The following is a 144179-nucleotide window of genomic DNA, read 5'->3' as shown; positions in this document are numbered from 1 at the left end:
TGTGGAAACTTTCAAAACCAGAAATTAGTTTGAATATATTAGAAACTCTTCTCTCACACACTAATAACAGACAAACGAACTTGACACCAGCCCATGGAGACAGTTAAAAGAAGTATTATGGTCCAATGCTCTCGGTAGCAAATTGGGAATAGCTGTGTGTTCTAACTCTACTCGATACACATGCAGCATGCAAAATGATTAGGTGTTCATGAGACTAAGAAATGATTAAAACAAGGTCCCTGGCATATAGGGGCTCAAGGCCCAATGAAGGAGGCAGATATTTAACATAAGTGTTATAATAGAGAGAAGGATGATGGGTTATGGGAGTACACTGCTTATGGAGAATGAAACTCTTAAACTGGATTGACAGATTTAGCAAAACCTATAGTAATTTGGTTCTTAATTCACTAGCTATAGATTGAGAGACAGTCAGTCCGTGGAACCCAGTCTTTAGCTAAATATTAATCTCTTCTAATTTTACATTCTTTCTTTTTAAGACTTCCATCTCTTCTGCCTCTGATTGGAAATTGAGGTTATGATGCTATAATGCATTGAAAAATCTATTGGAAGATAGATTCGAAAAATAAATCCATTGAAAAAATTCTTAAAGACAGCCCATTGTTTATTTGATCTGCGCTGTACCAAGATATTAATTTGAGTAGTGAATTGTTGCTATATTTGTTTCTAATTTGGTTGGTAGGTACACTAGTTAAAAAATAAGTGAATTCTGAAACGGCAAAAGGCTGCAAGAAAATAAATCTATCAAGAATTATAAGAAGATTGATGTTATTGAAAAGAAGGAAAGAGTCAGTTAAATGGAAATTTCAAAGACGTTAGTACCTTAACATCATAAAATTCAAGGTTTAGATGTATCCTGAAAGCCTCTGAACTGAAAAGCTCAAGAGCTGGTTCTAGTTCTGCCTCTGACTTTATCGATGTCTGGACAAGCCATCGTCCTTGGTGTCAGTTTCCTAAGCCTATAAAATGAGGGCTTTGTATGAGTGAAAGAAATCCAGTTTAAACTAGCTTACTTTTAAAAAGGGGTTTTGTTGGTTTTTTTAATAACTGAAAAGGGTATATCAACCAGGCATGGCTGGCTCTTGGTGCTTTAAGTGACATCATCAGAACACTACTGCTCTTCATCTACTGGACTCTGCTTTTTATTGTGTTGGCTGCATCCTCAGGCACATTCTCCCACTACAATAAGATTCTTCTTCACATTTCCAGGTTTACAACCCAAAAAGAGTTTCTCCTTCACCATAATTCCAGAAGAAGTTTCAGAATTTTCACTGGACTCAGGCTGACTTCAGTCACATCCCAAAAACACCCACTGCGTAATGGCAAACACAGTGTTTCAACTGGCCAGACCGAGGTAAAATGATCTTCTCTAGAACCAAAGGTGGAGTCAGAACAAAGAGTGAGGAGAGACTGATTTCCAAAGGAAAACCAAGAGCTACAGAATAGAGGGGAAATGGATTTTGGAAGCCCTGAAAAAACAGGTGATCACTATAGAGTGAAACACATTGTCTATAAGGCCCTTTCCAACCCCTATATGTCTAAATTTGTCTCTTGAAATCTTTCCTTCATTACATAAGGAAATAGTTACCAAGAAAGACCAGCGATTTGCCCAAGTCTCACAGCGAGTTAAGGACAGAAACAGAACCTTGGTTTCTTAATTTGCAATCCTGTGCTCTTCATCTATTCAAGGGTTCTATCTCCAGGGATCACAATGGACTCAACAGAAAATGGTTCCTAAACTGTGAATCCTACCATTTCAGACAAGTTTCATAAAAAAGACTATTTTCCTTATTTCTCCTGAAGATGACACGAGGAACCTCTGATAACCTCTGCATTGCCTAATTTGGTTGGCTGACTCTTCTTTGAATATGCTACACATGGCATGTTTCCAGTCCAGCTGAAGATGCTTTGAGTTCTCATTTTTAATGTCTAAGAAGAACACACTCATGGTTACCATAGCAACTGTCTAGAGGTGACTCCTTATGTGTGGAGATGAGGATGCCAACGACAATGTTGTTTCTTTTTCTTGATCTAGACTAGCCCTGTGGGTGGGGCCCACGGCCTGAGTGATTTTCTTTTTTAAGCTTTTCAGATGATAATGTACAGCCCTGGGATAGCCCTGTAAATTCTTATTAAGACAGATTTGACTGACAGTTCAAATAGTTCATGCAATTCCATACCCCCTGTTTCACTTCACAACTTCCCGTAGCACATACCTGGTAACTTATTTTAAATTGCATCTTTTTTTTTTCTCTTCTCAAACGATCTTGTCCATTCTGGCACATCATGTGATTGCTGGCTTTTCAAGGTGCAAACTCATGAATATTCTTAATGAGAACTGTGGTTTCTCAATCTCTTTCAAATTGGGCTATGTTGGAACTTAATTGCAGCTAGGGACCGGGAACATCTGGCAGGTTTAACAGCCATGATCTGTGCTTCTGAATAAGCCATATGAATTACCAGCAGAGTGGCACGTCACCATGATTGCTGATATGCTGTGGAGATGTGGAGGAAGAAGGAAGCAAAGCAAATGACCTCTCAATTAAGTTTTCCAAAAGGCTCAGATGATTAACAGGCTACAGGCAAAGTTTACTCTTCAATTGAAAGCATAAGCAACAACATAAAACAGGCACACCTGCCATCCAAATAATTTAGAGATGGTGAAAAGAAACATCCCATTTTTTTACATTAGCAGGCTGTCCAATATTTGGCAGCTCTTTCCCAGATGATTTTATTTTCCTTCCTTCATTAGTAGGAAGCTCAAAATAGGTTCTATTCAATTTCATATTATGGACTTGATTTATGTCAAAACATTGTACTGGTTATGACCTATGCAGTGATAGTCTTCAAGGGAATGTGGTTTGATATTTAAAATGTAGCCTTTGGAAACTGAGTGGAAAATATTTAGTAGAGAAATCTTGTCTTATTTTTGAGACTTTAATAGAATAAATTTAAATTTAAATCTTCATAATTGAAAATCATGTGGAGAGTTTTGGCAAACAATAATGGAGGATTTACTCAGTAAATATTTATGGAGCATATACTATTTGCAAACTCTTTAGGTAGGTGCTCTAAGGAATATAAAGATGAATTTTCCTAGGATGTTTGCAATCTGCTAGAAGAGATGAGAGAGGCGTTAATAACTAAAATGCTAGGCAATATTTGATAAAGTATGATAGGAGTTAAAGTACTTAGAGTTTGAACTTGGCAGGGGCAAGGTAAAAGGATCCGTAGGAGCAAAATTTCATAAGGAACAAATGGAAAAGCAAGGGTTGAAGGTGAGACTCATCAAGTGTCTACAGAGTGAGAAGCAGGTTACAGATTTTTTTTATGCACTATCAAATTTAATTCTTGAAAGAATCCTATGAGATTATTCTCAATTTACAGATGAATAGACTGGAAATCAAAGATGTTAAATAATTTCTCCATGATCACTCAGCCAGTTACCGGTGGCACTGGAATTTAATATGCACATTCAGGGGAAAGTGACCAGCACAGTTCGGTTCATTTATAAGGAGGTTTGGAAAAGGAGGCTGGAATGTAGTCAATCAAGGGAAGATCACACAGGGCTGGAATGCCAGGCTGATCAATTCAAAGTCAACTCCATAGGTAATAGGACTCTTTCATGGTCTAACCTAAAACAGTCAGGGAACCCATTCCCCAAGAGCTGAGTGAAGCCAAATGCCACAGCCTATGCCTATTAAAAGCTCTCCCCACATTTTCCATGCTTTCTTGCATTTCTTTCCTCTCATTTCCCAACATCCCCATGCTCCTGCACCTTGCACATCTATGTAGATACCATGCACAAGTGAATCCCAGGTGTCCACAGAAATCCACCAGCTTCCAGTATGTTACAAGTTTGGGAACTTTCCTTTTTTTTTTTTTTTTTCTAGGCAGAGTTTCACTCTTGTTGCCCAAGCTGGAGTGCAATGGCATCATCTTGGCTCACTGCAACCTCCACCTTCCAGGTTCAAGTGATTCTCCTGCCTCAGCCTCCAGAAGTAGCTGGGATTACAGGTGCCCGCCACCACGCCCAGCTAATTTTTTTTTTTGTATTTTTAGTTGAGATGGGGTTTCACCATGTTGGCCAGGCTGGTCTTGAACTCCTGACCTCAGGTGATCCACCTGCCTCGGCCTCCCAAAGTGCTGGGATTACAGGCATGAGCCACTGCGCCCAGCTGAGTTTGGGAACTTTTCTAAAGATGAATGGAAGTCATGGGGCAAGATTACATCAAGGATTGAGATGTCTTCTGCCATCGCTTGGACCTATTCCTCTATCCCTGAGTTTGGTTTTTCTCCTCTCTTCCCTTCTGAGGCAGGCAAGTTCTTATTTGTCCCTAGCAGGGCAGCTCCACCCATGCACTTAGGTGGATCCTTGTGTTGCTTCATTTTCTCTCCCAATACCTTGAGGTATTTCTTTTAAATAAATGTATGGTTTTCCTTGGGAGGACTTCTAGTAGGACAGATATAGGATTGGCAAGAGCCTGCTGGCCATTGCCCTTGTGCAGCATCAGCCAATAAGGACTTTCCCAAAATGTTGGCAGTAAGGCTGGAAGAATAAAGGATGGGCATGAGATAGTGGAATGAATAAACTATTTTTTGAATGATGGGAAGGAGAGTTTTTCTATTTTGCAGACCATGAAAACTACCGAACTTTTTAAAAATAAGGTCTATGGTATATTTTTTCTTCCTGGTCAAAAAGCTTTCATTCCATCTAAGTTTGGGGTATAAGGCAATATTCTCTCCAGTTATAAAATAGAATGTCAGCAGGTGGCCTCAGAAAAGAATTTTCCTAACATGCTCTATACTTTTATCAAGGAAATTTTTCATGCCGCTAGATTTTTTTCAAGTCATGATTTAGTTTCCAGATACTTAAACCTTTGTTTCCATTCAGTTTACTTTGAAAAGCAGCAGATTAGCTAGAGCACAAGATTGTCTATGATCAGCTGAGCGGCAGAGATCACTGACACAGCGAGAGGGCAGGGAAGACGAGTCATTTGTCTTTTCAGCAGGCACACACAAATGATCCTTTCCTGCCATATGTTCCAGACAATTCTTTTCCTTCCCTTCAGGTACTCGACCCCCTATTGGATAGAGGCATTGATCAAAGTTGAAGCTGTAGAGTGATAGAATAGCTTTAGTTTTCAGTAAATCAAATCCTAAAAAAGAATTAAAAGTACAATTATTGATTTTAAATTCCTACTCTCCAGTCTCTGGCTTATGTGAACATGGAGATGTTGCTTAACTCTCCTGTACTTTTGGCTTCTTTTTAAAAATATATACAACCCAAAAATTCTACAGTGAGATAGAAATTTTTTTTATGACTTCTACTGACCTTAGAGATGGAACCTCTTAAGTAAAGGATGGTAATTTGAAATAAAGCTCCTTGTGTCTATTTCCAAAGAATTATGACTTGGAAGGTTCATGTGAGGTGAAGGAGAACAAGAAGAAATAGACATCAAGTTGAGATGCCGTGCCAAACATCTGGAAGAGGGAATGAGAGCATTATGGGAAAACAGATGGAGGGAAGCTTGGCCAGATAAAATTAAAGGCAACGCCGCTCAGCATCTGATTAGCTAAGAGAATTCTATTTAAAAGGAAAGTATCTATAAAACCTGTACTTTAAATAGTCTCTTGACAGGAGAATAGTTTAAAAAATTAGGGCTCTTATCAGGCCTTGAGGTTTACTTTGAAGGTTTTAATTTACTAATTACTGAGTACATTGTTGCTTTTTTCTTTTTATTAGAAATAAGTCTCTAATTGATAACCAAAAGGCTTATAGATAAAGACCTACACTAAAAATTATTTCTATGCTATTTTAATTAGCCTACTGAAATTCCATTTGAAAAATTAGGGTCCAAATCAAGCATTTGTCTGTGTGAGTTAATTATCTGTGTTTGTCGAGAGACGCTGATAAGGCCTCTTTGGGAATTGGCTTTACCTCTGCAAGAGCTTACTCTGGTGTATGAACATTTTATCCATTAGCTATATTGAGCACAGGGCTGAAGACTCACAAGCTTTGCAAAGGTACAATAAAATTTTTAAGATCTGATTTTTAAAAATTTATTGGGTCCCAAAAAAATTAAACTCTAAAATGGACATTGATAATAATATCAAGAATATATAAGAATATCAAAAGCAAAGTTACAAAGATGTTTTCACATTTTTACACCAAAATACTGTACTGTATTTAATGTGACAAATGTGATATTAGCCCTCTAAAATCAAGATGCCCAGGTAGTAAAATAGCCTTGCCAGAGTGTGGAAAAGCATCCTTTCGAGACAGCATGCACATTCTTCTGCTATACATTCCTTTTGTAGCTCAAATTTCCCCAAGTCCCCCAGCTTCCTGGGGCCACTCTTTCCTTTACTATTCAAATAAAATGATTGAGTCCCCAATTCATGAACTAGGAGGTGTAGAGCATTCGCCTAATGATTCTGCGGTATTCCCTGGAGGTCTATTGATGTTCTAATGTCCTCTTGCCAAGACTTCCTGCTTCTTCTGAAGTTTTGATCCTTGCTTACTTTCCCACCTCCTGTAGCTGCTCTCTCTCTCCTCTCGCTGCTGTGTGCAGCCACCCTTCTCCTCCATGCTTCCATAATTCACCACCAACTAAAAGCCATTGTGTATGATGGGCTTTATTTGAATGTTTGGGATTAATGAAGAGGCACTAGCACTTCATGATATAATAAACAACTGAAAAGTGCACACAAGAGAATACTATACTCACAGTTCCTCCACCGCCACCACCGCCCGGCCCCCCTTCCCCCCAACCAGGGGAAACTGCTTACTAGAACTTTCTGGCCTTGGCCTCTGGCCTGCCACCATGTTGCTGTGGCACACTGTACCTATCCAGATTCCCATTTTCCAGCTCTCCTTTTCTCCCAGCTCCAAGAGCCCCCTGCCTACCAGAGAATAAGTGAGCTTTTCTGTTACAGACTACCTAACTCATCACACTTGGTGCTTTCTTTTGCATTCTGAATTATGCCCATTATTGGACTCTTCTAGCAAGGACATATTTGCCCTTAATTAAATTTTGCCACATCTTTAAAAATGTGGAAGCTGCTACATAATTTTCCTTTTTGTTTTTGAATAGCAATCTTTCCCTTCCTATAACACTCCCTCACGTGGGTCAAAACGACGAATGGCATATGCTTAAAAATGACTTATTTTTCTTGAATAATTTTTTTTTTTTTTTTTTTTTGCTTAGGCTTTGGAAAAAAGAGTCCTTGGAGATGCAAATCCTTCACTACCTGATCAAAGAGACAGAGCACTAAAGACCATAGGACCCAGCTTTTGCTTCCATAGATGAACATAGTTCAACTCAAAATCTTGATTGAGTCCAGAGTAGGGAATTCAGGAGTGGATTATGCAGTGGAGAGGATCATGCAGTGGAGAGGAACATCAGAAGAAGAATTAAATAGAGACAAACATAGGACTGAGAAGCCAACGATGGCCTCCCCAGGGAAAAGGAAATATGTGAGCTGAGCCTTGGGAGAGAAGGAGATCATTTCCCAGGAATGCTAAGGAACCATTTTCTTCCATTTCATTTTACTCTGGACATCTTGACTGAAAATGTAGCCAAAAAAGTCCATTTTCTCTCAATGATGTAGCTTAAAGGACAAAACTGCACTGTTGATTTACTCCACTATTAATGAAGAAAGTGCTCAGTTACTTTCACCAAATTTGCTAAACTATAAATGGGCTTGAGGTAATTTTTAATTCTGACATGAGCTCAGTGCATGATTTTTCCCCATTTAACAAACAATGGTCATTTATAACCTACGATTTTAGTCCATTTTCTGTTGCTTCCTTAGAACTAGGTAGTTTATTTTTTAAAATAATTTATTTCTTCTAGTTATGGAGGCTGAGAAGTCCAAGGCTGAGGGAGCTGTATCTGGTGAGGGCCTTCTTGCTGGTGGGGGACACTCTGCAGAGTCCTGGGGTAGAAAAGGGCATCACATGTTAAGGAGGCTGAGTGTGCTAGTTCAGGTTTCTCTTCATCTGCTTATAAAGCCACTGGTTCCAAATGTAAATTAGTTCAACCATTGTGGACTGATAGTGTGATGATTCCTCAAGGATCTAGAACCAGAAATACCATTTGACCCAGCAATCCCATTACTGGGTATATACCCAAAGAAATATAAATCATCCTATTATAAAGATACATGCAAGTGTATGTTTATTACAGCACTATTCACAATAGCAAAGACATGGAATCAACCCAAATGCCAATCTATGATAGAGGGGATAAAGAAAATGTGGTACCTATACACCATGGAATACTATGCAGCCATAAAAAGGAATGAGATCATGTTTTTGCAGGGACATGGATGAAGCTGGAAGTCATTATCCTCAGCAAACTAACAAAGGAACAGAAAACCAAATACTGCATGCTCTCACTCATAAGTGGCAGCTGAACAATGAGAACACATGGACACAGGGAGGGGAACAACATACACCAAGGCTTATTGGGGGGGTGGGGGGAGGGAGGACATCAGGATAAATAGCTAATACATGCAGGGCTTAATACCTGGGTGATGGGTTGATAGGTAAAGCAAACCACCATGGCACACGTTTACCTATGTAACAAAACTGCACATCCTGCACATGTATCCCAGAACTTAAAATAAGCCACCGGTCCCTCTCTTGTGATAACCCATTAATCCATCAACCCATTAATTCATTAGTCCATGAATGGATTAATCAATTTATAAGCCAGAGCCCTCATGACCCAATCACCTCTTAAAGGCCCCACCTTTCAATACTACCACATTGGAGCTTAAATTTCAACATGAGTTTTGGAGGGGACAAATATTCAACCCATAGCACACAGTAAGACATGGCATCTTTGGCCGAGTGAGGGATGACACTGATGCAGAAGAAGACCTGCAAAGCAGTCTAGTAAATGGCATAATGTGGGTGGACAGAGAGTCATGGACACAGAGCGTGAACAGCTCTTACGGGGGTGTTATAGATGACTCTAAGAGAAAGTGACTTCTGAGCTCCTTCTCAAAGGCTGAGTGGGAAATCAGCAGGTAAGAGGAGAAGAAGAGCAATGAAGTGAAAGGAGGGAGAACATGCAAGGGCAGGAGGAACAATAAGAAGCCTGGAGTTCTAGCCGCATGAGCAGTGCTGAAGAAGAGAGTGGAGAAGCGGGACATGGGCTTGAGGATGCTCACGTTCAAAATAGGTTGTATCAGATCCTGTGGTTGCCACTGACAGGAGGGGGACTGGTCAACGTCAAGGGGGCAAAAGATGTGGTGAGACAGGCTGAGGGGGCAGGACTCTGCCTGCACCCAACCCCACTTTCACAGAGCAGGGCTGCTTGAGAATGTCTTACCTATTGAGATTCCATATTACATTTTAGTTGGGATAGAAAAGAAACTGAAGATTTTTTTTAAAGCAGATGACAATGAAAAGCAGGAAATGACAATTGCAGACTTGTGGTTTAGAAAAACAACTCCAGCATCAGTTAGAAAGTAGATTGGAATGCATGAAAACCAATAAGGTGCTTACCGCAAGAGAAGATAAAGCATGACATAGATTAGAAACAAAATGTAGCCATCACAAGATGTTCAAATGTACTTTAGGGCATTTTGTAAGGTAGACAAGTTCAGTGATCTCAGATTTTGTTGGGTGAAGGGAGAAATGAATAGTAAATAAAGCTACTGATTTCACTTAGACCCTGCACCCCTTACCATAGCAAGGAGGGGTGATACAGTTAGTAACAAAAGTGGCTGTCAGCTGGTTAAGCAGATCCATTTAGGACTGTCTTCATGTCCCTGTCTTCTTTATTGGTGGAATTCAGCTGACAGTTGGTAATGGTGGGGGTCAGCGATGGGAGGACTTGGGTGGAAACAACAAAAAGGTGTCAAACAAAGATTTGGAATTACAAAAGCGTTTTGCCAGTTCTCCGCCTCAAATGCAGGCAAGGGTCTCCATGCATAACCAGAAGATCGCCTGCTCTGGGGCATGGCCCCCCGGTCTATTTGAGGCCTCCTGGAGTTCACCCAGGTAGGGACCAGAGGCTTCCTCCTCCCTGCTCTGGTTGTACGAAGTGGCTCCCCACAGCCTCTCCCACAGTTGTGCTTCTTCTCCCACAGTCCTTTGGCCCTGCTAAGGCTGCTTCCTTCCCCTCCCTTCCCTAAGTTCCACCCCCAACCCCAGACAATGTGATCCATCCTCTCTCCACACAGTCTGTTAACGACTGTGAGCCCAAGGTGTATTAGTCTGTTTTCACACTGCTGATAAAGACATACCCAAGACTGAGTAATTTATAAAGAAAAATAATTTTAATGGACTCACAGTTCCATGTGGCTGGGGAGGCCCCACAATCATGGCGGAAGGCAAAAGGCACGTCTTACGTGGCAGCAGGCAAGAGAGAATGAGAGCCAAGCAAAAAGAGAAACCCCTTATAAAACCATCAGATATTGTTAAGACTTATTCACTACCATAAGAACAGTATGGGGGAAACTGCCCCCCATGATTCAATTATTTCTCACTGGGTCCCTCCCACAACACCTGGAAATTATGGGAGCAATTTGAGATGAGATTTGGGTGGGGACACGGCCAAAGCATATTACAAGAGTTAACATGGAAAAGGAAGGAGAGACCCTTATTGTGGCCAATGCTAAGGTTAGAAAATGTAAAATATAATCTGCAAATCTTTGTGAACTACAAAGATTGAATTTGTGCTAGCCAGTCTCCTGTAGCTTCTAATGCCAAGAGTGTTTGCTTCCCCAACTTCTGTTGTGTTCCTAGATGGAGATGGAAAAATAATGCATACATATATACACACAGTTTCCCTATTTCCTTAACTTTGAGAGGATCCTAGTTCTCTCAAAGAGCGAAGAGCTGGTACACCCTTCCTACCACATTTACAAACATTGTTTCTAACTTAAATAAATGAGTTACATAATTAAGTGCTAAAATATTAGATTTTAAAAATTCACATGCACATTAGCAAGTAAAACCTAAAATAAAACAAAAGAAACCATGACCGAGAGCACCACTACAGGAGATTTAGGGAAGGGCAGGAAGCATTTTTGCCCATCCCCAGGGATGAGCATTTTAGCTGCTGTGTCTTCTTCATTGGAAAAAAAGGAAACCTAGAGGTAGTCGTTGGGCAAAGGAAGTGGGGAGAGGCACTTTGTTAACTCTAGATTTTTCTACATTGAAGCCTAGAGTCACCATTTCTTTTTCAATAAATTCTACTCCATCTTTCAAACTCTCTCACATTCTCTGTAAATCTTTCCCCTTTTTACACTAATCCATAATGATTTACTGCTCTCTGAACAACCATTACCATGAAGTGGTTAAGATCAGAGGGCCTTGGGATCAGTCAGGTTTGAGTGTGAATTCTTGTTCTGATATAAATTTATTGAGTGAACACTGGCAAGTTATTTAACTTCTCTGAGCCTCAGGGTCATAAAATCTAATATTTATAGGTCATTGACTCTATGTCAGGCACTGTTTTAAGCACTATACTTACATTATCTCATTTAATATAAACTCTATAAGGTAAGTTCCATGGTGATTATCCTTATTTTACAGACAAGGAAATGGAAACAGAGAGAGGGGCATCTGCGCTCAAAGGGTCACCTGGCTGGTAGCAGACGCTGGCACAATGACTCAATGTCTAGGAAGGAATATTCTCGCTCTGCAGTAGGGAATGCCAAGAGACACCAGGGACCAGGACCTTGCAGTCTGATTCCATAGCCTGGCACCAACCACTGCACTTCACTGCCTCCCCACACCTGTGTACTGAGGCTGTGGGTTATGGTTAGAATTCAAAAGAGCTAAGGATACAAAGTTCTTAGCATGGTATCTAGAATTTAGCAAGCACTGCATAAATGGAAATGATTTTTATTAAGAGTGATTATTTAGATTTTACTAGTACCCACTTACCACTTAGATGCTAACTTGTATTATTAACTCTATCTCTGTCCTATCTTCTTAGCATACTGTAGTATCCCCGAGAGAAGAAGCCAGGTCTCTTCTCTAATTCTCCATAACACAATACTGGAAGCCATGTGCTGATGTATATGGATTACAGATAATTCTAGACTGAGGCAGTGTCTGTTGCTGTTTTTTTCCCCCAGTTTAATCCAAAGAAATCAGCATTATGGCAGAGTATGTGTTTATACACATTCTTGTCTTGTGTCTTCATAATATGCACTGGCTTGAAAACACATATGAGTCATGGGCCCTGCCATAAACCAGAGATATCCAGAGAAGGAAAGAAAATAAGAAGAAAGGAGGGAGAGAGGGAGGGAAGAAGTGAAGGAGAAAAAAAGAAAGGAAAAGAAATTCTGTCTCCTTTTCAAGAATTTTGAGGTACCCTTAAGACAAGTAGTGACATTCCTCTGATGACATTCCTCTATTTGTCCCAAACCCTAACTTCCAACGGTGATTGCAAGTTGCATCAACCACCATGCAGGGAAAAGTTTTATCCCTTGTAAAAATCAGGCAAAATCAAATATGTGACAGGTCATGAAATTCCCATCCTGCTCCAACAGAGTCAGTGTTGCTACCTTAGGAATCAGGAATGTAAGCCCTCTGCAAAGTTGTCAAGGAGGTTTCTATTTTTGGCCCTCAGTCTGTTGCAGCAGCAATGAGAAAAAGCAGGCCAGAAGAACACAAAAAATAGTTGAGGGCATCTGTAATACCTGTGAAAGGGACATGGGAGGTTCTTGCATATATCAGATGGAAGGGAAAACTGGAAACAAAAGGAAAATCTGGAGGCAGATGATTTAACATTCATTTACACATTCATTCAACAAATATTTGCTGAGTGCCTTCTTGATGCAAACCCCAGCACAGGGTGAGCTTACGGAGGGTATAAATATTAAAGAGGCCCAGCTCCTGCCCTTATCTTACAGTCAAGTGGGGGAGGTAGGGCATGCACATATTTTTTATTTAGTGGTGTCATGTAAACATTTGAGGTGGGAATCTGTGAGCTAAAAGGCTGTATTAGCCATGCTCCTGAGAGTGAAGACACAAACCAACCTAGCCCGCAGCATCATCTGCCAGCACGAGGCACCACCTTCCTGCTTTACCATAAACCAACAGCACCAGGTCCTGTGCCGCGGGCCCAGACTCAGGCAGCGCAGTTACGGGAGCCTCTCGCCTTCAGGGGTAGCAATGGCTCCATGATTTACACTGAAACACCTGCATTCAGTGCCAGAGGCTTCCATACTCCAAGATAGGTGGCTTCAGAATTTCGGGGAAGTGGTGTTCTGTGGTGGTTAACACAAAGGCTTTGGAAGCACAGCCATGGGTTTGCTTCTCAACCTTGCCTGTCGGTTCCTTGACAAATGAACCTCTGTTTCCTACTCTGTAAAATGTCATTTGAGATTCTCTGAAATAATATTGCAAAGTGTCCATTACAAAGTGCTCAAAAGACAGACATTAAAGTTGTCACAGTCATCTTGTGGTCAAAGAGCCCTGCACTACTATCCCAAGTCCTAGCCCTGCAGCTGATTCCGATCTTCTTTCTGTCTTGTGTGATGCTAGGTTAACTATTTCATTGCTCTATTATTCTCCTTTTTTTAATTGTTGTGGCAAAATAGACATAACATAAATTTTACCATTTTTAAGTTTATTAAGTACATTTACATTGCTATACAACCATCACCACCATCCATCTTCAGAACTTTTACATTTTCCCAAAGTGAAACCGTGCCCATTCATTAATTCCCCATTTTTCCCTCTCTCAGCCTGCAGCAACCACCATTCTACTTTCTGTCTCTATGAATTTGACTACCCTGGGTTCTCATTTAAGTGGATTCATGCAATATTCGTCTCTTTGTACCGGTCTTAGTTCACTTGGATAATGTTTCCAAGGTTCATCCATGTTGTAACACGTATCATAATTTCATTACTTTTTAAAGCTGAATAATATTTCATTGTATGTGTATATCATATTTTGTTTACCCATTCACCTGATGGGCATTTGGGTTATTTCCACCTTTTGGCTATTGTGAATAATACCGTCGGAACATGGGTGTAGAAATATCTGTTCAGCTCTTTTTCACTTGAAAAAAAAGTTTTAAAAATATTAATCCTGTAACTTCTTATCCCTCTGTGTGACAACATAAGAATTGATAAAGTAATTCTTTAAAGTATCTGTAGTCATGGTAGGAATGTCAGGGAAGCTAATTTATTTTGGTCCTATAGTTTTTTCCACAAATCTTTGTTACCAAAAAGTAAGCATCCTTATAACCAACATGTCTTATCCATACAGGTTAGCTATGTTTGAAACTAAATTATTGAATGTACAAACATTAGAAAATATACTGTTGTTGAACTTTTAAAAACCATTCTATATTTCCTATAAGGAAATAGGGCATATATAGAAAGCTTATACTTTGACGTAACCATAGAGAACAGGGATTGGCTAATAATAGCCCATAGGCCAAAATCCAGCCCACCACTGGTATTTACAACCTGCAAACTAAGAAGGTATTTTACACATTTTGAATGGTTGAAAAAAATGAGAACAATACTTCACAATGTATGAAAATTGTACTAAATTCAAATTTCAGCACGTGTAAATAAAGCTTTTTTGGAACCCAGCCACGCCAATTCATTTTTATATTGTCTATGGCTGCTTTCAAGCTACAATGGCAGAGCTGAGTAGTTGTTACAAAGACCATATGACCCACAAACCCTATGTATTTATGATCTGGCTCTTTATAAGAAAAAAAAAACGTGCAACTGCTAATATAAATCATTGATCTAATCTCACTTCATAATTTGCAGTGGAGAAAACTAGGGCCCAGTTTTCTGAAGTGTCATGTCACACCAGAGATTATGAATCTAAGAGTGGCCAAAAGCAATTCAGCTGTCCTGAGTCCCCACCTTGAGTCCCTAAACCAGGTTCCAGTGTATTCCTGGGATACAGCGTAGCAGCTTATCTTACAGCTATAGATCACGGACCGAAGCCACCATTTGTTCATGTTAATAATGAAGAAAGTCTGGTGCTGTTAATTTCCTCTGCTGGAAGTAAAAAGACATATGCTTACTTTGGGAGGGCCTTTGGCAGGGTTGTATTGGTTCATATCTCTATGTGCTGACCTTTGCCTATAATTTCTTAAGAACGGTGTCATATGATGAAACACTCCTCTGTTGCTTTCAGGATAAAGTCTAAAACAGCCGTCCCCAACCTTTTTGGTACCAGGGACTAGTTTAGTGGAAGATAATTTTTCCATGGACTGGGGCAAGGAGTGATTTTGGGATGATTCAAGTGCATTACCTTTATTGTGCACTTAATTCCTATTATCATTATATTGTAATATATAATGAAATAATTATACAACTCACCATAATGTAGACTCGGTGGGAGCCCTGAGCTTGTTTTCCTACAACTAAGCAGTCCCATCTAGGGGTGATGGGAGACAGTGACAGATTATCAGGCATTAGATTCTCATAAGGAACACACAACTTAGATCCCTCGCATGCGCAGCTCACAGTAGGATTTTTGTTCCTGTGAGAATCTAATGACGCCACTGATCTGACAGGAGGCAGAGCTTAGGCAGTAATGCGAGTGATGGGGAGTGGCTGTAAATACAGAGGAAGCTTCACTCACTCGCCCCCTGCTCCCCGCTCACCTCCTGCTGTGCCGCCCAGTTCCTAACAAGACACTGATGGGTACCAGGGAGCACCCCTGATCTAAATGACTTAATATGTCCTAAGGCTTTTCTTGACATGGCCCCAACTCACCTCCTCAGTTTTCTCTCCCCATCCTTCCCTTCCTCCCTTCTCTCTTTGTCCTCCACACTCACATGAATGTCACAGACTCTCAGGACCCCCTGCAGACACATCTCACCTCTTAGTCTTTGTTCATGTTGTGCCTCCACTAGGAAAACATTTCATCTTCTCATCTATCTAACAAAGTCCTTTTCATCCACCTAAATGCCTTTTGCTTTGTGTGGCCTCACCAATTCTACCACAGGCAGAAGTAATAACTCCCTACTCTGCACACTTTGGACAGACTGTCAACCATCTCAGTTATGAACTTGTATTAGTGTTTTCTGTTTACATTTCTATCTTTCTGCTAGATGTTGGACAGAAGGAAGGCTGGAAGGAAAGAAAGAAATTCAACTGAATAATAGATCTTCAGTCACCACTAGCCTTGTTATATCTCACGATGTATAACTTCTGCACAAGTTTCACTGAACTGTAACACTAAGGTCAAAGAGAATAGAAGACAAATGTAAAATTGTAGACAGAGAGAAATTTCATTCCTTTCTTTTTTTTCTTTCTCTCAATTCAAGACTCAGGAAACATTTACTGAACATCAACAATGGCATCAGAAACAAAGAATAATAAAACCACTTTCTTGATCTCCAAGAGCTAAGGGTCTCAAAAAGGCAAATTTGGGCCTAAACTGAAAAAGGGGATCATCCACTAAAACAGTATTTTCAAAACTTAGGGTCACAATTCATTAACGAGTATGAAATTCATTTAGTGGGTAATAGCTACCATTATTTACAAATATAATAGAATACAAGAGAAGCTATGGAATGCAAGGTACACAGTGTAAGTATTGTTTCATAAAGCATTTTTAATGTTATGTATGTGTAGTTTGTGTATGTCCTGGATTGTAACGAAAAATGTATTTCTCACTGTGGATTATAGTCAAATCATTTGAAATACATTGTATTACCACATTTGAATTTAATTTAAGAATAGAGAAGTTACTGTTTATAAATTTTAGATCAAAAGGGATGGTCCATAGATATATCCACAGCTCTTAATTCAGAGAAACATGACTCAATGTTACTTATATGGTTTTGAAAACATGTCCAAAAATTCTTTGACATTGTTTCCACTGAGAATTAGGATCTATATTCCTTTTCCTTAAATCTGGGTGGGCTCTGTGACTGCTTTCACCTATGGTGTACCATGGAGATGACACAGTAGGACTTTCAAGGCTAGGTCATAAAAGGTCATAGAACTTTCACCTTGTTTGGTGGATTCTTGGGCCATCATGTAATTCAACTACTTAGAGGTCTCTAAGCCAGAGTGGGCACATGCAGGCCCTTCTATTGGCAGTCCCACTTGAACCAAGTTCTCTAGCCATCTCCAGCAACATATGAGTGAAGCCATCTGGGGCCCTTCAAACCAGTCATTCTTCAGCCACATGCTGCCAAGTGAACCATTAATGCCATATGGAACATAAGAATCACCCAGCCAAACACTGCCCAAATTCCTGACCAATAAAATGTTGAAATGTAATAAAAACTGTTTTTGTTTTAAGCCACAAAGTAGCAGTTGTTTGTTGCAAAGCAATATGTGCCCAGAACACCCTCTAAGAGTTTTCAAGATTATGGGCACAATCCGTGAATGGGACATGAAGTCAGCTTACTGGATAATGACCAGAATTTGTTTTAACTAATGAAATAGGAAAGAATAAAATAAAAAGTACCAGAATACATGGTACACAGCAAAGGTATTGTTGTAAGACACATTTCCAGTTATATATACATATGTATGTGTACATTGGGTTCCAATGTAGTTTTCACTGTGAATTGTAATCAAAATCATTTAAGAAACATTGTATTAAAACATCTAAATTTATCAGAATATACAAGAAATTGTTTATAAAGATTAGCAGACAATACATCAAAGGGGAAGGTCTATAGACATTTCCCAAGCTTTTAATTCACAGAGACATGAATCAATGCCATTTGCTCATCATAATTCATAGAAGCTTGTACTATCTCCATGTGTTCTTATAGCAATTTTTGCCATAATGTTTAGATATGGTAACTAGAATATCTGAGTCATAGTGCTTTACACTAATATGTATAAAACATTATGTTTTGAAAATAAAATATTTTCTAGTGTTTATTCTGACAGGGCATTCTAAAAACTAGAATAATGAACTCAGAGCCTCATTTTTATTGGTTCCTGCCCAATAACAAATTCCTGACCAGATTGAATTTCACATGTGAATTCTCTTCACTCTTGTTGGACTGATAAGACTTCAATGTCGATGCTTATCAACTCAACTAATAAAAAGCTCCCTAAAGATGCGATGGCACACATATGAGACTACAGGGAGTTTATTTTTTGGTGTGAATTAAAGATTTGTGTCTTATTGTTTTATAATAAGTTACTATAACAACTTTAAGGAAAAGCCAAGCAGCATGTTCAATAGGCTGGATCATTTCTACCACCATTTCATTATCATCCTGTTGATTTTCTTTCTCTTCTCTAGCAAGCACTGGGCAGAGGCACAATAGAATTTCCACCAGGTGACCTTTGGAATAGCATTGCATAGTTTAGCACTCCTAAAATTTTCTCTAAATATAATTGTAGAAGTAAAAAAACTGGCTTTCTATCAGAAAATTTGGGTCCAAGTCTTTATTTCTCTCATTGACTGTGATTTTCATCAAGTCAATCTCTCTTTGGGCTATTACCTTACTGGTAAAACAGTAATAGCAATTCACATCTTTCAGGGTTTTTTTTTTTTTTTTTGAGAGAGAGAAATTATGTGATATTTTTCAAAGCTGGGCATGCCAGTTAGTAGTATGACACTTGGAGGGTATTTCAACCCAAACATAACCCAGCAGTTGCTCATCAGGTACCTTTGAAGCCACACTGTGTTGTGTAGCAATAAATAGAACAGGCACCGTCCCCACCCTTGCAGAGCTCATACCCAACTCTGAGAGAGAGGGTAAAGAAATAAATATATCAGTAAAATTGTATTGAGTGCTACAAAGCAGGGGTCCCCAGCCCCCAGGCTGTGGACTGGTACCAGTCTGTGGCCTGTTGGAAACTGGGCCACACAGCAGGAGGTGAGCAGCAGGGGCAAGCATTACCACCTGAGCTCCACCTCCCGCCAGGTCAGCAGCAGCATTAGATTCTCATAGGAGCACAAACCCTACTGTGAACTGCACATGTGAGGGAGCTAGGCTGCACGCTCCATATGAGAATCTAATGCCTGATGATCTAAGGTGGAACAGTTTCATCCCAAAACCAACCCCCGCCCCACTCCCTCATCCATGGAAAAGTTGTCTTCCATGAAACTGGTCCCTGGTGCCAGAAAGATTGGGGACCGCTGCTATAAAGGAATGAACAAGTTGTCCAGAGAAAGAAAACGCCTCAGAGGAGGTGGGATGTAAGGTTTAGTTCCCACAGACTGAAGCCAATGATTAAAAAGTAATCAAAGCCAGACTCCAATGAGACCCAGAAAACATTTTCTGCTCCTGGGACAGGTGAGGTGTTTGATCTCCTCATCGAGGCCACATACAGAGGAAGGGTTTGTACAACACACTTGACCTTTCTAGGTGGGACCTGGGGGAAGGGAGATGTATTTAAAACCCTGAAACTTCATGAAGCATGCCACCCATGCATGACATTATTTAGGAATCATGTGTGAAGAAGGATTTTATACATATTCTGTAATAAAGATATTGAGAGTACCAAACCTGTCTTCCTGGGGCAACCCCAAGCCATACCTCTGAGACCATGGCACGAGACTTGGCAGCTTCATTCCTTCATTCCATAAACCTTTATTTTGGGCCACACGCTATACATGCCCTGGCACAGAGCTAGTCCCTGGAGAAAGTTAAAGGCACAGTCCCTGTCTTCTGGAGGTTGAGATCCTAGCCCTGAATGCACAAGTAAACAGAAACATCCGGCGGAACGCATCACAATGTAATGAAAGAAGTCAGCTCCAAGTGTGATCAAGGAGGGGAGTCACTCAAACTAGTGGGGACTGAAGTTGGAGAGAGGCTTCCAGACCAGACATGCTATAACAGTACAAGGCATGAGACAGCACACCTGGTCAGTACATTACAGGTGGTTCCATACAGATGGAGCAGGACCTCTGCATTTTGGAAAACAAAGCAGAAAAACGGGCTGGTGGAGGAGGCTGAAGAGATGGGCCTCCAATTTCCTTCTAAGGATCTGAGATTATTCCCTAAAGGTTATGAATTACTAATAAATGAGTTTTTAAAAATTTTTTGTAGAGATAGGGTCTCGCTTTGTTGCTCAGGCTGGTCTCAAACTCGTAGTTTCATATGATCCTCCCGCCTTGGTCTCCTAAAGTGTTGGGATTACAGGCATGAGCCACTGTACCCAGCCTAATCAGTGGTTTTAAACAGGTAAGCGATGCATCTCTTTTGCACCTCCGAGAAAATGTTACCGTATTTTATATTTAATTTTTAGAATTTTACATACCAAAAAATGTATAAATCATAAGTTAAATGAATTAAAAATTATATGTTAGGGGAGATTTTGCTATTCTATAGTAATTTACAGTCAGATGGCTGCTTTCTCATATTTTGGTACAACAGGTGTTCATTTCTTTCTGTGAAGGCAAATTTATACTAAAGTTTCAACTAAAAATGAAGACATTATTCTGGCCTAAACCATGATAGAACAGTGTTAAATTATAACAAGTTGTACATCCGAGGACTGTAAAGGAATTCCAGTAAGCAAGGAGGAATTTCCATTCCTAGGTGGGGTGTGGGTGTGGGTTCATTGGCAAGGGGCTCGGGGCACTCTGTGTAATGAGTGTGGGTAGGAGGGTATTTCAGGACATGTATAGAAGGGAGGTCATCAAGGCAGAGAAGCCCAGAAGAGGCAGGCCTGAAACGGATTACCTTGAAGACTTGGAACCCCTCTGGAAACCCGGCCCTGTTTGCTTCCATTCATTCTACTTCCCAGCAACAGAAGTTAATGGACTCAACCAGGTTGGGGACCCAGTGTTGCTTTGCCTTGGCCTCTGCCTCTTCCGCCATCACCAAGCAACCCATTTTGTTCTGGGTATTTTTCCACTGCCTTTTAGTTTTGCCAATAAGTTCTGCTCACTTCTGACTCTAATTCATAACCTCGCTCTCATGGCTCCTGCAGCCTCATGATGTTTCTCTGCACATAAGCCTCGAGTCCTGCCACCATCTGCTACTGCTGCTGCTGCAAAAGACAGTGCCTGATGGGAGTGGTTTGTTCACTATCATTAACCTTGCTAGGCAGAGCCCTGTGCCGGGCCACCTCGCTAACTGCAGGCCAGCCTGCATTCTGGCTGCCCTGGTGTCTCTCCTGGTCCAACAGCTGGGCCAGAGCAACAGGATAGGTGAGGCAGAATACAGAGTTCCCCTACACAGAAAAAGACATGGGCTGCTCCCTAGACAGAGACTGTGAGCTTGAAGCTTTTCCTCCAAGTTGGGAATTGAGGCAGACGCTATATTCATTTGTTTGCTACAATGGCAACCACCTATTTTAAAGGAGTTCCATAGCAGCTCTAGAGCCTAAAAAACACAGTGGGCTCTGTGGGAAGTCAGTGTAGACCAGAGGATTGCTTCAAAGGAAGGAGTAGAATGAATCTCATTACTGAACTTTTGCCCCTTTACAAGGATTTGTCCACACAGCATCCCGAGTGATCCTTTAAAACTATGTGAATTGGATCATGTTTCTCCCCCGTGCAAAGCTTTCTCACTGTAGTCTGAACACAAACTACCCTCCCCCACAGGGCCAATAGGCACTGCCTGATCAGACCCCTGCCTCCTGTTCAAGGTCAGCCTGGAATTCTTTCCCACTCTCCCTCCAAGCTTTAGCCATACTCACCTTCCTTCTGTTACTCAAACACTATAGCTCTTTCCTCGGCTCAGCTTATTGGCACTTGCTGTTCCTACTGCCTAGAACTCTCATCCTCCAGCTCCCATGCGATTGGACTTCTTCTCATCCTTTAAGTCTTATCCTTGAATGTCACTTTCCCAAAGAGATCTGCCCTGGCCCACTAAATCAGAAACTCTGGAGATAGGCCCAGCACACATTGAACTTGGAGAACCACCAGCCAAGAGAGCATATGGAAAGAATGACAGTATCAGCCAAGGAGATTCTGAGTTCTAAGGGACTTATGCATCACTGCAGATTTATTCAGATAAATAAATAACCTGTGTGTGTATTTATGCATTGTTTAAGGAATAACAGCTATAAAGAAAATAGAATAAAGCAAGGACTAGTGATGATAGTGTGCCATGAGCCTGAAGGTTCACAAAATTTCATTCATCTATTCATTCAACAGGGCTGTGGCAACAGCCAGGTGCAACTGGGATTGGGTAGTCAGGGAAGGCAGCCTTCATTCCTGAATCTGCCTTGAGTTGGCATATGAATCAGACGTGCCAGAGGATCTGGGGGAAGGGAGGTCCAGGCAATGTCCTTGAAGCAGAAAAGAGTTTGGTGTGTTTGAAAAACAAAAAGAGCAGTGTGCTTGGAGCATAGGAGCCAGGCACAGGTGAGGAGAGAAAGATGAGTGCACAGAGCTAGGCACAGTCTAGAGAACAGTTCTGGCCATGGTGAACGGTTTGGATTTCAATCCTTTGCCATGGGCAGTCCCCAGAGTATTTTAAGCAGCCAGGTGACATGAAGGGATTCTCAGTTTTGAAAGTTCACTTTGAGTGCTGCATGGAGAATCAATCATGAGGGAAGGAGTGTAACTGAGAATCATGTAACATACTTCGGAGACTTGCAGCATGCCCAGCACTGCAACAAACCCTTTACAAGCAGTAACTCACCAAATTCTATAACACCCCATGATGTAGATACTACTACTCACCCTGCTTTATGAGTGAGACAACTGAGGCACAGAAAGGTCAGTAACATTTCTTAGGTCACACAGTTGCTAAGTAGGAGCCAGGACTTAAATCCAGGCAGCATGAATTCAGAGGCTGAGTTCATGAGCTAAAATTGGCATACTCTTCCTGCCTCCCCATGACAAAGGACAGCTTTGAGCTTAAAATAGTGTGCTCTAGTAAAGTGCTTTGAATATTAAGCAGGGTACTGTGTGAATTTAACAATGCCATTATATAGTATAAAGATAACTCATTAAATAACGTATAATGAATTGGCTCCTAATCTTCTGTATATTGTGGTTAAAAGCAACACTAACATTTGCAGCAAGGAAAACAATTAGCACATTCATTAAGTAGAGTCCTGCTTACACTTCACTCATTAACTTTAATCATCGATGAAATGTGTGAACTAAGCTAACCTGTCACCACCGAAGTCATTAGTGCCTGTCAGCAAATGATAATGCTTTTTTCTTTTTTTTTTTCTGAGATGGAGTCTCACCCTAGCACCCAGGCTGGAGTGCAGTGCTGCGATCTTGGCTCACTGCAACCTCTGACTCCCGGGTTCAAGCGATTCTCCTGCCTCAGCCTCCCGAGTAGCTGGGATTACAGGCGTGCACCACCACGCCCAGCTAATTTTTGTATTTTTAGTAGACACGGGGTTTCACCACATTGGCCAGGCTGGTCTCAAACTCCTGACCTCATGATCCACCTGCCTCAGCGTCCCAAAGTGCTGGGATTACAGACGTGAGCCACCATACCCAGCCAATGCTTTAACTTTTAGGATATGTTTTAATTTTATAGACTAACAACAACTTAGTCACTATTTTCGCCTAATGGTACATATGGTCAAGATATTGAATATTATTTAAGCTAAAGATGTATTATTCTTCACAACAGCATCATAAACTAGATCCTAATTAATAGTTGCATTTATTTTCCTTCACTTTCCCAAATTTTATAACTCCCATTTGGCTTTTAATCAGCAATACACATTCTGAAATGGAACATATGGCTATTTCTCATTTGGTATAGTTCCTCTGTATGTCAACACAGAGAACTCCATGTTTCACACTGGATAACAAGGAACATTTAGAAGAGTGGTTCTTAATCTTTTGGGGTATCACAGACACCTTTGACAACCTGAGTATAGTATGGCTCTTCTCCCCAGCCCCCCCAAAAATGTATGTATATATATACAATTTAAAGAGGGTCGGAAAACTCTGAAGTGCTTCCTGTGGTCACTACAAATCCCAGGTTAAGAAATTGCATTTTAATTTAATTTGGCTATTTAGAAGCAACTAATGTTTACTTCTCTAGTTAGTGATAAAACCTCCGCTTTAAAGAGGAATGCTGGCTAACACAGAAGGAAGAGTAGAAGTAGAAAACTCACCAATGGGAAAAGTTTAATATGGACTTGATATTGGATGGGGATGGTTTTCGGAATATCATTAATACTTTCTTAGGTATATAATAGCATTGTGTTACATAGAAAAAATGTCATTTTTAGGAGATGCATGTTAAAGTATTTAAGGATGAAGGGTCATAATGATGCAACTTATGTTAAAAAGGTTCAACAAAATAGATGATTGATAAATACTAGAATAGGAGAGAGATGAAGTACATAGGGGAAAATACTAATACCTTAAATGGTTTCTATAGGTGGTGGGTATATGGTTTCTATTTTGCTGTTCTTGCAAATTTTCTTACTGTTTGAAAATTGCTATAATAAATATTTGGAGGGGAAACATCCTTGTTTTTGATCATTTGAGGTATTGGGCAAGAAAGTATTAATGTAATTTTGAGGTCTTTTGGGGAAAAGTAGGGTTCACATGGATATGCTAAAATAGAAGATGATGTTAGAAGATTTTAATGGAAAAGAAGCTTCAGTGTTGTTCTAGACATAAGATTAGGGAAGAGGTCAATAAAAAGGCAATACTTCAAGTGAGAATCATGAATTATCCCAACCCACATTAATTCAAGTAAACTGAAAATTCTTTACAGATTTAGTTGATTTAATCTTTTCTATGTGTAGCTATAGCTATTAACCATTATCACTAGATTATATATTTCTTGAAGAATCTTGTTAAAAATATAGATCTGGTTAACAGTATTTGAGGATATACCAGTCAAGGCAGATGGATTGATGTAGAACGAGGCCCTCTCACTGCAAACACAGAATCACTGCATGAAAATAATTTTAATGCATTGCCAGGATATATAAGAAAAATTGAATAAATTTAAATATATAAGAAAAATTGAATAAATTTTGGTGGGGTGGGGTTACTAAATATTGTAAAGATATCAATTCTCTCTAAATCTATAGATTCGATGCAATTCCAGTGAAAATCTTAACCAGATTTTTTATAAATCTTGATAAGCTAATTCTAAAATTTGTACTGAAGACCAAGATTGCCAAAAATAGAAACAAAAACTTCTACATAATGAGGAGAAAAAGATTGGGTGACTCATCCTAGCAGATACTAAGCCCCATTTACAAAAATAGCATAATAGCATGATATTGGTGTGGGATAAATAAATAAACCAATAAAACAAAATAGAGTCCAGAAACTGGCCCACACATGTAAATGTGAAATTAATATGTGATAGAAGGGATTTTGCATATCAGTAAGAGAAAAATGGACTTTTGAAGAAATAGTGCTTGGACAATTAGCTAGGTATATTGAAAATATAGAACTAGATCCCTTAAAATATAACCAAAAATATATTTCCATTCAGGTTAAAGTTTCAAATAGAACTTTTCTTTATAGTCTTAGGTTAGAAAGTAATTTTCTTCAATATGACTTTTAAAGAACCAAAAAAAGAAAATACTGACATTATTTAACAGGTGAAAACAATCCACCAATTGGTAGATGATATTTGCAATTCATATAATAAATGGAGGATTAGTGTGCAGAATATTTAGAAGCTCCTAAAAGAAAACAAGATCAATAACTTAATGGGCAAAAGACATAAATACAGCTATGCAGGAGCCTGAGGTGGGAGAATCACCTGAGTCCAGGAGTTCAAGACCAGCCTGAACAACATAGCAAGGTCCTATTTCTAAAATAAAAAAGTTTAAAAATTATTTGGAGGTGGTGGCATGGGCCTGTAATCCTAGCTACTCAGGAGTCTGAGGGAGAAGAATTGCTTGAGGCGAGGAGTTGGAGGCTGCAGTGAGCTATGATCACACCACTGCACTCCAGCCTGTGTGACAGAGGGAGACCCCATCTCTAAAAAAGTTAAAATAATAAATAAATAAGGTATAAGCAAGCATTTCACTGAAAAATAAACACAAATACCTGAAAAAAATATGAAATGTTGCCTCCTTATTATAAATTTAGGAAATGCATGTTAAAATCACAAAAAGATACCATTTAGACCCTCCAGATTGACAGAAATTATAAAGACACAGAGTCCCATGGATGTGGAGCATCAGGAACAGTTACACACAGCTGACAAAAATGTATATTAGCTCATCTGCATTTTCCAATAAAGTAAAAAATGCATATACTCTGTAGCCCAGCAGTTTAATTCCAAGCATATACCATGAGGAAAAGCTTTTCCATGTGCACCAAAAGGTGCATGCAACAATGTACATAATAATGTTGTTCATAATAGAAAACTGGAAACAACCTAAATAATCAACATGACACTAAATAAAGTATGTTAAATTCACCCAATGGAATGCTATACAACTGTGAAAAATTAATGAATCAATCGAACTACAGCTTCACACTTCAACATACATGGATCCTGTAAACATGGTATGCAGTAGGATTCCATTTTATAAAGTATACAGACATGCAAAACTCAACCATATGTTTTTTAGGGATGCATGCATATGGAGTCAAATTATAAAGAAATGCAAAGGAATGATAAACTCAAAAATCAGTATAGTGGTGACTTCTTATGGTCAAATGAATTTTCAATTTAATTTTTTAAGCCAGATTGTGAGATACGGTATTTATTTTATTGTTATTCTAAATCACTTCATATCAGGGTTCTCAAACTCAAATAAATATTTGTTGTGGGTGGCAACTGAGGCCAGGAGCCTGAGGCTGCAGTGAGCTTAGATCACACCACTGCACTCCAGCCTGTACAACAGGAGACCCCATCTGTAAAAAATAATTAAAATAAAAAATAAATAAGGTATAAGCAAGCAATTGTGCAATTGTAGGATGGTCAGCAGTACCCTAGCCTCTACTGACTGAATGACAGTAGCACCATCTTCCCAGTTGTGACATCCAAAACTGTCCACAGGCATAGCCAAATGTACCCTAGGAGACAAAAATCACCCCCAATTAAGAACCACTGCCCTACGCACATATCTTTCATATATATTCTTTTGCTATGTATGAAATTACATATTTAATCAGTTAAAAAATGTAAAGCTTTCATGATCTAACTCATACAACTAGCTTATTGCCTAAATTAGACTTGATAAGACAGGCAGAAATATTCTATTCTTTCTCCATTGTTTCTTCAACTCACTATGTGAACTTGATCATCTTTTCCTGTCTCTAAATGATACCTCAGGCAGGTCCTATGGCTTTTTCAATCTACAAAAAATGGTACTTTAATATGGTTAAACCTAATAAATGGAGTAGATTTATCATGCTTTTGGATAGAAGACTCAGTATAATGAAGATGTCATTTTTTCTCAACTTAAAGCACAGATTTAATAAAATTCTAATCATAGTCTCAGCAGCAATTTTGTTAACCTCGATAATTATTCAAAAATCCATTTGGAAAGATAAAAAGACAAAAAAAGACAAGAAAGAGAAGGAGGATAGAGACTTGCCCTATTAGAAAGCAAGACTTTATACAAAGCCAAAATAATTAAGATAATGCAGTAAGGTATTTGGATAGATAAATGAACCAGTGGAAGAAAATAGAGAGCCCACAGTCAGAACCATGGCGTATTGATCAAGGTAAGTTACAGTAACACATTAGTCCTGACATCTCAGAGGTTTAGCACTTCAGAGTTAACTTCTTACCCACACAGGACCTGCTGTTAGTACAGATGACCACAAAGTGATGTGACAATCCAGGTAGCTCTATCTTGCGTGGGCTCCCTCATCCCAACATACATTCTTCATGCTTTCCAACACAGGAGAAGAGGGAAACTGAAACAAAGATGAGGGAAATAGAACAAGGATGTTTCACAGTCTCATCCCAGAATTACACACATCATTTCTCCTCACAAGCCATTGGCCATTTTTAGGTACATGGTCCTGGTAAAGAGCTGAGAAGTAGTCTTTGGGATATCCAGGAAGACAGAATAGCCAGATATTGGTGAGCACTAGTAATGTCCCCCTTACATGAGAGCTTGATATATGAAAGAGATGGTATTACAGATCATTAAGAAAAGACTGTGTATTCAAAAACTGGTAATGGTTATTTTTCATATAGAAAAAAAGCATTAAATTAAATTCTTAACTCCCAGTATGGTCAAACATTCCAAACGGATTAAGCATTTAAATAAGAAATACAAAATTTTAATATTTTTAGTAGAAATTAGAGGTTACAATCTCTACTAAATCTTAGAAGAAAAGATTTCTTTAACAAGACAAAAACACCAATTACAAAAGGAAAGGTTTGATTAATTTGACTACAAACAAAAGAGAGCTTAATGTTTAAAAATAAAACATACTCTTGAAGAAGATACTTGCATCATATAACAACAACAACAACAGCAGATTGTATTTGAAAACTTAAATAGCTCCCTCAAATGAATAAGAAAATTTAAAAATACAAAAAAATGGAGATATGAATAGGTAATTTCACTTCCAGGTACAAAGATGTTTATTGAAACTTTGTTAGTAGTAGAGAAAAATTAGAAACAATTAAAATGTTCGAGAATAGAGAAATGGATAGATGGATATATTGTGGTGTATCTCAAACAATGGAATTCCATACCAGAGTTAAATAAGACTTATTTAACCAGACAAAAAGCACATGATCAAGATGCACTTGTATTGATATGGATAGGAATTAGAAAACATAACGTTTAATAAAAAAGCAGGTTGTAGAATATGTATAGGAATGATGCTATTTATGTATATTTTTATTCCATATGCTGTTTATGCATACACATGCTTGAAGTCAAATATAAAATCATGGAAAGGAAGGATATACATCAACTTTGAGATAAGAGTTGCTCTTGAGGAGAGAGAAAAATGAGCTTAGGAAAGTCCTTCCTGGATTCCCTATTCAATAAATGGTGCTGGGATAACTGGCTAGCTATATGCAGAAGATTGAAACTGGACCCCTTCCTTACACCATATACAAAAACTAACTCAAGATGGATTAAGACTTAAATGTAAAATGCAAAACTATAAAAACCCCAGAAGACAACCTAGGCAATACCATTCAGGACACAGGCATGGGCAAAGATTTCATGATGAAGATGTTAAAAGCAATCACAACAAAAGCAAAAATTGACAAATGGGATCTTAAACTTAAGAGCTTCTGCACAGCAAAAGAAACTATCAACGGTGTAAACAGACAACCTACAAAATATTCACAAATTATGCATCAGACAACGGTCTAATATCCGGCATCTATAAGGAAATTAAACAAAATTTACAAGAAAAAAATAAACAGCCCTATTAAAAAGTGGGCAAAGACACGAACAGACATTTTTCAAAAGACATACATGCAGATGACAAGCATACGAAGAAAAGGCTCAACATCACTGACCATTAGAGAAATGCAAATCAAAACCAAGATGAGATACCATCTCACACCATTCAGAATGGCTATTATTACGAAGTCAAAAAATAACAGAATAAGAGATGCTGGCAAGGTTGCAGAGAAAAGGGAATGTTTGTGCACTGTTGGTGGGAGGGTAAATCAATTTCCACAGCCATTGTGGAAAGCAGTGTGGTAATTTCTCAAAGAGCTAAAAACAGAACTACCATTATACACCCAAAGGAATAGAAATCATTCTCCCGTAGATACATGAACGCATATGTTCATTGCAGCACTACTTACAATAGCAAACACATGGAATCAACCTAAATGACCACCGATAGTAGGCTGGATAAACAAAATGTGGTACATATACACCATAGAATACTATGCAGCCCTAAAAAAGAATGAGATCATGTCCTTTGCAGGAACATGGATGGAACAGGAGGCCATCATCCTAAGTGAACTAGCACAGAAATAGAAAACCAAACACATGTTCTCACTTATAAGCGGGAGCTAAATGATGAGAACACACGGACACAAAGAAGGGAACAACAGACACTGAAGATTACTTGAGGGTGGAGGGTAGATGGAGGGAGAGAATCAGAAAAAATAACTCTTGGGCACTAGGCTTAGTACCTGAGTAATGAAATAATCTGTACAACAAACCCCCATGACATGTGTTTACCTAAATAACACACCTGCATATGTACCCCTGAACCTAAAATAAAAATTCAAAAAAAAGAAAGAAAAGTCCTTCCTAACTTTACCTAGAGTGTTTTGTTCTTCCCACTGTCCCCAATCCCCGCCCCAAGATCTGAAGAAAATGTGGCAAAATATTAGCATTTATTAAATCTTGGTGGTTAGTAACTATGTTTGTTTTATATCGTTCTTTATACTTTTCTAATGTGAAATAAAAGGAAACAGAAAGTACTAGAAAGATCTGATTTATTAAAATCTGTAAGCTTCTGTTTGATCAAATCAGAGATCCTAAATTAAGACTAATGTGCAGCCACTGTATTTATCAGTAACATGATCTATGGGAGATAGATCTCCCAAACCAAATTGGGAGTTAAGAAGCTGACTTTATTCCTCTTAGAGCAGGTCTTAGTTTTCTCATTGGCATCCTTTTATGGATACAGCAAACATTGCATTGTTCATAAGAACAGATTCTGCCTGGGCACTGGAAACCTTCAGAGGTGCATTTATGTTTGCAGGTCACTGGAATACAATTCCATCCAGAGAAGCAATAATTTAAATAAAGTACCCTGATGACCTATGCAGAGTAAGCAGTCTCACAAATAGCCCTATTTTATGGTTACTAATATGCATGGGTCATGTTACTGGTAATATGATGTTTTAAATTCTGAGAGAAAAAATAATTATAAAATACTATTTGACATACTTTTTTTCTATTTTTGGAGATCAATGGCATTTTAATAGCTGCCATCATTCTAGCCACACTATAAAGTCATCCATGTATCATTTCTGTTTATGAGGCTCTCCAGACATCTGTTTCTTGCATTAGGTAATTAGTTTAGACCAAGTTATGGTGAATGACATATACTCAGTTGACCATCTGCCTCCATAATACAGCTCACTTTCAAGAGCCATGCTCTTGTTCTGTCATACCATCAGTATTCACTGCATAGATATATGGCCCAAAGTTCCACTTCCACTCACTGATCATTTGTATCTTAACTCTTTCCAATAAGATTTACAGGGCAGACCCACAACTAACACAAGAGAGATTTCGTTTTAGAGAGATTTAGTAGACGTGATCAAATCCCTTTAAAGAAAGACTAGCCAAATGGTTACAAATGGATGTTTTTATACGTAATGTGGATTCCCTAAATCAACAAATCTTATTTTCCATTATACATCACCATAACTATGACATCTAAGAGCACCGCTCTAAAACAATTCTGAAGTGTCATGGCCAATATTTGGCATTTCTTCTTGGGAAAAATAATTGTTTTCAAGATAATGCAGTGACACCAGCTTTGAAATCATCTTGAACGTCTTGTTATTCTCAAAACTGCCTCACAAGTCCTATTATAGCACATGGCTCCTTGTTCTATAAACCTTGTAAAAGTGGATTTCATATTATTCACAAGGGGTTAGTTTATTGAGAAAGATCAAAAAGGAGGGGAGGAAGAAAGGAATGAGGGGGCAAGGCAGTCTTATTACTGTTTTCTAGAAGATTTGAGCTATAGAATGAAGAGTGTGTGTGTGTGTGTGTGTATCGTAACATTCAAAAGTCACTTCATGGTGGCATTGTTCCAATTTTCAATTGCCAAATTGCTGTTCCTACCTTACTGAGAAGTATACATGAATAATTCATCCCAATCTTCATTTGTCTATATTTTCTAAATTTCTTACAATGAGCTTGTATTAATTCTATAAGCAGAAGAAAGAAGCATTTTAAATGAAAAAAATGCTTTAAGGTTTGCCAAAATATTGTGATTTCATCATTTAATGTTATTTCCTCCTTATCTAGTTCTACTACTCACAAATATGAAATGTGGTGGTAACTGGGAATTACTTTATCTCTAACACTTTACTGTGAATCTGAGGTAAGTATGTAATACTGGCTACAAAATTATTATTTTGTCCCTGTTGTTACTAGGAGACTGCAACACTCAACTGGCAAATGTTAACAAGTAGCAAAGCAAATGTAAACACCATTTGCTTTACTGATATTTTAATAGGTTTCCCTTGCTGTAAGGTCTCTTGACACCATAACATGATATATATGCAAATATCGTTTAAATTGTTGAATAAAAATACAATGTAAGTGGATCAATAATTAGATCCCTACAAATTTAATATACTAGGAGACTCAGCTAAAACAAAGAATGCAACAGAAAAATGTGATTTTATCTGCCAGATTAGACCAGCCTAAATAGATAAATATAGATGTTTCAAAGGTCAGCGACCGCAGAATTACACACATATGTAAGTGTGTCATATTTTCTTTCTTCAAGGCTATTCAAATTGTACCTGTCCCCTGAGGTTTTTCCTGCTTTTTCTGGAATGGTCTTTCCATGGCTTTTCCCATATTTTCTCCATTTTTATCATAACATTTACTCCTGTCTCATACTGTATTGTTCCCTTCCTGAGGCACATAATTACACACATTTTAACATTTCTGAAATTGAGATGCATCCTATAATTTATAAGTATATTTAATGTGGTATTGTTCTCCTTCCTTCTTTCCCTTCTGTACCCTTAATCGACTCTCATTAAATCAGTGGTCGGATTAACAATTGATCAAGCTGTGAATAGCCTTGCAATCCGCCTATCTGGAGGACAGGTAACACACCTGCTGATGCTTGTATTCTCTAAGAAGATGGACCAGAGTGCTTTCAGAATAGAGACCTGGGGGAACTGCAGTTAATAATCACAGGCTCTCTTAGACTGAGAAAAGAGAAGACTTTTAAAGAAATGATCACCATCAGGAGACATTTTTGGATTTGTATAACCAAAATATCATCTAATGATTTCTCCTTCATCTTTCCACATTTATATTAGCATTCTAAGTCTTAATCTCAGACAGCTCTATGATATTTGTCCTTATAGCAGCAAACAGATCAGACTTTGTATGTTTTCTGTAAGTGACTCAAAGTTCAAAGCCCTAACTTGCTTTTCTTTCTGTAGTGGACATTGTGTTGTGCCATCCAAATATCTCCTCCCTTTCAGGACTAAGACACTCATTTTCCCAGCTCCTGGGAGTATTGGTAGCTGACAGCTCATAACTGAGTCCTGCTGCAGAGATTGTTCTCTGCTAAACCTAAGCTTATCAGCTACCTGGGAGCAGCCCCCAGTGAATGACTGGTCAGGTATATAAAGCCTGGGCCCCTTGCCCCAACTGGGGATGATGATACAGAGTGGCCACAGCTGCAGAGCAAACAATGGAATGGGCTGAGGTCTTGGTTGTGAATGCCTCACAGACCAGTTTCTTCCTCTATCCACTTTTGCTTTCTTCTCTTTCCCACAAAGGTTGATCCAAAGATTACCACCTCCCAGGGAACCTGATCTGCAGCAGGTAGGGTGTTAGGAGTGCTCAAAACAATGGCTCACAAATAAGATGTTGGAGCTGGATCACCCATGAGCCAGGCAGCAATAATGATGGCTGTCACCGATGGCAGTTAGATGCCTGCGTGAGGGAAGACTTTCACTGATGGTGAGCCAGCACCATATACTAGTGAAATGAAATGTTTAGCAGGTCCAATGTATGAGGCATTTGAGAAACATGGGGGAAATAGGCATCATATGGGTAATTCATCAATAATTTAGATTGAGTGCAAAAGCCAAAGGTGGCTTTGCAGCATTATCAAGTGACTCTCATTTCCTGCCACTGCAAGACAGACAAAATTGATGATCAAGCCCAAGATTTATAAGAATAAGAGTTGCATCACTCCCAATACCTCAAGATTCCTGGCAGGTCTATATACCCAGGTCAAGACCCTGATTAGGAAGGAACAGAACCTTGAGATATGAAATGGAAATGCTTGCATTGATGCATTTAATCTGAGTCCCTAGATTTTTCTGAATCTTCTGCAGAAGTGGCCCCCTCTTTCTTTTCAATGTCCCGCTTGATGGCCTACAAGGCAGAAGGACTTTTCTCTTGCTAGACAAGATAGATTCCACTCAGGATCTGCCCTGATCACCCACCGTCTGACCACTAAAACAGTAATTAGGTTTAACTTACCTGACAAAATTTGGCCTAAGAAGTGCTGGACATGCTAAGCAAGGAAGGACTGGCATGCCACAGGAGCTGTAGAACCCATACAACATGGATCAACAGAGGCCAGGAGAACATGTATGGGGCTGAATTCTAAGGATTAAGGGAGTGGGTGGAACATAAAAGTGGATAAAGAAGAATTTATAGACATGAGAGTAGAGTAGGACTCAATTAACCCTTGGCAAGAACCCAGTTAGATGGTGATAATATGCTACCAGGAGCATCCTTAATAGCTTACACTAAGTAGTATAGAAATACTGTGGCACAGGTGACAGGAAAGATTTAAAGCATCAGAAGAGTGACAATCATGGGTGTAGTAGATAAAGCTGAAAAGGCCACCAGATGACTGATCCACAAGAGGGCCCAGAAAGCGTTCTATTAACAAACCCATAAGGAATGGCCCAGTGCTAGGGGCAGCAGCATCACTGGAAGCTCAGTATTGAGCAACTTCTGTAGTTCATGGTTGACAACAGGAGATGCTATTATAGAATTGAGCTCGCTGACAGCAATGTAGATCACTGGATCCCAACATAATACAGATGTGGGAGGGGAGAACTTAGACCTCAGGGACAAGGTAGATGCAATTATTGACCAATGAACAGCAAGGACAGAGTGGTTGCCAAGAAGGACCAACCCTTAGAAAGACATGGAGATGCTTAAAAGAATAAGGTATCCCTATGGATGACAGAGAGTCATAGGGGTTATAGCTCATCCCACTAAACTTCTACTTATAAGTTCCCCCCCAGGAAAAGAGGGCCACCAGAATCTCAAATGGGCTGTTCCCCAAACATATACGAAGCAAGTCAATCTGAATGGGTCAAGGGGTGGACTGTAGTGTACGCTGCCTTGTGCCATCCAGACTCTACTTTCCAGCACTGAAGGTCTCATTTCCCCAGCTGCTAAGAGTGTCAGCAACAGACAGCTCATGATGAGTCCCTCTCTAGAGATTACCTCCATTGAAGAAGGCCACACCCTCCAAGATTGTGTTCCCCTCCAGTGACTGGTCAAGGAGGAAATACAAAGTCCCATCTCCCTTACCCTAATTCAGACAAATATGCAGAGCTATTCCAAAGTTCTTCTTGGAATTGACCAAAGCCCTTTTCAATGATTGCTTCACAGCCTGACTTTTTCCTCTGCCATATTTTTTCTCCTTCACTCCTTACAGGTGTTGACCGCAAGAGTGCCCCCAATCAACTTTCTGCATGCAAATCTGTTTCATGGAGAACCTGGCCTGCAACATGACACCTCTCACCACATCTTACATCAGCAGTTTCTAAATGTGTGCTGTGGACTTGCTATAGCAGATATGTTTGGAGAAAAAAATTCATATTTCTCATGTTCACCCCATACCTACAAAACCATAATCTCCATGAATGGGTCCCAAGGGTGTGTATTTTTTCAAAGCTCCTCCTCCACTGCTGAATGTAGTGTATAGCTTGATGTAGAAACCACTGCTATACCAAAGGCTCAGCCTCAAATCAGCCTACAGCTTCTATCTTGCTCCATCTTTCTGTTTCAGCTACCAACAGAGTGGAGAAGCAACAAAAAGGTCAAAAGTAGGTAAATAAAATGTGAACCAGTATATAAAATTCTTCTGAGCAACTGGTATGTTTTTGGCTATTGGCAACTAATCCCACTTCCTCTTTTATCCAAGAAGCTCAAAACAAACTTTGTGGCCAACCTCTGGCTTTCAAATAGAACTTTATCATTTCTTCTGCCAAACGTTAACCTCACCCCTGGCTGCCTCTCATTTTTGCAATCCAATTTTCCTTTCACCCCAATTTCTTCATCTATTTCTTGTTTTTTTTTTTTTAATATTTCCCATATTTCTGTAGGCAGCCTCAAACCCATGTTTTGTTACTGTGGGGAACAAGTGGGGAATCAATTAAATGAAGGAGAAAGAGGAAGGAAAAATAAAGGGAAAAAGGAAAAAATGATCCTGTCAGTCCTGGGAGAAATGGAAACAGGAGTGTGGCTGTACAGGGCTCAAATTATTCCACAATACAGATTATCATGAGCTGCTTGTGTAACACCATTATTTTAAAATGAGAACTCACCACTGAGCATTTTAAAAAATATCAGATAGTTAAATTTGTAAGATCCATACTAAGGTGAAAGGGAGAGAAGGAGTAGGAGGATGAATTTGGCCATGGTTCGTTTGTGCCCTGTTGCCCTAAGTGAAGTTTCTGGTTTCAGTGTTTGTCCTCAGGCATTACAGTTTTTGTCCTCCTGCCTGGCATTGGTCCTTTAGACCCAGAGTACCCACAACATCTGTACACAAGGCAGTCAGTGGGGAACGGAAGGTGTTGGGGGCAGGGATAGAGGATATGTTTAGAAATCATTCTCACCCTGTCTATAGAGTGATCTTTATTATAATTTCAGATCTTTAAATTCCCTTCTGATTCTGTCCTTTCTCTACCCAGTAGCCCCTGTGTGTTTTATATTAAAAATCTGTGTCATGGGAGGGAAAGTGAAAAGCTTTCTCTGGAACCAATCTGGAATGGAAACCTAATAATGTTTTTTTCAGGCTGGATAAGTGTCTTAAATGAAAGTGCCAAAAAGGCTGACATTGCATCCCTGATTACAAGCTTTTTCTCTCCTTCTGTAGTTGGTAATTATTAGGAAGAATGAAGCTATGGTTTCCAAATATATCCGAAATTTAGAAATACAGCTTGCACATACTGGACTTCATTTTTTCCTTTCTGGAAGGTAAATGATCATGATTAATAGCAATTCCACCTGTGGGACTCATGGGCCACTTGGCCCCCTAAGGAAAAATAGAAAATAAAATCAAGCTAAAATGCATTTGTCTTCATTTCAAGAGTATGTGTTATTCACCTCTATTTAATGGTGTGTTCTGCCTATCAGTCTTTCCAATATTCTTTTTTTTTTTTTTTTTGAGACAGAGTCTCGCTCTGTCGCCCAGGCTGGAGTGCAGTGGCGCAATCTTGGCTCATTGCAAGCTCCGCCTCCCGGGTTCATGCCATTCTCCTGCCTCAGCCTCCCGAGTAGCTGGGACTACAGGCGCCTACCACCACGCCCAGCTATTTTTTTGTATTTTTTTAGTAGAGGCGGGGTTTCACTGTGTTAGCCAGGATGGTCTCGATCTCCTGACCTAGTGATCCGCCTGCCTCAGGCTCCCAAAGTGCTGGGATTACAGGCATGAGCCACTGCGCCCAGCCATCTTCCCAACATTCTTATGCCTCCTAGAGGACATGCAATGGCCCTGCTACATTCCAGGGCTTGCCCCTGAACTAAGCTTGCCATGCAGCCTAGCTTCCCACCCTCAGGTGCCTTTTGGTACTTTAGGAACAATTGTTTTACAGGGAGAAGCAGGTTTGAGCCAGTTGGCCCATATCAAAATATGGGGAGAATCTCAAGGGTTCTTGCTTAAGCCCACAAAGGTCCTTGACTGTGTGTAAGGGCTACCCTAGTCTGGGGCTAGAGGTCCATATGTGCTTATAAGAGCTGAGAAATCTAAAGCCAGAGGACTCTTAGAACAGGGGATAAGCTCCTCTCTTGAGTGCAAACGACTTTTGAGAAAATTGCTCAGTATTTGCCTGTCTTATCTGGAGCACAGAGATGGCCTCACATGTATATGGCATGTTATTATTTATCATGAACTTTACAATATTATTCATGCCACCTAATGATAGAGCCATAAAAGTGGCAGAACTGGTGTTATCATTTTGTTTACACAACCACCTCGCTTGCTTCAGCCCCAGATGTTGATGTCTCTTGGTCTATGACATTTATGAATTTATGTTTAAAATATACAAAAGAATTCATTTCATTCATCAGAAAGAATTCATTCCATTAGTAGAACTGCTAAAATGTCATCATCACATCCCTTCGCATAGGATGATCATTTCCAGGCCTCAGCCTCCTTAGCCTTAAAAATAAGGGGTTAGTTGTTTCCAACTATTGGCTGTTGTGAATAATGCCATAGTAAACACAGTAGGGCAGATATCTGTTGAAGATGCTGATGTGGTGAGGTGATAGATATGTTAGCTTGATTTTGGTCATTATTTCACAATGTATACATACATCAAAACATCAAGTTGTACACCTTAAATACATACAATTTTAATGTGTCAATTATACCTCAATAAAGCTGGGGGGAAAGTAAGGGGTTGGAATTGCAGGATTGCTTAGCATCCACCTAGCCCTAATACTACTCTATTTGCTTAGAAAAAGGCCTAACCATAGTGCAGATCTTGGGCCATCAACAGCAGAAAGCACATGACCATAACAGGAATTAGATGGGGGAAATTCCCCCGTAAACACAGAAGAGCAGGATTAATTGGACAGGTGATAGCCTGTACAGGAAAATAAGCACCATAGAGAAGAGGGACAGCATGTGGTCAGACTGTTAATGATGCCACACATACCTTCTGGGTTGGGTGATATATCCATGAAACTTGGAACAGTGATGGATTATATCAGAGACATTCGAATACATAGGGAGGGCAAGAGTGAATCCAACTTCAAGACAACTAAAGCAGATTATCCATTTCAACATTGAACAGGCATCCACACAGGAGAAGATCTGTTACTGATAATAAGATCTGGCTTCTTCTCCTCCCTCTTCTCCTTCTCCTTCTCCTCCTCCTCCTCCTTCTTCTCTTTTTCTTCTTCTTCCTCTTCTTCTTTTAAGAGAGAGCATCTCACTCTGTCATCTAGGCTGGAGGGCAGTAGTGTAATCATGGCTTACTGCCACCTCAAACTCCTGGGCTCCAGCCATCCTCCCACCTCAGCTTCCCAAATAGCTGGGATTACAGGCATGTGCCATGATGTCCAGCTAATTTTTTTTAATTTTTTTTGTAGAGAAGGGTCTCACTTTGTTGCCCAGGCTGACGATCTGGCTTCTTTGACAATGGTGGGAAATTCCATTTTTTTTTTCATTTACTTTGCTGGCCTCCCTTCTCAGCCTCTTTGCAGACTTCTCCTCATCTATTATAATCTCTAAGTATAGCTGTGTCCCAGGGCTCAGTCCCAGGGTTTTGTCTCTTCTCTACCTTCCATCTGTCCATATGTCATGTCATCTAGGCTTATGACTTTAGCATCTCTATGCTGAAGATTCCTGTATTTATATCATTAGACCTCACTGCTGCACTGAGCTTCAGATTCATATCCAATGGCTGATTGCACATCTCAAACATACTATGATCAAAATAGATTCATGCTCTCCTGTCTTTCCCTCAAACCCCACTAACATAAATCTCCCTCCTTACACATTCTTCCAATCTCAGTAAATGGCTCCACATTCCACCAGTTATTTGAGCCCCAAATCTAGGCATCATTCATGATTCTCTTTCCTTTTTCCTTCCACCTTCACAATCACTTTATTCTATAAATCCTGATGGCTTCTTCCCATTAACATATTCATCCACTTTTCTCTGTCTCCACTGTGACTATAATCCAAATTACCATCATCTCCTATCTAGACCACTGTAATGGTAGTTACAGTAGCTCTAGTTTCCAGACCCATTATCCAACCTGTAGGTGTAGATATTTGAACCTACTTAAGTCAACCTGATTCTCTCTCCCAGGAGTCTGAAATTTTTTGTGTAGATAAGAACACTTTAAAGATCCACCCTCGGCCGGGCGCAGTGGCTCATGCCTGTAATCCCAGCATTCTGGGAGGCTGAGGTGGGTGGATCACGAGGTCAGGAGATCGAGACCATCCTGGCTAACACAGAGAAACCCCGTGTCTACTAAAAATACAAAAAATTAGCCGGGCATGGTGGTGGGCACCTGTAGTCCCAGCTGCTGGGAAGCTGAGGCAGGAGAATGGTGTGAACCTGGGAGGCGGAGCTTGCAGTGAGCCGAGATCGTGCCACTGCACTCCAGCCTGGGTGACAGAGCGAGACTCCATCTCAGAAAAAAAAAAAAAAAAGATCCACCCTCTTAGTTACTTTTTAAGTATGTAATATAGCATTATTAGCTATAGGCAGTACACTGTACCATGGACCTCTAGAACTTAATCATCTTGCATAACTGAAACTTTGTACCCTTAAAGAAATTTGAATCTTAATCAAGGAAACACATAGAAATTCCCCTCCAACATATCTTAATTTTAGGAACCTAGCAGGAACTGAGCCATTTCAAGGTTAGCACCAGGTGGAGCCAATCCAAGGGTTCCTGACCTCAAGATCCTAGAGCTTTCTTGGGTATTGTTTCTCCAAGGTTTTGTCATTCAGCTCTCCCTTTAAATTGGCGAGCCACCCAGTATCTCCCCCTAGGGAAGGGTATAGGGAAAAGTTTCCCTTGGGGACTTCTGAAGAATCCACAAAATGAGACCTAGTTTGATGTTTGCCATGACAGATGACAAAAAAGCCTGATTGGAACATCCACAGTCCTGATACTGGTAGACAGGGACTTTTCTATTTTATTCACTATTATCTCCTTAGTGCTTAGGATAATACCTCCCTAATACTACAATACATTAACAAAAAAAAGATTGTTAAATGAATTAACGAATGTTAGCCAGGCAAAGAAGGAGGGAAGAAAAAGATTTCCAGACAGAAGTGTCATGTTGAGATGAGAGAGAATGGTATGTTCAAGAAACTGAAAGCAAATCAATTTGGATGTGGCCTAGATTGCTGGGGTGGTGTTGGGGAAAGGGGTTAAAGATAAGGCAGGAGAGATAATCAATGGTCACATTATGAACAACTCTATGCCAGGTAAAAGTTTAAACTTCCTGGAGAAGGAAAGGGGGACATCTTTTTAAAAATTTAAGCAGGAAAGAAAATGATAAAATTTGCATTTAGAAAGGTCATTCTGGCTGCAATGCAGATATCTGGGTTGGGAGAGGAGATGAACTGAAAATAGGGAAACCAGTCAGAATCTGTTGAAGTAATGTAGACAATAGACTTTGGTGGCTAGCCTAGGGCAGCATTAATGTGCTGCAGTGTTTTGAGAAGAAGTTTTAAAAGGGAAAATCATGGTGATGGGGAACTTGCAGGTAGGGACGATGTCCTCATTTCTGGCTTGTCTGCCAGAGTCCATTCACCAAACTAGGGAACATGGGGGAATAAGCAGGTGTCAAATGAATGGTGATGAGTAGAGTTCTGGACAGGAAGAGTTTAGGACATGCAGGTGTGGAGGTACAGGAAGCATCTGTAAATATGAGTCTGGAGCTAAGGACAGATAAATGAGCTAGAGATGTGGATTCTATAGTCATCAGTATAACAATATAACTGAAAACATGGAAGAAAGAAGGCCCAGGACAAAACCTTGAGGGACACCAGCACTTAAGATCAGGTGGAAGATAAGAGATAGGAGACACGGGAATAATTTGGAAGCAAAGAAAATAGAATATTTCATGAATGAAGGAGCAGTCAAAAGCTGCTCTGAAATCAAGTGAGTAAAGGACCTCAAGTTTGCACTGGGTTTAGCAAGAGGGATATATCGTGAGGACTTGCTGAAAATAATTTCAATGAAGGGAATAGAAGGCGGTCAATGGGTGAGGTCCAAAGGGACAGGAAAAAGTCAAGAAGCGAGGACAGCAACTCTTCTTAGGAGTTTGTCTCTACAGGGGCAAGGGAGAAGTCAATTTCTGGAGAGGGATTTGGGCTTGAGGAAGATTTTTGTACATTTAATCTGCAAGCATATTAGCATCTTTAAATAGAGAAAGGAAGAAACCAAAAGGGAAAAGAGGGTAATAAATAGAAGATGGGACAGAAAGTGAAAAAGATTCTAAGCATTGCAAGCTAACTCCCTGTATTTCCCCATCAACGGTCTCTCCTATTTCCCACAGTAACTATTTTGAAGTTTTCTGCTCCCCAAAAGTATTGGACTCCCCACCCCCTCTCACTACCCACTGAAGATAGCTCCTCCTCCCTCTCAGAGTATGCAGAAGCCATCAGTCAGGGGTGTCCTGGACTTTGTATATCCATGCCCATCTTTTCCTCTTGTTCTCATACACTGAAGGAAGTTTCCCAGCTCCTATTTAGAGATACTGTCCCACTTCCCTTTTCCATCCATTCCCATCTAGCTCACACAGCTTCTACTTTGTGCCAGTGTGTGATAGGCCCCGGAAACACAAAGGGGAAAAGACAGAGTTCTTCCCCTCAAGGAGTTCAAGGTTTATTGGAGAGAAAAATAGGTAACCATACTACAAAAAAAAAAAAAAAAAAAAAAAAAAGGCAACCATACTACAAGATGGATAAGTGAAATAAAATACTGTTAGTGCTGCCAGGCATGGTGTTTCATGCCTATAATCCCAACACTTTTGGAGGCTGAGGCTGGAGGATCACTTGAGCCCAGGAGTTGGAGACGAGCCTGAGCAACATAATGAGACCTGGTCTCTACAAAACAAAACAAACAACAACAAAAAATTAGCTGGGTATGATGATGCATGCCTGTAATCCCAGATACTCAGAAGGCTGAGGTGGGAGGATCGCTTGAGCCCAGAAGGTCAAGGCTGCAGTGAGCCATGATCCAACCAGCCACTACACTCCAGCCTGGGCGACAGGGTGAGACCCTGTCTCCAAAATATCTTTATATTTATACTATTTATATTTATGTTGTTACTGCTGTGCTCAAAGTGTGAAGAGAGTCCTGAATGACCCCACATGTCTCCTTTGGGCTCTCAGATAGTAAATCCTGGGTGTCTCCTAAACATCCAAAGACTAGGCCCTTTCAATTCACCGGCCCCAACCCATCCAAAAGCACCATGGTAGTCCTAGGAAAGGTAATTTTAATATTGCAGGAGAAAACAAAACTCAGAATCTTCTGAGATGCATTGGACTTCATAGAAACAAAACTTTCTATAATATTTTGAAATACAAATGTACTCAATATATTTTCCTTCATTGTTAAACATACAAAGCCTCTCATTTCATTTCAAGTGTCGTCATTATTTATTTCTTGGTAGCAAATCTTAATTGCCAGGTTCCAAGGACAGAGCTGTGGAACAACACAAGAAAATCCCCAGCATACAAGTTGGAACTGATACGACTTGATAATTGATTGGCTTAGTGGTGAGGAAGATGCCCAGATTCTTGGCTTAGGCCAGAAGGCAGGAGAAGGAGTGGCATTAATACTTGAATATGCAAGTAGGAAGGTAAGTATGATAGACAATGTAATTACCACCATGTTGAGTCTGCTACATTAAGAGTGAAGTGTATTCATGTATGAATAACTTAAATGTATGAAATATTCAAACTATGTCAGTTTAAACATGACATTTGAAATATATAGTTTCCAATGGTTTCTTCCTTAGTAATAAATAGTCACCATCTGGGCATCATCAATAAGATACAGGGACACCTTCCCAAACACCCAAGAAATGAAATTTGAGAAAGACAGCAGTCACTAAAGCAAATTAAAAGGACTGTACAGCAGAGATTGCTATATGCCTTCCAATATCATTTTCCTTAACTTCCTTTTAGTACTAGAAAACTTTGAGTTTTAGCTGGAGACACAGCCATCCAGCTAGAGACTTTATTGTCCAGGACCCCTTGCAGGTAGGCCAATGGGACAAGCAGCTTCTGGGTTATATCATTAGAAGAAAGCTGGTTGCCCTTAATTTTCTCTTTCCTTCTTCCCTTGGGTTGGAAAGAGGATGTGATGCTTATGACTTGACTTTGACCCTGCAGCTGAGGACAATAGTCTGGGAAGGGAAAGCAACAAGTTTGAAGAAACTCAAGATGGCCAGTGGAGCAGAATCCTCTTCCCATCCTGGACCTCTGCTCATCCCCACCTCTTAACTGTTATGTGAAAGAAAAGTAAATTTCTAGCTTACATGTGCCATGGTATGTTTGGGTCTCTTTGTTAAAGCAGCCTAGTGGATCTTAACTAATAGAAACTGGTTCTAGATAACTGTCTCCAAAAGAGGAAGTCCTGCTGGTTTCTACCACAACTGGCTGAAGATAACCACATATCCTAGTGGAACCCAGTGATCTTCATAACCTAAAGAAAATCACCAACCCTCTGGAAATGGTCACATCTTCCTTGCTTTCCTATTTACCCTCCCTACCCAACCAGAGTCTATGGAAAGCAACTGTGACAAGGACAGCAGTAGCATGACATACATGGAGCACAATGGGTTTGTGTGTTTCTAATTACATCCAATGTCATTGAAGCAGTTCAGTATTTTTCATCAAGGTATTTAAGGGAGAAAAAGAAGCAGGAATTGAAGGTAAAGGTACACTTCACCTCTTGCAGAAACATTCCATCAGTCCATCAACACAGACAACAATCTAGCAGTGAGGGATTTTATAGGCAAAGCTTATACAGAACAATGACTTTTAAAAGCCCACCCCTTGTGTACACTAACTTGACAGCAATATGTTAGTATTTGTTCTAAGAACTATTAGCACTGTGCTCCCACACATGGGAATTGTTCGCTATTTTTCCTAGTGATGTCTTCCACATTTTTTCTATTATCCACTTAATGTTATACTAAATTCATATTAGAATATAGTTTTTTTCTGAAAAAGCTCCTATATTGCTAAACTGGTACACCAAAACATTTTCATTTTTTATAAGAGTTAGGATTTGTTGTTGATTACAAACCCAATAAACAAGCATCCCTTTATTGCCTCATTGACAGTTGCACAATATCTCTACCCTCGTACTGATTGAGTTTTATGGAAACTATTTCAACAGAGTAGACATTTATCATCACAGGAGAGATTCCCATTTAGACATTAACTACCTTAGCTGTACTAAAAACTCATTTTCCACAGATGTCCGGCTATGATTTACTCCTTTTTAATCAGGAAATAAATAAGATCTGGTAATAGCTTCCTGTGGCAAGGGGTACCCTTTATTATACCCCAGGAAATAGATACCAACCAGTCAGAGAACAGCCAGAGGGCTTGCCCTTCTTACCAATAAAATTGGATTTTCACTAAGCCAATTGCTATCAAGCTAATTTTTAAACAGGAAATAGACATTTAGGATATTTGTAAGAAACACCAAATATACAATCTACGAGATTTTCAAATGTGCATTGATACATATTCAAGTATTAATGCCACTCCTTCTCCTGTCTTCTGGCCTAAGCCAAGAATCTGGGCATCTTCCTCACTACTAAGTCAATCAATTATCAAGTCGTATTGGTTCCAACTTGTATTATCTTCTGAATTTGTCTACCTTTTATATTTCCAATACCGCATGCTACAGTAGTCACCATTATCTTATACCTGGTTCACTGAAACAACAAACTCCCATCCACCCCATTTTTTCTCTGCCTTGCCATCCCAGTGATCTTTTGAAAATGGACACAGGAAGGGGAACATCACACACCGGGGCCTGTTGTAGGGTGGGGGGAGGGGGGAGGGATAGCATTAGGAGATATACCTAATGTAAATGACGAGTTAATGGGTGCAGCACACCAACACGGCACATGTATACATATGTAACAAACCTGCACGTTGTGCACATGTACCCTAGAACTTAAAGTATAATAAAAAATATATGTATATGTATATGTATATATATATATATATATATATATATATATGAAAATGGAAGCTCATTCCTTTTGGGAAAGACCGGAATGTGTAAGTGTGGTTTTAAAAGTCTGCATGATCTGCTCCCCTGCCTAGTTTTCTGGCCTGAAGTAGTACCTCCATCTACTCGCTATCCTGACCTCTGACATGATGTTCTGTTTATTTATAAAGCACTTACAGTTCCCTCAAATAGAACAAGTTCACTTTGCCTCTGCCTTCGCAAACACTGTTTCTTTTGCCCATAACACCCTTTCCCCACCCTCTCCACTCCCTTCCACCTTTCCTTTAAGGGCTTTGCTTCGGTTTTCAGCATTCACGTCACCTTCCTAATGAAGACATCTGTGGTTTTTCAAGACTAGACTAGGTCCCCTTCCTGCATTGTTCCCAGGCATCTAAGTGAATGCTCAATAAACATTATCGGTAACAGCATTCCTAATATTATCTAGTTAATCTTGTGGGATCTTGTTCAAAAGATTCCCAGGGGGTTGTGCTCAGGCATGGTTATTACTCTGATTTTCAATTCTGATACACACAATGCCAGCCCATTGAACTTGATGATCTCACTAATATTGCTAGGGGCATCAGTTAGAAACTGCAATAAGCTGCTAATGTCAGAGAACAGAACTAATAGAGGCTTAGACAAAAGAAAGCTTATTGCTGTCTCACAGAAAGGAAAGTCCAAAGATGGGCAGTTCAGGGCTGGTGCTGCAGCACACAAAGTCATCAGGGGCTGCAGCTCCATCATCTTTAGCGTGTGACTTCCATTCTCAAAGCTGCAAATGTCTCACCTTCATTCTAGTGAGAAAAAGGGATAGAGTAAGGGGATTCTTCTTGATGCCTTACTTACTGCCTTGAGTTTACATCATATTGGCCACCCATACATGCAAGAAATATTGTGGAATGTAGTCTTTTAGTTGAGCACTCTGGTGCCTCAAGTAACGTCTTTCTAAGAAAGAAGGGGAAAGTGAATACTGCATAGAAAACTACCAGTTTATTCCATGGTCAGTCTAGTTTCATAATTCATTCTTTAAGAAAATAATTACCCTGTTTTATAAATTCAAACTTTATGTAATCTAATAAACAATAAATTGTTAAGAAGAGTCACAGCAAAGACTTTTAAACCAACACATTTCGAATATGAAAGAGGTATTAGACAATTCAAATCACCTGTGATCTTTCAGGAACCCATCTCTTGTGTATAGAGAGGGACATCCTCATACAAATACCTCGCTTATTCACTCATGTGTTATCCACAGTGAACTATTATTAATGGGTAACGTTGCATGTCCCACCTTATTTGCTCCTCACCTTATATAGCAGGATTATCATCCCCACTTTGTAGATGAGAACACTGAGGCGAGAAGAGGCTAAGTAACTTAGGTCGAAGAACATTGCTGGTGACAGCATCAGCATCAAAGCCAGGTCTGTGTGACATTCTCTTTACTCTGTCATAGAACCTCCCTACATAGCCAACTCTCCCGACTCCGAACAAGAACTAATGATTCTGTCACTCCAAGAATAGCATTTCCAGAGTGACACCCATGAACTGAGCCCATGCTGGCCTGTCCTTAGTGGAAATTATTAGCTACTTCATTGTGCTTAAGCATATGATGGGCAATTGAATTAGATGACTCAGGGTATTAAAGCTGGAAGGGTCTATAAAAATCATTTAGCATCACTCTACTCATTTTTGAGGTGAGAACATTAAAACTGGCCAGAGTCACACCAATGAGTTGCACTGCTAAGGACTGAATATGGGGCTCAAGGCTCTCATTATTTCTAGGTGTTCTTCCTCTGCAGCACCTCTCAGTTTTCTCTTTCCAAATCTTTTCAAAATCCAGCTTAAATTCCATTGTGTTCTTACAGCATTCCATGATTTTCCAAATGAGAATTAGTCATTCTTTGCTCTCAGCTCACATTATACTTTAAACCTCTGTTTTAGCACTTTGTTCCTTCTGCTTCATATTAATTTTGTATGTTGGCCACCCTTTCTAGACTATAAACCTGTTAAGAACTTATTTTTGCATAACCTTCAAGTATCTAGTTCATTGTTTTCTCCATACTAGGTGTTCAACGTGTACTTATTGAATGAATAATGATTTAATAATATTTTAGCATTTCTTCAAGTGTTTCCATCAAAAGTTATCTCTCTGTAGGCTGGAAAATAAGCAAAACTGTGCTGATTTCTCTGTATTTGTTCTTTTCATATTGTGCTTTTTTGGTTTGTTTCCCCATTTGAAGCATCCTCCAGTAGAATGCAAGATCTGCACAAACAAACTTATTTACATTTGCCCCCGCCATCCCTAAGGCTCAGCATTGTTTCTGATACAGAGCCAGTACCCAAACACCCAATAAATGATAAACAAGTGAATGAATCGTCTCTTCCATTTCACAGACACTCAAGGTTTATGCAGTTTTGATCCAAGTCTTTCAGAAGCATGAACTCGCCAGAGATAAATACCTCAAAACAGCCATTGCATTCTTCCAAAGAAATCATTGTGGGATGTGTGAGAGCATCCAGTTGGCAGATACACAACATGTCTTAGGAAAAATGGGAGTGTGACTGTCAAGGAGAAAAGATGAGAACAAGAGTCTGAAGCTGTATCATTAACTGTTCCCACAATAATGCTGACTATCAACCAACCACAACACTTTAAAGGCATACAACGATAAGCAGTCCTTACTCATGCCTCTGGGATGGTTGATTAGGCAGCTCTGCTGATCTTGGCTGGGTTAAGTGGGTGGATCTTCTGGCCTCAGTTGGACAATATCACATGTTTAGGAAGATGTATTGATGTATAGAGGTCAGCTGGTTATCCGCCAATATAGGATACTCTTGGCTGGAATGACTGTGCTAATTCATCTCTTTTCCAAGTGTCTCTAATCACCCAACAGATTAGCACAGATAGTCTTATGTTGATGAAGAAGGTAAGAGTGATAACAAGCCTGATTTTGCGAATACTTTAAAGCCTTTGCTTGACCAATGACTTGCTTTTTGACAAGTCATTGGCCAAAGCAAGTCTTATGGTTGAGACCAGAGTCAGAAATGGAAGAGCACTATAAAGTTATGAAGCAAAGACGGAGAGGCAAATAATTGGAGACATTTTTGCAAATCTATCACAAGGGAAAAGATTGAATATTACTTGCTTAAAATCTTTTGCTCCTAGTCCATACTAGTAGGCTTAATAAATATTTGTTGAACAGATACACAGATTAATGGATGTATAGATGTCTCGATGAATTAATGAAGCTAGTTTACAGAGCTCTTCACAGAGACAAGTCATCAATAACTCAACTAGTATCTTGATGACGCTAGCAGGAAAACATTTGTCCATAGATATCCATAAGATCTTACAAAAACAGAAACAAGCATGAAATTACTGGGCCCATCAAGCAGCTCTGGAGATGGGTTTTCAAGAATCCTTCTAAGAGGAATATGAGGTTTTTCCAAGGTGTCCACCTTCTTTACCTATCAATCACAAACCTTCCTGCACAATTAAGCTGAGTTTTTCATCACAGTGGTATTAAGGACATTCTAATATGTCCAATTCTTGTTTTCTTTACTAAACAAAAACAGGGCATCAGAGAAGTATTTTTGTTCTCAAAGACAAACTTTTATTGCAAGAGCAGCAACACCAACAGCCTCCAGAATCATAGGTAGCCTCTGAAAAGGCCATGCAACATTTTCTGAAGCTTTCAGGCAGATATCTGCACAGGAACTAAAACTGGAGAAGAAAATTCCCTATTGGTGATTAGATTGCAATAGAAAATTATAAACTTAAATTCAGAACTGTGATAGCCTCCTCTATACTCCCTTTCTCTAAACCCAAGGGCAATAAGTAGCATTCTAGTATAATAGATTTAATAAAAAAAGTAATTCATTCAGGTGGAAGGGCTGGGATGGCAAGACTTGACTATTGTACTTAAGGGAAACAGGGGAAAATGGCACACATGCTTCAAGAAATAAAACCAAGAGCTTTGTGAGTTATATATGATAAGCAAATGGTAGCTATGAATTATCAATACTATTTCACATTTTAAATTGCTCTGAAGGACATGAGAAGTCAGATATGTATTCACAATAATAACTAACATTTATTGACTTAGGACATGCCAGGTTGTATACTAAGAACTCTTTATTTATTATCTCATTTAACCCACGAACCACTGTATAAGATGGTATTTTTCAAATGTTTACATTTTTTCCTACACATTTTACAGAGGAAAGAGCTTATTCTACTAAGAGTTGGGTGACCATGCATTCCTGTTTGGCCAAGAGAGTCCTGATTTATTCATGTTATCCTGGCATAATTATTGATGACATCAGTATTCACTCTCAAAAGTATCCTAGTTTGGGTGATTATTATGCTCACCCTGGTTAAGAGGTTTGTCCACATAGCTTGTAAATGGCAGGGCCAGGGAGAGAAGCTGGGTCAGTCTGACACCAGAGCTAGCAACTTCACCTCACTGAAACCCTCACTGTCTTAGCAGTTCAGCCATAATGATGACTAACTCAAGTCTATTCCTCTGGTATCTGCCAGCTTACGTCTGGAAGGTGACTTAAGATTTGGAGATGCTCAAGTGTATTAAGACTAGGAAATAAAACTTCAGTAAATTCAGGTTGTATTTCAAAAAGACTGGAAAAAACCCTGAATTGCGCAAAAACCTGGAAAAAAAAAAAGAGAGATGATATTCAAAGCAAAGTCTCTGAAATTATTGGATAGAATTTAAAACAATCATTTTACATACTTAAATATCAACTTATTTAACTGCTATTGCATTTATTGAATATGCAAGCTCAAGAGTCCAAGATTCTATCCCTGTTCTCAAGTAAAAGGAACAACTTTACAGTTGGAATATCCTTGCTCTTTTCCATTTGTTTTACTAACAGTAAATAGCAATATTTATCTCCTTTTATGCAACAGAAAGGATAGCTTGTATTTCCAAACAGGGTCAATTTGGGCAAAAGGGAAGTCAACAAAAACATAAATTCCTTCTTTCACATTCCTCCCTTCTCCTAGCAGTAGGAAATATATACTTTAGCAGCATAGAAATGTAAAGGACCTAAGGATGAAAACTGTAGGGATAATGCAAATAGGATTTCTTATATTTACTCATTATGATTTCTTGAGAAAAGAGACAATCACCTGGGCTCTTTAGCTTGTATTAGCTGTTCTTTCCTATTGCTTAAGACTAGGAATTCAAGCACATTCTCCTTAAGCAAATCAAATTGCAAAAAAAAATAGGAATTTAGAGAAGTGGTTGTTTGCTCTTATAAAAGAATCACCATTAAATTATTTTGATAAAATATATTGACTAAATCAAAGGAGGGAGAAATAACTAGCCAAGAAAAATGATAATAATTGAAATCATAGCAAATTATAAGAACAGAGATTTTTAAAGATTCATAGGGGAAAAAGCAATTTGAATAAACATATAGATGAGAAAGAAGAGGACAAGTAGAAATAAAGCCTTCTTACGGACTAATTAGAGAGTGTGGTGGTGACATTAAGACACTGTTCCCCCAAACTAGAATATACTGAGTGAAGTCAGAGAACCTGCAACTCATAGGGGATAAATCCATTTTAGACAGTGAAAAACAGATGTTTTCAGTTGCTCGATTGCCCTGGAGAGAACTGTGGAAGCAATCATGTACACCCCACCTAGGAGACAGTTCTACTGAGTCCAAGGAGAATTTAAAGATAGAGATAGGAAATTCACTGACTCATAAGGGAAGGAAGGAATTGGGTGGCCCTCAGCCATCTGCCTAACATTACCCAGAACCGCACCTAAACCATCCCAAGCAGATGAGACCTCCAGAGATGTTGCTCCAATGATCTCCTCTGGTCACAGTGTTCTGAGGTGGAACATTAGCCAGAATGTTTTCCTTCTTACGAATCGACTGTCATGTGCAGATTATTCTCTCTCATTCTGTTTGTTGTGGAAAGAAAAGCAGGCATGTCTCTGGTCGTCTTATTTTCTTACGGGGTCTGACAGGCACTGGCATTACTCTCCAGGGTCAAAATACCATTCCTGGATGCACATTATCAAGAGCTCCCATTGCCATCTCTAGGTTTATTCACTGGAGTCCTTTAAGGCTTTCCTCCTGAAGGGGAATTCCTGGGCTTTAGGAATTAGTGCATTTTGAGAAAATGATTTTTTTTTTTTTGGAGTCTCTCTCCGTCGCCCAGGCTGGAGTGCAGTGGCGCGATCTCAGCTAACTACAAGCTCCGCCTCCTGGGCTCCGCCATTCTCCTGCCTCAGCCTCCCGAGTAGCTGGGACTGCAGGCGCCCACCACCACGCCCAGCTAATTTTGTTTCTGTATTTTTAGTAGAGACTGGGTTTCACCGTGTTAGCCAGGATGGTCTCGATCTCCTGACCTCATGATTCACCCGCCCTGGCCTCCCAAAGTGCTGGGATTACAGGCGTGAGCCACCATGCCCAGCCACGAAAATAATTTTTAAAAGTTAACACGAATGAAATAAAGCCTCTCATAATTAAAAACACATTAAGACAAGACACTTGAAATGAAACTTCATCCCAGTGGTGGCTCTCCAGGTATGGGGTCCAACTATGGAGCCACCCAAATCTGTTAGAGTTTGATTGTCAGACAACAGAGACGCAGCAAAGAACTCCAGGCAGGCCAACATTTGATTAAGGTGGCTGTGGATTTTGACAACTTTTTCTGTTGTCTCAAATCCTGTTTTGAGCACTCTTTTTGGTAGAGTAAGGACTAGTTTTACTAATCCTATACATAATAATGGTAATGATAATGATAGAAAATTCCATAGTTACCGTTTATTTGTGCTTACTGTGTATGGTAGGCAGAATAATGACATCCTCCTTCACCCTAAAGATATCCTAATTCTCAGGAACTATAAATATGTTACATTACATAGCAAGAGGAACTGAGGTTGCAGATGGAATTTGGTTGCTAATCAACTGGAAGCTTTCCTGCTAAGATAAGGAACAAGGCAAAGATGTGCCCTCTCACCACTGCTTTTCAGCTTTGTACATTTGTCCTACATAACGCACTAAGACAAGAAAAGGAAATATGCCGACTGGGAAGGAAGAAATAAAACCATTTTCATTGGCAGATGACATGATTGTCTATGTAGAAAATCTGCAAGAATCAACATAAAAAATCCTGGTACTAATAAACTATTATAGCAAGGTTGCAGGACACAAGGTTAATAAAAGCCAATCACTCTCTTATATACCAGCAATGAATAAATGGAATTTGACATTAAAAACACGTTATCTTTTACATTAGAACCCCCAAAATCAAATACTTAGGCATAAATCAAAAACAATGTATATAAGATCTATATGAGGAAAACTATAAAGCTTTGATAAAGATATCAAAGAAGAACTAAATAAATGGACAGATATTCTGTATTCATGGATAGGAAGACTCAATATTAACAAGATGTCAATCCTTTCCAAATTGATCTATAGATTCAGCATAATCCCAATAAAAATCCCATCAAGTTATTTTGTAGCTAGTAACAAACTAAATTTTAAAGTTTATATGGAAAGGCAAAAGACCCATAAGATTACAGGTGGAATTAAGTCTGCTAAACTGACTTTAAAATAGGGAGATTATCTTCAATTATCAGAGTGGGCACAATGTAACCACAAGGATCCTTAGAAGTGGAAGAGGGAGGCAGAAAGTCAGTAGCAGAGTGAAGGGATATGAAAGACACTCCACTGGCCGCTGCCAACCTTGAAGATAGTGGAAGTGGCCATAAGCTGAGGAATGCAGGCAGCTTTTAGCAGCTAAAAAAGGCAAAAAACCTGATCATCTTAGAAATACCAGAAAGGAAGACAGCCCTGCCCACACCTTAATTTTAGCCCAGTTAGACCCATTTTTGACTTCTGACCTCCAGCACTATGAGACAATTACTGTGTGTTGTTGTAAGCCACTAAATTTGTTAAAACAACAATAGGAAACTAATACACTATGACAAATTTTGAGTTACGCGGTTCATGTCCAATTAGCTCTAATTCTTACAAACACTGCAAGAAAGGCATAAGCATCCGGTTTATACAAATGAAGACACTGAGGCCCCAGATGGTAAATGACTTGCCCAAGACCTCAGTTAGTAAAATGCAAAGCTAAAGCTAAGTCCAGGCTTGTTGGACTCCAAAGCCCATTTCTCTTCTTCTGCATTCAAAACTAACCCATGAAGCATCAAACCCTGAACGACCTTTGCTCCATGTCTAGATACGTACTGCTCCACCTCAGCTGTTAGACTCACTCCCTAGAAGCTGAAGGAAAAAAAGAAAAATCCAATTACCACTTAAAAATAGCTCCCTATCTAAATGGCCAAATGAAAGTTTTATTTTAGACTAATTGGTCCAACTGGCTCTGTTTGATACTTCACTTATTCAATATATAGGATTATTCTGAGGAAAAACATAGAGGGGCCAAGGGGTGACTTGTGAATGCAAGCTAAAAGCTTGGCTGAAAGCACTTTGAATCAATAAGCAAGCCAATGCTTTGGTCTGGGAAATTTACTAGAGTCAGGTTTGAAATGCATTTTTGTTTTTGCTTTTATAATTAATTACTGTTGCTAATGCTTTTTGTTATTATTTTTAAAATTAATTGCCAAGCATTGATAGTAGCCAGCAACTTTTCACACATTGCTTAAACATACTGAGGTAAAAAATCAGAATCATAACTAGAGTGCATGTTTATGGATTACTAAAATGCTCACATAAGAATTACACACTAATTCAACTACAATAAAAAAAAATTACACTTGAAGAGCTTATTATATACTATTCCTTCCCCTTCTGAGAAACATTTGAGCAGAAGCCTAGCATGGTTACCATAGCAACTATAATGCAAAATTGGCAGTAACTTTATGAATTGCAAATTCCTCTAAGGGTGTTGGGGATTTTTTTTTCTACTTCCATTTTTAACCATCTCATATGCATTATTCCAGCAATATGTTAAACAAGGTTTTTGGGAACTCATGCATCACTTCAAAACAAGCTATGTTTTAAACCTTCAAATTTCATTATTCTAATGAGAGCAGACTTACCAGGAAACACCTAATTTACTGTCTTTCAAATTGTCCATTGCTTTTATTAATAACTGAGTTCTTAACATGTTGGATCACTTTTTCTGAAGAGAATCCAGGTAGTCAAATAAATGAAATCACTATAATCTTTACCATCATCTGCCCTTGAATCTCTCTGAGAATGGAGAAAGGGGATAGTCCTAGTTAAAAAACAAAACAAAACAAAACAAAAAAACAAAAAACAAAACCACCCTTGTAATTTCACAATCTGTTTCTCCTTCTAAGTAACATCAGTTCGCATTTTGCATCAAAACTTTAATCAAACAAATGGTCAATCTTCATTGTTTTCCTTTCTCAGTCCCATTTTCTCTTCTACATGCTCACGAGCATGAAAATGACCCAGAGAAACAACTTGAGTAACTAGGGAGTTAGTCCCAGGATGAATTGTTTGCTTGGGCAGTTCAGAGACTGGCAAAGGTAGCCAAAACTATTGTGCTATACTACATATGCACGTCTAAATATGTGTAATTGAGAGATGAGGTTACTTTTATAATCATAAAGGGTTCATGTCTTATTACTGCCAATTTCCTAGCTCTCTGACTCTGAGCAAGTCATTTGTGAGCTTTAGCTTCCTCATCTATAAAACAAGAACTTAAATTTTTGCCCAGTTCATTTCATAAGCCTGTTATAAGAATCACATGAGATGGTATGTTTGGATATTACCATGTCCTTTTAAAATACTGCTATCAATTCTTCTCAATTTTTATTTTAGATATTCAATACTAAGAATCTCCAAAATACAAAGATTCTTTATTTTCAGAATCCAGGATCAAGAAGGAAGGTGCTAATTCATGGATTGGGTATCTCAGGGTTAGAAATAAAGGTAAGTACAAAAATATCAAAATTAAATTTTGTTATATAAAGATCTAAATTATTGCCTCTGGTCAGTTTCCCATTTGGGAGACCTATTTGTTTGCAAAACAGTAACACAGAAAATGACTGCACCCAAAGCACATCTCTCAGACAAGTGTCCATCCAGATTCTTAACGAGTTCAGGGAGCATTTTGTGGAGACAAGCAAGTCTATTGGCTTGTTCTTTTTTTTTTTTTAACTTTTATTTTTGGTTAGGGGGTACATTTTCTGTCCTGTTTCACAGCAACTTCCTGAGGTCAAAGGAACATTAGTTGTTTTCATGCCCTTGAACAATAGCCTTCAAAAAGGATGTATGTATGGCCTAAACCTTTGATGGACATAAATTATGATATGCAACATAATCAGAGAAATATGGTGAAGAAGGATTAAAAGATGAAAACTCTGCTTGGCTTCCGAGGACTTTGTTTATTCATACACTCTGTCATTTGTTCACTCAGCATTTACTGACAGCCAACTATACGCTGCTTCAGTGAAGAAAGGGAAGAATCAGACACATATTTACTCCTGAAGAGTTCCCCAGTTTACTGGGGGAAGATACAGCCCTTCTTTCTATCCCTCACTGCATCTAAGGGTCATGGGAACTGAGAAATGGCAAAGACTAACCACAAATGGGGCAGGAACAGGTGAGGAGAGAGAACTCAGGAAAGTGTTGTTCAATCTACACGCATATAGGAGAATCTTTCCAGGTGAAGAGGTGGCAGGGATTCCTCAGAGTACAAAGCATGTGAAAAGGCTCCAAAAGATGAAATCTGAATGCTGGGGAAGACCTCTGAGTAGCTGGAGCACAGAATGCCAAAGATGGAGAATAATGACCAAGGAATCTAAAAAGTGGGTCAGGCCAAACTGGACAGTATGTGCATAAAAAATGAGAAGTCTCACGCCTGTAATCCCAGCACTTTGGGAGGCCGAGGTGGGTGGATCACCTGAGGTCAGGAGTTCGAGACCAGCCTGACCAACATGGAGAAACCCCGTCTCTACTAAAAATACAAAATTAGTCGGGCATGGTGGTGCATGCCTGTAATCCTAGCTACTCGGGAGGCTGAGGCAGGAGAAACTCTTGAACGTGGGAGGCAGAGGTTGCAGTGAGCCGAGATCACACCATTGCACTCCAGCCTGGGCAACAAGACCAAAAGAAACTGTCTAAAAAAAAAATTGTTTAAATAAAGGAGAAGAATAACATTGTCAGATCTGGGTTTTCGGCAGAACCTTTTTATGGGTGGCACAGATGACCAAAACAAGTACAAGTAGTCAATCAAAAGTCACCGCTATGTCCAACAAGAGAGTCTGCTCTCCCCAGGACAGAGCTAAAGCCCAGTGGCCTCACAGGCACAAGTGTCTGGGAGCACTGCAGGAAGGAAGTCAGAATCCACTGGACTCCACAACTTCCTGATGAGTGAGAGAAATTTTGGAAAACTGTCAGCATTCTCTCCGAAGGTGAGCACACAGATTGCAGAGTATTTCTACCTTTCCAAGCTTGGCAATAATACAAAAATGTGGTCGATTCTCTTCACTCCGAGTAACTCACACCAGATGCTGATGCCCTTAGACTCTTTCACAGCTACAGTTCCCCAAATCATTTCTATCCAGAGGTCAGGCATATGGAGCTCATTAAATTCCATACAGCAACATTGTAACTGTGTGAAACTTTTTGTTTGCAGTGCAATTTAATGTTGAATTTGATTTATGAGGCACTGCACATTCTTAGTCCTAGGATGACAGCATACCCTTCTACAAGCTTAAGTCATGGTTCGGGGCAAGGGGGAAGGCCTTTGACCAGATGTTGCAATTGGAAATCTGGGCTTATGCTAAGCATTTGCGAAGAAGGGAAAGCACCACATCTTAGAGAAGGTCTGTCCCAACTTGACTGTTATATCACTGAGGAAACTAAGACCTAGAGAATTTCTTTTTTCTTTTTTTTTTCTTTTTTTTTTTGTTTTTTTGAGACAGGGTCTCCCTCTCTTGCCCAGACTGGAGTGCAGTGGTGCGATCATGGCTCGCTACAGCTTCAACCCCCTAGGCTCGAGCAATCCTCCCACCTCAGCCACCTGAGTAGCTGGGATTACAGATGTATGCCACCATGTCCAGCTAATTTTTGTATTTTTTTTGTAGAGACAGGGTTTCACGATGTTGTCCAGGCTGGTCTTGAACTCTTGGGCTCAAGCAATCTGCCCACCTCTCAAAGTGCTGGAATAACAGGCATCCTAGAGAATTTAAATGACAGAGGCAGTGTCTGGAACCCAGGTCTCCTGATTCTCAGCCCAATGGCCCTTCTTCTCTCTCCCTTGCCTCTCTACTATTCAAAATACAAAAATGAAGAGAAAATGGGCCTTTCTTATTCATGCGGAAATTCATTCCAACTTGATAGAAAGGTACCCATGTAAAATGTATTATTACCTTCATATCCTAGTATATAAATAAGAGAAAATCAATAAAGCATTTGTTTGAAAAGGACTTGCTTTGTTTGGTTGGTACAAAGTTATGTCATATATGATATATGGCTCTGGAATCAAATCTAAAAATTTAAATTAATTGCTCAAAGCGCCATAGCTAGTAAGTCTAAGTCTGAATTTTTTCATCTATAAAGTGGGGATTAATAATGCTTACCCCAAAGTTGAAGTGTTTCATTTAATCAACCTTTGAGGAAAATGCTTAAAAGATAGTGGCTATTGTTGTATTTTATGTGGTATCTGTCGGTTTGGGCTTCAAATACTCTTCCTGGGAGACGCGCCATACGCTTATTCCCATGATGCTGTCATTGTTCAAAATATTTGGATGCACTTTTCTTCTGGAACTGCCTTCAGAGTTAGTTCTTATCTGAAGAGAAAAATTAACTCTTCATGCCTATATTTAATCAAAAAGAATGTAACTTAGTTTTATCAACTTCATTCACCAAAGCTAGCTGGGAGGTACTTTTAACCATTTGTTTAAACCAAAGCCAGATACAAAAGATGAAGATTTGCCATGATTGATAATTTGCCCACAAAATTTTGCTTCCTTAAGTGAAGGGGATACATATTTTACTTGCTGGACCGAGCTCAGAAACCTTGGGAAAGTCATAAGCCACGGAACCAAACTCTGTTCCAGAGCTGAGAAGGTGGAAAACGGGTGTGTGGATGACTCAAGGTCAGACCTTGGGAAGCTGGAATTCTCTGGAACTTCTGAGAAAGAAAGCCTCTCAGAAACAATTACATGGGAATTTTCACAAGCTGGGAAGATCCCTGTAGCTCTAACCAGGATTTGTTCTCATTCTGTGGGAGGAATGGAAGGAAAAAGGTCTTTGAGAGCCCTAAGTTCCTGAACTTGAATGCAAAGCAGGCTTTGGAAGTCAGAAGAGCACTGGGCCACTCCTATCTCGTCCTTGTTCAGGATAAATGTATCCCCTATACCATGTCTTTCCCCCAACACACACACATGCGCGCACACACAAACACACACACACACCCCACTGAAGAATAGACTTCCTGCCTCTGTGCTCTACCAGAAACTTTCAGCATCTAGGGTTAGCATCTTGCCTTCCATTTGCACCTCAAACATTTCATTCTTCATGTTGTTATCATTATCACCCTATCATTATACTGCTGGTTAATCATGATTAAAACAATAAACAAAGAAATAATTTTTCCCTGGTGAGCATAAATAATTGCAGATGAATACATCCTGTTCGGGCCCATGTAACATTATATGCTATTACAGACAGTATGAGAGGATGTTTTATTGTAAGAGATAATTTTTTCTAATTGTAATGTTTACTCCCTTCAGATTCTAACCTCCTTCTGAAGGCCCAACAAAGTCACCTAGAGGGAGTTTGCAGCTCTTGCCTGCAGTTTAGGGAAAAGTCACTTTTCTACTTGGTAATAACTCTAAAGTGAAAATGTGAAACCCAGTGGAAGAGGCCAGGGGGTGCTTTTTCTACCAGATGTTAAAAGAAAAAGAACACACAGGATCTGAACTCTAGAGTGAGCCTCACTGCTGGGGGTGACAGAGCAAGAAGAAATCCAGGGGTTCATTCGATTAACTTGGAAGGCTCTTACTAGGGGACACTAGTTTACTGAACGGGCTGGGTCAGTAGCTCCAGCAGGCTGGAAACAGCTCCATCTTCTTCCCTCCCTTGCCCATCACACTGGCTCTGCCAGCTCTCCCTTCCCACCTCAGAGAGGCCATCTCCGGCATATGCCAGAGTATTTTTGGTTGCACATGGCTATTAGAAGAGCCTCATTTTAAGGTATTAAAAAGCTCATCACCTGATCTATTCTCAAAATATTCAACTCTCACCCAATTTAAGATTCCTTCTTTTCTTCCAGCTCAGTAATGAGCAGCAGGGGGAGGAGGCTGTGGAATCTTCTTTTGCTGTTTGCCCCCCTTGTTCTGTTTTCTGCTCCTCCTGCCCCGCTCACTGGGCTGCCTCTGGCATCTCCAGGGCCAGGTGGGGAGGAGGGACTAGAGGTAAATGGGTCTATTCACCGGTGACCTTGCAGTCTGCGAGGATGCCCTTTGTGTGCTCGATGACCAAGTGCTGGCTCCTCCTCACATGAGTGACTTTTGTGGGTTCTTAAGAGACACCCCTACTCCCACCTCTCTTTCCACGGCGTCTTTCTTACACCACAGCGTTCCCTGACCTGACCCCCACAAGGCACTCTCAGGCTGACTGTGAAGACCCCATACAGCCTCTTTTTGCTGAGATTTCTGAGCTTTGGCAGGACATCCTCTAGGACAGGTGCCTTTCAGGATGACTCAAGCCTGCTAGTTTCTTCAGCATTCGTTTAATCCACAGGAAATATTATGCATCCATGCCATCCCTTCTCCCTGCAAAACTTGGAAGCCAAAAGCCCTCTTACAGCCACCTGTTTTTGCTCTGCCATCAGAAGCAGCTCCAGGCAGCCTTCTGCCTTTGGGCTTTTCCAGGCAAGAGTCAGGCTTCTAACTCCAGTCACCCTCCCACACCTCCTACTCTCACCTCGCACTCCCACCCCCGGCCAATGTTTGAAGGGTCTACATCAAGCTCTCAAAGGAACTTGGAGTCCAGGCTTCTGGGTGTCACTTCATGAGTTGTGCCTCTACCCCACTGAGTGAACAAAGCTAAGCCACCGAACATGCCCTGTGGGATCAGGGTTATGCCCCCACCCTTCCTCTCCATACACTGGGCCCCATGCATGGCAGGTGGCTCTGTTAAAGATTACAGACCATTTTTCTCTTGAGACTATTGAAGCTTTTACACCACTAAAAATTTCAAGCATAACACCCTTCTCTACCATCATCTTAGGCAATTTACAGAGATAAATTTATGATTTTGCATCTATAGCACATGAAGTATGGATTTTTAAACATTCATTAGAATATACAATTCTCACATAAAAACATTTATACTCATAAACAGTATTGCCATAAAGATGATCCCATTAGATATAAAGTTTATCTCTGATGAATTGAAGTTCATCCTGAAAATCTTGTCAACCACACGTAATATATGGTACCTAATGTATCTGATACATTCTGAAATAGATAAGTGGATGAAATATTTTTAAAGCACCACATCTAGTAAGGCAGCAGAGAATCAGAAACGGATTTTGTTATTCTTCAGTATAGTAATTGGTGACCTTGAGAAATGCCATTTAACCTTTTCATGTCTCAATTTTCTCATCTATAAATAGATATAATCATCACAAAGACCTGCTGTGAGCAATAGATGAGATAATCTTGAGAGCTCTAAAGCTCTACATGTAACAGAAAGGCATTATTGGGATTAGGGCAAAGGATCTGCAGCTCTGCTGTTGCCTTGAACAACTTCCATGATTCCGTGACTCACTTTTACTACCTGCAAAATAGACACTGGAAGGCGTCTGTCTCTCCAGTTTTCCTTAGAAGGCAGAGTCTATATAAGAGAAAAAAGCTGATTTCAGGGTCCAGCAGATTTAATTAGCTGTACAACCATGGGCCAACTCTCGAGTGTTAAAGAGGATAATGATGACTACCTCACAGGGTTGTTGTGAGAATCAAATGTCTTAAAGGAGAACAGTGCTTAGTAAATAGCTAACAGTGCTCAGCCTGTACAATTGTTAGAATCAATATTGGGTTTCCACTGAAAATTACCATGGGGTTACCTTGCCGTTTACTGCCTAGGTCCAGTCATTTCTGAATAAGATCAGTTGCTATGGTTACCTTCCCAAAACACCACAGTTGAAAACGTGTTGGGAGATGGGAATTGATGGTAGGAGGCTTTAGCGGAGGACACAACGCAACTTCAGCCACTGAGACATTTTAATACATGCAAACTCCTTCCCTTGGAAACCTAAGTCACATTTTGCCAAAATGGAAATGAACTCAGGAAGTGGAGTTTCAGAAGTTCTGCATTTGGCCAGCCTCCTTCCCCCATCACCAGGCCCTCAAGGACAGGTGCATTCTGGCCCTGAACCAGCTCCAGAGCATCTCAGTTTCTTCCCCCAGGATCTGGCAGTTGGAAAGATGTTGGTTGCCAGGCAGAATTCATCAGATTCACTTCCCAGATGCTATCGCTTCTGATGCCGAAAGAAAAATAGGTTGCCCAGCAATTGAGGTTGGAAAGGACAGGTATAGCTGAGAAATGCACAGTGTTGCACAGAAAACAATAATGGGTTATTTTTGTTAAAATTCATTAGCATGCATATTTTTATATTCCAGGGATCCTCACATCCCGCAAACATACTTAGTCTCTGGAGGGGCTAGCACTAACATCCCTGGTTAAAGTGTCCCCCACAGGAGCACTATAAACAGTCTTTGATCTCTCAGAATCAGTCACAGCTCCAATAGCTCTCAGCAAATGAATACAAGTTGGCCTGACCCTACTTCCTGTTTCCAACTAAAGCAAACCGAAGACCTGAAGGGGCCTCACAGGCGAGAGAACTGTGCACCCGCTCCTAGTGAAAAGCCTCTTTTCTGCCTGGTCTTTTTTCGCAGACATCCCAGGGAGCTGTCCTGCTCTTATTTGAAATTCAAACCAGAGGGAAGTCACCTCCACAAATACCAAGTGTTCGGCCTGCACTTCCATGATGATTCAGCACCACCTAGGGGCCACTGTCATTCATTTCTTGCCATATTCATTTATTGCCACAATAGAATTCCTTTTTAAGTATTGCAGCCGCACCCGCCACCGCCCCCTCGCCACCGCCATCCACATAAGAAAAGTACAGACGCTTCTCTACACACATTTTTCAAGACTCGGTTCCAGATCTACTTTAGCTGGAAACTCTGGTGACTAGCTTAGCACACAAGGATCACTGCTGAGGAGTGTGGGTCACATTTACAGTACACCATGGGGACTTTGCTTTATTATTATAAGAACTGCTATAAGCATCTACTACATGACAAGGTATATATAGTTATTTCTAATGTATACAATAGTCCTTCAAATTGGGTATTAATCCATTTTACAGATGAAGAAACTAAGGCTCTGAGAAGTTAAGCGATTTATCCAGATGCCAAACCAGGGTTGACTTACTCTTTTCACTGTAAAATGCTGTCTCTCTAATCTTACTGTGCATAGGGCCAACATGGCAGTGAGGCTGCTCATTTTAATGATTCTAAAGCAGAACATTCAAATAAATCTTGTCCTTCAAAGAAGTCACTTTGAAGCCTATTCTGTCATGCCAATAGCTAATGCTCATAACAACTGAGTCTCTGCTATAGGAACTGCCTTCAGAGCTATCTGTGAGCTACACAACCTAATCTTATTACCTTAGAAGCATGTTATATGTTTGAAAAAAAATATGGTAGATGCCATTAGAGGAGTGAAGGATGTGCCATCCCAAAATTTGTATGTTGATTATTTCTAATGGGAAAGCAATGGAGAAATTCTAGTTTCGGAAAGGAAGAGCTGATCCATCTCTTCCTGTATGGAGCAAGCGATAAAGAATCCTCTGGGACGGATACTCTTCTAAGGCCCTGAGATTTATCCATACCAGGATGAGAAAATAGCCCTTATCACCAGAGACTTAGAGGCTGCAATGAACCCGAATAAACAAACTTACGAACAAAATAACCTTTATCTTCCACTTGCTTTACACCCCCTCATATATTTCCTGTGACTCCCCTAGAAAATTTTACTGTCCTAGCCAGATTTTCTTTCTCCTGTTGTTTCTTCTCAAATTTATCATTCTTTGTCTAAAAAGTATAAGAATATCTTACTTTGGCCACTTCTTCAGACTTCACTCTGTTGCGAAGATCCCCATGTACATGTAAAACTAGTAAAATTTATACATTTTTCTCTTGTTAATCTGCCTGCTGTCAATTTAGCTTCTACATCCAGCTGACCAGCCAACTAAGAGCTAACAGAAGGGTTGGAGTTCATCTCTGGTTCCCCGGTACCATGCTGTTCAAGCAGTGTAATCTCCCAGCTCCCTCCTTAGTAAATTTCGATTCAGTATCACTGGGACAGGCCCAGCAGTTTGTGGTTTTGTCAAGTACATGTGACTGTAATCACCAGGAAAGCTTGAGTAACACTGGTGCGATGATATAAGCATGAACTCTGGGGTCAGAAGTGTCAGGCCTCTGAGCCCAAGTCAAGCCATAGCATCCCCTGTGACTTGCACGTATACATCCAGATGGCCTGAAGTAACTGAAGATCCACAAAAGAAGTAAAAATAGCCTTAACTGATGACATTCCACCATTGTCATTTGTTTCTGCCCCACCCTAACTGATCAATGTACTTTGTAATCTCCCCCACCCTTAAGAAGGTTCTTTGTAATTCTCCCTACCCTTGAGAATGTACTTTGCGAGATCCACCCCCTGCCCCCAAAATATTGCTCTTAACTTCACCGCCTATCCCAAAACCTATAAAAACTAATGATAATCCACCACCCTTTGCTGACTGTCTTTTCAGACTCAGCCCACCTGCACCCAGGTGAAATAAACAGCCATGTTGCTCACACAAAGCCTATTTGGTGGTCTCTTCACACGGACATACATGAAATTTGGTGCTGTGACTCGGATCGGGGGACCTCCCTTGGGAGATCAATCCCCTGTCCTCCTGCTCTTTGCTCCGTGAGAAAGATCCACCTACGACCTCAGGTCCTCAGACCAACCAGCCCAAGAAACATCTCACCAATTTCAAATCCGGTAAGCGACCTCTTTTTAACTCTTTTCTCCAGCCTCCCTCACTACCCCTCAACCTCTTTCTCCTGTCAATCTTGGTGCCACACTTCAATCTCTCCCTTTTTTTAATTTCAATTCCTTTCATTTTCTGGTAGAGACAAAGGAGACACGTTTTATCCGTGGACCCAAAACTCCGGCACCGGTCACGGACTGGGAAGGCAGCCTTCCCTTGGTGTTTAATCATTGCAGGGATGCCTCTCTGATTATTCACCCAGGTGTCAGAGGTGTCAGACCACACAGGGATGCCTGCCTTGGTCCTTCACCCTTAGGGGCAAGTCCTGCTTTTCTGGGGAAGGGGCAAGTACCCCAACCCCTTCTCTCCATGTCTCTACCCCTTCTCCACCTTTCTGGGGGGCAAGAAACCCCCAACCCCTTCTCCTTCACCCTAGCGGCAAGTCCTACTTTTCTAGAGGAGGGGCAAGTACCCCAACCTCATATCTCTGTGCCCCAATCCCTTATTTCCGTGCCCCAACCTCTTATCTCTGTGCCCCAATCCCTTATTTCCATGCCCCGACCTCTTACATCTCTGTGCCCGATCCCTTATTTCTGTGCCCCAACCTCATATCTCTGCACCCCGATCCCTTATTTCCATGCCCCGACCATGTGTCTCTGCGCCCCGACCCCTTTCCCACTTTCCTGGAGGGTAAGAACCCCCGAACCGCTTCCCTCCATGTCTCTACTCTCCCTTTTCTTTAAACTTGCCTCCTTCACTATAGGCAAACTTCCACCCTCCATTCCTCCTTCTTCTCCCTTAGCCTGTGTTCTCAAAATCTTAAAACCTCTTCAACTCACACCTGACCTAAAACCTAAGTGCCTTATTTTCTTCTGCAATGCTGCTTGACCCCAATACAAATTCAACAGTAGTTCCAAATAGCCAGAAAACAGCACTTTCAATTTTTCCATCCTGCAAGATCTAAATTATTCTTGTCGTAAAATGGGCAAATGGTCTGAGGTGCCTGGCGTCCAGGCATTCTTTTACACATTGGTCCCTTCCTAGTCTCTGTGCCCAGTGCAACTCATCCCAAATCTTCCTCCTTTCCCTCCCACCTGTCCCCTCAGTCCCAACCCCAAGCGTCGCTGAGTCTTTCTAATCTTCCTTTTCTACAGACCCATCTGGCCTCTCCCCTCCTCGCCAGGCTGAGCTAGGTCCCAATTCTTCCTCAGCCTCCGCTCCTCCACCCTGTAATCCTTTTATCACCTCCCCTCCTCACACCTGGTCCGGCTTACAGTTTGGTTCCCCGAATAGCCCTCCCCCACCTGCCCAGCAATTTACTCTTAAAAAGGTGGCTGGAGCTAAAGGCATAGTCAAGGTTAATGCTCCTTTTTCTTTATCCCAAATCAGATAGCGTTTAGGCTCTTTTTCATCAAATATAAAAACCCAGCCCAGTTCATGACTCGTTTGGCAGCAACCCTGAGACACTTTACAGCCCTAGACCCTAAAATGTCAAAAGGCCATCTTATTCTCAATATACATTTTATTACCCAATCTGCTCCTGACATTAAATAAAACTCCAAAAATTACATTCCGGCCCTCAAACCCCACAACAGGATTTAATTAACCTCCCCTTCAAGGTGTACAATAATAGAAAAAAGTTGCAATTCCTTGCCTCCACTGTGAGACAAACCCCAGCCACATCTCCAGCACACAAGAACTTCCAAACACCTGAACCGCAGCGGCCAGGCATTCCTCCAGAACCTCCTCCCCCAGGAGCTTAATACAAGTGCCAGAAATCTGGCCACAAGGCCAAGGAATGCCTGCAGCCCAGGATTCCTCCTAAGCCGCATCCCATCTGTGCGGGACCCCACTGGAAATCGGACTGTCCAACTCACCTGGCAGCCACTCCCCGAGCCCCTGGAACTCTGGCCCAAGGCTCTCTGACTGACTCCTTCCCAGATCTTCTTGGCTTAGCGGCTGAAGACTGACGCTGCCCGATCGCCTCGGAAGCCCCCTAGACCATCACGGACGCCGAGCTTCGGGTAACTCTCACAGTGGAAGAGAAGTCCGTCCCCTTCTTAATCAATATGGAGGCTACCCACTCCACATTACCTTATTTTCAAGGGCCTGGTTTTCCCTTGCCTCCATAACTGTTGTGGGTATTGACAGCCAGGCTTCTAAGCCTCTTAAAACTCCCCAACTCTGGGGCCAACTTAGACAATACTCTTTTAAGCACTCCTTTTAGTTATCCCCACCTGCCAGTTCCCTTATTAGGCTGAGACACTTTAACTAAATTATCTGCTTCCCTGACTATTCCCGGATTACAGCTACATCTCATTGCTGCCCTTCTTCCCAATCCAAAGCCTCCTTTGTATCCTCCTCTTGTATTCCCCACCATAACCCACAAGTATAAGATACCTCTACTCCCTCCTTGGCGACCGATCATGCACCCCTTACCATCTCATTAAAACCTAATCACCCTTACCCCACTCAATGCCAATACCCCATTCCACAGCATGTTTTGAAAGGATTAAAGCCTGTTATCACTCGCCTGCTACAGCATGGCCTTTTAAAGCCTATAAACTCTTCTTATCATTTCCCCATTTTACCTGTCCTAAAACCAGACAAGCCTTACAAGTTAGTTCAGGATCTATGCCTTATCAACCAAATTGTTTTGCCTATCCACCCCATGGTGCCAAACCCATATACTCTCCTATCCTCAATACCTCCCTCCACAATCCATTATTCTGTTCTGGATCTCAAACATGCTTTCTTTACTATTCCTTTGCACCCTTCCTCCCAGCCTCTCTTTGCTTTCACTTAGACTGACCCTGACACCCATTAGGCTCAGCAAATTACCTGGGCTGTACCGCCACAAAGCTTCACAGACAGCCCCCATTACTTCAGTCAAGCCCAAATTTCATCCTCATCTGTTACCTATCTCGGCATAATTCTCGTAAAAACACACGTGCTCTCCCTGTTGATCGTGTCCGATTAATCTCCCAAACCTCAATCCCTTACAAAACAACAACTCCTTTCCTTCCTAGGCATGGTTAGTGCCGTCAGAATTCTTACACAAGAGCCAGGGCTGCACCCTGTAGCCTTTCTGTCCAAACAACTTGATCTCACTGTTTTAGCCTAGCCCTCATGTCTGCGTGCAGCGGCTGCCGCTGCTTTAATACTTTTAGAGGCCCTCAAAATCACAAACTATGCTCAACTCACTCTCTACATTTCTCGTAACTTCCAAAATCTATTTTCTTCCTCATACCTGACGCATATACTTTCTGCTCCCCAGCTCCTTCAGCTGTACTCACTCTTTGTTAAGTCCCACAATTACCATTGTTCCTGGCCCGGACTTCAATCTGGCCTCCCACATTATTCCTGATACCACACCTGACCTCCATGACTATATCTCTGTGATCCACCTGACATTCACCCCATTTCCCCATATTTCCTTCTTTCCTGTTTCTCACCCTGATCACGCTTGATTTACTGATGGCAGTTCCACCAGGCCTAATCGCCACATACCAGCAAAGGCAGGCTATGCTATAGTACAAGCCACTAGCCCGCCTCTTAGAACCTCTCATTTCCTTTCCATCCTGGAAATCTATCCTCAAGGAAATAACTTCTCAGTGTTCCATCTGCTATTCTACTACTCCTCAGGGATTATTCAGGCCCCTTCCCTTCCCTACACAACAAGCTTGAAGATTTGCCCCCACCCAGGACTGGCAAATTAGCTTTACTCAACATGCCCCGAGTCAGATAACTAAAATACCTCTTAGTCTAGGTAGACACTTTCACTAGATAAGTAGAGGCCTTTCCTACAGGGTCTGAGAAGGCCACCGCAGTCATTTCTTCCCTTCTGTCAGACATAATTCCTCAGTTTAGCCTTCCCACCTCTATACAGTCTGATAACAGACCAGCCTTTATTAGTCGAATCAGCCAAACCGTTTTTCAGGCTCTTAGTATTCAGTGAAACCTTTATATCCCTTACGGTCCTCTGTCTTCAAGAAAAGTAGAACAGACTAAAGGTCTTTTAAAAACACACCTCACCAAGCTCAGCCACCAACTTAAAAAGGACTCGACAATACTTTTACCACTTTCGCTTCTCAGAATTCAGGCCTGTCCTCGGAATGCTACAAGGTACAGCCCATTTGAGCTCCTTTTTATTAGGCCCCAGTCTCATTCCAGACACCAGACCAACTTAGACTGTGCCCCCAAGAAACTTGTCATCCCTACTAACTTCTGTCTAGTCATACTTCTATTCTCTGTTCTCAACTACTCATACATGCCCTGCTCTTGTTTACACTGCCAGTTTACACTGTTTCTCCAAGCCATCACAGCTGATATCTCCTGGTGCTATCCCCAAACTGCCACTCTTAACTCTTGAAGTAAATAAATAATCTTTGCTGGCAGGACTACGCTGAATCTCCTTAGGCACTCTCTAATCAGATGTCCCAATTCTTAGACCTTTTATACCTGTTTTTCTCCTTCTCTTATTCCATTTAGTTTTTCAATTCATACAAAACCGTATCCAGGCCATCACCAATAATTCTACACGACAAATGTTTCTCCTAACAACCCCACAATATCACCCCTTACCACAAAATCTTCCTTCAGCTTAATCTCTCCCACTCTAGGTTCCCACACTGCCCCTAATCCCGCTTGAAGCAGCCCTGAGAAACATCATCCATTCTCTCTCTCCATACCACCCCCCAAAAAATTTTCGCCGCCCCAACATTTCAACACTATTTTGTTTTATTTTTCTTATTAATATAAGAAGGCAGGAATGTCAGGCCTCTGAACCCAAGTCAAGCCATTGCATCCCCTGTGACTTGCATGTATACATCCAGATGGCCTGAAGTAACTGAAGATCCACAAAAGAAGTAAAAATAGCCTTAACTGATGACATTCCACCAGTCATTTGTTTCTGCCCCACCCTGACTGATCAATGTACTTTGTAATCTCCCCCACCCTTAAGAAGGTTCTTTGTAATTCTCCCTACCCTTGAGAATGTACTTTGCGAGATCCACCCCCCTGCCCCCAAAATATTGCTCTTAACTTCACTGCCTATCCCAAAACCTGTAAGAACTAATTATAATCCACCACCCTTTGCTGACTCTCTTTTAGGACTCAGCCCACCTGCACCCAGGTGAAATAAACAGCCATGTTGCTCCCACAAAGCCTGTTTGGTGGTCTCTTCATATGGACGCGCATGAAAAGAAGGACTTGGGTGCAGATCTGGCTCTGCCTTTTTTCTAGTTGTGCACCCCTAGGAAAGGCAGTTAAGGCCCTGAGTATCAGTTTATTCATCTATAAAATGAATATTAGTAATCACTAATAACCACCAAACAGGGGTGTGAAGACTGATATAATGGGTGTGAAATGCTAGCACAGTGCCTGGCACACAGTAGGCACTTAATACATGGTCATTACTATTGTTAACTTAATCACCCACTCGGCTTAATGAATTTTCCCTATGTGACTTTTTGTTATTTCTAAAAATTAAATGCACAGTGAAAGGATATGAGGATACATAAAATATACTATCATAACATGTATTATACTTCACTAAAAAGTAAACAACTAAAGATTCTTAGGAAAAATGATAGATGATAGATAGCTAGATAGGTAAACTTTAGGATAGGAGAATGTTCTAGAAATGAAAAACCAAACACTTAAAACAGTTTAACACTCAGGAGAATAACAAGTTTCTGGAAATACATACACACACACACACACACACACACAGATACAAAAGGTAGAAACAATCCAAGGGCCCATCTACAGATAAACAAAATGTGATATATACATACAATAGAATATAATTCCATCTTTAAAAGGAAGGAAATTCTTTCTTTTTTTCTTTGAGACAGGGTATCACTCTCCCCAGGCTGGAGTGCAGTGGCATGATCATGGATCACTGCAGGCTCAATCTCCTGGGCTCAAGCCTTTTTAATTTTCTTGTAGAGATGGGGGTCTTGCGATGTTACCCGGGTTGGTCTTCAACTCTCAGCCTCAAGTGATCTTTCCATCTTGGCCTCCCGAAGTGCTTGGGCTAAGGAAATACTGCCACATGCCATGACACAGATGAGCCAGAAAACACTATGCCTTGTGAAAGAAGCCAGTCAGTAAAGGATAATACTGAGCAATTCCACTCTATAAGGTGTCTAGAGTAGTAAAATTCATAGAGACAGAAAGTAAATGGTGGTTGCCAGGCACTGGGGGAAAGGGGAAATGGGAGTTACTGTTTAATGTGTCAGTATTTCCGTTTTGCAAGTTGAAAAGATTCTGGAGCTGGAGGGTAGTGATTGTTACATAACAATGCAAATGTACTCACTGCCACTGAACTGTCCATTTAAAAATGGTTAAGATGGTAAATATTATGTTGTGTATTTTATCACAATTTTAAAAAAATTTAAGAAAATCAAGATGATATCAAATCACAGTTAAATATGAGTTTCAGAAATACCTTGTTCGGTTTGTGTTGCTACAAAGAGCCCCACATGAGTGAAATACTTCTAAGTGTACGGAGTACATCCTTTGGAAAAATGAGCAAGTAAATTCACAAGTAATTTTGCATCCGTATTCTCAAACAATGTGACCGCACTGCCTTAGTTACCTGTTTTCTTTCAAGCTATTCATTTACAAGATCACTCAAGAAATGTTACTCAGCTAAATGGGAGGCTATGACTGGAAAACCTGTTCTGCCTTAACCCCGGCCTGGGGGATGCTTTGAAAAATGGCTGTGTGGTGCATGGAGCACTCTAAGGAAAACACTGAGGGGTGTTATCATCCTCTCTTAAGGCACTGTGGTCTGTGCAGAGCTCTGCCCTGGGGCAGCTGGGCAAAGAGCAGGTGCATCCAAGACTTGGCCTGTGGCCTGGACAACGTGGAACCCCCGTTACAATAGCCTGCAACAGCACGGGAGCAGTGGTCGTGGGGGGAACTTCATCTGAACCCAAGCTGGTGAACGGGGCTTTGCCCCTCTGTTTTATTTATCTTTAATTGATTTTCTTTAACACTAGGTTTTCTTCAGGACTCACATTTAATAAGATGGAGTATTTTTCTGATGAGCGTAAGCAACAGCTGAGCACTTCAAACGTTCTTGAATAGAATAGCATTGGCTCTTTGTCTAATTTAACTTAAAAGTTATGACAAGGTGAAAGCTCTATTTATGTATTTAATACATTTCATGTCTTTCTTTCTTTTTTTTTTTCGAGACAGAGTCTCGCTCTGTCACCCAGGCTGGAGTGCAGTAGCATGATCTTGGCTCACTGCAAGCTCCGCCTCCCAGGCTCACACCATTCTCCTGCCTCAGCCTCCCAAGTAGCTGGGACTACAGGCACCCGCCACCACGCCCGGCTAATTTTTTGTATTTTTAGTACAGATGGGGTTTCACCGTGTTAGCCAAGATGGTCTTGATCTCCTGACCTCATGATCTGCCCGCCTCGGCCTCCCAAAGTGCTGGGATTACAGGTGTGAGCCACCATACCCGGCCTATTCTGCATTTTTTAAGCAAGCAAGCAAGCAAGCAAGCAAGGAGGAGGGAGATGGATTGCCTGAAATAATTGGGTGAAAGTTTGATGCTATCTTCCCTTCCCTCTTCAGGATTATGTGGCCCCTGGTGTAAAGAGATTGCCTGAGAAGAGCCTGGCAGAGCTGTAGTGAAAGCATGGGGAAGTGTGGTGAAAACTGGGTGCAAGGAGAACGAGTGGAAAATAAAGGCAGGTGTGTTGGTTTCTCCCTTCCTCTGCCTCGGAAGCTTTATTGCTGCCTAGAGAAACCTGCTTAGGGTGGGGCGACATGTAAAACCAGCCAGCAGTATACACAGGTGTTCCTAGTGGGTCTTAATAACATTAAGTGTCTGACACCCTGAGTGAAATTCTTTTTAATTTTTTTTTTCTTTTTTGAGACACAGTCTCACTCTGTTGTCCAGGTTGGAGTGCGGTGGCACGATCTTGGCCCACTGCAGCTTCAACCTTCTAGGCTCAGGTGATACTCCCACCCCAGCTTTCTGAGTAGTTGGGACCACAGGTGCATGCCACCACACCCAGTTAATTTTTGTATTTTTTGTACAGGTGGGCTTTTGCCATGTTGCCAGGCTGGTCTCAAACTCCTGGGCTCAAACGATCCTCCTGCCTTGGCTTCCCAAAGTGCTGGGATTACAGGTGTGAGCCACTGGGCCCGGCCCTGAGGGAAATTCTTTAAAAGCAAAATTCACAAACTTTTAAAGCAAAGTATCCAATTTTTATTGATTCTATAACATATATATGTGCATATATTATAGTGTCTTTATCAATCAGGATTTACTTGCTGGTAACAGAAACCACTGTAATCTAGTTTAAACACAATGTGCTTCTGTTAGTTTCTGGCCATGCACAGAAGCCTCCTGCTTACAAGATGAATGGAAGGGCTGAAGGAGCAGCCTTTAGTCTGACTTCCAGGAATGACTCTCAGAACACCGTCACAGAACTGGCTGTCCAGAAGAGATGCTATCTCTGCTTATAGCCTGGAAGCTGGAAAGTCATGAAGATGCCACCCATTGCTGCCTCCAGAGCCACATTATTTTAGCCACAATCCCCACCAGCAAAATGGACGCTCCTCGTCCTGCCACACCACACACTGGGGTCTCTGTTATTGCTATTCTAGAAAAATAAAATGCTCTGTGGCTGTTTGTTGGCAGAAACATTATCTCCATCTCATTTGGCCTTCCCAGTTTCAAGTAGGTACATCTGCATGGAGGAAGCTAAGTCACATTTGGAATTCAAGCTGAAAGGGACTCTGGGAAATGTAGGCTTCAGCTTTTTTTGGATCCACCAGTGAGTCACAGCACACCTGTGTGCACAAATGGGTAACAAGTGTGTTAAGAGATAGCCATCTTGGGCTGGGCGTGGTGGCTCACGCCTATAATCCCAGCACTTTGGGAGGCCAAAGGCAGGCGGATCACAAGGTCAGGAGATCGAGACCATCCTGGCTAACACGGTGAAACCCTGTTTCTGCTAAAAATACAAAAATTAGCCGGGCATGGTGGCAGGCGCCTATAGTCCCAGCTACTCGGGAGGCTGAGGCAGGAGAATGGTGTGAACCCGGGAGGCGGAGCTTGCAATGAGCTGAGATCACGCCACTGCACTCCAGTCCAGACAACAGAGCACGACTCCGTCTCAAAAAAAAAAAAAAAAAAAGAGATAGCCATCTCCTGCCTTCTGGGCAGACACTGCCCTCCTGGCCAGCAAGCTCCACACCTAGGTCTCCCTAGAAGGCAGCCCAAAACAGGCTGGAGTCTGATGGTCCACCTCTCAGGCCCTGTGAATAAAGAGTATGAGAGAGATCTGTCCTTTGCTGCCCGGCTGTGATGTGCTGTGTGAAGACAAGGCTGTGTCCTGTCACCTCGCCAGCTACCTAAATAGCTTGCTGCTGAGTGAGCCACTGACCATCATAACTGCTGGGTAATTTCATGGAAAAGTGCAGTCAGTTGGGATTTGAGGAATGCCAGCTCCTCATAGGTAGTTCCAAGTAGATGCCCCAAATCTCTATCTTACAGAAACTTCTATTTGCTTAGACATGTCCAAGCCAGTTGCAGGGTGACTACCCTCACAACACATGACATTCTATAAATTGGAATGTCACTGTTATTTGAAAATACTTGATATGAATAGTTCAGTTGCATTTGAGGTCCATGTGTATTATCACAAAAAAAATACCATCACATTTTGTCAATGACAAGAAGAGTTGTTAGGCTAAATATATATAAAACTTTTAATTTTTGAACGTTTTTTAAAGTTCTAAACTGTTCTATCAGCTTTGTGTAACGAAAGTTTCTATTCAGTGGTAACTACGGAGAATTCGGAGAGCTGAATAAAATGTCTCAATCAAGAATTGAGCTGGGCACAGTAGCCTGTACCTATAATCAGTCCTATCTACTTGGGAAGCTGAGGCAGGAGGATCCCTTGAGCCCAGGAGTTTGAAGCTAGCCTGGGTAACATAGCAGGGCCCCATCTTTAAAAAACTAAAAATTAAAATTAAAAGATAATAAAAAAGAATTGCATGTAGCCATTTCAAGAATACAATTTTATATCTTATATTTAGAGCAAGATCAACCCTTTCATTAGGGATTTTGAAAAAAAAATTTGGATATCTCACACAAAAATGAGCATTTAATATCTTTCCTAATATTTTTTCTATGTGTGCCATAGATCAGTGGTTCTTAGGGGACAGAGAAAAAAGCAAAGACAGGAACCTTTTAGAGGTGATAGATATATTCATTATCTCGATTGTGGTTTCACAGATGTGTGTTTGTATGTATGTCAAAACTGACCTAATTGTACATTTTAAATATATGCAGTTTACTGCATGTCAATTATACAATAATAAAGCTATTTTTTAAATTATGGGAGAAGAAAACCCCACAAAGTACATTCCAGAAAGGTATTAATTTACGGTCTACCAACAGCTTATGCAAGTGCTTGCCTCATTATACCTTCGTCAGCACTGCAATTCTTAAAAAAAAAAAAAAAAAACTAATTTGAAAGGCAAAACCATCTCTTCTGTTTGAATGTGCATGTCTTTACAAGTAGACTGAACTTTTTTCATGTTCATCAGCTCTTTGCCCATTTTTCTTTCATTGACACAAAGCAATGAAGGATGCTAACGCTAGAATGCTAGTAAAAGAGGGATGCCTTTTTATCTGCCAGGTTAACTAGTACAAACTGAAAATTACTACCCTAAAAGGTGGTCATAAATATTCACAAATTTGTCAAATCCTTTGAAGAGGAGTCATAATTAGCTACTCAAAACTGATGCACACTCAACATTTAAAGACAAAACCTTAGTTTCTTTAATAACAGAATATTTGCATCTTGTTCTGAAGCTTATAAGGTTAAATCATTTGGCCAAGTATACAAAACTAGAGGTTGTCCAATCTGGAACCAGAAGCCTGATCTCCTGGAACACAAGCTGAAGAGCAGGTGAGGATGAAATGATGTGGAACCAATGGCATAGCTGAGACTTCAGGAAAGGAAAATTCTTTGAGCCTTACCTTCCTTGTCCATAAAATGAGGGAAGTAACAATTAATCACTAAATTTCCTTTTAGCTCTAACCTTTTCCAAATGAAGGCTGGATAAATTGATACAACCTGGCAGCTGTTGTCATACTGCTATAGGTTTTGTACTTTTTTTTTTTTTTTTGAGACAGAGTCTCGCTCTGTCGTCAGGCTGGAGTGCAGCGGCATCATCTTGGCTCACTGCAATCTCCACCTCCTGGGTTCAAGCAATTCCCCTGCCTCAGCCTCCCCAGTAGCTGGGATTATAGGCACGCACCACCATGTCTGGCTAATTTTTTGTATTTTAGTAGAGATGGGGTTTCACCATGTTGGCCAGGATTGTCTTGATCTCCTGACCTCGTGATCCGCCCACCTCGGCCTCCCAAAGTGCTGGGATGACAGGCATGAGACACCGCGCCCAGCCCAGTTTTTGTATCTTCTTACAAGCCCATGTCAGCTCACATTCAAACTCTAACCCTCCCCTACTCTGTGTAGCCTTGGGCAAATACCTATCCTGATTTTAGAGATGAGGAAATGAAGACACAGAGAGAATCATAATAGTAGCTACACCTCAAAGGGTTCAGATCATGAAAAGGCAGCACACAGATGAATACTTAGCAGTGCCTGGCACATACTAAGATGTCTAGTAATTGCATGTCTGTGTGCTTGGGGGTAGAATAACACCAACTTGCATGGAACCCAGGCTGTAAGTTCCACAAGAGACCATGCCTATTCATCACTATACCCCAGCGAGCCAAATACCAGGTAGACAGGAATATTGAACAAAATAGTTGAATTTGGACAAATATTTGAACAAAGAATGAACACACATAATCGAAAAAATAGTCCTCAGGTCTGATTCACAACACAATTCAGCTATATATTTAATTTAAAAGACTTCATGAAATTGTGGGAGGGGTAAGGGGGAAAAAAGAAAGAGAAAGGAAGGACCCCAACAACAGCAAGACTCCTTACCATCTACATACTATCTCATCTGTGCTTCTATCATAACCCATGAAATATCTCTACCTGCAGTGCTTATTACAAATACAAATACCATCCTCACTCATTTTCAACAGCTACCTCACTAATTCTTACACACTTGACAACTTTAGAACCTTGTCCAATTATTATTTGGCCAATGCTTGAAAATGATTTAAAGGCATAACCCCAAGTCTTAGAACAGCTTAGAGCAGGAATATAAATATTCAGATTCCAAACACAAGGACTACCCACATCAATCTGCCTGTGACCCCTCACAACTAAGAAACCAGTTTTTAATAGATCAAAGATGAAAAGGTGAAACGTGCAGCTCACAAATCAAATATCTGGGCACTAGAAGGAATAGGTATGGTTGGAAAAATAACCCTTCTGGAATTTTCTCAGCATATTTTAAAATGGCAGAAACAACATTTCTTCCATTCTTCAAATTAATTTTAATAGTGAACTGAGGTAACATTTTTTGTCTTAGCAGATAGCTTAATTCCATTGACAACTGAATTGTCGTCTTTATTAACGTTATTTTTACAAATGCATGTCTCCTAATATGAAAAGGTTGATTTTCACTTTATTATGTGCTTTGCACATTTACAGCAGCAACAGGAAGAGCTTCTACTGAATAGATTTTAGTCTTCAAAAATGTGACTGCATCTTCCATCTCTAGTTTGTCCATCTCCCAGTTATTGACCTTACCAAAGAAAGAGGAAAATAATCAGTTTGTGAGACGATGCTAACGTAAGAGCTACTTTAGAGATCCAAACACAGTAAAGTAACATGAGGACAATAGCTTTTTGAAAGCAAATGTGACCTTATAACTACTCATATTTTAACGGCATAATAAGACTACATGTTAGGGTTTAAGAAAGCTTTAACTGTGAAAATTATACAAATTTTAAAGGTCCTCTAAATGGTGCAAAAATTGCTTTCTTGAGAAAATTTTCCTTAGAATATATATAATCAGCAATATAAAAAAACAAAGTCTTAAATAGTAGCCCACTAAGAGAAAGGAGTCATCTTAATCTCAATAGTCCACATGTAATCCATTTCCAATACTAAAGTATAATAATAGAAGATTTGGAATGTTTACATCTTACACTATGTGCAGGACCAAATGAGTGGCATTTAGATAGATTCCAACAGCAACATATATATAAATGTATTTGTAAGGTTCCTGCTACCTAGAAACATCAGAAGAGGCTGTTCAAGAGAAGCTGTGGGGTACAAAATAAAATTGAAGCATAAAAGGGAAGAGAAAGACCCATCCTCTTAGAACCATCCAGCCCTTTCTGGCAACAAACATCCTGTAACAGCTTCACACAGGCCATGAAAACAAAGCTTTAACATCTTTCCTTCCCTTGTTCAAGATAACCTGGAAATTAAATACGGTTTTGTGTATCTTAAATATGAAAATATATTATTTGCATTCTTCCTCTTAGCAAAAAAGGATTAAAGCTGGCCAGAACAACATTTGTAAAAGCTCTAGTAATGACAGTAATCAGCTGAGCAGAACCCAAATCACGTACTAGCAATGTTCTTTTTCAAAGAAAACAGTAACTAAAGCACTTATTCCAATAATGCTGACAATTCCTCTAGTCCTAGTAACCAGTGTCAACCACAAGATTCCTGGCAGCTGTTAGAATGTACATCAGTAATTAAAGAATATTTCATTTGCATTTTTTTCTTACCAAGATCACATGAAAACCCATTGCATTCAAATGCCGCATTTTCATAGCAAGGAATCCTCTGGGGTGGCTTGAACCCAAACAATAAGCAGATCTAGAAACACATAGCACAGCTACTCTGAAAACAGAAATAAACAAAACAAGAACAGTTATTGATATTACCATATAGTCTTGCTGCATTCCTGTTCTTTGGAGATTTCCAAGTTGAGCTCTCCACTGACCACAATCTTCGATATTCCTAACTGTCTTAATCCTTCACTTCTTTTACTTGGCCTCTGCAGATATTCCACTATACAAGGCTACTTTATAAATCAAAAATATACAACATTATACAGTTACCTCTCAGTTCCCTTTAAGGATGGCTACATTTTTGAAGAGGAAAATTTTCAGATATGAAAGCACCAATTTTAAGGGTTTTCTGTGCAGTGCTGATTTCTGATCTGAGTATAATTATTTATTCTACCAGTAGTAGTAATGGTGTAAATAATACCAAATAGTAAATGCTCTTCTTATATATATATTATCTCCCAGAGAAAGCAGCATTTAAAAAAACAGAAACAGGAGATTACATACAAGAAAGAAAACACCAAGAGAAAGGCAAGACTGTTAAAATAAAATCTGTAAATATAACAAAAATGTGGAAGGTGTAATTTGTTTTTTCATTGTTCCCGACACTTTGGAAATACTAAGTTTACTGGGAGAAAAAAAGAAAAAAAAAGACATTTATATCCTTACTGCCTTCACCTATACTCTAGCTGTTATAAGACAAATTTTATGTTTTTAAAGGAATGCTCACATTCTTCACTTCTCATGACTTTATGCTGAGAACAATTGTTATTGTACTATGCCAGAAGAGTGGAGTACCTGAAAAAGAAAATTGATCTTGGAATGAGGTCAGAGAGAAAGCCTCTTCTGACGGAAATGAGGTCAGAGAGAAAGCCTCTTCTGAGGGGAGATAGCACTGATAGGAAAGACAGCGGCTGAAAAGATGGCCAAGAAATAAGCTAGATGCATTCAGAAAGAGGTGAAAGTCACAGAACTGTCTGTGAATGAAGAGGGATGGGCAGATAAGAGTTTGGATCCCTACAGATTTTTTTTGTATGCTTCTATCGTATTTATGTGTATGTGTGTCCAGTGGAGTTAACAGGAGATACAAGTTCCTTGTGGTCAGGATCCATGTAGCAGAGCCTTTACATAAAGGGTAACTGACCCACAGGTGTGTGCAATGATGGCATGATCTTATGCATCTACTGAAGAGGCAGGATGTTCTCTCATGGTATAGCATCATATTTCTCCCCAGAGACGCTCTATTTGTAATATGTGAGCCAAGCAAACCACCTAGGATTAGCTTCAATGTGTTCTAACCCATACAAATACAGTTTAATTAAAAAACTATGGTTTCTCTACCTCTGGAAAAGTCTTGGTGGTAGAGCAAAATATTTATTGGGTATTTGATTTTTGTAGAAGCCTCAAGTCTTTATTCTTTATGATCACTATTATATTATCTTGTCCAAAGTTTACACTGCATTGATAGTTTCAATTATATTGTTTTATTGAACTACAGCTTCAAAACCTAATTTTAAAAAAATGTCTGTCTCATTAAATGACCCAACTGTAGTCCATTGTATTTAACCATAATGTCCACTTTCTAAGGAGTACATTGATGGATGACAAGTCTCTTGGTGTGCTGCAGGCTCCATACAAACATCAAGTCTTAGATTTACTACTGCTATTTAATATGAAGTCTTTTAGAATTAGGATTTTAATTTAGAAAGCCCAGCAAATGAAATATATGTAAGCAACCTTTGAATATCTGTAGCAGAAGTTGTATCCACATCAGAAAGTGGTAGCACTTGATTCCTGTTAGTGTCCATTCTGATTTCAAAATCTGAAAGGAAAGAATTGATATTAATTTTTCAAACATGGTTCCAAGTGACTTTCTTTTTCTTTTCTTTTCCTTTTTTTTTTTGAGATGCGGTCTCACTCTGTCATCCAGGCTGGAGTGCAGTAGTGTGATCTCAGCTCACTGCAGCAACTTCCCAGGTTCAAGCAATCCTTCCACCCCACCCTCCTGAGTAGCTGGGACTACAGGGGCATGCCATCACGCCCATTTAATTTTTGTATTTTTTTGGTAGAGACAGGATTTTACCATGTTGGTCGGGCTGGTCTTGAACTCCTGAGCTCCAGTGATCTGCCTGCCTCGGCCTCTCCACATGCTAGGATTACAGGCGTGTGCCACCGTGACCAGCCCCAAGTGATTTTCTGTTTCAAAATGTTTAATAGTACTACCAATAATAGCAGTAGCTAAAATATATTGAGAGCTAACCATGTGTCAGATACTAGTCTTAGGATTTTAGACACGTAAAAATGTGTAGAATTTCATTTATTGGTCACAAGAATTTTATGAGGCAAGAATCAGGCCAGTTCCAGAGGCAGTGCTGCACTACACTAAACTGCTGCTGCAAATACCTATTTTTTTGTCAGAAAAGGAAAGTAAATACAATAAAATGAAAGGAAATAATATAATGTCCCATACCAATATGATAATTGTGTGGCAAGTGCACAGCCTTTGAGAAGTGTCCTTCACCTCCCAGAAGGCTGCTCAGCACCTCTGCCACCTTTGCATTTGGATGTGACGGTGGCAGCTCCCGTGGCGGCTGTGGGAGTAACAAGGCTATGTCCTTCAGATAAACAGTATCATCAAGTTTTAGACAAGTATCCAAAATATGCAGCTTGTAAGCATTCTTCATGTCATCTAAAAGATAAAAAGGAGAGTATTTCATTAAGAAGAAATAAATGCAACATTAAAAAACGATATTAATACATATTTAGTAATAGATATAAATAATAAATATATATATAAATGCACTTGTATTTCTAATTATCTCTTTCTTATCACAAGGACTCTCTCTGTCTCCCTGGTTTCCACAGGGTCTAAATCAAAGCCCTGCACTTGATAATGTTTTAAGGCTTCAAATATCTTTAGAGGTCATTTAGTCTAAACTCCTCAATTTATAGATAAGGAAATGCCCAGGAATGTTAAAAAGCCTCGTAATTAAGGCAAAGTTGGAATTAGAATCCAGGTTTTCGAGGTTCAAGGCTGTTTCTCCATTATTACACTGCCTGAAAAATCAGCACATGGTATTGGCTGACTCTCTACAACTCAACTTTGGGATTTTATAACATTTATTTATTTATGTTTTAATTCTGAACTACTCTATTCTCAGACACATCTTCAAATTTTGTACATCTACCTGGATATTGCTTTACCTTATTTAATATTAAAGACTAAAAGTCAACAGTTAATTTGGTTCCAAGAGTAAATGAACTAATTAATTTGGTGGCTATTTGGGTTCTTGATCTAACAGGTGTTCCCTCATCACAGGCCAGGAGCGACCAAGTGTTTACAGCTGCAAAAGTTGACTAAGGTTGGCTTCAAATGTGATAAGTAAGGATTAGGAATTAAAACAGCTCTGATCAAAGCATAAAGAACAACCTGAACAGTTAGCCTTTGTATAGAAGGATAGAGTGTAAATAAAAGGAATAATGATGCATTCCTTATTATTTTTTTCTACATGTAGAACTTGTCATTAAAGAAGGGTCTGCAGGTTTGCTGCTTTGAAGCACTATCCTTTGACTTCACCATTATCAGCCCTTTCCACAGCAACACCTGCTCTGCAAATTTCAACTAACGCTGCTCCAACTAAGACCCCATTCAGAGTCATATGGTAGCTAGTGGTAGTGCAGAATTGGTCACAATTCTGCACTAACATCCTACCTGATGTCAGAAGCTCACTGATGACGTCTTTTTGCAGAAGCTGATTCAAAGGAGCCAGGGGAAAGTAATTCATCAAGCAAAATGAATACACTGCATCCAATAAGTTTTCAGAAGAAACAGAGTGAAGATAACCAGTCAGAGCACTAGCCATAACTTCCAGGAACTGTCTGGGGAACAAAGAAAAGTCAGTTTCCCAACATATACAGAAGGCCAATATCTTTAACAATTCCAAAGAAAAGACATAAGAAAATCAGGCTTGCAAGTAAGTATCCACACATCGTTCTGGACAGTTGGTTATCTCATAATAAGTGTACACATTCAAGAAATGTTGGCTATTGCTATATGTCTTGCACAAGACAAACATTTTATAGACTTTAACTCATTTAACTCACACTAAAAAACTCTATGGGTATTACTATTATTCTCCTCATTAAAAAAATGGGTAAACAGGCTTAGAGGTTGAGTAACTTGTCTAAGAACACACAGACAAGGAAGTAGCAAAGGCAGTATTAGAACATAAGGTATCAGGCTCCAGAACCTTTTCATAATTATGCTAGATTTTCTATAATGCCTGGACCACCACTACAGTTTTATAACCAACTAAAATTATCTAGTTATCAATACTATGGGTTAAAAGAACTGCAAGCCTAATCCTACCACCCAGAGCTAATGTTACACAGTATAACGTAGTTAAGCACAAATGAAGACAGAAAAGAAAAAAATCAGGGGCAGTCGCTTGCCCAGAGTGACACCACTAATAAATGGTAGATACCCTTTGAACACATGTCAATCTGACTCTCAGGGCATATGATACATATAGTTATATAAGAAAAGAAATACATGCAAAGTACTGTGATCTCGCAGAGGAAAGAAAATAAACAGAAGCTTTTGGGAGGACAATTTGAATAGGTGGAAAAGATGGAATAAGGGAAGAAGATTTGAGCAGAGCCCTGAAAGCGCATGCTACTTGCCTGATAGTGAGTAACTGGTGAGATGAAGGTACAGAGGAGTGTTTCTTAACAGCCGGGGCAAATATGCCTGGACGCAAGCCCTTGTTAACAATGAGACTGAAATCAACTGAGAGGTCCATGGGTAGGGGAAGAAGTGTTGGGGAGGATGAAGGGCTGTGATAAGGCCAGGAAAACTATAGGAATTATGATGAAATGGGAGGAATATAACAGATCATACACACAACAGCAAGCCAGCACTTCTGAAATTAGTAACTGATTGCTTTTGGAACATGCAGTGGGATGCGGGGGCAGGGGATGGTGTGGACAAGGAAGTTGGGAGCCTGGGTAATGATCCCCCCTCTGGTCTTCTCTTGCCCCACTCCTCACCCTGTACCTCATGCTTCAGCAGCCCAAACTGCATGCGGTTCCCTGCACGTGCTCTGCTGTTTCTTTCCTCCAGGTCTTGCATATAGAGGGCCTTTCACTTGGAATGTTCTTTCCTGCTTATCTTTCCATGGTAAACCCCCATCTCTCCATCTTTTAAGATCAGCTCAGATACCAACCCCTCCAGGCGACACTGCCTGATACCCCTGACCCTCCTCTTCACCAGGCTGGCATCCTGATATATCCCTCCTCTATTTCCAAATATCCTAGATGATATGGTTTGGCTATGTCCCCACCCAAATCTCATTTTGAATTGTAGCTCCTATAATTCCCTTGTGTTGTGAGGGACCCAGTGGTAGATAGCCGAATCATGGGGGTGGTTTCCCCCATACTCTTCTTGTGGTAGTCAATAAGTCTCACGAGATCTGATAGTTTTATAAGGGGAAACCCCTTTTGCTTGGCTCTCTCTCTTGTCTACTGCCCTGTGAGATGTGCCTTTCACCTTCCGCCATGATTGTGGGGCCTCCCCAGCCACATGGAACTGTGAGTCCATTAAACCTCTTTCTTTTTTAAATTGCCCAGTCTCGGGTATGTCTTTATCAGCTGTGTGAAAACAGACTAATATGCTAGATCACTCGAATTTTCATGCTATATTTAATTGCCAATTTACGTATCTACCTTACCCATTACACAGAATCCTCTGGCAAGAATGACTGTCTTATTCATCTTTCTCCCAAATGTCCAGGTGCTTGGCAAATGCTGACTAAACAAACAAATAAACTTTGATGAGGAAGACAGGAGGAGGAACTCGTCATTGGAAAAGGATGAGTCAAGAAAAATGAGCTGACTTCCAGAATTACTGAACTTGAGACACTTCTGGATGTGCAGTGACCATATGCAACCCACAGAGACTCAGGTCTGGAGTTAAGGAGCACACTAATGACCACAGATGCAAATGTGGGATTATCCATAAGATGGTAAATACAGATCAAGAAGAGAAGAAACCAAAGGACCAAAACAACAGAGCTTAAACGTTACCTATTTGTGCCTTGGGTTCAAAGCCCAGCAAGATACTCTGGATTTAACACACCCTCTCCCCCATGGGCCATCATAAATGAAATAATGATTAATGTATAGCATGTGGATATACAATAAGCTAAGCCAGAATTCCTACCACTGTCCTATCTAACCATGTCTTCTAGTCAACTCTCTTCCCAAATACTTTGAGTTATTCTGCTTCCAAAACCTTTGCTACTCCAGCCTAAGTTGCCATCTTCCTTTCTCCTTCCTCCATAAAGCACTTACTTGGCGCCTACCATGTACTGCCTTCCTCTGGATATACAAGAGAGTTGTTTTCATAAATGGTCTAGGAAGAACAGGGAATACAAACTTCTTTTTTTATAGCCCTCAAAATACCAAATCCAGGCAACTGTACATTCATGGGCATTCAGGAAATGATGACTAATTAATCTTGCTATATCTGCCATATTGCCCCTACTTCTCCTTTGGAGAAATGTTGAGGTGTGAGGCTTAGAATTAGGTAAGGGTTTCTCAATTTCAGAACTACTAACATCTGGGGCTGGATAATTCCTTATTGTGAGGGGCTATCTTGCGCATAGTAGGATGTTAGCGGCACGCCTGGCCTCCATCCACTAGAGGCCAGTAGCACAGACCTCCCTCCTGTTGTGACAACTAAAAACCATCTCCATACATTGCCAAATGTCCCCTGGGAGGCAAAATCATCCCTGTTTGAAAACCACCAGGTTAAATGAAAGCAGAATAGACAGACAAAAAGACAATATTCATGATTCTCCTCCTGTACTAATTCTACTACTGCCATTTTATTAAATGTCCTCCTAGCCTTTGTTACCTTTGTTATCCCCCCTCTATTTCCAACATAACAATTTTGTTGGAACGAGTTATCTCTCAGGTTGCCTAGAGTCACCTGAAAAACTCTTACCTGCCCAGTGCTTACTCTCTTAATCCCTCTGGGGCTGTTTCTGGTGTTTTAATTACCACTTAGCTTGATATTATTTGTCTAGAAAGTACAAGGCATCAATGGGAGCCAGCCTCAGAAGAAAATCAAGCCAGGGGAGTAAAGGAAGATTGAATTTGGGAGATATTTTTCAACCTTTATTAAATGTCTACTCTTTGGCAGGTCCTGTACTAAGTTCAGAAAAACAGGCAGCTGGGTCTGACTCTGGAGAGCTTACCAACTGAAGAGCAGAGACAGACTTATTGACACACAAATGATGTGACACAACTTGTCATGTCTTACCCAATCTCTGGTGGAGCCTTGACAACAAGGATGTCCTAGGAGGACATTTGACAACAAGGCTTCACCAGAGATTGGGTAAGACATGACAAGCACAGCGACCCTGATGGTGACAATTAGGGAAGACACAGAAAATGCAGTATGAGCTGAGTCTGTCCATTCAGTGGACAGTACAGTGGGAAGTTGCTTTTTAGTTGGCCTGACACCACTTAATTGATTAACTGCCCTTAAGGGATGGGCATTTGACCCAAACTCAGTCAATCAGATGTTCTCTTTTAGAAATCTAAATCTGGAAGGAAAACTAAAAGGAAAGCTAGCAGCTGGAGTCAAGTTATTTGATGGCAAACAGATGGCCTGTGCATCTTGCCACTAAGACCTTCACAACTGCCCTAGTTTGTTCCCCCAAGGCCTCTGTGACCTACACGCTAATTTTTTTCAAATCTAAAAATTACCATGTGCTGGGCATTGTCATAAGAACTTGACATAGATTAACTCATTTAATCCTAATAACGACCCAATGAGATTAGACATAGCTCATCTCCATTTTAATAAGTGAATAAACTGAGGCACAGATAAGTAATTTGCCAAAAGTCAAGCAGCTAACAAATGGCAATGCTGAAACTCAAACCTAAGCAAGCTAGCTCTAGAGTCCATGCTTTTAATCACTGTTTTAACAAATGACATTTTATATGTTTTTATGATTTTTAATGAACCCTGACTGATCCAAAGAGTAAGAAAAGATGTTCTGGGTAGAAAGCAGAGGTATGAAAGAAGCTGGCACATTTGAGGAATTACTGTATTTAACAGTAGAAATGCATGGCTGTGGTTAAAATTAAAAGAATAGAAAGCAGTAGCCTGAGACCAAATGAATAGTTAAGGTCAAAACTGAACTAGAAGAAGGTCCAGTTCTCACAGCTTCTCAGAAACACTGATTTAACAAGGACATATAGACAAAAATACCTTTATGAAAAGTCCATAAACCAATTAAGATATTGTCATACTCCAGATAAGAACAAAACCAAGAAGAGTTGCACTGAAACAGGCAAGAACATTTTACCCAGGTCAGCCCCTCCCCAAAGCCGGCATAGCTCAGCACCAAGATCACCTTGGCCTAGGACTTCTCCCTTGGAGGGAGACAGTAGAGTGTGCATCCAACATCTGGCTTTTCACTGCGCTGCCCTAGGTGCTGATTCTGTCTCAACTCACATGGAATACTAACAAAACCAGCAGGGTTCAGATGCCTGAGGGCAGTTAAGAACAAAGGAAAAGGGGTGGACAGCTTCCTGCACTCAGCACAGCTCTGAGAGATTGAGAGAAGGTACACAACCTGAGGATTCAGCCTCAGGAGGAAATGAGAGGAGTGGAGCATGTCTTCAACATCCTAGCCTTTTGGTAAGCTGTCCAAGGAGCTGGTTTCTGTCTCACCTCACAAAGAGAGCGGATGAAACCAGCATAGTCTGAATGCCTGGGAGCAGTTAGGAAGGAAAAAAAGGGGTCAGTGGCTTACAGCAGACAGCACAACTCAAGGCTTCTCTACAGCGAAGGAGAGAAAGGAGTGGAGCATCTATGTCCCTGACTGTAGTACAGCAGTCAGACACCAGAGGGAGCAAGATATTCCCCGGTACTGAAAAAAAAAAAAAAGGAAATTAAGAAAAAGAAACCAGTAAATCCCTCTACTTAGAAATCCATAAACACATTCAGGCCAGGCATGGTGGCTCATGCCTGTAATCCCAGCACTTTGGGAGGCCAAGGTGGGTGGATCACCTGAGGTCAGGAGTTGGAGACCAGCCTGGCCAACATGGCGAAACCCCGTCTCTACTAAAACTACAAAAATTAGCTGAGCATGGTGGCAGGTGCCTGTAATCCCACCTACTTGGGAGGCTGAGACAGGAGAATCGCTTGAACCTGGGAGGCGGAGGTTGCAGTAAGCCGAGATCGCACCACTGCACTCCAGCCTGGGCAACAAAGATCAAAACTCCGTCTCAAAAAAAAAAAAAAAAAAAAAAAATTTATAGAAAAAGTTTAAGAGGCCCCCAGAATCTCTAGCTAAACTGATTAATGAGAGTCTTTCCCTGTCAAAGCCAGTCTGTAAAAACAGGGAGAGGAGACTGTTTCTTCAATTGTGCAGACACCAATGCAAAGCTACAAGGAAGAAAAAGCATCAGGGAAGTGTAACACAATCAAAGTACCAAAATAAATGTCCAGTAATCAACATTAAAGAGATGAAGATCTATGAACTGCCCAACAAAGAACTAAAAATAATGTCTTATAAGAACACAGAAAAGTAAATGAGATTAGGAAAATGATATATGAGCAAAATAAGAATATCAACAAAGAAATGATAAACTATAGAAAGAACTCAACAGAAATTCTGGAGCTAAAGAATATAATAACTAAATTGAAAAATTGACTAGACGGCCATACCAGCACACTTCATCAAGCAAAAGAGAATCAGAGAACTTGAAGCAGGTCATGTGAAATTACCCAGTCCAAAAAGGAAAAAGAATAAAGAAAGAAGAAGAGTTAAGAAAGCCTACGACACTTACAGGACACCAACAAGCAAACCAATGTGTGCACTATGGGTGTCTCAGGAGAAGAAAAAAAGGAGCTGAAAGCTTATTTAAGGAAATAGTGGCTGAAAACTTCACAAATCTAGAAAGAGTAATGGACATCCAGATTCATAAAACTCAAAGGACCCCAAATAAGATGAATCCAAATAAATATACATTAAGATACACTGTAATCAAACTGTCAAAATTCAAAAACAAAAAGAACTTTAAAAGCAACTCATTTCTCCCACAAGGATGAAAAGCAACTATTCATGTACAAGGGAGCCTCCAACAGACTAGCAGTGAACTTCTTAGCAGAAACTTTGCAGGCCAGAGAAGGGACTGGGATAATGTATTCAAAGTGCTGAAAGAAAAACTGCCAACCAATAATCCTATACTTGGCAAAACCATCTTTCAAAAATGTACATCAAGACTCCCAGACAAATGAAAGCCAAGGAAAATTGTCATCACTAGTCTTTTCTTACACTAAATGCTAAAGACAGGTGAAATGAAAAAACACAAAACATCAATGTGAAAACACAGCAAAGTATAAAACTCACTAGTAAAGGTACATAAACAAATATAGGATATGGTAATACTGTAATAGTGGTGTGCTTTAGTTCTAGTATAAATGCTAAAAAAACTATTAAGAATAACTGTAACTATAAAAATTTGCTAATGGATATACAATATAAAAAGATGTAAACTGTCACATCAATAACAAAGTATGGGGAGACAAGTGTACAGCTTTTGTATGCAATGGAAGTTGTTTTCGCTTAAAATAGACTGTTAAAACAATAAGATGTTTTATGTAAGACCCATGGTAACCACAAATGAAATACCTTTAGAGACTACACAAAACAAAAAGAGAAAGGAATTGAAACATCTCACAAAAGAATCAACAAGTCACAAAGGAAGATAAAAAGAAAGGAAAAGATAGAAGATAAAACTGTAAGACAGAAAACAACAAAATGGCAACAGTAAGTCCTTCTCTATCAATAGTTATTCTAAACATTAAGTGGATTAAACTCCCTGATATGGTTTGGCTCTGTATCCCCACCCAAATCTTGTCTCAAATTTGAATCCCCATGTATTGAGGGAGAGACCTGTTGGAAGGTGATTGGATCATGGGGGCAGTTTCCCCCATGCTGTTCTCGTAATAGTGAGGGAGTTCTCGTAATAGTAAGAGCTGATGGCTTAAAGTGTAGCACTTCCTCACCCTTTCTCTTGCTCTCTTCTGTTACCTTGTGAAGGTGACTGCTTCCCCTTTGCCTTCCGCCATAATTTTAAGTCTCCTGAGGCCTCCCCAGTCATGTGGAACTGTTGGTCAATTAAACCTCTTTTCTTTATAAATTACACAGTCTTAGGTAGTATAGCAATGTGAGAATAGACTAATACATTCCCCAATTAAAAGACACAAAATGGCTGAATGGATTAAAAAAAAAGACCAACCTATAACTTGTCTACAAGATACTCGCTTTAGATTTAAGGACATACACATAGTTTGATAGTGAAGAAACGGATAAAGACATTCCATGCAAATGGTAACCAAAAGAGAGCAGAGGTAGCCATACTTACATCAAACAAAATACACTTTAAGTTAAAAATTGTCACAAGGACAAACAAGGTCATTACATAATGATAAAAGAGCCAATTCATCAGGAAGACATAACAGATCTGAAGGGAGAAATAGATGATACAATAATAGGGAGACTTCAATAACCCCACTTTCAATAATTTATAGAACATCCAGACCAAAATCAGTAAGAAAACAAAGGACTTGAAGAACACTATAGATCAGTGGTCCCCAACCTTTTTGGCACTGGTTTCATGGAAGACAATTTCTCCAGACTGGGGATGGGGGTGTTTCGTAAGGCATTAGACTCTCATAAGGAGCATGCAACCTAGAGCCTTCACATGCACAGTTCACAATAGGGTTCATGCTCCTATGAGAACCTAATGCCATGGCTGATCTGACAGAGCTCAGGCAGTAATGCTCGCCTGCCACTCACCTCCTGCTGTGCGGCCCAGTTCCTAACAGGCCACGGACTGGTACCAGTCCATGGCCTGGGGGCTGGGGACCCCTGCTACAGATGAAATGGATGTAACAGACACATACAGAACATTCCAGCCAACAGCACCAGAACACTATTTTCCTCAAGTGCACATAGATCATTCTCAAGGACAGACTATATGTTAGGTCACAAAATAAGTCATAACAGATTTAGGAAAACTGAAATCAGACCAAGTATCCTTTCGGATCACAAAGAAATACAATTAGAAATCAACAGAGGGAAAACTAGAAAATTCACAAAAATGTGGAAATTAAACAACACACTCTTGAACAACCAATAGGTTAAAGAAGAAATCAAAAGGGAAATTAGAAAATATTTCAAGACAAATAAAATTGAAAACACAACATACCCAAAATTATGGGATGCAGAAAAAGCAGTACTAACAAGAAAACTTACAGCAATAAACACCTATCTTAAAAAAAAGAAAGCTATCAAATAAAAAACCTAAATTTACACCTCAAAAAACTGAAATAAGACAAATAAACTAGGCCCAAAGTTAGCAGAAGGAAGGAAATAATGAAGATTAGAAGAGAAATAAATAAAATAGTGGAAAAAACCAACAAAACGAAGACTTGGTTTTATGAAAAGATGAACAAAATTGACACACCTTTAGCTAGACTGACAAAAAAAGACTCAAATAAGTAAGAGATGAACAAGACATTATAACTAGAAATAAAAACCAATGCCACAGAAATAAAAAAGGCTCATAAGAGACTATCACGAACAACTGTATGCCAACAAATTGGATAATCAAGAAGAAATGAATAAATTCCTAGAAAAATACAACCTACCAAGACTGAATCATAAAGAAATAGAAAATCTAAACAAACCAATAATGAATAAGGAAATTTAATCAGTAATCAAAAACTTCCCAACAATGAAAAAGGCCAGGACTAGATGGCTTCATTGCTGAATTCTACCAAACATTGTGAGAAGAATTAACAATACTTCTAATGTGCTTAAACTTTTCCAAACACCTGAAGACAAAGAACTCATTTTATGAGGCCAGCATTACCCTGATACCAAAGCCAGACACATGCATTATCACACAAGAAAGCTACAGGCCAATATCCCTGATGAACACAGATGTAAAAATCCTCAACAAAATATTAGCATTAGAAGGATCATACACCATGAATAAAAAGGGATTTATCCCTGGGATGCAAAGACGGTTCAGTATATGCAAGTCAATTAATGAGATACACCACATTAACAGAATAAAGGAGAAAAATCATACAATCATCTAATTAGATGCAGAAAAACAATTTGATGAAATTCAACAACCTTTATGATAAGGGCTCTCAACAAATTAGGTATAGAAGAAATGTGCCTCACCATAAGTAAGACCATATATGAAAAACCATAGCTAACATCATATTCGATGATGAAAAACAAATATTTTCTTCTAAGACCAGGAACAAGACAAGGATGCCTACTCTCATCACTTCTATTCAACAAGGTACTGGAAATCTTAGCCAGAGTAATTATGCAAACAAAAGAAAAAGAAAGAAAAACAACCAAATCAGAAAGGAAGCAGTAAAAATATCTGCTGTGTTCCTATACACTTATAACAAACTATCCAAAAAGGAAATTGAGAAAACAATCTTGCTTATAATATTATCAAAAAGCATAAAATACTTAGGAATAAACTTAATCAAGGAGGTGAAAGACTTGTACATTGAAAACTACAAAAAAGTTGATGAAAGAAATTAAAGACATAAATAAATGGAAGGACAGTCTGCACTCATGGATTGAAAGACTTAATCTTGTTAAAATGTCCATACTAACCCAGGCAGTCTACAGATTCAGTGCAATCGCTATCAAAATCCCAATGGCATTTTTTTACAGAAATAGAAAAAAAAACCTTAAAATTCATATAGGACCACAAAGGAATCTGAACTGCCAAAGCAATTTTGAAAAAGAACAGAGCTAGAAGTATCACACTTCCTGATTTCAAAATATATTACAAAGCTACAGTAATTAAAACAGTATGGTACTGGCATAAAAAAGACAAAGCTGCCAAGACTACACATAGTAAAAGAATATGCTCTTCAACAAAAGCTGTTGGGAAAACTGGATATCCACATGCAAAAGAATGAAATTGGAACCTTATTTTATAACATACACAAAAATCAACTCAAAATGCATTAAAGATTTAAACATAAGATCTAAAACTATAAAATTCCTAAAAGAAAATGTGTAGGAGAAGCCTCATGGATTGGCTTAGTTAGGCAATGATTTTTTTTTATGTGATACCAAAAGTGCAAGCAACAAAAGCAAATACAGACAAAGAGAACTATATCAAACTAAAAAGCTGCACAGCAAAGGAAACAGTCAACAAAGTGAAAAAGCAACCTACAGAATGGGTGAAAATATTTGCAAACCATACATATGATAAGGAGTTATTATCCAAAATATATAAGGAATTCCTGTAACTCATATATTTATGCTTATTGCTATAAGTTTATATAAAACTTAATGCTTTAAGTTTTCTTGTATTGCTTTTTCTGCATCCCATAATATATATATATATATATTTGTAGTATGTTTATATATTATACTGTAACTGAATAGCAAAAATAATAATATGATTTAAAAATAGGCAAAGGACTTAAATATTTCTCCAAAGAAGACATACAAATGGCCAACAGGTATGTGAAAACATGGTCAACATCACTAATCATCAGGGAAATGCAAATCAAAACCACAATGAGATATCACTTTACACCTGTTAGGACGGCCATTATCAAAAAAAACAAAACAAAATCTAAAAAGTGTTGGAGAAGATGTGGAGAAATTGGAACCCTTGCATAATGTTGATAGGAATACAAAATGGTGCATGGAAAACAGTATGAAGCTTCCCTGAAAAATGTAAAAGTAGAACTACTACCTAGTAAAGAAAAGTCCAAGACCAAACTGCTTCACTGCTTAATTCTACCAAACATTTAAGGAAGAACTAATACTAATCCTACTCAAACTATTCCAAAAAGCAGAGAAGGAGGGAATACTTCCAAACTCATTCTACAAGTCCAGTATTACCCTGATACCAAAATCAGACAAACACACATAAAAAACAAACAAACAAACAAAAAAACTACAGCACAGTATCTCTGATGAAGACTGATGCAAAAATCCTCAAAAACAAAATACTAGCAAACCAAATTCAATAATACATTAGAAAGATTATTCATTATGACCAAGTAGGATTTATCCCTGGGATGCCAGGATGGTTCAACATATGCAAATCAATCAATATGATACATCATTATCAACAGAATAAAGGATAAAAACCATATGATCATTTCAACTGATGCTAAAAAAAAAAACGGCATTTAGTAAAAGTAGAACCCTTGGTAAAAGCAGAATCCCTGTATGATCCAGGGATCTCACTTGTGGATATATTTCAATTCATAAGAATTGAAATGAGAATCTCAAAGAGACATCTGCACTCCCATGTTAACTGCAGCATTGTTTGCAATAGCCAAGATAGGGAAACAACCTAAACATCCATCAGCAGATGAATGGATAAAGAAAATGTGATATATACATATAATGGAATATTATTCAGCCTTAGAAGGAAATCTCACCACATGCTACAACATGGATCAACTTGAAGGGCATTATGCTAACTGAAATAAGCTAGTCATAGAAGGACAAATACTGCATGACTCCACTTATATAAAGTATCTGAAAAGGTCCGTCATAGAAACAGAGATTATAATGTTGGTCATCAGGGGTGAGGAAAGGGGGAAATAGGGGAGTTGCTATTCAACAGGTATAAAGTTTCAGTTATGCAAGATGATTAAGTTCTAGAGATCCACTGTACAATATTGTTAACTATATCGTTAGAGGCTGAGGCAGGAGAATGGCATGAACCTGGGAGGCGGAGCTTGCAGTGAGCCGAGATTGCGCCACTGCACTCCAGCCTGGGCGACACAGCGAGACTCTGTCTCAAAAAAAAAATAATAATAATAATAATAATAAAGTCAGCAATATTGTACTGCACACTTTAAAATTTACTAAATGTTCTTACGATAATAAAAAAAGCCAAATTTTTTAAAAGATAGATTTCTCCATTTTTTAATACAGTTAAAATGAACTATGAACTTAGGAGCTGCGAGGATAAGCTGCAAGGGTTTGAAATCAAAACTCCTATAATGAATTAACTAATATATTATAAAGAACAAGGAAACAAACAAGACAAAGGGCAGCAAATATAAAATAAAATTTTGTTTAACTTTATAAATGAGTAAGGAACACTATGTTTTATTTATTGGCATGGATGATGACTATGGGTGTGTTCACTTGTAATAATTCATTAAGCTTATGATTTATAACCTTTTCTGTAAGTTATATAGCAATAAAAAAGGTAAAAAAAAAAAAAACAAGTACATACTTTTTGTTCTGGCATTTGTAGACATGATTGAGAGAAGAGTAAGTATGAAGAACAGATAGAATGTTTTTCAAGTTTAGGGATTCAGGATCCTCTACTATTCTCTTCATAAACAGGTCCATTAAACCAACAGGTCGAAAGCCAAGGTTTTCAAATAAAATGAGGATAAAAAGAACCTTAAAAAGAGAAAATTGAGGGAAAACTCTTTAATAATTACAGTATGCTAATAGTAATTTTTTAGATCTCAAAAAAATCTAAGCAGCAATTCAACTGTCCTGATCAACAGAATATATCCTGAAACAGAATATTTCCCTGAAAAGGAACAATTATCTTTCCCTCACAAAATGTGTTCTATTAATTCTTGAATTGGGTATCAAGTTAATAAGCAATCTTTTTTAAGCTGAGAACCAGGGCATACAGTAATTTCTATGTTTCCATCTGATTTAAAAATAAATCTTTTCCTACATGCTTTTCATACAACATATCTGAAAATTACTTTTAAATATGCCTTTTCTGAAGGTTTTCAAAATGACCAACTCAATCTTGAACTCCTCGCATTCCCAAACTTAAATACTTCCTAGATTCTAACATGTAAGACATAACCCCAAAATTTCTATATTTAATATTAATACCTGTAAGTGAAAATGGAACTGAAACATTATGATTAAAATAAACTTTCAAGTCACCTCCATTTCCTTCTCAATCTTTCTTACTTAGGATTATTACTTCTCTTTCCATAACCAATTTCCACAGTAAACTCAATATTTACCTTACTCTCCAAAATAAACTGAACCTAGAGGTCTAACAGTTATCACCTATTTCATTGCAAAAAGAAGTTTTTACCAGGTGCTTCATTAAATGCTTATATTCTTAACACAGCTCCTGATTTTAAAGGCTTTTACTCTGGATAAAACAATGGATGTGACCATTAAGTAGTGATATTTTATTCTTCAAAAACCATAAGCCTGTCACATCACCCATCTTTATTATTCAAAATCTAACAAGAACAAAGTATAAACACGGAAATCATGCTAAATATCTAACAAAAGTACCATACAACCCTTTTTTTTTTTTTTTTTTTTGAGACAGAGTTTGGATCTTTATTGCCCAGGCTGGAGTACAGTGGCACGATCTCAGCTTACTGCAACCTCCACCTCCCAGGTTCAAGTGGTCCTCCTGCCTCAGCCCCCCAGTAGCTGGGATTACAGGGACATGTCACCATGCCCTGCTAATTTTTGTATTTTTAGTAGAGATGGGGTTTCACCATGTTGGCCAGGCTGGTCTTGAACTCCTGACCTCAGGTGATCCACCCACCTCGGCCTCCCATAGTGCTGGGATTACAGGCATGAGCCACCGCGCCCAGCCCATACAACCCTTTTAAAACCAAACACAAGAGCAAATTTTTGTTTCAAATAGAAAGATGACCAAAAGATAGAATAACATACAGATGGTCCTTGACTTACGGTGGGGTATATCCCAACAAACTCACCATAAATTGAAAATATTTTAAGTCAAAATGCATTTAATACATCCAACTTACTGAACATCATAGCTTAGCCTAGCCTACCTTAAACATGCTTAGAACACTTACATTCACCTATAGTTGGGCAAAATGAGTTAACAAAAAGCCTATATTATAATAAAAGTGTTGAATATCTCAAGTAATTTATTGAATACAATATGCATTGTTTACTCTCATGACTGCGCAGCTGATTGGGAGCTGCGACTTGCTGCCACTGCCCAGCATGAAAAGAGAGTATCATACAACCTATCACTAACCCAGGAAAACATCAAAATTCAAAATTCAAAGTATGGTTTCTACTGAATGCGTATTGCTTTTGCAACATCAAACAGTCAAAAAATATTAAGTCAAGCCATCCTAAGTTAGGGACTATTCATATTAGCAAGTAGCCCCCAAACAGGAATAATAAGGAGCTAATTTTTCAAAAGTCAATTCATCATTGGAATATTTGGGTATCTTAACTACTATAAAGGTGAAAGAGAAATACTTAAAATGCTAAATGAATTAGTATGTGTTTTAAAAGTTTGCGAGGCTTATTCTAAATTGTTAATGTACTCACCTTTCTGAGCTTCCAGACGTCGAAAGTTGCAGCCACATAATCTGCAAGTCCCTTGAAGAGATCCAAATTATGGTATTGGAGGTCTTTGCAGGACTGCAATATGTTGATCATTATTCTTAAAGGACACCCATGGATATTATCTTGAAGAATGAGTTAAATAAACAAACAAAAATTACCAGATTGTTTTGAATACAACATGCTTTATTCTTTTTTCATATAAAAGCAAAGTTTTTAAAACAAAATATTTATAGTCTAAAACAGAAGCTCAGGTATTACAAATGATGAAAGAAAAACTCCTCTTACCTAGGACCACCTTACTGCATTCATCCAGGAGTATAAGAGATCGGTGATTCATGGCAGCTAGTACCTCAAACATGTGCTGGCTATTCACAACAGAAAATCTGTCTAATTCCCTCAAGGCTTTCATCTAAAGAAAAACAAACTTTAATTTAATTTACTATCTGTGACAAAATAAACTTTTATTTTTATTGAGACAGGGTCTTGTGCTGTCACCCAGGTTGGAGCCTCAACCTCCCAGGCTCAAGTGATCCTCCTGCCTCGGCCTCCCATGTAGCTGGGACTACAGGCATGCACCACCACGCCTAGCTAATTCTTTGATTTTTTTTTTGGCAGAGACAGGGTCTTGTTCAGTTACCCAGGCTGGTCTCAAACTCCTGGGATCAAGAGATCTCCCTGCCCTTGACATCCCAAAGTGCTGGGATTACAGGTGTGAGCCACCATGTCTGGCCTAAACATTTATTTTTAAATAAAAAGGATGAAGTTTGGGTAATATGACCAGACAAACAGATAAATAAATATACATGTATATATACAGATAAATAAATATAAGGGTACTTCTATTCATTCACTTTAGCGAAGCTAAACCTAAAGGGCCAGCAATGCCCTCCTAGAAAATTGACTTCAGGCAGTGATAGCAGGTTATAAGAAATAATTTTTTCAAATCTCATCCACTAGAGAAAATTCATGTGTTTACCTCCAGTTTCCTCTTAAGAGCAATCGGTGCATCTTTTCCAATACACTTCATCACAACTTGTAATGTGAAGACATCTTCTATTTTCCAAACTTGCTGATCAACTAGTATTCTGTTATCAAACACAATAAATATTAAAATCATAGAATCTTCAAAGCAGAAGAAAAATCTTAAAATTTCATTTGGTCCAGCCCCTTCTTACAGGCAAGGATTATGAAGCCCAGAGAAATGATTTACCTGCTCGAGAGAGTGTAAGTAGTTAAAGATCGAGACCCAATCTATTAATAGTGCTATTTTCTCTCACATTATTGTGCTGTCTTTACTAAAGAACAAATTATGTCAGGAGATTATAGTAACATATCCTATGCATAGTCAATGTCAAAGGGAGTTAAGTTTTACTCTCACTAATCTATGACATTAGATCATTTATATCAATTTTATAAATTCCTTTTTAAGCTGGGTCAGTGTCAACCCTCACATAGTCCCCAAATAACTATTCTGAATTAAATATACATATCAATTCTCTCCTACCCCACATCAGTACTATTTTTTTTTTTTTTTTTTTTTGAGACGGAGTCTCGGTCTGTCGCCCAGGCTGGAGTGCAGTGGTGTGATCTCGGCTCACTGCAAGCTCCGCCTCCCGGGGTCACGCCATTCTCCTGCCTCAGCCTCCCAAGTAGCTGGGACTACAGGCACCCGCCACCACACCCAGCTAATTTTTGTATTTTTAGTAGAGACGGGGTTTCACCGTGGTCTCAATCTCCTGACCTCGTGATCTGCCCGCCTCGGCCTCCCAAAGTGCTGGGATTACAGGCGTGAGCCACTGTGCCTGGCCAGTACTGTGTTTTAAAATAAATTAATTTAGATTTCAATGTTACTCACATCTTTGTTATTATGGACCCTAAGAGAGGTATTTCCAACCTATGTCATCCAGAGTCAGGATTTTAAGCTTAATAAGGCATGAAAGGCTGTAACTACCAACAAACCCTCCCCAACTCCTCCTCCCCTCAAGAAAGGAGTTTAGTTTTCATCTCAATTTTTTTATTCCAGATATATGAGGAACAAAGAAAACCACATGAAGAAAGCATAAGAGAGTTCTCACCTGAATCCCGTTCGTAGAGCATGAACATTCTTGCATGGTTCCATTGCCTCTAAAACAGTTGACAAAACTGAAAGGCATATCTCATCACACTCATTGATACGTTCCTATTGAAATATAATTACAAAAACACTACAGGTGATGAGCCCATAGTAAACTATCTTACCCAAGCAAAAACACTGAACTGATGTACTGAATAAAACGATTGAGTATCAAGCCAACAATTCCTATAGTCAGTCCACAATAAACAGCATCTTTGGGAAATAAAAAGTCATACTTACTGAATTTTCCAGCTAACTGATACACATCCCTTTATGCATCAACACTTTTTTACCTTCACCATTATCACTGAAGACACATTTGATATTTATTATATTCCACTGCTTCTGAAACAACTTTTATTAAACATTATTTTTACCTCTTCTTGGAACTCAAGGTCATTACAAAGGCAAAAACAGTTAAAGTGCAGGAATATAAGAACTACTGAGGTACAGAAGGTAACTAGCCCATCTCTAAAGATCCTTAAATGGGTGTGCCCTTACAATTTCCCTAGATCCTTTCCTGGGTATCAAGCTGAAACTTTACTTGTGAATCTTCTGATTCACATCTGCCACATTCTACCACTGCTATCTGGGTCTCAAGGGAAGCCTACACCCCACAGATTCTTCTTTCAGGTCGCTTTATTTAGGGTACTAAGTTTGATTCCAGAAATAGTGGGCATAATTTGGAAAGTGAATAGTAACAACACAGCTTAACTAGTAGTACTCTACAGTTTAATCACAACTAGTCTATACACCTCACAAAAAATCACATCTGAGGAAACTTAGCCTGAAGAGAGAGATGCTCTTTTGCTAAAATTACATAACCAATGAATCCCAAAGTCTTAAGTCAGAACCAGGTAATAATAAGAAATGGTTATGGTTAGAAGAAAAAAAAGGTTTCTTTCCTATGAAAGGGTTTCCTTAACGATTTTACAGCACTCCATCAATATCTACTATGAAAGAAAAGACCACTTGTCTATGTGTTTGAAGGGCAAATTCATTGACGGCACACTGTCCTTTCACCTCTAAAATGTCTTTACATTATTCCAATAGGTCAGTGAGACACCATCATCCATACAGATGTTTTGACTACAAAAATCTACTACTCATACCTCACCAACACAGATGTCATCCCAGTGCGAATATCTGTCCAAAATCTAGTAAGAGCATCACTGACCAGGTAAGGTGATTTATTAGTCACTTTTAAATAACTACATAGGAACTAATACACAGCCTACAAATAAACAGGGATATTCTGTGGTTTAAACAAATACACACACATACACCAAATAAAAACTATTCCTTAAGGATATATGGAAGTCACAGTAATGTAAAAAGTTAAAAACTTTCCCATACCTATGAACCCAATTACTGAATTCTATAGCAAGACAGGATATATGCCAGATTATCCCCAAGAAATTCCTGTCTTTTAAAAAATTATTATTATTATTTTCAGACAGGGTCTGGCTCTGTCACCCAGGCTGGAGTGCAGTGGCACGATCATGGCTCATGGCAGCTTTGACCTCCCAGGCTCAAGCGATATTGCACCTCAGACTCCCAAGTAGCTGGGACCACAGGCGAGCACATCACACCCAGCTAATTTTTGTATTTTTTGTAGAGATGGAGTCTCCCTTTGTCGCCCAGGCTGGTCTCAAATTCCTGGGCTCAAGAGATCCTCCTGCCTTGGCCTCCCAAAGTGCTGGGATTACAGGTGTGAGCCACCACACCTGGCTAAAAAATTACTTCATTATCATTGAGTTTATACGTCAGAATTGTACACTCCTAAAACATAAATGATTAACAAGCTAATCCTTCCTTCCTTACATTTGGCACCATTTCAGTGACATTAAACAGGACACTGACATTCTTGCTTTAGACTAAAAATGGCTCCCTCCATCCAATTTTAACCTTCTTCCAATCCATTTTCCACTCATTCAGTGATCTAAAATACAAATTTGAGCACGTCAACCCATTGCTTAAAATTCTTCAATGGATTCCCATTGCCTACAGGATAAATGCATACTCCTTAGCTAGCCGTAAGAGGCTCTTTACGATTTGGTTCCTATTTTTCTAGCCTCTTGTTCTGCCCCTAAGCCTCTCGCCCCTCACTCCTCTCCTTTGATCACCATGTACAAAACTTGTTCCCACCCACTCAAACATACAACTCCATCATTCTGTGCTTCAGCTACACCAAACTACTTTCAGCTCTTCAAATTTGCCAAACTTTTCCTCTGGGAATGGTAGGGCATGCAATCCTCTCTACTTGAAACACCATCCCCTTCACTACCATTCTGCTCATCAGTTTAGGCATCATCTACTGGGCCTGAATCCCAATTCTACCATGGACTAAATTCTCTTCCTTCCCCTTCCCTTCTCTCCTTCTTCAACTACCCAGCCTTTCTTTGTATATCTTGCATCTCTCCTCATTTTAGCTTCTTCACCACTACTCAACCCTGGGGATGGTAAAGGGGGAAGGCTTTCATAAATTTCCATAGCAAAAGGAAGAAAATAACTAGCTAACTTAAGGCCTCTAAATCATATAATATATATGCAGAAATAAATATAAAGGAAACTACCATTCCATTTGATAGTCTCTTTTAAGGAGGCTACGTATCTACATCCCTTCATTCTTTCAAAATATTCTAAACCAAGTAAATGCATGTTTAAATCTCCTTTTTATTTTACCTGGGTCACCCTCAGCAAAGTCTGTACCAAAATAGTGTTCTGAGGGATTCCAAGCTTCACTATGGCATAAAGACTGAACAGTAGGTACTTATACTGCATGAACTTGGCTTCTCTCATCATATGTTCACAGAGCTGATTAAATGCAGGGTGGCTAAACATCAGTCGTTTTTCAAAGCGCTTCTGGTCATCAGACAGTCTTTTGGCAATTGTCCACATTGCTGTGAAATAGTTACTACTAGGAAATGTAGGCGCTTTTGAAAATGCATCTAACACATCACTCAGGGAATTACATTCCTGAGACAGTTTTCTACTGCTGATACGGTTTGGTTTTGTTTCCTTGGTAAGAACATCTTCATTAGAGACTTCATGATTAAGGTTTACTTTCTTCAGTCCATCATCAGATTTATCAACAGGGACAAGAGACTGCTTTGAGTCAAAACACAGTCTTCTAGCATAAAGTAGTCTTTCAATTCTAAGGGCTGTTACAGTGCTTATGACCTTTGTTTGAAATCCAACATCTGATTTAAAAATGAATGCACCCTGAAAGAGATATCTAATGATGTCAGTTGATCGCATTCTGTTATGAAAGTTATTTAAAATGTTCCAGTTTGAATGAACTATTTTTGGTTTGCAAAGTCCCAAACGATATAGCCTCATGGTTCTGCTTGTTGGAACTAATGTACTGAATTGTCTAAGGTTCCAGAAAAAGGAGCCTGCTTTGTTATTCATTTTGCTCTCCACTGAAACACTTCCAAATGGCTTCAGAGTTGTCAATACGAAACCAACGTCACTTCTACTAGTGAAAAAGAACACGTGCTGTGGTTTCCCTGTAGAGGAAGAAGTAATGAAAAGAATAAGAATTAAAATAAAACTTTTACTTAAAAAAATGAAATGCATTTAACAGAAGAGAAAATGGGGAACCTATGGAGCCATTATAGATTTACATAAAACAGTAAAAGTTTTTTTTACCAATATGGGCTCCCTCCAATCTACCACAATGTGTCTAGTTTCAAAGAAGCCAGGTCACTTTGGAAGTAGTCATTGTATTAATGAGATTTTTCTGGGGCAAAAGCGTTCCATAACGCTTTCTCTGTTGGAGAGATTTTTGTTGGCATTGTTATGGAAATGTCCTCGGTGAAAATTAGGGGATTAACATTGATACATTGATAGATCATTTTCTTTTTTCTTTTCTGTTTTTTTTTTTTTTTTTTTTTTTTTGAGACAAAGTCTTGCTGTGTCGCCTAGGCTGGAGTGCAGTGGTGCGATCTTGGCTCACTGCAACCTCCACCTCCCAGGTTCAAGCAATTCTCCTGTCTCAGCCTCCCAAGTAGCTGGGATTACAGGCGTATGCCACCACGCCCGGCTAATTTTTGTATTTTTTGTAGAGATGGAGTTTCACCATGTTGGCCAGGCTGGTCCTGAACTCCTGACCTCAGGTAATCCACCCGCCTCGGCCTCCCAAAGTGCTGGGATTACAGGCCTGAGTCACCGCGCCCGGCTGATGGATCATTTTCAACATGACCATTTAGCAACGGCCGAACCCAGACCATCAAGAATAGGGACCTGGGCAGGTAGAACGGCTCAGTGGAAGAAGCAGAAAACGAAAGCCATGTCCGCATGTGGACTGCGCTTAAGAGGAAGATCTTATACAACCAGCCAGCCTCACCAGACCCCAGAACCAACTTCAAGAGCCTGTCCTTCTGCAGCTGGGCCGCCCAGCATTAACCCACCTCCTTTCAACAACTCGTGAGACTTTTCTCCTCGAAGTAAAAAGTCTAGTCTGTGATACGGGCAGCCGCTAAGCCCAAGCTCGTCCTCCACTCACCTTACAGCACAAGGCCGTGGCTACGTACAGGAGCGGCGAAGACAGCTTCCCCGAGAAGCTGCGCTTCTCACGAGATCTTACGGATTCCCTCGAAGGTCAAAAAGTATACGTTCGCGGCTGTAGCTGAAGGACCTACCTGAAGAAAGTTTACCGAGGAGAATGACCCATTTCCCTGGATACAGGGGTGGGGATCGGGGATACTGCAGAGCTTATAAGGGCGATGTTTGATCGTGTATCGCAACGTAACCCATTCAAGACCTAACTTTAAACACCTAACCTCAGCTGGGCGCCAGACTTTGTAGTGCGCCTGCGCCTTGCCCTTGGCTGCGTGGTTGCCAGGAAACCGCGAAGCCGCGGTCCCTGCTTCTGAGTCTCTCTCGACCATGGCCAAATTCGTTATCGCGGGTGAGTGATCCCCGCGTCCACCCGCAGATTGCTCAAAACGCCGACAACAGCTCACCTCCCATGGCCGCTTGGCTTGGCAGCCTCTATACGGACCGCTCCGTGCTTTGCTATGGATTTATTCAAAGTTATTTACTGGACCGTGACGGTGCGCTAAGCACTGTGGGACACTGGGGATGCAATGGAGGGAAACATATCCCTGCCTTCGAGGAGCTTTCAGTCTCATGGGGCACAGAACATGTACTTTTGATACAGTGTGATTAACGCAATGAAGGAGATCTGCACAGGTCTCTGGGAGCGTAGACTCCTAATCTGGGTTTGGGGGATGAGGGAGAGGAGGACACAAGCAACTGGCTGGGGAAGGTATTACAGGTGCTGAGTTGTGAAGGTGTGAGCTCAGGAGGCTATTCCAGATAAAAGCAGAGAGGCAGGAAGCTTCCTGGCCTAACAGAAGATCTGGATATGTGGGGCGTGACAGGACCTGGGGCTACAACAGGAGCCAGGTCCTTGCATTTCATGTACGTCAAGCAAAGGTGTTTGAACTGTATCCTGAAAGCAATGAGGAATTATAGAAAAATTTTAAGCAGGAGAGTAGTCTTAATGAGTTTGCATTTTAGGAAGCCTGTCTTGGCAGCAATGGAGAGAATGATTGAAAGTGCTGGTTGACAGCAAGGACTCAACTGAGAAGGCTTTTATTACAACAATCCATGGTACCTACCTCCTCTCCTCATAAAGTTTCTTAAAAGAGTAGACTGCTCTTCCATCTCCAGTTCTGCCTTCCAATCAATCTTGGAAGAAGGCTTCTACTTCTGCTTCCTGACAGAAACTGCTGTCACCAAAGTCACCACTGACTTTTATAGAAGCTGTTTAGTCTTTGACTTATTTGATCTCTTTGATGCATTGAACACAATTGACATCTACCATCCACAGAAGATTTTTTTTTTTTTTTGAGACAGGCTCTCACTTTGTCACCCAGGCTGGACTGCAGTGGTGCAATCATGGCTCACAGCAGCTTTGACCTCCTGGGCTCAAGCGATCCTCCCACCTCAGCCTCCCAAGTAGCTGGGACTACAGGCATGCACCAGCATGCCCAGCTAATTTTTGTATTTTTGTAGAGGTGGGGTTTTGTCATGTTGCCCACGCTGGTCTTAAACTCCTACGCTCAAGCGATTTGCCCACCTTGACCTCCCAAAGTGCCAAGATTACAGGCATGCACTACCGCACCTGGCCTGGAAGAATATTTTTGAACACTGACTAACTGTATGGTGGGAAGTCAGTGGAAAACACACTTGCAGAGAATGTTGCATGTATGACATTGGCAGGGCAGGGTTCTATAGGAACGATAGCAGGGGACCTTACTTAATCAGGTAAGGGCTTCCCAGAGGGAGAGATTTTAAGCAGCTCCCTGAAAGATGATAATGAATTACCTAACAGAGAAGAGGTAGAAAGGAGGGGAGCAATTTAGGCATGGGTAACTGGGAGTTGGGTTACAGCAAGGAGAACTAGTTTGGTGATAATTGAAAATATAAAATAAGCATAAAATTGAAATACGTTTATTAGGACTGAAGCAAATAGTACAAGGAAGAGAATTTCATAAGGTGAGGCTAGAGTTAGATAATGTAGATTCTTTTGAGCCACATTCAGTAGTTTAGACTTTATCCAGAGTACATGAAAGGTTTTTGGAAGGGGAGGAGGGCCTAATCAAATTTGAATTTTATCTGAATGTTACGGCTATAGTGTGGGAGAAAAAGACTGGATGCCAAGAGACCAGTTAGGAGACTAGTGCTATAGTCCAGGAGGGAGTTGATAGTGACCTGGCCTAGAGTGGCAAACAATGGAGATGGAGAGAAGTGAATGGATTGGAGAGATATTAGAGAGGCAGAATCTATAGAAGTGGATGTCTAATTGAGTGGAGGAGGGCAGATAAGGGAGAAAAAGAAGTTAAACATTGTTCCCAAGCAGAGGTTTGAATAATTGCAGAGATTAGGAGTCACTGAAAAAAAAAAAAAAACGCGGAAGAGTAGGCTTAATACTCTGGATACTCTTACTACTCTTAGATAATTAGGGAGATGGACATAAAAAATATAAGCAACTAAGCACATTTAGTAGGGGAATGGTGACAAAATACATCATAGACCTTCTGAGTGCCTATGAGACATTTTGAAGGAGATGGGAAAATACAGGAGGGTGCAGGCATCTAGATAAGGAGATAGATCTGAGCTGGAAATATAGATTGCTACTTGAAGCCAAGGGAATGAAGCAGATTGGCCAAAAAGAATATGTAAGTTATAAAGACAAAATGCTTCTCAGAATGATAACTTTTAATGGGTTGATAAAGGAATGGAAACCTGGAAAGGATAGAAAGGAGTGACCATAGAAGTAGGAGAACTGGGAGAATGCCCCCACTATCGCAGGTGTTTCAAAAGCTTGGAAGGGGGCAGTAGTGGCAAATGCTGCCAAGGGTCAACAAGAAAAGGATCGGAAAGTATCCGTTGGGTTTAGTGGCAAGGAAGTCTTCAGTGACCTTCAAGAGAATTGTGGGGTCTGCTACATTGCAGTGGATGAGAAATAAATGGAAGTGAAGAACTGAGGATGGCAAGTATAGGGGACTCTTTCAAGATATTCTGATCAAAAAGGACATATGAAAGGCAATAGCTAGAGGGGGAGATGAGTTTTTTGCCTCTTAGGACAGGAGAAACATAATATATTGAGTATATTTAAATATGACAGAAAGGGACTATTAGAAACAGATACAAGACTCTAGAAAGAGAGGATAATTAACTAAGCAAGGTTCCTATGAAGGCAGATGAGGGTGGGATTCAGAGCATAAGTGGTGGGATTAGATTAGACAGGAGGTAGGACTCCTCTTCCATTGAAATGAAGAAAGGAGGAAAGGATGAGTCCAAATGCAGACAGGCATATAGATGTGATGGAGGAGGTTGGAGATTTTCCAAACTAATGCCATTTTGTTTTGTTTGGATTGGTTTTTGTAAAGTAAAAAGCAAAGTTGTCTGTTGTGTTCTGATAATGCAAAGGAATGTTGGGGAGAAGGAAAAGATTTGGAGGAAGAGGAAAAAGTCTGGAATAGTAATGGTGGAGAACAGAAGAGAGTGCTGATCAGGGAAACAGAGGGATCTCCACACAGGGTTGAGGGCCAATTAAAGCTGGTGACCATGAATTTTAAAGGTGCCCTCCGCTTGGTTCTACCATGTTTCTGTAGTGGTGGCTAGCAGGTAGGACCCAGCTACAGAAAAGGCAAGTAATTGAGTTCATCCAGGATAAGGGGCTTTTATCACACTCATTTCCCAAAAGGATAGTGGAGAAAGATAATTTAAGACATGGACCAGAAAGTGGTTTGAAGAGATGAACCATAGATTTGAACTAGACAGGGTGACTGATAGACAGGGGTAGCTTCAGACAGGTTGATAACTTAGGAGTTAAGTTATCTTAACTGAGGAAGAATGCTACAGAGAGGGCTCTGCATTTTGCCCCATCCCTCCTGCTCTATCAGACACCCAATTCCATCTGATGTAGTGGCTTTAACTGCAACCTGGGTGTTGGTTGCTACAAATTGTGTGTCTGAAACCCTTACATGGCACCTGCACCCCACATATATATATATATATGTATGTATGTATGTATGTATGTATATGTGTATATATATATGTATGTATGAGTATATATATATATATATATATATATATATATATATATCCAGCTACTTGCTGATCATATCCAGTTAGACATACTACAAATACCTCCAACTGCACTTGACTAAAGTTAAATTTCTCATTCATGATTTTTCTCCAGTTAAGATCAACATCATCTGCCCAAGCTAGAAAACAGAAGTTATCCCAGATTCTTCTTTCCCACCCCCACAACTTCCTGACACACATCAAATCCAAAAGTGATTTTACCACCACTCCTGACTTCAAACTTTACCTTTTGGTGGCCATTAGTGAGTAGTTCATTATCAGTACTAATTCATGCTGAATTAGTAGTAGTTAGCAGCCTCCTAGAGGAAGTGAGGTCTAGCATATTACTAGAAGAGAATAAATATTCAGTAGGGTTTTTTTTCTTTCCACATTTTATTACTTAAGATTCTGACCTCTTACGAAGTTTATTTTATTTGTATTAATCTAATAAACATCAGAAGTTTGTGTAATAGCAGTTTATACTGCAACTTTATGTTATCAAATTATATCATAACTATGACTAATTCTGTAATTACATAGCAAATACTTAGAACTACATAATAATTTCTGCATGATGAAAGAAAACATTGCTAATTTGAATTTTTTTAGGTAGAGCAGATTGTCCATATTATGCTAAAACAGAACTTCTGGCAGACTATTTACAAAAGAATCTTCCTGATTTTCGGATACATAAAATCACACAACGTCCTGAGGTTTGGGAGGTAAGAAACCTTTATAGTTTGTTGAACTCACTCATGCACAAAATGTGTTTTAATTTGATTAAATATTAACTGGTGTATTAGATTGGCTTCTAGTAATGACTGTTCATGTACTAGTGATATTAGAATACTAGTAAAACAAGTCCCTACTTACCAGCCTCAAAATAATATTTATGTTTTTTTCCTAATACCTAGTAGAACAAATGAGACCCTAATCAATAAGTAGAATAAGTTTGACTGCACCCCCTGAAGAATCCAGGTAGCTTACACTGCACTTGTTAACTTTTCATTCTCCTTGGTATTGATTTCCAATGACTTATTTGGTATACCCTTCTTTGGGACTCTGTTTCCCCAGAAACAGACTTTGAGATGTAGATTTTGGTGAAGGGGCTTTACTGGGAAGTGGTCTTGGGAACAGCATTCTGAAACGGAATGAGGGTGGCAGGATTGGGTAAAGGGAGAAATTGAACTTCAACATAGCTGCAACAGAGGGCTCAGCAGATCCCACAGTGAACTCTTGATGGCCTTTCAGAACTATTCCAAACTGAGGCAAGGTAGCTGAGCTTTTGTGCTCCCTCCTCAACCAGCCATTGGATATCAGCTGTCCCTGGGAAGGAACTTAACCTTAGGCAAGGCAATTTTCTTGGGCTGAAGTCAATTCCTAGACAGAGAATGGAGTCAGACTTTAAGTTATCAGCCTCTAATACACCAGGGGCCTGGGAGAGTGAGTGCCTCATTTGTGAAGGGGGAACCTGGAGTGTACATGACAGCACTGGCTACAGTCCACCTGTTATGCCTTTTGGATCCACATGCTCCCTATAATCAGTTCACACCATCTTGGAACAGCTCCTCCAGGATTCTGGTTGCCATCTTTCCCTGGGGAAACTTGATAAGAGAAAGGATAGTCAAATGAACTATAGTCTCCACTGCTCATAGTTTCAGGGCCAAACTGACACTTATCACCTCTTTTCTCTCCCTCTCTTCTCTACCATCCATTATAGATTTCCCTCACTCTCTACTGGTCTGGTCTTCAGCTAAGTTATATTATTTGCTGGGTTGGTAGTGCTTCTGTCACAATAAATGTTCTCTGGTTGGCACTGCCCACTGGCCTCTATTATTTCAGGATTTTATCATCTCAGTTGCCAGGGAGTTCAGGTGTGTAGCAGCATGTCCTTTAACAGCCTTGGCTACAATCATATGAAAAAATGCTCAACATTACAAGTTATTAGAGAAATGCAAATCAAAACCACAATGAGATTCCATCTCATACCGGTCAGAATGACCATTATTTAAAAGTCAAAAAATAACAGATGCTGGTGAGGTTGTTGAGAAAAAGGAACACTTATATACTATCGGTGGAAGCATAGAAAGATAGAAATAACATTCAACCCAGAAATCCCATTACTGTGTATACACCCCCGAAAATATAAATCATTCTTTTATAAAGACACATGCACACATGTGTTCATTGCAACACTAGTCACAATAGTGAAGACATGGAATCAACCTAAATGCCTGTCAATGATAGACTGGAGAAAGAAAATGTGGTACATATACATCATGAAATACTACACAGCCATAAAAGGAATGAGATTATGTCCTTTGCAGGGATATGGTTGGAGCTGGAGATCATTATCCTTAGCAAAGTAATACAGGAACAGAAAACCAAATACCACATATTCTCACTTAGAAGTGGGAGCTAAATGATAAGAATACATGGACACAGGGAGGGAAGCAACACACACTGGGGCCTATTGGAGGGTGAAGGGTGGGAGGAGGAAGAGGATCACGAGAAATAACTAATGGGCACTAGGCTGAACACCTGGGTGATGAAATAATTTGTAAAACAAACCCCCATGACACAGATTTACCTATGTAACCTGCACTTGTACCCCTGAACTTAAAATAGAAGTTTAAAAAAAGAAAAAAAAAACACAAAACAGCCTTGGCCTAGAATGGACAGCCACACTGGGCTTCTCAGTGACACCAGTGCACCCTTCTCAGTGCACCTCTCTCACCAGTGCATTCCTTATCACTTAGGTGCATGTCGTATCCTCCAGTCCCTTGCAGAGAACATGGTTGAATGGCGGGCTTTCTAGCCTTCCATAGTACCACGTTCACTAGTCTTTTTTTTTTTTTTGAAATGGAGTTTCGCCCTTGTCACCCAGGCTAGAGTGCAATGGCGCAATCTCGGCTCACTGCAACCTCCATCTCCCAGATTCAAGCAATTCTCCTGCCTCAGCCTCCTGAGTAGCTGGGATTACAGGCACCCACCACCACGCCCGGCTAAATTTTGTATTTTTAGTAGAGATGGAGTTTCACCATGTTGACCAGGCTTGTCTCGAACTCCTGACCTTAGATGTTGCCCCCACCTCGACCTCCCAAAGTGCTGGGATTATGGGTGTGAGCCACCACACCTGGCATCACTAGTCTTTTGATCCATTCTTCTACTGTCTTCCATGAAGTCTGGCATTTCTATTTTATTTAATTACTTTCTCCAAGTTTCTAAGAGCCAGTCTGGCAACATGTTGTCCCTGTCTTCTGAGGTCCTTGCCAGGGTATACAGTCTTGAATTACAGAAAAGTGATTCATACTAGTAAATTCTCCCTTGTCTAACTTCATGTTCCACTGTTGATTCAGCACTGTGAGGGTCCAGTCCTGTACATGCCCTCGCAGCTCCTGCTGGGACATTAACATGCTCTGCGGGGTGAAGAAGGTTTTTTGGGATAATGTCTCTTTCCTTCATGGGCCCAGTACTTCATTGGTCTGGCTATGGTGTGGCTAGAGGGGCCATGTTGGAATCCTCATGGCAGCACCGTTTGCTTTCAGTGAGATAAAGGCAGGCAGATCTTCAATATCAGCAAGGAAATTAGTTTCCAGGATTTTATTGGTAAGGTGGCCTCATTACCCATGCCTCCAATGACATGGTTTTTAAGACTGCTGCCATGTACTTTGCTGATAAAAATGTTTCTGTTTGACTCTACTCAGATCTTGTCATTGGAAGGCCTAGCCTATACAAATCAGATAATGATAATTTAAACTTTTTCTGATATTATCGGAAAGCTCCAAATAACTTTTAGCTTATTAATTTAGTCTGAACTACATAAACCACACTCACAGATTTAAAAAACAGTATCGAATTTTATATGCCCCTAAGACAGGAAATATTGCATATGTAGAAGAATAAGGGCAAAACTAGTTGAATTTTTTAAAAAATCAGTTGAGTTGGAACATGTAACCTCTCTTTAAGCTAAACACTTGCATCCCAGGTCTCCTCAGTACCTTTATTTGGTCAATTAATTTGAAGAATACGCTTGTTTTTTTTTTTTTTTTTTTTGAGACAGAGTCTCACTCTTTTGCCCAGGCCGGAGTGCAGTGGTGCTATCTCGGTTCACTGCAAGCTCCACCTCCTGGGTTCACGCCATTCTCCTGCCTCAGCCTCCCGAGTAGCTGGGACTACAGGCACCCGCCACCATGCCCTGCTAATTTTTTGTATTTTTAGTAGAGACGGGGTTTCACCGTGTTAGCCAGGATGGTCTTGATCTCCTGACCTCGTGATCCACCCACCTCGGCCTCCCAAAGTGCTGGGATTACAGGCGTGAGCCACCGCGCCCGGCCTAAGAATACGCTTTCTTATCTAATTAATCTGTTACTAACATCACTATTTTCTATATTTACAATTTACTCTTTAAAGATATCTAAATTATTTTATGTGTATGTAGTGACATTAAAAGCAACCTAGTATTATAATGTTTGAATTCTAAAGTATTAAATTGAATTTCCAGGCAGATTTAATATATGACTTCACTTGGAATATCATTCAACAGGATTGGCTAAAAGATGTGTGTGAAAAGAATCAGTGGAGTCACAAGAATTCCCCAATCATCTGGAGAGAGCTGTTGGATCGTGGAGGAAAGGGTTTGCTTTTGGGAGGATATAATGAGTTCCTGGAGCATGCCCAGGTATATAAGTTAACTTATCTGTTCTAACAATGATAATTCTCTTACATTATTTTATTTTTCACATATCTTGCTTTCTGAGACATTCTCTCATGTCTCTTTTTATTGTATTTTGACTTTAAACAAAAACTTTCCATTATAGCCAATTTCAACTAGTTATCTGTTCTGATACTGACTTTTTCTCTCCCAATATTTAGCTTTACTACAATGTCGCCTCTAGCATGACGACTGAGCTGATGATGGTAATTGCTCAAGAGAACCTGGGGGCACATATAGAAAAAGAGCAGGAGGAAGAAGCCCTGAAAACTTGCATCAACCCCTTGCAGGTCTGGATCACCAGGTAGGACAGTCAAATCCCAGGATTCATGAGATTTATTTTACATTTAGAAAGGACAATGAGATGGGATTAATTTCATGATGGAAGAATACCTGAATGTCAGGTTTGAAATTTGTGTGTATGTATACTTATATGTATATACATATACATATGCCTGTGTGTATGTGTGTGTGTTTGTATCCTCCATATAACTCATAAATGAGTTTTATATTTTACAGACACAAACACATACACTTGGTCTAAAAACAACTCTATAGCATGGCTGCTTTGCAGAAGCTCACCCTCTCTGACTGTTGCTCTGTCCCTCTTTCCCACTTGCTAGAGCTTTCTTTGGCTTTTCTCTATGCACCCACTCCCTCTCTGTAACCCCACTCCCCTCACCTTACTCCCTTTTGCTTTTCTCCTTCTCATGTGTGCTCCACTTTGCTCCCAGTCTGGGCACATGCAGTCTTTGTTGTCATACTCTCTCTCTTTCTTTCTCTGCACTGTCTCTCTGTCTCTCTTGCTCTCTCTCTCCCTCCCCTTCTCCTTTCCTCACCCCTCAGTTTGTCTTTTGCACTTTCCTGCTTATATGTGCATGTGTATCCTAATATATACTCATTTTTAAAATTGTTATTACGAAATATTTTAAATACAGAAAGGAGTTGAGAATAATGCAATAAACATCCATGATCCTATCACCCAGATTTAATAACTATCACATCTTCTTTAGATGTTTCAAAGAATTAAGTCAGTACAGATACTGTTGAAACCCCCGTTATACACCTCCCCAAACCCACTGTGAATACCAGAAATGCCCAGATGCGTTTCTGAACTTCCCGTGATGGGCATTACAGTTCACAGCTGGTAGTCACAGCTGTAGACAACTGCAGAATTGTGGCTACAGATACACCTTACATAGCCTATGTTGATCCTGCCATCTTTGTAAGGATTTTTCTGTGTAAGAATTTGGAAAAGATAGTCCTTTCCAAAAAAAAAAAAAAAAAAAAAAGGTCATTATTGTGTAGATGAGGTTGTATTTTTTAAAAAAGAGCTATGGCTAACTGAAACTTATATCTTTATCTTTTTAGGAGGAAATATAAACACATAATTACAGTAATATAATACAGTTTCTTTATTTTGATTTATGCATAGGGGGAATTCTGTTTTCTTTGAAAAACCTAATAAACAGGTATATTTCTTATTTGGGGACTTATTTCAGATGGCCAGAGCAAGGGATTGGTAGTGAGAAGTTTTTGTTCTACTTTTGACTTCTAGCCTTAGAATGTCAGTGCAGCTATGTGTGTGCTTATTTAAATATTAAACCACCCTATTGATGCACATGCAGAAATATCTATTAAGAATAAAGGCTTAAAAGGGACAAAGGATGTAACTATTCACAATGCAGCTTTGCATTTTTATCAGTGCCTCTGCTCCTGCCTGCTACAACCTAATTCCCATACTGACGAGCGGCGAGGTGTTTGGGATGCATACAGAAATTAGCATAACTCTATTTGACAACAAGCAGGCGGAAGAACATCTCAAAAGCCTTGTGGTGGAGACCCAAGACCTGGCGTCTCCCGTCCTGCGCAGTGTCTCCATCTGCACGAAGGTGGAGGAGGCCTTCCGCCAGGCCCATGTCATTGTGGTGCTGGACGACAGCACCGACAAGGAGGTGTTCACTCTGGAGGACTGCCTCCGAAGCAGGGTGCCTCTCTGCAGGCTCTACGGGTACCTGATAGAGAAAAATGCTCATGAGTCCGTCAGAGTCATCGTGGGAGGGAGAACGTTTGTAAACCTGAAGACAGTTTTACTCATGAGATATGCCCCACGCATTGCACACAACATTATTGCCGTGGCGCTGGGGGTGGAAGGTGAAGCGAAAGCCATACTGGCCAGAAAACTGAAGACAGCTCCTTCATGTGAGTGAATGTCTCTTTATGTTTTTGTTTTTATTTTGAAACAACATGATTTCAAAGCAGCTAGGAAGAACACCGCCCCTCTAGGAACATTCTGAGTATCTGGAATAGGAAGTATAAAACAGACATAAAGAACTTATTGTGTGATTTGACTACTGTGCAAACATTTTTTTTTTTTACTGGCTTTTGTGTCTGGCTTTTTCCATCTTTATAAAAATCAATAAATATTTAATAAGATACAATTTATATTATTCAGGTGATAATGTGACACATCGCATTCCATTTTTCCCAAGACAATAGTCAATTAAAGTAACTAGTGTTTTAAAAAAAATCAAAGCTATGTGCAAGTGGCTCTGCCCCACTTCCCACCCGTATGACCTTGAGCCGTCATTTAGTCTTGGGTGTATCGGTTTCCTCATCTGTAAAATGAGGGCGTTAACAGTGCCTATCTCTTAGAATTGATGTGAGGATTCAGTGAGATGTATTCCTAAAGTGCTAAGAAGAGTGTATGGCACATAATAAACATTTCCAAGGATGTTAAGCTTATCAATAGGATTATGATATCTGATCAGTTTCTGTTCCTATTAATCTTTGAACTGGTAAATACCAGAATCATATGAAGATGAGAAGATGAGACTAGATCAGAAAATTGATTGTTGTATTTGAAAAGGGAGATAATATTGGACATATTTTAGCTGCTTCTGCCCTTAGATGGAGCAGGTGCAACAGTGTCCATTGAGAAGGGAAGGAGATGCCAGGCATTCTCTCAGGCAAAATTGGAAAGACAATGAAATGTGAGCCTAGAATGTTCTCAGTCAGGACAATTAGGCTTCAGTGAACCCCTAACATTATAGCCAGAGCTGTATTTTCTTTTTTGTTACAATGAAACTCTGTAAATCATAATTTCCAGTATTCTTGCATACATATCTTTAGTATTTTATCCCCACAGTCACTACAACACTCAACCAAATTGATGCTAAAATTATTCAGAAGGAAATGAAAACTTTTTTCTATTTTATCTCTGTGATCAACCTTATAATTATATGTGTAGACAGTGACTTATCACAGAAAGTCTATGATACACTACTGAAAAGCATCAAGAAGAATCTAAAACAAGGTGTATGTGTGGGTGGGGTGTGGAGTTGAGGGGGGTTGGGGGCTTTCAGCCAGAAAGCTGCTGTCTTGTGGGTCTGCTGGTACCGTGACTCTAAGCTCCACTCTATGCAAATTCAATAAGCATGTGAGAAGCAGAAAAAAGAAAAATAGAGGAAAGTTGGTAAAAGGAAAAAGGCATTAGAGGGACAGAGTCCAAGTAGAACTGTCAGTGAGGCAGCAAGGAGACAGCCAGCAATGACCAAAGTTGAGCAAAACATCATGAAAGAGAAAAACCACCAAGGAAATGATTCAGGGATTATTCTAGATGCCAAGAGGGTGGCAAACCTTTTCAGAAAAGCAAGATTCATGATAACCCCTAAGTTCAGTTCATAAATCACTATTTATCAGACCATGCGTTATTGGCTCATCAGGACCCCTTCTGTTGCAAAAAAGTCAACTCAAAGTAACTGAAGTCACCAGGTACCATGGCTCACACCTGTAATTCCAGCTACTTGGGAGGCTGAGGTGGGAGGATCACTTGAGCCCAGGAGTTTGAGGCTGCAAGTGAACCATGAGGCTGCAGTGAGCCTGGCCAACAGAGCAAGACCTTGACTCAAAAAAATACAAAAAGTGATTGAAGTCAAGTAGAGAACTTTTTTCCCCACATAACTGAAAAACACAGGAGGTAGTTCTTATTTCAGACATAGCTGGATGCTGGGGCTCAAACGATGGTGCCAGGACATACCTGTGCTCTCTCTGCTGGCCTATCCCTCTGCTCTGCTCTCTGTGTTGATCTCCTTCTCAGTTCAGCCCTAAAAGTTGGCAGAATGGTCACTGGCATCCCAGACTCACATGCTTATAGTTTACGTACCCCAGGAGAATGAGGGCTTGCTTTCCCAATTGTTTGTGCAAAAAGGAGTACAAACTCATCGTCCAGGCTTGGACCACATGCCCATCTCTAAATCAATCATCATGGCCAGGGGCAGGGAGTGGGTGGGTGGAATCTGCATCTAATGCCTATAGGTGGACCTAAGGCGTGAGGACAGTCCCACCTGACAGATAGGGACTGACACTGGAGAAGGAGTAGTTATTTAAAGAAAAATCAAGATGCTCTTAACGAAAAAAAAAAAAAAAAAAAAAAGAAGAAGAAGAAGAAGGGAGAATTCATGCCAAGAGGGAAGAAAGCAGATGTCCACTATCATTTTCTGTAGCATAATTTAGGATGTTTAGAGCTATCAAGGGCCTCAAAGCTGATAAGAAAAATGAAACCCAGCACGAGTAAAAGGCTTCTTTAGGCTGTAGGAAGGAAGCCTACCATATGCTTACCTGGCCGAAGAATTATTTTCCCCATGTGGGATCCTATGAGCTCTAAACCCTGACTCCCACCCTCCCCTCCCGCCTACAACGTGCAGCTGAGGGACCCGGGAGCACATCACTAACTCCCCTGAAAGTTGGGTGGTGGAGGGAGAACTAGCTATTCCTACTGCATGAATCATTCTGATGGGGGCAGGAATCTCACAGGACAAAGGTAGACAGCGATGGTGGGCTACCAAAAATCTGTTTCCCGCTCTCTTCTGCTAGCCTCTCTCTACTATAGAGGCTCAAACAATCATCCCTTTTCTTAGCTTCATTGCAACTAGGAGTGGTTGAGTGATATAGTCTATTTGGGGTCCCCTGAGAAGAATATTTCAGTTTTTGAAAAGAGAAAAGGCAAAGAGGAAGCTTCTACCCCATCCTTTTCCCTATTGCCTGCCCTTGAACACAACTGTGTTAGGGTAATACTTGAACACAACTGTGTGAGAGAGGTTGATAGTTGGAGCTGCTGCAGCCATTTTATGATCGTGAGGGGAAGGCCAAGAGAATCACATCTCTGAGCTGCTGAACCAGCACATGTCACTGCCTACCATGAATTACCTGGGAAAAGTAGTCCTTCCAGTTAAGCCAGTCAGTAGGATATTCTGTTAGTTGAAGACAAAAGCAATCTTATACAGGAGAGGAGGGAAGAAGTTAATCTCCACAGTAAGAAGTGGTGTGGACTTAAAAGTGATTAAGTTTTTAGGCAAATAAATAAGTTAAATAAGTAAATAAAATTATTTATTTAAAGTTTTCATAGAACATTCCTAGATAGTTAACAATGATAAAATCATATTGAATCCCAATGCCTATTTCTCTCTAACCACTATGGTCTTATTTTACTTCTTAGCATGTATCACTTTGTGTAATAGTTGTTTTCTCATCCACTTCCCACCACCCCTAGAATGTTGTAAGGATTTGGGCTGATTTGTTTTCTTCTAAACGTAGTACCTAGAGGTGTCTCACACATAGAATAGAATTCATAACTATTTGTTGACTAAGATGTTGCCCAGGGTCCTCTTACAATATCCTCATTTTGCCAGAGATGCAACCCATCAGAGAGTTAAATGATTTGCCCTAATTTCTATTCTAGTCTAGAACAAGAACTCCTTGTGAAAAACCAAAGCATATTAAAAAGTCCTTTCTCCCTCACCTCTCTTGACCTCCTACTCTCTATCCACCTCTCTCTCTCTCAATGGCAAGCAAAGTCAGGACAAACACCAGTGAAATAATTTTCAGTAGCAGTTTCTTTCAAGGAACATTTCATTATTTCTTTAATTTAATTATATACCATACCATTCATAGAACATTATTAGGAATTGCCAAACTATGACAGTTAGGGAGGTGATCCACACAATTTGCACAATTTTAGGAATCATAAACTTAGATTCATTTTATAGCAGAAGGACCAATCCTAAAACAAACATGCACGCAAACAAAAAATAGGCTTCAGGTAATTTTTTATGTTAATATACATTATTATTATTTTTCTAAACTTTCTATTCTTCACAGACATTAAGGATGTGATCATTTGGGGTAATATCAGTGGAAATAATTACGTTGATCTGAGAAAAACAAGAGTGTACAGATATGAGAGTGCCATTTGGGGACCTCTCCATTATTCACGCCCTGTTTTAAATTTGATTTTTGACAGGTACAGTATATCTTTAAGTGAAGCATACTGACAATGTTAAAATAAATGTTTAATGGTTGTAGTCTTTTAAATCATCTTATAAATCTTTGTACAAAAATAACTTGCATTGTTTAAACTCATATTTGTTCATGCTGTCTACTGAAGAAACAAAAAATTCCACAGAATATCAACTAGGTAATTGATTTTATTTTGAAATTATGAATTTTTATATTTCAGATCCTTCAGTAGCTCATATATTCAATTAAGGTTATCTCTAAAGCAAGCATGTATAAGGGAATCTTACTTCGTGTAAAGACAGAGCTATCTATCCAGGTTGAAATTAATTGAAATGTTTTCAAGAAAGGAATTAAGACGATGAGCAGGCACAGGCCAGACTGGGCATTCTGTGGCAGGAGGCTGAAGCAAGAGGTGGTGAGGAACACAGTCCTAGGACCAAGCCACCCAGGCTGGAATTCTCACTTAGCCACTTAGTAGCTGTGTGACTTTAGAGAAGCTGCTTAGTCTCTCTGTGACTTGGTTTTTCATCTGCAAAGTGGAAATGGTAACATGATAAGGGTCCTCCCTATAGGGTCTTGGGGAAGATGAAATGGATTATTCCCAATAAAGGACTTAGAGCTGTGTCTGCACAATAAGCACTGGCAATTATGATGAGGCAGAGGAGGAGCAGGAAGGAGCACCTCTGAAGCATTTTTTTCTAAACTTTACAGCACTTACCCAGTTGTAGCATTTTCTTTTGATTGCCCCTTGCATTCCTTTTCTTCCTCAGACCACAGGAACTTCACCCCTGCCTAGCGATGATGTGTCCCGAGTTCACTATTTTGAAGCATGATTCCTCTGCATTTGCTGCTTGGGCAGGACCAGTGTTGCATAGAGCAGTGTCATGCAGGGTTAGCAGAAGCTAACTAGCTGGACTATTCTCTGAATTTAGACTTCAGATCATAAAAACATAATTACTTTCCTAATTCTCAACGTGAATCCAGCTTGAGCACCCCAATCCAAAAATCAGAAATCTGAAATGCATCAGAAATCTGAAATGCACCAGAAATCTGAAATGCACCAAAAACTGAAACTTTTTGAGCACCAACATGATGCCACAAGTGGAAAATTCTACATTCAGCACCTTTGCTTTCTGATGGTTTAATTTACACAATCTTCACTTTGTGCACAAAATTATTAAATATGTTGTATGAAATTACCTTCAGGCTATGTGTATAAGGTGTATGTGAAACATAAATGAACTTTGTGTTTAGACCTGAGTTCCATCCTCATGATATTTCATTGTGTATATGCAAATATTCCAAAATCTGAAACACTCTGGTCCTAAGCATTTAGGCTAAGGGATACGCAACCTGTAATTCAATGTTTTATGAAATTATTTTGTTTAATGTGTAGGGTACTACTGGTTCCAAGATAGTGTCTACACAGGATCAATTCTTTGTAATGAAAATAATGGTTCTTGCCATTTTCAGCCACTTTTCTGTGTTCCATATTTATAGTATCATATTTTTAGTTTGACATCTTGGGAATCCTTTCCACTACATTTCACTATTTTTCAATTGACTTTTTATGAGGATTGAAGACACTTGAGGAAAGACACTAGAAATAAAGTCGTATTTCTATTTTGACTGTGGATTAGGTTTCTGATACTTAGTTCCAGTTCCATTGAGCCAGGGAATATCCTTTTTCTCTTTAATTCCTCTCTCCATTGTAAAATTGTTTCTTTCTCTCCTTACAGTGAGTGGGTGAAAAGAGAATTTGTGGCAATTCTTAAAAACTTGACCGCCACAGGAAGACAATTTGGAGGCATTTTGGCTGCACACAGTATAGCCACTACATTGAAATACTGGTACCATGGCTCACCGCCTGGGGAGATTGTATCTTTAGGAATATTGAGTGAAGGTAAATCTGGGTTTTTCATATCTTGTAAAATCTTAAAACCTCTATCTTGTAAAATCTTGCATATCTTGTAAAATCTTAAAACCTCTATGCCTCGTGCTCCTAATTCTGTGTCCCCACCCGTCTAGCTTAACATGTTCCATAAGCTGCCTGGACTTTTACAATTTCATAATCATTCATTCATTCAATTATTCATTCAGAAAGTCAACAATATATTGTATGGATGTGTTGGAAATACACATAGGAATTAAGACCTGGCCTCTGCCTTCAGGAAACCTACAGTGGAATAAACAAGAGCCAGATACATAAACAAAATCATGTTGTTAGGTTTTCCTAACAAGAGATAAAGGGAAAGCAAGGTCAATTCTAGGCAGGAAGCAGGTGGAACCAGGACAGGCTTCATAAAGAAGGTGACACTACAGTAAGCCTAAAGTATGAGGAGTGTTGACCTGGAAGACAAGAGTGGAAAGAACGCTGGGCACAGGGAACCATAGGAGCACAGACACAAAGGCAGGTTAGAGAGAGGCACTTCAGGACCCAGATCTCAGGCAGCGCTGGGGACGTGGAAAGGTTGCTCTCCATCCACAAATACTGCATGTAAACTTTTACAGCCCTAATGTTTTAATCCGCTAAAAACTATGCAGAAGAATTCTACATTTTTGTTTGTTTGCTTGAGATGGAGTCTTGCTGTGACGCTCAGGCTGGGGTGCAATGGCACCATCTCAGCTCACTGCAACCCCCGCCTTCCGGGTTCAAGTGATTCTCCTGCCCCAACCTCCTGAGTAGCTGGGACCACAGGCGCACACCACTACGCCCAGCTAATTTTTGTATTTTTAGTAGAGACGGGGTTTCACCATGTTGGCCAGGATGGTCTCGATCTCCTGACCTTATGATCTGCCCGCCTCGGCCTCCCAAAGTGCTGGGATTACAGGCGTGAGCCACCGCGCCGGACTGACTTCTACCATTTTTACAAAACAGGAAAGAGAATAGCTGCTGTTCTGTCATCTGTAAGGTCTATCTGAAGCATCTCTTCCCTTTGGTTTCTACTTTCTCCCTTAGCAAGCTAATTCACTCCCAGAGCTGCAGACCTGGACCTCTCTGCCAAGCTCTGGCTTCTGAAACATTGTCACCTGGATGTCATGTCACTTCCATCCAACATATACCAGACTGAATGTACTGTCGTCCTTCCCAATTGGTTCCATCTCTCGTATTCTTTATGTTATAAGTAGAACCATCATCTTCCCTATTGTTTCAGTGATGCCAGTGCAGGTTAAGGAAATCTCCCCAAATCCCTCATGTCAGAATTAATCTCTGTCTCTCCTCTGTATCCCCACATAGCATTTTGTTCCCCATCACAGAGAATATTATAGTGTGCCTGTTTTTGATAGTATGATTAGTTGCATATGTCCCCTTCCTTGTGGCACCCTGAGGGCAAAGGCTTTTTCTGGGCCACCTCTTTGCATCTTCACGGGAGAAGCATTTTATATGGTAGACACTCAATGAATCTTGTTCAATTGAAGTTAAGGTGCATGAACATTGCCATAGTGTGAATTCAGATCAGCAAATTATCTCCTTAGGGAAATAGGCATTTAAAACCTTACCTTTGTTTGTAGAAAGAAAGTTTAATTAATCTCTGTAGGAATTATATTCAAAAATAAACAATGCAGTACTTGGGGGAGGAGGGTAAATGATCATTGTCTGTCTCTCTGAAACCATACCAAATAGGTAAACCCTCAGACCTTGTCTGCCCATAAGGCTAGCTCTTCACAGATTAAACAAAATACAGCATTACTTGAGGACCTGGGAAGCTCTCTAAGGAAAAGTCTTTTAGATCTTGGTTTCTTGAATGTCCTCAATGTTTTCTTTGTTGTTTTTGTTTTTGCCCTGGTGACATTTTTGTTGTCTAGAATGGCAGAAATAATTTCCTTATGGATTGAGGCACCAGAAATGGGGATAATTTTGTCTGAATGGTGCTCAGTTAGTAATAAATATGGTCAATCTTTATATTTAGAGCACATCCAAATGTAAGTATTTCTGTATATCTTAGAGAAATTAAATGTGTTATTAAATGAAGGATTTCTGTTTAAGATATAGAAATATGTAAAGGAAATCATCCCACATGAAGCAAACACACACCAAAATACATGGCAAACTGGGGGCTGCAAAGGAATAACCAAATTTCCTGCCTCCCCTCCTTTCCCTTCCCAGTTCTTCATACTCTGGCTGTGTGAGTGCCATAGCAGGTGAGAAGAGTAGAAGGCCAGATGGACAAATGACTTAGGCTCATGGGCTGCATAGGGGTCCAGGGAAAAGCCATGCAGACAGACAAAAAGAATACAGATGGGGTTCAAAAGAGAAAGACTGCATTAGCCTCTGGATGTCAGATAAATACAGATGGCAGAATTGTTAGAACTTGGATAGTTGCTCAGTCAATCCTTGTAGAGGGAGTGTTTCAGTCCTCCTTGGAGAAGAATTCCGAGAAATTTAATTCCATCATTATCATTAAAAATCCTGTATTATGTCTGTCCTTTTCTACAATGCTTAACAGAAAAGGTGCATGTTTCTAAGTTCTGCTGTATTGCTTTGCTTTGTGTTTGCTCACTGCAGGCCAGTTTGGTATTCCTAAAGGGATCGTCTTTTCTATGCCTGTGAAATTTGAGACTGGAACTTGGGTGGTTCTTACAGATCTCAAAGATGTTGCAATAAGTGAACAAATAATGACCAGAATGACAAATGATCTAATTCAGGTAATGTCAGAATGGATGCAAGGGGACTGACTTGATAATGACCTTAAACTGATTCTCCTAGGCCAAGGCATACATTGGTTTTACTATGGATTCAATTTTTTTTTTTAATTCTTAAAAATAATGAGATGATAAAAGTTTGAAAAAAATCAGTGAAGGAACACTACTCATTTAGTTACACAGTTTCTGGTATGTTAAAAATATTTGTTCGATATTTAAAAATAAAGAATCAAAATGTTTTTCTATTAAAGAATAGTTAAGTTGCCAGGTGCAGTGGCTCACGCCTGTAATACTTTGGGAGGTCGAGGTGGGTGGATCACCTGAGGTCGGGAGTTTGAGACCAGCCTGACCAACATGGAGAAACCCTGTCTCTATTAAAAATACAAAAATTAGCTGGGCATGGTGGCGCATGCCTGTAATCCCAGCTACTCAGGAGGCTGAGGCAGGAGAATCGCTTGAACCAAGAAGGCAGAGGTTGTGGTGAACTGGGACTGCGCCACTGCACTCCAGCCTGGGCAACAAGAGCGAAACTCCATCTCAAAAAAAAAAAAAAAAGGATAATTAAGTTAGGAATTGTGGTCATTTAATTCTGTGATTATAAAATTTTTCAACAGGAGAAACTTGTTGCACTTGGAGACCAGATACATTTTCAGCCATACCAATCAGGTAAGCTCTTAGATGTGATGTTTTATTGGACTGCTATTAAAAGAGTATTAAAATATTTGTTATAACTGAATCACTGTTAATATGAATAACTCTCATTTATGTTTTATCATTTCTAAACTAAATTAATGACAAAATAAACTGTTAAGTTCAATGTGTCCTTTGAAATAAAACATCTCATAAGAATGTTAAAGAAAATACAACTTATGAACACTATGATCCTATAAATGTTGTAGGTATCATATTTGTTAATTTCCTAGGACTACCATAACAAATTACCACAAATTGGATGGCTTAAAAACAACAGAAATTTACTTGTTCACAGCTCAGGAGACTAGAAGACCTGATGTGAGGTATCAGCAGGGCCACACTCTCTCTGAAGACTTGAGAAAGAATTCCTTCTTGCCTTTTCTAGCTTTGGGTTGCAGTGCTTGCATTCCTGGCTTGTTGCTGCATCACTCCAACCTCTGCTTCCCTCTTCACATGTCTGTCTTTCCTCTGTGTCTGTGTTTCTAAATCTCTCTTTCTCTCTCCTTATAAGGATACCAGTCATTGCATTCAGGACCTGCCCTAAACCAGTGTGACCCCATCTTAAATTGATTATATCCGCCAAGACTCCATTTCTCATAAGATCACATTCATAGGTACCAGGCGTTAGGACTTCAACATATCTTTTTTTTTAAGACAGAGTCTTGTTCTGTTGCCCACACTGAAGTGCAGTGGCTCCATCTCAGCTCACCACAACCCCCGCCTCCCAGGTTCAAGCGATTCTCCTGTCTCAGCCTCCTGAGTAGCTGGAACTACAGGTGCACACCACCATGCCCAGCTAATTTTTGTATTTTTAGTAGAGACGAGGTTTCACTATGTTGGCCAGGCTGGTCTCGAACTGCTGACCTCATGATCCACCCACCTCAGCCTCCCAAAGTGCTGAGATTACAGGCATGAGTCACCACGCCTGACCAACTTCAACATATCTTTTTGGAAACACAATTCAACCCACAACACCAGGTTTATTTTTAGATAACTTTATTAAAAGCCAACAAATTTCAATAAGCTTATTTTTCTTATTGGTATTTTCTCCACTCATAAGAAATAGGGGAGGGCTGACATCTTTTCTTTGCCTTAAAGATGATCTCATCTTAGGTATGGATATATACATGTAGAAATAAATCAATTTATTTATGCAAAGGGCTTTAGTCAAGTGTCTTTTGGGCCCAATATTCCTTCCTTCTGCTAATGTGTGTGCAGTACCAACTATAAGCCAGTGCTAGGAGCTGGAAATACAGAGGTGAATGAGATAGACCTGATCTTGCCCTCTGGGAACCTGCAGTCCATCAAGGGGCTGGCCACACATTATATAGACGACTGCAGTTGTGGTGTGTAGGAGGAGTAAATGCTGGCTGCTATGCTGTCAGAGCTTATGCCTGTGGATAGAAGGGAAGAAACTGAAGCAGGAAAGTACATATCAACTTGTTTGGAAAAACTGTGGAAAAGCTCATGTGGCCAAAGCCAGAAGAGATGGAGCTGAGAGATACAGCCATGAGGAGTAGATGTGAGAGCTACAGAAGATTTCTAGATGGAGAGAACCTGGTCAGGTGTGGGATTAGTTTGAAAAACATCCTGGCCTGGAATAAGGCAAGGCTGTTTGCAGAAAGACTGGTATTGGGGGGGAGCGCATACAGCCAAGACCAGAGGCAGTAGAAATTTGAGAGATATTTAGGAGGTGGAATTATCAAGACTTGCTGATGAATCTGATTGGCTTTGGTGAATCCCAGAGTTCTTCTGGCTGAGCAACTGGGCAGATTTACTATTGACAAGGGGAAAATGGTAAAAGAATGAGAGAGAGAGAGAAAAAATATGAGAATGTGGGAGGAGTGTGTGTGTGTGTATGGGTGTATGTGTGCATGCACGCCTGTGGATGGAAAAGGAAGAAGCATGCTGCCAGATTAGCAAAAGCATGAGTTTCATTTCTTACATTTTGATTCTGAAATACCTGTGTGATATCTAAAATGGAAATGTCACATGGAGAACTGCATACTTCCTGGAGCTCAGAAAGATCTGGACTACAGTTGCCAAATGGGGAGTTGTTGCCTCATAAATAGAAATGAAGCTATCAGTATGATGGAGATTGTCTAGAGAGAAGGTAAGAGAAGAAAGCCTGGAGGAACTTAGCCTGTCATGGTTAAGTAGAACAGGAGCAACTGACAGAGGACAATGAGAAAGGCGTGGTCAGAGAGTCAAGATAAGTCCCTGGAATCTGATAACGTAAAAGACCTGAAGGCAGAGGGTGTTTCAAGAACAAGGACTGGTCTACACTGTCAGATGCTACTGGCATGTCAGATAAAATGATACCTGAAAAATACCCAATGGATGTATGACAAAGGTCATTTGTGACTTTGATGAGACCAATTTTGTGCAATGGAGAGGGCAGAAATGAGACCAGAGTAGAAAGGAAGGACCCTAGTCTTAGGGGCCAGAGTGTCACTCTGGAGCTGGCGTGCTCAGTGCTGTGGGCCAGAGGAATGTGCCATGTACCATGACAGCAGTGGGAAGGGCCCCATCAGGACTCTGATATGGTAGAAGGGCTTTTGGGAGGAGGTGACATCGAAACTGAGTTATGAAGAGGAAGGAAGGCCAACAGTCAGGGGCATGGTAGGAGTAAATGGGAGAGTTGTTCAATTCAGAGAAAGCAACGCATTCAAAGATAAAGAAGAAAGAAAGAACTTTTGAAGAACTGCCAATTTGCTTTATCTGGAAAACAGAGTTTGAGGAATGTCAGGAGGCCAGAAGGTAAGTAGAGGCCTTATTAAAACCAATGAAGGATTTTAGGCAGAAGAGGGATAGGAGCAGCTTCTAATTTAAAATGATCACTGTCTGCAATGGGAAGAATGAATTGGAGGGGGAGAGACAAGAAGCAGGAAGACTAGCTCTGTTGCTGGTGGAGAAATGATGAGGACCTTAAGCAAGCAGTGGCTGTGGGGATATAGGGAAAGAGCTATATTTGCAAGAGATACAATTGACAGAACTTGACCAATCTGACATTGAGGATAAGAGAGTGCTCAAGAGAGTCAAGAATGCCCCTGATGTTTTCAACATCTCAACACATGGTGGTGGTGTTATCTGAGGCAGAACTTCCCAAACAGTGGGCCACAAATGAATTGAGTGTGTAGAACTCTTGATCTCCTCAGTCCTGGGGGTAGAATCTGGGGCAGCTGGAGTCCCCAAGCTGGTTGCCTTTTGTCTTTGTCACTTACTATGTGTGCTGAGTCATGAAAATGATTGGGAAGATGCAATTAATGTAATGAATACAGGAGAAGGAGCAGACTTTCAAGAGACATCTAAGTGAAAGTTCTGGTGGGTAACAGACACATATCTCTGGAGCCCAGGAGAGAGCTCTGGGCTGGACGTGAGGACACAGAGTTGTCAGCAACTGATAGTAATGAGAAGAAACATAACTATAGTGACCTCCTGGAGGAGGACCTGAGTGGTGGGGGAGGGAAGACTTCTGCAGTTCAGAGTCTCTTGTGCCTCTTGGATTTTGTTCCATGTGCATGATATACATATCCAAAAATACAAAGAAATGGATAGATATCTGGATGGTTGGATGTTAACGTTTAACTACTATTAGAGAGGAGAGGGTGAAGATAGACGGGGAGTGAGCAGAAGGGTTCCCTGCTCGAGTAGAACTCAAGTGCCAGAGCACAGGGTCAGCTCCAAACTGAAAGTGTTTCTGCTGCTGAAGCTGGAGGGAAGGGGAGAAGGTGATGAATGCAGATGCAAGTCAGTGTGTGAAATGGAGGAATAAGGAACAAAACAGGCAGCAGGACCAGGTCCTGAGGGCCAAGGACTCAGGGAAAGGCTGGGCTTCTAAGGAAGGACACGAAGTTTTGAAATACAGGCATGTGCGCATAATGACATTTTGGTCAATGGCAGACGGCATGATACCACAGTGGTCCTGTCGCAAGCCGAAAGAGTGAGGGTCGTGATCAACTCAGTATACCACTGGAGGCTATATGAGTAAACAGCAAACTGTTCTCATAAATGCAGAATGTTGGCAAACTGACAAACTGCATCTACCGCCCAGAAGGAATGCTGAGGGCAGTCACGCCCCAAGCACACTGTTTCTTGTGATTAGGCACACCTGTAGCCTGTTAGCAATAATAATGTGAACCTGTGATCAATCAAGCAGCTGACCAACCATTAGCTCCTCCCTCCTCTTTCTACCCAATAAATATGAAGGGCTGTAGAAGCTCAGGGCTGCCTTTGCTCACTAGAAGCAAGGAGCCCCCTTCTTCTTCCCCTGACCCCTTCTTTTTCTTTAAAACAAATCCTTTTTTCTTTGTCTTCATTTCTACATTCATCCTCCTTCGTTCAGTCTGGTAGTAACTGTGGCAAACCGTGGCATGGTCCCATAACATAATGGAGTTGAGCAATTCGTTTTGCCTAGTGACCTCCTGATGATCCTGACCCTGTGTAGGCCTAGGCTAATAAAGTATGTGTTTGTGTCTTTGTTTTTAAAAAAAAATTTGAAAAGAAAAAAGTAATTTTTAAAAATAGAAAAAAGCATATAAAAGGACATAAAGAATCTAAAGAAAAAGGATATAAAGAAGAAATATTTTTGTATAGCTGTACAAGGTGTTTGTGTTTTAAGCAAAGTGCTAATACAAAAGAGTTTTAAAAAACATAAAAGCTTATAAAGTAAAAAAATACAGTAAGCTAAGGTTAATTTATTATTGAAGAAAGAAAAAATTTTAAAATAAATTCAGTGTGGCCTAAGTGCATGGTGTTTATCAGTCTGCAGTAGTCTACAGTAATGTCCTAGGCCTTCACATTCACTCGTCACTCACTCACTGACTCACCCAGAGCAACTTCCAGTCCCGCAAGCTTCATTTATGGTAAGTGCCCTATACAGTTGTACCATTTTTTAATCTTTTATGCTGTTTTCTTTTCCTGTACCTTTTCAATATTTAGATATGTTTAAATACACAAATACCATTATGGTTACAATTGCCTACAGTATTCAGTACAGTAACATGCAGTGCGGGTTTGTAGCCTAGGTGTATAGTAGCCTATACTATCTAGGTTTGTGTAAGTACATTCTCTCATGTTCACGCAATAACAAAATTGCCTAGCAATGCATTTCTCAGAATGTATCTCCCATTATTAAGTGACGCATGACTGCAACTGTTAAGGGGAAGGGAGAGACACAACACAGAAAAAAATATAATGTTTTTCAGAGCTAAGGGCTCTGTGGAAGTTAGGGACCATTAATTTGTAGTGCCTGCTATGTGCGATTGTGTGATTCCTTGCAAAGATGCTCAGCTGCCTGGATGCAGGAGCAGAAACCTAGATGCATGATTGTAGTAAACTCCAAAATATTAGAGTATACTGCCACCCCCTGCTGTTAGAATAAATGCAGTTAGAGTAAAAATAACACCACAATGTATTCCAACAAAATTTTGGGTTTTTCCATGTTGACTTTATTTGGAGTAGCAAATTATTTCCAAAAAGTTTTTATTTTTCTCACATTTGTGCACGTGCTTTACTGTGCCTTAAATAGGTGCTAAGGTGACTTTGGTTATCCACATTGAACATGAGAGTGGAAAATGAGTCCAGTTCACTTAGCATTTGGGAACGAAGAAGGTGAGGCAAAGAAATTGAAGGCCATTGCAAGAAAGCAGATGAAGTGATAGACTATGGGGGTCTAGATTGGATAAGGAAGGAAGTAATAAATAGAAATAAAATTAAAAAGTCCAAACAAAGGGGATATTGAAACTATTTAACAACAGTATGGGTACAGATCCCAACCAATTAAAACAGTTGCTGCCTTTCAGAATGGACTAACTGATCAAAATAAACTGCAGGGGACAGAGTGGGTGCCATTAGTCCAGACCAGAGAGGGTTGAGTGAGGTGAAAGTACAGGAAGCTGGGGAGGAAGGACAGAGAGAGGGTGGGGTTTGGGAATTCAGATGAGGTTCTGGCTGATGGCCAAGTCACCAGGAGAGGGCCAAACCAAAGACCAGAGGAGGCAGGAAGGTGGAAGTGCAGGCACAAAGGGATATGTAGAAGTCCAATCGGCTGTTGATTTTAACTCAAATTCTTTTATTCTCAGAATTTAGAGGCCCTCTGTGTGGCTTCCTGCACTAGGCAGAATAGAGCTTCAAATTCATTTCATGGGAGTGGGCTACAAAGCAGTCATTCTAAAATTGATTCCATTGACTTGTAGTTAGTCCTAGCTGTCCCATATATACTTGCATTATAGACAGTTTTGTGACAGGAAAAAAAAAGACTTGATTTTATGCTGTGTTTTTATTAACAAAGGTCAAGGGGTTTGTGTGTGTGTGTGAGTGTGTGTGTGTGTGTGTGTGTGTGTGTGTTTGATCTTAACTCTGTCACTTTTGGCTCTTGTGCCCGCAAAGAAGCACTCTTCGAGATATTTCAAAATCAGAGAATCTCACAGTGTGGAGGTCTCTGGTTACTAACATATCAATGAGATTATTCTTGTGTGAGGCTTGTTTAATCTCTTCGATTAATGGAATACTTAATTTCCTGATTTCAGAAACTGAACTATGTAAAAAAGATAAAAGGATCTCCTTACTCATCACAGATGACAGCCAGGAAGAACAGGTCTCAGATGGTAGGTACACTTACACTCAATTTTTTAAACTGCCCTTTTTATTCAAGAGTTAACACTACATTGCAAAGAAAGAAATTTGATCACCCACCAACCATAAAGTGGGAGTTAAGTCATCCTATATTCAAAAAATAAGATTATATTTAAAATCTGTTTAAGTCTTCGGAGAAAATTACCAGATAGTCACTGCGCACCTTCTATCTGCTGGTCACTGTGAGAGACACTGGGCACAATAAGGAAGTGATGGCCCCGCTCACAGGGGAAAGGAGTCATGAGAATATGAAAAGGTAAATGCCAAGACACACAGTGAATTAAATGGCTTAAAAAAACAAAGCAAGACAGGTCAAAAGGAAGAAAAGTACTTAATAAATAGTCTAAAAACACATGAAAAGGAAAAAGCCTTGTATAAAGGAGAAAATTTAATTACATCTTGAAATCTAGTTGGGATATAAGATGGCTAAAGAAAAATGGGCATTTCTTCAGAAACTGAGCTAGTTCAGTCATGGAATATGAAAAATGTCTGGAGATCTACTGTACAACAATGTACATGTCTTCCGAATACAGTGTCTTCCGGATGCATATAGGATAGATGAAGCTGGAAAGTCAGGTAGGGGCCACCTGTTGTCTAGCTGAGTGGTTAGTTAGCAGTATGACTGGTGGATGGTGGATGATGGGACTGTTGATGAAAGAGTTAGACTCTGTGGGATATTTTAAGAGATTTATTCCAAGCCAAATATGAGTGACCATGGCCCATGGTACGGCCCTCAGGAGGTCCTGAGAACATATGTCCAAGATAGTCGGGGTACAGCTCAGTTTTATATATTTTAGGAAGGCATGAGACATCAATCAAATACATTTAAGAAATACACTGGTTTCATTCAGAAAGGCGGGACAAATCAAAGGGGGTGGTGGGGGGGCCTCCAGGCTATAGGCAAATTTAAACATTTTCTGGCAGACAATTGGTGAAGTTTGTCTAAAGACCTGGGATTGGTAGAAAGGAATGTTTAGGTTAAGATAAAGGATTGTGGAAATGAAGTTTTATTGTGCAGAGGAAGCTCTCAGATAGCCGACTTCAGAGAGAGCAGGTTATAATTTGTTTCTTATCAAGGGTGCCTGGCTCTTCATTAATTATCTCCTGGTTCTGGGGAGGAAGGAAGGAAAACAAAAGGAAGAGGAGATTCTCTATAGAATGTGGATTTTTCCCACAAGACATTTTGCAGGGCAATTTCAAAGTGTGGCAAGGAAATATATTTTGGGGTAAAGCATTTTGATTTTCTTCCTTGTTATGGCAGAGTCAGATTGGAAAGTAAGTCACGATATACAGGGTTAAATAAAACACATCTGGTGAGAATTTATGGTTTATAGGGCATGACTCTCCAGACCCCTTAGAAAGGAATTTGGGTGGCCGAGCACGGTGGCTTACGCCTGTAATCCCAGCACTTTGGGAGGCGAAGGCAGGCAGATCACCTGAGGTCGGGAGTTCGAGACCAGCCTGATCAACATGGAGAAACCCCGTCATACAAAAAAATTAGCTGGGTGTGGTGGCACATGCCTGTAATCCCAGCTACTCGGGAGGCTGAGGCAGGAGGATCACTTGAACCTGGGAAGCGGAGGTTGTGGTGAGCCAAGATCACACCATTGCACTCCAGCCTGTGCAACAAGAGCAAAACTCTGTCTCAAAAAAAAAAAAAAAAAAAAAAGAAAAGAAAAGAAAAGAAAGGAATTAGGGCAAAATAAAAAAATCGGAGCTTAGTCCTCAGGACAAAGCACAAAATAGATGGAGTCAGGCTTAGAGAATTAATCCAACTGTAACATGAGCCCTATAGGGGATTATCAACAGCCCAAATCACTGTTCTGACAAGCGTGGTGAACTCAGTCCCACCTAGACAGTGTCTCTCTAGATATCTGAGTGGCAGCATTATTATTGCATTGGCCCAACTGGTGTTAAGCAACACTTAAGATCTGAGGGCACCAAGCCCCTTGTGAGAACTGAGGGAAACTGTAAGATCTGTCATGAAGGAGATGGCAGTTTTCCAAGGTGGAGTAAGAGAAGCCAAATTGTAGAGTGTGTATTCCTGAGACTACTCGAATCAGAACAGTTTAAGTTGCTAATTACAGTTTCAGGTTCTTAGACCTCTACCTGAATAAATCATAAGCTTATGCAGATTAAAGTACTTTAGTTGTGATAAAAGAGAGAAAATGGGGTTGATTTAAGGTTGTTTTGCAGACCATTTGTTGAATAAGCATAGAATCAAATATAACCAATTACAGTGTTTTCCACATTTTGAGAAACATTTCCATAAGCTTAGGTGGATTGTAAAAAACATATAGTGATTAATGAAATCAATTTAATCACTAGCATTTTTCTCACTGAAATAGAATGAAATTGATAAGAAAACAGTAAGGAGACCAGATATTTTTCCCTAATGAACTAGAATAGAATAGAAAGAAAAAGGCAAGTAGGAAAAACAAGAAAAGGGTAAGTATGACTAGATTAGTTTATTAGGGTTCCCTAGAGGGATAGAACTAATAGGATACATATATATAAAAATATATATAATATATGATATTTATATTAAATATATATTTATATATTAAATATATATTATATTTACTATATATAATTATATATTAAAATAATATATAATTTTTAATAATTATATATAAATTATTATAATTATATATAATTATAATAATATATAAATATATATTTTTATATTATATTTATATTTTTATATTATATTTATATTTATATATTTATATATTTATATTTATATATTTTTATATACATATATTTATATATTACATATTTATATATTTTATATAAATGTATTTATATTTTTAAATATTTATTATTAAATATAAATATATAATTATTATATATTATATATTATATGTTATATAATATATAATTATATGTTATATATTTTATATAATATTCTTATATATTATAATATATAATTATAATATATAATAATTATATATTATTATATATATTTATAAATATATAATTTATATAATATATACTATATTTATATATGATGTATTACATAATCTATATTTTATATATTATATAAAATATTTATTATATATAATATATAAAAATACATCATATATAAATATATATTTTATATATATAAAGGAGAGTTTATTAAGTAATAACTTACATGATCAAAAGTTCCTACAGTAGGCTGTCTGCAAGCTTGAGGAGCAAGGAGAGCCAGACCAAGTCTCAAAATTGAAGAACTTGGAGTCCAATGTTTGAGGGCAGAAAGCATCCAGCATGGGAGAGAGATGTAGGCTGGGAGGCTAGGCAATTCTCACCTTTTCACATTTTTCTTCCTGCTTTATATTTGCTGGCAGCTGGTTAGATTGTGCCCACCAGATTAAGGGTGTGTCTGCCTTCCCCAGCCCACTGACTCAAAGGTTAATCTCCTTTGGCAACACCCTCACAAACACCCAGGATCAATACTTTGCATCCTTCAATCCCATCAAGTTGACACTCAGTATTAACCATCACAAATTCACCCCTTGTCAACTTGAACCCATACACATCTCCTGAGATCATACATAATCTTCAAATAAAGACAATAATAAGGTCATAATTATGCCTAACATAATACAACTATCCTTCATACAACCGGAAACGCACTAATTTCCAACCCAAATACTATTACATAAAGTTAACAATACTTAAATGCTAATATGAAGTCAATAAATCTTATTTCACATGATAAAGGAAAAGGAAATAAAATGAAGATATTTTCTTAGTACAAGTGTATACATGCACAAACATGTTTTTAACAAAAGAAGGAGGAAACACTCATGACAGTTACAGTCCTCGTTTCTGCAGCTGGTCATGTGGTTGCAGCTGGTATTGATGACTATCTTCTTCTACTACCCATTCTGTATTCCCTTTGCCTTCAGCAAGCGCCTCAGCAGGTCGTGGTTTTTTCCATGGTGGAGTGACCCAAGCCTTCATTCCTGAGGGGTCTAGACCATTTGTAGTCCTGCCTGGATTGGGCTATTGTAGTTTCCCACTGACCTTAATCACAGGGCATAGTAATACTAAGATAGGCCCTAATGAATCTCCTGTATTCCATGCATACTCTTCCTCACCTCCATTCTGGAATAGTAAACTGATTTCGTCTGATAGTCTGGGTCAGTCACCCCAGCCAACACTGTAACTCCCTTCTTAGCCTGTTGCCTGAAAGGTAGGAGGAGCCCAAAGTGTCCAGGTGGCAATCTTAACTTCCAGTTTAATGGGATTTTTGTGTCTCCTGGTGGCAGCGTTCTTCCCTCTGGAACTAAGACCTCTAGGCCAGCAAAACATAATGTTACATGAACAGGAAGCAAAAATGTTGCTAGTGGATCATTAGAGGTGATGGTGAGTGGTGCCACTTCCACTTCCACCCCTTGATTCCTAGACAGGTGATTCCTGGCTATGGGAGAAACAGTACCATATATTGGACACTGATTCAGAGCATACATGGCCTTCTGGAGAACTTTGCCCTAGCCCTGCAAAGTATTGTCACCTAGTTGGCATTGTAACTGTGACTTCAAAAGGCCATTCCACCGTTCTATCAATCCAGCTGCTTCAGGATGATGGGGAACATGATAAGACCTGTGAATTCCATCAGCATGAGCCCACTGCCCCACCTCTTTAGCTGTAAAGTGAGTGCCTTGGTCAGAGGCAATGCTGTGTGGAATACTATGCCAGTGGATAAGGCATTCCAGGAGTCCATGGATGGTAGTCATGGCAGAAGCATTGCGTGCAGGATAGGCAAACCTATATCTGGTGTAAGTGTCTATTCCAGTGAGGACAAACCTCTGCCCTTTCCATGATGGAAGAGGTCCAGTATAATCAACCTGCCACCAGGTAACTGGCTGATCACCCCGAGGAATGGTGCAATATCGAGGACTCAGTGTTGGTCTCTGCTGCCAGAAAATGGGGCATTCAGCAGTGGCTGTAGCCACATCAGCCTTGGTGAGTGGAAGTCCATGTTGCTGAGCCCATGTGTAACCTCCATCCCTGCCACCATGGCCACTTTGTTCATGGGCCCATTGGGCAATGACAGGAGTGGCTGGGGAATAAGGCTGAGTGGTGTCCACAGAACAGGTCATCCTATAAACCTGATTATTAAAATCCTCCTCTGCTAAGGTCATCCGTTGGTGAGCACTCACATGGGATGCAAATATCTTCAGTTTGTGACCACTCAGAGACGTCCATCCACATACCTCTTCCCCAAATTTCTTTGTCACCAATTTTCAAATCATGCTTCTTCCAAGTCCCTGACCATCCTGCCAAACCATTGGCTACAGCCCATGAATCAGTATATAATTGCACATCTGGCCATTTCTCCTTCCATACAAAGTGTACAATCAGGTACACTGCTCAAAGTTCTGCCCACTGGGAAGATTTCACTGCTGTCCTTCAGGGATTTCCTAGAAAGGGGCTGTAGTGCTGCAGCTGTCCACTTTCGGGTGGTGCCTGCATATCGTGCAGAGCCATCTGTGAACCAGGCCCTAGCCTTTTCTTCCTCTGTGACCTGATCACAGGGAACTCCCATGAGGCCATCTGTACAGGCTGGGGAAGAGAAGGCAGAGTGGCAGGAGTGGAGACCACGGGCATTTGAGTCACTTCCTCATGTAACTTACTTGTGCCTCCAGGACGTGCTTGAGCCCAATCACATATATACCACTTCCATTTCATGATGGAATGCTGCTGTGCATGACTCATTTTATGGCTAGATGGGTCAGAAAGCACTCAGTTCATGACAGGCAATTCAGGTCACATGATGACTTGATGAGCCATAGTCAAACGTTCAGTTTCCACCAAAGCCCAGTAACAGGCCAAGAGCTGTCTCTCAAAAGGACAGTAGTTATCTACAGAAGATGGCAGGGCCTTGCTCCAAAATCCTAGAGGCCTCTGCTGTGATTCACCTACGGGGGCCTGCCAAAGCCTCCAAACAGCATCCCTATCTATCGCTGATACCTCAAGCACCATTGGATCTGCTGGGTCATACGGCCTAAGTGGGAGAGCAGCTTGTACAGCAGCCTGGACCTGTTGCAGAGCCTTCTCCTGTTCTGGACTCCACTCAAAACTGGCAGCCAGCCTTTCAGGTCACTCAATAAGTGGGTGGAAGTAACACACCCAAATGAGGAATGTGTTGCCTCCAAAATCCAAATAGGCCCACTAGGCATTATGCCTCTTTGTTGGTTGTAGGAGGGGCCAAATGCAGCAACTTATCCTTCACCTTGGAAGGAATATCTTCACAGGCCCCACACCACTGGACCCCTAGAAATTTTACTGAAGTAGAAAGTTCCTGAATTTTAGTCAAATTTATTTCCTATCTTCTGGCATGTAAATATGTCACCAATAAGTCCAGTGTTTGCTACTTCTTGCTCAGTGGATCCAGTCAGCGTAATGTCAAATGTCATTAGTGTAATGAACCAGTGCGATACCTTGTGGAAGTGAAAAGTGATCAAGGTCGCTCCGAATGAGATTATGACACAAAGCCTGAGAGTTGATATACCCCTGAGGTAGGACAGTAAAGGTACATTGCTGGCCTTGCCAACTGAAGGCAAATTGCTTCTGGTGGGCCTTATGGACAGGAATGGAGAAAAAGGCATTTGCCAAGTCAATGGCTGCATACCAGGTACCAGGAGATGTGTTAATTTGCTCAAGCAATGAGCATCTGGTGCATCTGGTACAGCAGCTGCAACTGGAGGCACCGCTTAGTTAAGCTTATGATAATCTACTGTCATTCTCCAAGATCCATCTGTCTTCTGCACAGGCCAAATGGGAGAGTTGAATGGGGATGTGGTGGGAATCACCACCCCTGCGTCTTTCAGGTCCTTGATAGTGGCACTAATTTCTGCGATCCCTCCAGGGATACGATATTGTTTTTGATTTACTATTTTTCTAGGTAGAGGCAGCCCTGATGGCTTCCATTTGGCCTTTTCCATCACAATAGCCCTCACCCTACCATTCAGGGAGCCAATGTGGGGGTTCTGCCAGCTGCTAAGTTTGTCTATGCCAATTATGCATTCTGGCACTGGGGAAATGACCACAGGATGAGTCTAGAGACCCACTGGACCCTCTGGAAGTCCGACCTGAGCTAAAATTCCATCAATTACCTGAACTCCATAAGCCCCTACTTTAACTGGAATACCACAATTATGTTTTGGGTCCCCTGGAATCAATGTCAGCTCAGAGCCAGTGTCCAGAAGTCCTTGAAATGTCTGATTATATCCCTTTCCCCATTGCACGGTTACTCTGGTAAATGGCCAGAGGTCCCCTTGGGGAAAGATGGGAGAAAGATTCACTGCATAAATTGTCAGTAATGTAGTGGGGTCCTTCCTCAAGGGGGCTCGGTTTCCCCTTCATTCAAGGGATTCAGGGTCTGTAAACTGGCTCAAATCTGGAAATTGATTGAGGGGCCACGATTCTTTTTTATAATTCAAATGTGTCTTTTATCCATTCAACCTAGAAGTTTTTTCCTTATATAAATTAAGTAGGAATGCAATAGGCTTCCTGTCAATTTCACTTCTAGGAACACCAAGATTAATTAGCCAATGCCAGAGCTCTACACAAGTCAGACTATTCTGATTGCTGCTTTGTCTCTGCTGTCCATTATGGCAGTTATGCCCACCTTGCCTTTTTTTTTTTTTTTTTTTTTTTTTTTGAGATGGAGTCTTGCTCTGTCGCCCAGGCTGGAGTGCAGTGGTGTGATCTCGGCTCACTGCAAGCTCCACCTCCCGGGTTCATGCCATTCTCCTGCCACAGCCTCCCAAGTAGCTGGGACCACAGGTGCCCACCACCATGCCCGGCTAATTTTTTGTATTTTTAGTAGAGATGGGGTTTCACCATGTTAGCCAGGATGGTCACGATCTCCTGACCTCATGATCCACCCACCTTGGCCTCCCAAAGTGCTGGGATTACAGGCGTGAGCCACTGCACCCGGCCCCACCTTGCCTTTGATGGTTGGTTAAGTGCCACCACTTGGCCCCTGCCACCTTGGGATCCACTTATTCCCAATGTATTTAAGTTTTGTAGTTGAGTGACTGTGGTTCCCACTTAGATCTGACATAGAGAGAAGAGCAATTACAAGGCTCTTCAAAGATGCAGGTGCTACCCTCACAAATCTATTTCACAAGGCATTGGTCAAGGGTATATCTTCTGTACCCTCCCAGCTGGGATGAGTAGGTCTAAAGTGACTAATCCACTCCACCATCCCAATCTCCCTAAGCCTTTGGATCGCTTCCTTTAAGCCAAGGGAGATCAGGCATTTCCAGCTCACTCACAGTGGGCCATCTTTTAATCCATATTTCAGTTAACCAAGCAAATAAACTATTAGAACCTTTTTTAACTTCCCGAGCTGCAACATTAAACACAGAGTCCCTACTTAGTAGGCCCAAGTCAATAAATTCAGCCTGATCCAACTCTATGTTCCTTCAACTATTATTCCCATACCCTTAATATCCATTCCCATGCCTGTTCTCCAGATTTCTGTTTATATAAATGAGAGACATCGGCTGGGCACAGTGGATCATGCCTGTAATCCCAGCACTTTGGGAGGCCGAGGTGGGCAGATCACAAAGTCAGGAGATCGAGACCATCCTGGCTAACATGGTAAAAATCCATCTCTACTAAAAATACAAAAACAAAATTAGTCAGGCATGGTGGCAGGCGCCTGTAGTCCCAGCTACTTGGGAGGCTGAGGCAGGAGAATGGCATGAACGCAGGAGGCAGAGCTTGAGCCAAGATCACACCACTGCACTCCAGCCTGGGTGACAGAATGAGACTCTGTCTCAAAAAAAAAAAATAGAGACATCAAGCAGCTCTTTTTGAGTGTAGCACACTTCTTCATGGGTCGTACTCTCAACCTCACCTCTAGAGGCCCACCGAGACTTTAGTCTAGTTATAGGTCTAGAAGCAAACAAGGGTGTTAGTGGTGGCTACTGAGGAGAATCAACATTATTTTTCCTGGCAACTGCCTCAGGGGAGGCCGTCACTCTTGCCTCAGGCAGCACAGGGTTTATCTCCTCAGACAAAGGTGGAAAGGCTGATGACAGCATGGGTCAGAGAGGGGATGTTGCCACTACTGGGTATGGGGAAGCTGTTCCTTCTGGCAAAAAAGGTTCATCAGAGTTTACAAACTCAGTGTCCCCAGCTTCATCAGGGTTCTCCCACACGTCTCCATTCCAAGTTGCAGCGTCCCATTCTTTTCCAATTAATGCCCTCACTTTAACAGGAGACACCTGGCAAGGCTGTGCATACACTTTTCGTTGCAATTCAGCCACTCACATAATGAGAGCTTGTGTCTGTTTTTCCACAATTTCAGCTCTTTCTTTACAGGAGATAAGACTCACTCAGGGCAATCTTTGCAGATTTGAGGCTCAGTATCTGCTTCTGAAGCCAGGAGACAGAATCTCTGAGTTCATCATTTTCTTTCATCACTTTGTCCACTGAACTTAGGAGCAGCTAACCAGCTTCATTATGTTCCTTTGTTCACCACATATGGTCAAAGGTATTATGTATAGAGTCACTAAACTCCCTGCCTCTCATGGGCTGTGAATCAGGAGTGTCAAATGCATTTATTTTGCATAACTCATTAAATAGTTCATGCCAGGGACTATCAGTGTTCTCCATACTATTAAAAGTAGAGTCCTCAGCCCACTGACTCAAATGTTAATCTCCTTTGGCAACACCCTCACAGACACACCCAGGATCAATACTTTGCATCCTTCAATCCAATCAAGTTGGCACTCGGTATAACCATCACAATTAGAAAAAGATAAGTATTATTTCATGTAATTTTTTGTTTCATTAATACGTACACAAATATGCACATTGGACTATAATGTAAAATGTGCCTTTGATTGTGGGTCATAGTCACTGAAGTTTGAAAAACATTGACATAGAACATCTCATGACCTAGTTAGGTTGTTGGTTATATTCTAAATCCAGCAAGTTTTATTTAATTTTGATTTCAGGACTTAAAGATCTGGTCCCTGATGAAGAAAAAAATCTAGTTATGTCAGATCGTAAGTCAGTGGGGTTATAAACAATGTCTATATTGCTAATAGTCATGATTCATATTGTCCAGTTGTTAGAGAATAATATTCTGGTCTAGTGACCAAAGCAAGTTTTAAATAAGTGCTTCTTTTCATATGCTTCACAAACACTTTGAAATGGGCATAAAAGTGTCAACTTTTTTTAAAAAAGCACTAAAACTGCTTCCTTGTCATATTCACCTCAAACTCTCCCAAAATACTCTAACTTCAGCTCCAGTCCCTTGTATCTCTTGCTTCTCGCCTTTCCCTTTTCTTCTCAATTCTTTATTATGAAGCCGAAAATAACCAATAGGGCAAGACAGCATCGTCCTCAGAACACAGGTGAGAGGAAGAGACTGAGAGAGCCAAGTTAGAATTCTCCTTAACAGGGAAAATCTGGGAATTTTTGTCTCATTATGTGTATATATATCTCATCATATATATAATTTATAATGTATTACATAAATACACACACATATATATGCTGTTGACCCTTGAACAGCATAGGTTTGAACTGCACAGGTCCACTTATCATGCAGATTTTTTTCCACCTCTGCTATCCCTGAGACAGCAAGACCAATGCCTCCTCCTTCTCCTGCTCCTCCCCAGCCTAGTCAACATAAAGAAAATGAGGATAAAGAACCTTATGATGATCCATTTCCACTTAATGAATAGTAAATATATTTTCTCTTCCTTATGATTTTCTTAATAACATTTTCTTTTCTCTAGCTTACTTTATTGTTAGAATGCAGTATGTGATACATATAACATAGAAAATATATGTTAATCAACTGTTATCAGCAAGACTTCTGGTCAACAGTGGGCTATTAGTTAAGTTTTGGGGGAGTCAAAAGTTACGTGTAGATTACTGATCACACAGAGGAATGGTGTCCCTAACCTCCACATTGTTCACGGGTCAACTGTATACATATAATGTGACTGCTTGCAAATATTTATGTAGAGAATTGTATTTTTTCTAAAGCTGCCTATACAAACCGTATATCAAAAAAATAATAATTTAGTCTGTTTCCATTTTTACAGCTTCATCTGAAACTATCTATTTAGAAGGAAGCTAGCAATCATTGAGAAGTTGCCCAGTGGTTTATGGAGGCCAGGGAAGGAGGCTTCATAGGGATGTTGGTAGAAAGATGCTATACTGAGCAGTTGACTGAACATCTGCTTGTTCATATTGTCCACTCAGGACATGGATAAGTCATCATCAATGTTTGAGACTTTATATAACAGTGGTCTAGCATCTTGTAACTCCTAGGAGAGCAGTGAATTCAGAGAAACCTCAGAGTGGAAGGAACAAGATAGAAGAAAATGGAAATAACTGCAGAAATTATTGTGCTTTACATACTAAAAACTATTCTTTTAACTCTATTTGCAGCAGCAGATTTTCCAAATCAGATTCCTCAAACCACCTTTGAAAAGCCACAGAGTCTTGAGTTCCTAAATGGTAGGTGGTAGACAAAACATTAACTAGTATTTTCTTATTCTACAAGTGGAACTGGGTAATAGAGGATCAAGTTTCCTTGCAATACTGTTCTTGTCAAACCCTCCCCACTTCCCACATTCCCCAGGGACCCAGCCTTGGTTGCTTACTCTCCTGGATCCCAGCTTCCCACTTTTTTTTTTTTTTTTAAGACAGGGTCTGCTCTGTTGCCTGGGCTGAAGTGCAGTGGTGCAGTTACAGCTCACTGCAACCTCAACCTCCTAGACTTGTGATCCTCCCAACTCAGCCCCTCAAGCAGCTGGGACCACAGGCATGCACCACCACACCCAACTAAGTTTTAATTTTTTTTGTAGATCTAGGGTCTCACAATGTTGCCCAGGCTGGTCTCAAACTCCTGGGCCCAAGTGACCATCCACTTTGGCCTTCCAAAGTGCTAGAATTACAGGCGTGAGCAACTGTGCCTGGCCTGCTTCCCACTTTTGCAACCAAATCCTTAAATCCTTCATTAAATCCTTCCCTCAAGATGAGTAAGTAAGGAAATTGACACAAGTAATCTGCACGTCCAGATTTCCCAAGTATATAACTGAGTTGAAAACAAAGCTGATGTAGATTTCTTTGTGGTTGACCAGTCAGGATATTCACCCCAGCCCCCACCCTTTTATTTAAATGTCCAATAAAATGAACAAAATTTCATGCACCTTTCATTCTGAAATGTATGGTATGATGGACTTAGGAATGGGGCTAATCAGGGGGAATTAGGATTGGTGCATAGAGGACCAGCAAAGCCAAGAGCAGAAATGGAGCTGACAACATAGCTGAATACACGATTTGGAATGAAAAGCAAGGTGCCAGGAGAGAGCACATAGAAATAGCTTGTGGCCAGGGAAGAGGCCACAATTAGTTTTGTTATATGAAAATAGCTAACTATGATCTCATGGCTTTATTTCCCCATGGAATCACTTTCACACATGCACTTTCTCAGCTATTGAATCATGAATACAGGAATCCAGCAAAAAAAAAAAAAAAGCTAATAATAACATATGCTACTAAAATATTTTGGAAATAGTTATGTCTTTTCATTCTTTTCCTTTTACAGACTTTAAAGGCAAAACCGTGGAATCCTAACAGATCCAATTGGATGAAATATATAATTACTTGGTAGCATAATAAACATAGAAAGAATTTATATGAATGTCTATATTTAAGGAAGAATAATTTGAAAGATTTATGTCAGTCTTAGATAATACCATGCAAGGCAATTAAATCACTGTGACAGCACAAAGGCCAGAGTTCAGTCATTTTGCATTACTTGTATCCACTCATGTTTGTTTCATAATAATTGCATTTTCTTAGAACTATTTTGGTGTCAAATGCTATTTTTATACTATGTTAAAATAGAGTTGTCAGTCATTGCATCTGCCCATACGTCTTCTGAGAGGACCTGCTTCCTTCCGCCAGCCATACCTAAGACCTGCACCTAAGTGGCCATGTTTGCTCAAATGTCCTCAACACCTTGGCCTCAACTAATTAGGCCAAACAGATGTACTTCACTCAAGGAGAACCAATCATATTTTCTCTCTCTCTCTCAAAGAAAAATTGAACTGAGACCAGTGAATAAGTTGGTGTCTGGGTCGGGTTAATGGTAGTGAACTATGTGCCTGTGAGCTCTTCAGAGCTGGTTGGGTTCACCACCTTCATAAGACCTGCCTCTGTACCCTTTTTCCTTGGGTGTGCTTTGTATAAAGGTCTGTACAATAAATCACACTTTTTTAAAGCTTAGATTGAATAGGTTTCTGCTCCTTGACAACAGATATGGCCTGAATAAAATGAATTTTGAAAAAAAAGCATAATATTTTTACTATATAATTGCATGGTTTAAGTAAAAATTACAGTCTTTTATTAAAGCAGTAATAGCCAAACCAGTATGCTCAGATATTTTCCAGCTAATAAGGCCCTTTACAAATGCCAATTAGGAACTTTTGAAAGCCCAGGAGTCATGTGAAAAACTGCTGATATCTGTGCTTTCTCTGTATGTTTAATAGCTCTTAAGATACAAATCACTTTCTGAAAATTCAGGGAAATTGTAGATGCATCTTCTGCATTGCTTCTGCACCATCATAACGCAATGGGTAATTTCAAACCCATGACTGACTTTTGCTTGTTTCCAAAGTCAGCACTTCATTTGACGTTATGGTGAAGAAAGCTTAATATCCATGTTAAGGACATTGAT

At 40.1% G+C, this 144179-nt stretch overlaps 2 protein-coding genes across 10 annotated transcripts; one reads left to right on the top strand and one right to left on the bottom strand.

Moving 5' to 3' along the window:
- Nucleotides 1-76451: 76451 nt before the first annotated feature.
- FASTKD2 (FAST kinase domains 2) lies at nt 76452-103601 on the bottom strand. Of its 2 annotated transcripts, XM_030802453.1 has the most exons (12): nt 103385-103601; nt 101560-102386; nt 98837-98940; nt 97738-97846; nt 97047-97170; nt 96744-96883; nt 94666-94838; nt 82037-82203; nt 80795-81013; nt 80062-80146; nt 78262-78376; nt 76452-77264 (listed from the first exon to the last, which is right to left on the bottom strand). In XM_030802453.1, the coding sequence occupies exons 2-12, from the start codon at nt 102286-102288 to the stop codon at nt 77148-77150; spliced, it is 2082 nt and encodes a 693-aa protein (XP_030658313.1). In that variant the 5' UTR covers nt 102289-102386; nt 103385-103601; the 3' UTR covers nt 76452-77147. The 2 variants fall into 2 exon arrangements, with proteins under 2 accessions (XP_030658313.1, XP_030658314.1); XM_030802454.1 differs by lacking the exon at nt 101560-102386.
- Nucleotides 103385-143784, top strand: MDH1B (malate dehydrogenase 1B). Of its 8 annotated transcripts, none has more exons than XR_004027736.1 (13): nt 103717-103789; nt 108091-108203; nt 112028-112162; nt 112357-112499; nt 113901-114397; nt 118355-118496; nt 120232-120395; nt 123000-123139; nt 123751-123802; nt 124060-124152; nt 140157-140484; nt 141884-141952; nt 143046-143784. XR_004027736.1 is itself a non-coding variant. In XM_030802455.1 (13 exons), the coding sequence occupies exons 1-13, from the start codon at nt 103768-103770 to the stop codon at nt 143072-143074; spliced, it is 1677 nt and encodes a 558-aa protein (XP_030658315.1). In that variant the 3' UTR covers nt 143075-143442. The 8 variants fall into 8 exon arrangements, 7 of the variants coding, with proteins under 7 accessions (XP_003254038.2, XP_030658318.1, XP_030658319.1 ...); XM_030802455.1 differs by lacking the exon at nt 124060-124152 and adding an exon at nt 130360-130437 and having other exon boundaries at nt 103768-103789; nt 111986-112162; nt 140434-140484; nt 143046-143442; XM_003253990.4 differs by lacking the exon at nt 124060-124152 and having other exon boundaries at nt 103385-103789; nt 140434-140484.
- Nucleotides 143785-144179: the final 395 nt, after the last annotated feature.

This window comes from Nomascus leucogenys, chromosome 22a, assembly GCF_006542625.1.
Source record: "Nomascus leucogenys isolate Asia chromosome 22a, Asia_NLE_v1, whole genome shotgun sequence".
Lineage (NCBI taxonomy): Eukaryota > Metazoa > Chordata > Mammalia > Primates > Hylobatidae > Nomascus > Nomascus leucogenys.
The sequence above is the reverse complement of the archived record's forward strand: the minus strand, read 5'-3'. Positions and strand labels throughout refer to the sequence as shown.

Excerpts from the sequence above, each read along its gene's own strand:
- FASTKD2 (XM_030802453.1), bottom strand. The coding sequence starts at position 102,288 with ATGAATAACAAAGCAGGCTCCTTTTTCTGGAACCTTAGACAATTCAGT. Across the intron at positions 97,847-98,836 it reads GCTCTACGAACGGGATTCAG|AATACTAGTTGATCAGCAAG; the intron begins GTGAGAACTCTC and ends GTTTGATAACAG. Across the intron at positions 97,171-97,737 it reads CTCTTAAGAGGAAACTGGAG|ATGAAAGCCTTGAGGGAATT; the intron begins GTAAACACATGA and ends GTTTTTCTTTAG.
- MDH1B (XM_030802455.1), top strand. The coding sequence starts at position 103,768 with ATGGCCAAATTCGTTATCGCGG. Across the intron at positions 112,163-112,356 it reads AGTTCCTGGAGCATGCCCAG|CTTTACTACAATGTCGCCTC; the intron begins GTATATAAGTTA and ends CCCAATATTTAG. Across the intron at positions 118,497-120,231 it reads TTAAATTTGATTTTTGACAG|TGAGTGGGTGAAAAGAGAAT; the intron begins GTACAGTATATC and ends CTCTCCTTACAG.